This window comes from Urocitellus parryii, chromosome X (assembly GCF_045843805.1).
Source record: "Urocitellus parryii isolate mUroPar1 chromosome X, mUroPar1.hap1, whole genome shotgun sequence".
Taxonomy (NCBI): Eukaryota; Metazoa; Chordata; class Mammalia; order Rodentia; family Sciuridae; genus Urocitellus; species Urocitellus parryii.
Genome location: NC_135547.1, coordinates 2712041 through 2855741, shown reverse-complemented (window position 1 = coordinate 2855741; position 143701 = coordinate 2712041). Strand labels below are relative to the sequence as shown.

Here is a 143701-nt window from a genome sequence, read left to right as displayed (position 1 = left end):
AAGCTCTGGCTTAGGACTCATCCTTTTTCGCTGGGCACTTGATGCCATATTTGCCTTCTTAAAATTGGAGGCCTTTAAACATTATACAAACACATGAGCATGATACAGTACCTATTTTGTGTAGTTACAGACACCCATGTATATTTTTAAAATATTTTATATCAATTTTAAAGCTCTGCTTAACAAAAAGAGGAAGTTTTACTGGAAAGAACAATGAATCTATTCATGAACCTCTACCCTCCTCTTTCTTTCGTGTTTTTTTTTTTTTGAGACCTCTTTTCTCCATATTATACATAATGGTGGGATTCATTGTTACAAATTTGTACTTGCACACAATATAACAATATAATTTCATCTGTATCTTCTCCCATCCCCTCTGTTTTGTTTAGTAGTGTAGTTAGAAGCAAAGAGATACCTTGATCTTAAAAATCATCCAGAAAAACAGCTAGCCAAGGAATTGACTGTGAACAAATAGAAATGCTCAACTCTCTCTGCTTTTCGTGATGCACCCACTTACAGTACTGGTTCCCAAGAAGACTCTGAATTTTCCAATTACTTCTAAATTTTCCCAAATATTATTAAGATATGTATTCTGTCAATATCATGCCACAAACCCAATCCATTCAGCACCTTCATTCCTTTTCCAAGAAGCTGGAAGCACCTCCTGAGTGCCCCATATTTAAATTGCAAAATACGGATTAACAATCAGAACAATACACCACCTGGCCAGTTCTATGGAAAAACTTTAACTGAAGCCAGGGTCTGAAAGGAGTTGGGACTTCTTTGCATATGGAGGGTCACCCAGGGAAATGTCAGAGGAGCCCAAGGGCCGTGTAGAGGCCAGCTGTGGGTGGAGGGGGGTTGGGGGACAATAGCTAAGCGCAGGCCCAGAGGGGCGGCGGGCGGCTCTAGTCTCTACCCTACTCTTCCGGGATAGAGCTCAAAGGAAGAACGGTTGTGCCAAAGCCAAGCAAGGCGCAGGAGAGGCGGCTTGGCGGGACCAGGGCCTGGAAAGGGCTCAGTGTGGGGACGCGCGGAGTGGCCGCGCGGCCAGTACTCACCATTGCAAAAGAACTCCACTGTTGGTTGTTACAGCAACGGCGTACACACAGATTAGGTGCCCGCTGTTCCCACCGTCCCGCGCGCGCGCCCCGGGTTCCCATTGGCCTAGGGCCGGAGTAGGTGGGGCTAACCCGGCAAGGCCGGGGATCAGGGCAAGGGGCGGTGCGCTGACGACTAAGACTTATCCTCATTGGGCAAGATCACACTGCAAACGTCCATTGGCTGATCCTATGCCGAACTGGACCAATCCCGTTGGTGGAGGAAACTCGGCTGATTCTCAGCTCATGCAGGCTAGGAAAAGAGAGGGGTGGTCAGCAGCTGGAACTCTGTGGGTGTAGGCCACGGACAAACGGAGGCAGGCTGAGAGAGCGCCTACAGACAGACGGGTAAGAGTCATGACCTTGTCTTTGGGGGCCGTCTTGTGTCTGCAGCTGGACAGAGCAGGAGGGCGAGGGGCTGAGTGGGGCGGTTCGGGTCGGGGGTTTTCTGGTCTGCCTAGGACTGAGTAAGGGACTCCCAACATCAGAGGGGCCAGAAAAGACGTGAACTTACATGTGGGAATGGGAACTGTATTCACCCGGCAGCTGAGACTAGGAAAGGGTAACAGGCGTGCTGAGCTTTGTTGTCAAGGGTCAGACCTCTGGGACTTAAAAATCTAATTCAACCAAAGTTTTTTTCTTTGAAAGTGTGCCTTGACGGAAGAATCATTTTAGTTTTGACCTGGGTAAAACCAGCCCAGGATAGTGAGCGGGGGACCTTGGGAACAGACTGTTAATGGAGTGAAGAAGATAATAGCAAGTGTGAGGAGCCTGAGAGGTCTTCAAAATATCCTGTTTGGCAACCACCCTCACAATGTAGACAGAGGGGAGCGTCATAGGTCGAGACACCCTCATGAACAAAGTCACAGGAGTGTTGGAAATGTGTAGCGGGCTTGGAAATTTAAAAAAGAGCACATGCAAGGGTATGGCAGAGATGAATTTGCACCCGTGCCTCCTTAACTAGCTCATTGCTTCCCCTCCAAGCGGTGGGACAATAATTTAGGCAAGTTGAGGACAGAATATAAATTTATTGGCTGACAAAGGCTTGGGGCTTATTAGCACCCCACAGGTGGAACTTCTGCCTCTTGAGCAGTGATTCAAGTTTAAAAGCTTTCAGTTATATTTGACACTTTTCCTGTCCCCTACCACATATTGAGCCTCCAAGTTCAAACAGCACTGCCCCTGAAATGCCCTTTCTTTCTCTTTTTGCCCCTGCTGTGTTTCAAGCCTTCATGTTCAGCCTCCCAACTAGTCACAGTCATAGTTCTCATCATGATATGCAAAGCCTGGCATGATGTGCCCCCCAACCATCATCCCCACAGTTGGTCTTCTTTCCCTCTATCCTGGCTCAGTCCAGACCCAGAATGCTGGTTTTGTTGTTGGGTGTCAAATGCCAGGCACTGAACTTTTGTCCCAACTGTCCCTTCTATCTTCTGTGCCCACATCTTTTCTTCTTCCAGGTCTTCACCCAGCTCTCTTCTCAGTGAGACCACCCTTACTTTGAGCACCCTACTTAGTGCTGCAACCCTCAGTACACCCAACCTTACTCTACTTTTTTCCCCCATAGTACTTATTACCTTGTAACCAACTGTCAGTTTTATTTGTTTTGTTCTTTGTTGCCCTGCCACTAAAAGGCAGGCTCCGTGAGGGCAGACATCTTTGTTTTGTTCACTGTTGATGCTCCAGTCCCTGGAATAGGGAGGAGCACATATAGGGACTTAGTAAACCTGTGTCAAACAACTAACCAGTAGCCTCCTGTTTCCTATCTCTCACCTATCTATTCCACCCTGCTCCACCAGATTAATTCTCCCAGTTAACAGCTCTTATCAGGTTAGTGCCCTTCAGAGGCTTCCCATAACTGTGAAGTAAAGTTCATAAAAGCCTCCTGCTCTTTTATCCCTGCGAATGCTTCCAGCTTTCCCTCCATAGCCCTTGTGCTGAAGTCTTGGTTGCCAGCCTGTATCACTGTTGGGAGGTAGTGGAACCTTTAGGAGGTGGGGCCCAGTGAAAGGAAGTCAGATCATTGTGGATGTACTGTAGAAGAGGATATGGAGCCCCTGCCCCTTCCTCTCTATCTCTTTGCTAATCTGCCTCCTTCACTACACACTTCTGCCATCTGTACTGACTGCCTCACGACAAGCCCAGAGCAACAGGGTCAAGAAACTGACATCAAACTTCCAAAACTGTGAGTCAAAATAAACCATTCCTCTTTTTAAGTTGATTATTTCAAATGTTTTGTTAGAGTAATGGAAAGCTGACTGACACACCTTATTTCCCAGTCCACAGGGTGGCAGCCTCACACAGTAGAAGAGATGAACACAAGTTTTATCTGGGCTTTGTGCCAACTGTGTGATCCTGGGCAAGTCCCTTGATTTCTGAGCCTCAGTTTCTCATCTGTTGAGTAAAACCAATGCTGTCTGCTTTACTAGATACTTTTTGAACCTTTTTTTTCTGGTACTGGGGATTGAACTCATGGGCACTCAACCACTGAACCACATCCACAGCCCTGTTTTATATTTTATTTAGAGACAGGGTCTCACTGAGTAGCTTAGTGCCTTGCTTTTTCTGAGGCTGGCTTTGAACTCACAATCCTCCTGCCTCAGCCTCCCGAGCCACTGGGATTGCATGCACCACCATGCCCAGCTTACTTTTTGGATCTTAATGGAATAATATACTCATATATAAAAGTGTCTCCAGGCAATACTAAGTTCTTTTCTCTGACATGTTCTAATGGCATGCCTGGGGCCCTTAGGCTTGGCTAAAATCTCTTCACTGTACAGCCTGAGTGATCTGATCATAACCCACACCCCCGCCTACAACTTCAGGGTCACATAGCCCCTGTATGTTGTCAACTTTATTCCTAGTCTTACTTCACACTTGCCGTGACACAACTTGTCAAGTATCAGAATATGCTGGATCTTTGCCACCATCTTGTTTGACTCATTCTTTGGGGGCCTTACAACTCGGCTTTGGGGTTACTTTTACTGACCCAGCATCCTATATTGGTGGTCTGGTCTTACCCTCCTTGAGGCTCAAACATACTTCTGTAATTCTTTATTGTTGTTTGCACAGGGCTCCTGCTTTGCAATACTTTCTCAAAGAAACTTATCCATAATGAAAGCATGTACCAGCACCAGGAGAATCCCTCTCTTAAACCAGTATCACCAGGGTACTGAGCATGAAGCGAGCAGGGAGGGGAGACAGGAGTCCTCCTTCATAATCTGAGACTCAGTTCCCATACAAAGATTCCAAACAGAGGTCTGAGAAATGTTACTTTGCTTTTCTTGGAGGGCCACACTCTACTGATTGAGTCCTTTGGGGGAGTATATTTTGCCTGGAATCCTGTTCTTGTTTCTTCCTCCAGGTGGGTGCTACCTGCCTGTGGATTACAGTGATAAGCTCCTGGTGGCCAAGTTCTTGCTTCCTGCACTGCACTCCTTTAAAAGGTGGAGGCATTCATCTCTCTTTGTTTGGTTTGAAACATACTGTCCCTTTTGTCTCTAGGAGTCAGTGACCTGGAAGTATCAGGGCTATCTTGTTCTCTTCATCAAATCCTATCAGCAGCCCAAAAGTGGAGCAAGGAGCTTGGATTTCACCAGTACAAGATGAATCTCTCTTCTTAAATCATTATTAGCTTAAGACTCTGTTCCAGTGGAAATGGGGAGTGCACATCCTGGTTTTTAATGGATTCATAGAAGCGTTTGATGTGTAAACCCCTAGAACTTTGCTCCTTGAGGGTCCTATATTCAGTAGTTTAGAGCTATTTTTCAATGTAAACATGTAGTAAAATAGACATAGCTGAAAATGTACATTAACCATTTTTAGGTGTACATGTCAGTGGCTTAAATATATTCCCATCATAGTGCAACCCTCACTACCATCCAGCTCAGAACTCTTCTTATCCTGCAAATTGAAACCCTATATCCATTAATAGTCATTCCATGCCCCCTCCCACAGCCCCTGGCAACTGTTAGTCAGCCTCTATTTGCCTACTCTGGGTACCTCACATGAATGGTACCAGGCAGTATTTGTTCTTTTGTGCCTGGATTATTTATTTCACTTAGTGTGATGTTCTCAAAGTTTATCCATATTGTAGCCTGCATCAGAACTTCATTCCTTTTTATGGCTGAATAATATTCCACGGTATAGATACACCACTTTTGTTTAACCATTCATCCTCCATCAAAAGACTTTTGGGTTGGGTTGCTTTCACCTTTTGTCTGATAGCGAATAATGCTGCTATGAACATGGATGTACAGATATGTGTTCCAAGTGCCAGCTTTCCATTTTGGGGGATCTATACCCACAAGTGAAAATGTTGCCTCATATGGTAATTCTATGTTTAATTTTTGAGTAATTACCATACTGTTTTCCACAGCAGTTATACCACTTTACATACCAGGAAAATTCTATGAGCATGCCATGAGGGTTCCAGTTTCTCCATATCCTCACCAACACTTATTATTTTCTGCTGACTGACTTTTGGATAATAGTCATCCTAATGGATGTGAGGTGGTCTCTCCTTGGGGTTTTAATTTTCCTTCCCTAATGATTAGTGATGTTGAACAATGTTTCAAGTACTCATGAGCCATCTTGAGAAGTATATCTTCTTCAGATAAATGTCTGTTGAATCAGAGCTACTCTTGATATTCTTTAACCTGACTCTCTCCAAAGTCTCTTCGGAGACTCCTTTGTTGCTTCTCTGAGCTTCTGCTGGCCCCAGGCTTTCCTAGACTTATGGCCACTTCATTCTGGTCACTGTAATCATCTTCTCCTGGCATCCTCCTCTTCTCTCTGTATCTCTTCTCTTTGTGTCTTGCAGGAACACTTGTCACTGGATTAGGGCCCACCAGAATAACCTCCTCATCATCTATACTTCCACAAAGGCCCTTTCTCTGAATCAGGGTACATTCACAGGTTCCAGAGATTAGAATGGAAACACATCTTCAGGGGGGTTACCACTCACCCCTCTGTAATAGTCCAGCAGTGTCTTCACATGGCTGTAGGGATGATAAATCTAATCTTTTGCTTTAATTAAGAACTGAATAAAGCATATTTAGGTCATTCATTGTGTTATTCTTTGAAGAGGTGGAAGAAAGGGGGTCATACCTCTTTCTACCCAAATTTGTAAGTTTCAATCTATCTTATTCTTTCATGTGTGCTAGGGATGGAACCCAGGCCTTGAGCATGTTAAGCACACACTCTACCACTGAGCTAAACCCCAGCCCTGTGTTATTCCTTTTTCACATTCTGTGTATATACTTTACAAAGTATACCCATTAGGCAGCATGGGCTTGTTGAGGCCTGGAAGCCGTTTCTAGGGTGTGTGCTTCCAAGCTTATACCACATGAGTGTGGGTAAACAGCAAAGGTATAAAGCAATGGAAACTTCAAAGATGACCAATAAGGAGGTGGGGTAAAGTAGACTGCTGCAGAGGAAGTAACATTTCTGATGATAGTAATAGTGGTCTTTAATGGTGTGGTCACATTCTTTGGCACTGTGTTGAGGGTGTTGCATGCATTTTCTCATTTACTCCTTATAGTGATCTTATGAGGCTATTCACTTTCCAGATGAGGAAGCAGGCACAGCTCTTCAAATAACTCCCCAGAGGGCATCCTGTTGGTAAGAAGCTGAGCTGGGATTTGAACTCATGCAGCTCTGGATTCATTAAAATATTGCCAACTGTGTTGAAGAGGGGGGTAATTTATGCTTTTCATAGGCAGCAAAGGGGAGCAGAGACTTTGAGGAGCCGAGGCCTCCAGTCTTGGGCCAACATAGCCTGGTTAGCCCTGTCATTGGATCCTGCAAGCTTCTGAGCAGAAGACCATCATGGCCTCATCCTCAGACCTCTTCCTAACAGAGGTCAATAATGACCTTGGCAGGGTCTGAAGTTGGATTGGGGTGGAGGAATGTCCTTATCTCATGGATGTCATATGCCTTCCTGTTTGCTCGTCTTTCCCTGAGAATCAGTGGATATTTTGATTATAGTACAAACAAAACCAGATGCCTAACAGAGCTCCTAGATGGAAGTTTAGATGAGAATTTCTGTAGGTGATGTTGAGCAACAGGGGCTCTGTGCAGGTGTGTGCATATACACATACATAGCTATGAGTCTGGCAGACACACAGGTGCCCACTTGGTACTGGGCTGCATGCCTGTGATACAGCACCAAAAAAGACAGCTCAGACTCTGAGGTTTTTTGGAACAAGGTACTAAAATCCAATTTCCATTTACTCTGGTCCTATTACACATTGAGCCAAATGAGTCAAATTTTAGCTATATGCATTTGGGATAAACAGATGACAGGGCCCCAGCCAGTGTGCATGGCACTGTGGGATAAAGGGGGGGTCATAGAAGGCACAGAACTACAGACTGACTTTGCTTTTTCATTGGATGTATTGTACTAAGGCCCAGGCATAATCAAACTTTGAAATACATTTTTCTAATAACTTCTATTATGAGTTCAAAAAAGTGTGCACCTCAAATGGCCCCATCAGACATTGAGAGTCCAAACATCCATTTCAAGGCCATTTCATCCTTCCATATTCCCACAAAATCTATACACTCACGTAATCAGCTCCTATGGGGACACATGTTAGCCCACTTGTTGAACATGGTGGGGGGTGGGGTGAAACTCCAGGTGTGTGATCGGATTGGAGAAATTGTAATGCTTGAGATATGATGCTGGCCACCTGTCTGCTGCCTCTTCACTCAAATAGTGTTCTCTGAATCTAAGCTTTCACAGGCCAGTAAAAAGGAAACAGAGATGCAAGAACAAATACCTCATAAATGAATTGTGTTGGCAATTCCATATTGTGTGTAAAGGAAGAGGGAAGCATACCCTAAGAGTTGTACTTGTGGTAACATGGTTGGACTTCATCACTATTCTCTCCTGGTTTTGAGCTGGTTGGTCCCTGCCACTGATTATTTCCTGAGGGTTTCAGACACTCTGAGTTCTTTCACCCAAAGTCAAGATGGCTTTGGCCTAACATCAAGAGAGTTCTGTCTCTTACTACACTCTGCCCATCACCTGCCCAGCATCCCATGCCCTGACATCATAGGCATGAGCACACAAATCCCTTTTATTGATGGGCAAACAGAGTCACAGCAAAGAGGAATGACTGGAGCAGATTTGTGAAGTTCATGACAAGACCGGGGCCAGAACCCAGGATTCCCTAGGCCTGTGCACTGCCACCATCTAACAAGTACCCCAAGAGAAAGCAAAAATGATTAAAGTATGTTTGGCATGTGGCAAAAGCTACAACACAGTGTTCTTATTTTCCTAACTGGTAAATGAGATCATGTAACTGACTTCCCACTGTGCCTACGTTTCAAGTATATGGATTTATGAACCCTGCCATACCCTGAGAGTGCAACCTGCATCACCGGAACATGAACTGACTGCTTAAGCCAACAGCTATAGTTGCAGTTCAACTATTTGTGAAAACAGCAATTGAAATGGGGATGGCATGCTTTATATAACATTAGTATCTATCTCTAAATATGTCTTCAGGAAGAAGAAAAGTTGAGTGTAAACAAGACCATATTTTGAGCCATAATGGAACAAGTAGTTGGTGAGGCAGTGAGAGAACAGGTCACACGGACCCATGTGATAGAGGACATTCCCAAGGTAAGTACAGCCATAAAAAGGTTAACTAAAGTCGGGTAGGGAAAATGTCGAGTACATACTTACCAGCAAGCCACTGATGTTTACCTCTAGGCTGCAATATGCATTTATTACATCAATGAAATGCAGATATTTTTAACAAGATACACATATTTAAGATGTATCTGTTACTGCTGTGTACCAGACAATATTAGAATACAGTGATTTGAAATAACAACAGTTCCTTTATTCACAACTCTGTGGTTTGAGCTGAGTACAGTTAGGGGATTGTTGCTAGTCTTGCCCAGGTTCACTTGTGCAGCAGCAGGCACACAGAGGACCCCTAGGTGTGTGTTCCCAGGGTGCCTCTTATGCACTTATTGGCAGTTAACTGTTGGCTATTGGTCAGGCAGTTCAGTTTGCCTGCAGTAGGCTAGATGGGGCTTCCTAGTAGACTAGCATAGGAAACAGTATATAGAAAAGTTAGAGACAGGGTCTCACTGAGTTGCTTAGTGCCTTGCCATTGCTGAGGCTGGCTTTGAATTTGCAAGCCTCCTGCCTCAGCCTTCCAAACCACTTGGATTATAGCCATATGCCACCACACCTGGCCCTACTTTTTGGGTTTTGAATGGTGAGGTCAGTTATGTCAGTGGATTATACAAGAACAAATGATGGTAAAGTTAGGCTGCTATCTCTAGGTGGGTTTGGTGGAATCTAGTAAAAGTGCCATTTCAGATAGAACACCCAGACTGGGAGAGAGGCAGATCTGTAGAAGGTGGATGGCCCTGGCATTCCTTGAGTTTCACGTAGCTCAGTTGTGTTGATGTTTAAGGAATAAGTAAGGAGGTTGATTGGTTTTTAATCAGAACAGAAACTCTTTAAAATCTTTAGTTTCACACATTCAACTTTGATATATTCTATATAAACTAAGGAAAATGGGGGTTTATTTTGTTGAAAAGAAACCCAGATATAATTTTGGCAATATCCTAGGAAAGAAGAATATCACACATCATCTTTGGGGACACTTATAGCCAACATATTCAGCAGGCAACAGCAACAACTTTGCATTGACAGCCTGGAGTTCAAATATGCATGTGTCTGCATGTAGTGCTTTGTCCTTCCATTATCTCCAGTTCCCAGAGTTGTAATTTAGCCAAGAATCTGGGCCCACTTGGGAGGCTGAGATGTAAGCATCACAGCTTACTACTAATTTGTCAGCTCTTCAGAATTCAGAGAAGGGAAGCAAAGCCATGGGCCTGGGTGCCAAGCAGCTGTCTGATTGTATCTACAGTACTACCAGGAGATCTCACTGGGACAGTCTTCATTGGTTAAGCTGAAGCAGGAAGGGGTTAGGTGACAAGTCCTAGCCTTATTGTGGTCAAGAAGGCACTTTGTCCTATCAATATGGAGACTGCTCCTTTCTGATTTAAGCGCAAACTCTTAAATGACTGGCTTTTTGTTTGTTGTTTTTGTTTGTTTGTATTAGAGAAGTGCCCAGAAATCAGATATGAGGAGCAAGAAAGTATCACCTTTGTTTTTTGTTTTTCTTTTTTTTTTTCTTTTAGATTATCCAGGTTGGGGCTGGGAATATAGCTCAGTGGTAAAGTGTTTGCCTACCAAGCGCAAAGCCCTGGGTTCCATTCTCAGCACTGAGGAAAAAAATAAATAGGTCATCCAGGTTTGATCATAGATGGTTTAATTTCCCTTCACTAAATACAAAGCATGAGAATTGTCATCAAATCCACCAAGGTCTATTTTAGTACTATTTGCTCTGTCTTTCCTTCTTGCTGGTCCCAGCAGAGAAGGTGGCACTGATGATGGAACACTTGAATTATATAAAGCATCTCCCTGGGCTTACAGTTTCAAACAAACATACCTGCCATTGCAGTGGCTCACAACACATAAGTCTAGCCTCCCACTAGCTTCTGGTCATCACCATGCTGGTTCTTCTGACAACTTTCTCTTTCTGTAGGTTAAGAACTGCACAGTGATTGGAGGCTCTGGATTCCTGGGGCAGCACATGGTGGAGCAGTTGCTTGCAAGGGGCTATACCGTCAACGTATTCGATATCCGGCAAGGTTTTGATAATCCCCGGGTGCAGTTCTTTCTGGGTGACCTCTGCAACCAAGAGGTAATGGTCTCTGCACCCTTGCCAATCTCCCACACACACACTCAGGGGAAACCATAGCACTTCCTGTGCTTAGAGACCAACCAAATTGTTTGGGAGAAATGATTTTATTTTGAAAGATATAGAAAAGAGTTTAACACACACCACATTGCTAGTATTCATAATGAATAACTGGCATCTACATCACAGCAGCTCAGCTCTGTCATGAGAGCAAAAGCAGCAACACTTCCTACTTAAATGACCAGATGTGTCTGTGTACCAATAAAACTTCTGGTAAAACCAAAAGTTTTACCAAAAATGTCATGGATTGTAGTGTGCTGACTGCAGATGCTGGGCCTCAGAGTTCATCTTCCTTTCAATTAAGGTAGAATGCACATACTGTATGCTTCATATTTTAAAGTGTATAGTTCAGTGGTTTTGACTGTATCCACAAAGTCATGTACCAAAACATTTTTATCACCCCAAAAGGAAATCCTATACACTGACTTCCCATTCCCTCCCCACTAGCCCCTGACAACCACTCTGCTTTTCAGTTGCTGGATTTCCCTGTTCTGGAAATTTCATAGCAGTAGAATCATCCAATAGGTGACCTTTTTGTGACTGGCTTCTTTCCCTTAACATCATGTTTTCAAGGTTCATTCATGTTGTAAGCGTATTAATATTTTGAATTTTATCAAATGTTGCCAAATTGCTCTACAAAGCTGCTTTCTCTGTTTGTCATTTCCCACCAGCAGTGTGGGAGGATCTCCATGGCTCTACATCCTTGCCAACATTGGCCTAATTATTAGACTTTTTGGTGTTTCCATTCTGAAGAGTATGAAATGTAACTTGGTGCTATTTAGAGTCACATGTCTTCCTTGATCCTACTCTTGCAAAGCCATGTGTGCTTTCTCTCCCGTGCTATATAAATTACTCTTCAGGGCCTAGAGATGGGGTAGATGCTTTCCTTCCTCCCTCTCTGTGCCCTGAGCCTCTCCAACATTGAAGACAGTACAAACCCTTCCTTGTGGCAGCTACCCACAGCTCCTTCCCAGGTGACTCCTCATCATTCTGTAATGATTTTATCTCCTGGCTGATGCCAACTACATCAACCACATTTCCAGCATTATCATTGGTGAAGACTGCATTCATGAAGATGACCCTACCAATACCCTTGCCTCTCTTCCTTGGCCTCTTCTCTCTAAAGAATGATCTCATCCTCTACTCCCATTGTCATTTCCTAGATCACCTCTAGAAAACACATCTTCTCCTTAATCTCAGTTGTAGGCATCTCCTCTTTTTTTCAGCTCAGACCCTCTAATTAATATCCCAGCCTGAACAACTCATGATTCCACTCAGACATGCAGTCATTTCCACTGTCCCTCACCCCATTCTGTGCTCACTGCCATTGCTTCCATTGTGCCCTTACTCCCCTGCATAACCTTTTTTTTTGTCTTTGCCCCTTTTTCTTCTCATTATGTGTATCAGTCAAGGTTCTCCCAAAAAGCAACCAATAAGGTAGGGTTGTTGAGGGAGGAGAGAGAGGTTGAGATTTAATTGAAGGAATTGGTTTATGTAATTGTGGGAGCAGGCTGGGAACATCTGAAATTTGCAGGACTGATAGGAAGCTCAGACAGAAGTTTATGGGGCAACCCAAGTTAGAATTTCTTCTTACTAAACCCTCAGTTTTGCTTCCCCCCCCCATTGTATGTTCTTTATTTTAAATACCTTGAAATGCAATTAATATACATAAGGCTTTACAATATAAAGTGTAAAATTCAGTGGTTTTTGATAGGTTCCAAATTATGAAGTCATCACCCAAAGCAAACTTCAGAACATTTTCATCACCCAGTAGAAAACTTCATACCCATTTGTAGTTGCTCCCCTCCTCCCCTCCCCTCAAGCCCTAGACGACCACTGATCCAGTTATATCTTTCTTGACATTTTATTTTAATAGAAACATATACCATATGGTCTCTTGTGACTGGCTTCTTTAACCTATTTTTTTTGAGATTTTATTATATCACATATCAGTACTTCATTTATTTTTATTGCTGAATAATATTTCATGGTATGGATGAATCAAATTGTATTCAGCTATTCATTTATAGATGAATGTTTGGGTTGTTTTTACTTTGGGGCTATTATGAATTATACTGCTATGAATATTCTGTGTCTGAATTTTTGCATGAATGTATGTTTTCATTTCTTTAAGGTACACATACAGGGTGGGTGATATGGTAACTCTGCATTTCACTTTTTATTGATGCATAATAATTGCACAGAATACAGGGTTTCATTGTGGCTCTTCATACAAGCATGTAACATAAATTGATCAATTTCACTTCTCAGTACTCACCTTCTGCTCTCTCTTTGATCACCTTCTTCTAGACTAATGGTTTCTCTTCTACATTCATGACATCCTTTCCCATCTAACTTCCACATATAAGAGAAAACATACAGTATTTGTCTTTCTGTATTTAGATTATTTCTCTTAACATAAAGATCTTCAGTTCTATTCTTTTTCCTGAAAATGACATAAGTTTATTCTTCCTGTAGCTGAATAATAATACTCTGCTACATGAAAAACGTGATATATATACACATATATGATAGACATCTAAATCACATGTTCTTTATTCATTCATCTGTTGACAAACATCTAAGCTGATTTCATAACTGGGCTCTTGTGAGTTGTACCATAATAAAAATGGGAATGCATGTATTTCTAAAGTATGCTAAATTTAATTTTTTCAGATAAATACTGAGAAATGGTATTCCTGGGTCATATGGTAGTTCTACTTTTAGCTTTTTGAGGAATTTTCATATTGTTTTCCATTGTGGCCATACTAATTTATATTCCCAACAACAACAATATATCAGGGTTTCTTCTTCCCTGCATCCTCCCCAGATTTTATTATTATTTTTATTCATGATGATAGCCATACTGACTCTGTTGGTATAGAATCTAACTTTTGGTTAGTTGGGATAAGAGTTTATCACCTTATTTATATTTTTAAAGAACTCACTCTGTTTCATTGACATTTTGTATTGTTCTTTTATTTTCTATTTCATCTCTGATCTTTATTATTTACTTCCTTCTCCTGGCTTTGGTATTGGTTTGTTCTTGTTTTTCTAAGTCCTTGAAATGCATCATTAGGTTATTTATTTGAAATCTCTCTGATTTTTATTAATTGGATTATTTGTTTGGGTTTTTTTGTTTGTTTGTTTGTTTTGGTTTTCGATATTAAGCCTTTTGAGTTCTTTCCATATTTTAGATTTTAATATCCTATCAGAAAAGTATCTGGCAAAGATTTTTCACCCATTCTGTAGGCTCTGTCTTCATGCTCTTAATAATTTCCATTGTTGTACAGACAGTTTTTAATTTGATGGCATCCCACTTATTGATTTTTTGGTTTTATTTCTTGAGCTTTAGGAGTCTTGTTAAGGAAGTCAGTGTCTGCATAAATATGATGGAATACTGACCCTGTGTTTTCTTCTAGAAGTTTCAAAATTTCTGGTCTAAAAAGTTTTTGATCCACTTTGATTGACTTTTGTGTAGGGTAAGAGATAGGAATCTAGTTTCCTTCCTCTACATATGAATATCCAGTTTTCCCAGCAACATTTGTTTAAAAACCTATCTTTTCCCCCAAAATCTTTTTTTGGCATGTTCAGCAAAGGTGGTTCTAAGAGGGAAGTTTATCACTATGAGTCCCTACAGGGGGAAAAAATCAGAGAGTTGGAAGACTGGGGCAGAAAGATTGCAAGTTTGAGACCAGCCTGAGCAACTTAGTGAGGCCCTGTCTCAAAATTTTAAAAGGGGGGGATGTAGCTCAGTGGTAGAGCACCCCTGGGTTCAGTTTTGCTCTTAATGCCTTTGTGTGGTTAGGTGCAGTCCACTCAGATTATCCAGGATAGTGTCCTTTACCTAACATCAGCTGATTGTGGATGTTAACCCTAGACTAGTGCTAGATGAGATCACTGGGAGCCAGACACATAAAAATCCCTGTCATGTAGTACTTAACATTGTCGTCCCATCCCTGGTAAAATCCAGTTCTCTCTCTTCCCTGTGTATCTGGGCAGCTGGACTGGGCCAGAGAGGAGGAGATGTGCTGGTCGCTTCTTGCTCTATCTCTGGCCATGGCCCTCAAGCCTCCCCCAGTGCCACCCAGCCCTACATCTGCATCCTGCCTCCCCTGCCCTGCCAGAACATGCCTCATCTTTGGGAAAGCTCCCATCTGGTGCCAGCTGGAATGACCCTCCCCTTCCGTACTCAGTGAGTGCACTAGGGATTCATCCCACTCTCTCCTGCATTAGATCAGCTGTCAATGCACAGACCCCTGTGTTGGCCATCTTAACACCATGCCCCAGCCCAGCTGCTGCCATGGATAGCAGAGCTCAAAGAGTCATTTGTATTCATGACCTCTGCAATCCTTCTGAAAGGACTTTGAGGTGACTGTATCTGGTGGTTGAGTCTCATCCTCATAAGACCTTGGCCCTTCAGTGGCATCTGGTGCTTTCTTAGCTTGCCTTCTAAGATGTCACACTCACTCATTCTACTACCTTGGTGATTTCCCCTTCTCAGTCTCCATAGCTCTATAATTTCTAAACTTTGCAGGCTCCAGGGCTTTCCATGAATCTCTTTTCTAACTACATTCTGTGTCCTGGTGAATCCATCCCACCTCAGGGATTTAATATTCTCTAGAAGCTTCTAATCCCCCAGCTGGGTATGTCCAGCCTTGCACATGTCTAATTACCTGCTGGACATTCACACTTGCCATATCTATACTTGTCCCTACCATAGGCTCCTTCCTTACCAAGCAAACTTACTCCTTCTGAAGTCTTCTCAAGCCCTAAAAGTGGCCCACTCTGTCTTTCCAGTTTCATTGGCCAAAAGCCTCAGATTCATCTTTGATTCCTTTCTGTCTCATCCCATTCAACAGAAAACCTTGTTGACTCTACTGTGATCCAGTAACTTTTCACCCTTTTCGTAGCTACTATCCTGGTCTAAGGATAATAGATCATCATCTTCCACCTAGATGTTAGAGGGAACCTTTTAATGCAGAACTGAGATCCTATCACTCCTCTGTCCTACAACCTCCAATGGCATCCAGTCCCATTTAGAGCAAATAACAAACATCACCACTTACACAATATGTCCCTAACCCCTCCCTAGCCTCCCTCTCACCCACATTTCCCCTCATTGCTGTGCTGTGGTCACACTGGCCATCTTAACGCTTCTCTAACTGACCAACCAAGTTTCTGCCTCAGAAACTTTGCATTTGCTGTCCTTTCTGCAGGATTTGTTTTTTGTTTTTAAATTTTTTTATACTTATAGATGGACAGCATGTCTGTATTTTATTTGTTTATTTTTATGTGGTGCTAAGGATTGAACCCAGTGCCTCACACATTCCCTGCAGGAATGTTTTATGAAGCATAGAGCCTGCTTCCTCACTTCCTGTAGATCTGTGGGCACTGTATGTTAAGCAGCCTGCCCCTCCTAATCCTCTTACTCTGCATTCTTTCTGCATAACACTTGGCAAGAGCTGATATACTCGGTATCCACTTGTTTGTATCCTTATTTGTTCTTTCCACCAGAAAACATCATCTCCACAAACACAGAGATTTTGACTCTTTTTTTGATCACTGTTGCATCTCCTCTAAAGAGACAGGATCCATAGCCAACTTTTAACTTCTCTCCAAAACATTCCCCCAACTGTTTGTGCTATGGTTATTGGTATATTATTTCCATTTTTGCTTAAATCCAATTTTAAAGGGAGATCCTTAGGGGGTTTTCCACACACTGAGTGTCAGAAATGATCTGTGCTGTCAGAGTAGGAGACACTGAGTTGGAGTTAGCTTTTCCTCAACATCACCAGAACCCCAAATTTCTTAGGACCAAATTGATGAGGACATGACCAAAGGACAAAGAAGCCAACTTGAAGGGCCAATACTGACCAACTTTGAGAAAATGGTAATAGTAGTGGATTTTTTTTTAATTCTTTTTTTTTTAAGAGAGAGAGAAGTTTTTTAATATTTTTTTTTTTTTTAGTTCTCGGTGGACACAACATCTTTGTTTGTATGTGGTGCTGAGGATCGAACCCGGGCCGCACGCATGCCAGGCGAGCACGCTACCGCTTGAGCCACATCTCCAGCCCCAGTAGTGGATTTTAATATATTGAATTAAAAAGAATCTATGTGACCATAGAAATACTGAAAAGAAAATTAGTTTTGAGTGGAAAGGAAGCTCTACTTTACAGAGGAATTACAGTTAATAAGTATAAAAGACATGTTTAGCATGAGAATGTCATCATTTTGCAACCAGTCCATTGATAAGTGTTCCAGGCAAGATCAATCAATATATGTTGAAATCAGTCATGGGATGATCACCTCACAGATGATTTACTGATTGCAAAGGAGTAAAGTTACCTTTGGATGGCCAGAATCAGGCAACTGTCTACTTTAGTGAACGTTCCAACTGAGCATCATAATCAATGGGACAAACATGTGCCTCACAAGGTATGCCTACCCTGAGAAAGACATACCTGCACCAATGTGAAATTTTTGCCAAAACTATTGAGCCTGAATATAATCCTGAGGAAACAAACAGATGCCCATTGAGGGACAATCAGTAAAATAACCAACTTGACTCTTTGAAAAATAGCACTATTACAAAAGATAAAGAAAAAACAGAGTTCTAGACTCCAGGTAAAAACAGCTATAAAGGACATCATCAGCACAATTAGGGAAACTTGAATATAGACTCATTGTTAGATAGGAGTAACCAATCTGTTGGAATTTGCCTTGTGATCACTATTTTGAGGTTATTCAGAATGTCTTTGTTCTTAGGAGTTGTATGATAAAAATTTCAGAGGCAAGATTAATGTCTGTATAAATAGAGAGGAAATTGTGGCAAAACATTGATTAGTGAATCTTGACACATCATTCATAGTTTTCTTTCTTTGATAGTAATCATACCTAGATCCCATTATTTCATCAAGATTTGGTGAAATGGTGATGTACCCTTATTTTCTCTTCCCTTGGTCACTTGTACCTTTGTACTTTGCACATATTAAATGGTTGATTCTTCCCCTTGTACTTGATCGTCTCACAAAGAGTTGTTCTTACTGATGATCAAACTACCTTTTCTTTGGCCAGTTGAGGCCTCTTCGTGTTGGCTCTTGAGTACCTTCTACATGTCCTTGGTAATCTTGGCAATCTTTCTTACTTTCTGATAATGGCAAGGTGTTCCTGATTCAACTTATGTATTTCCTGCCTCAAATGTGCAACTCTTCATTTCTCTCAGGAGATTCCTTTAAGTAGTAAATTTAGTGTTTTAAACTCTCTTTCGGGTTGTACATTGTATCTGGTCTCTCTATTGATAGTGTAGGATGTTTTCATATGACTTATACTTTTTGCGTATGAACTCACCTTGTCCTAATGGGAGTTCTACTCCCCCCTGCCAGATTCCTTAAACATGTAGAGGGTGTTGTCTCCAGATCCCATAGTCTTCCAATGCCCCCAAACTCTGTTTACTGGGGACTAGTTCATGGAAAGGGGGTTGTCAAAGGGACAACTTGCTTTCTAGTGCATGCACTTCTGTATTGTTTGAATCTTTTACAAGAATGTGTTTCCATATTGATTGTAGAATTATAAAAAGGCAAGCAGCCTACTAGATACAGATTACAGAGTCAGAATAGGAGAAGACTGTTGACCTGCCCAGAGCACGAATGATTCTTTTGTCTTTGTTTGCTTTTCCAGGACCTGTACCCAGCTCTGAAAGGTGTAAGCACAGTTTTCCACTGTGCATCACCCCCACCATCCAGTAACAACAAGGAGCTCTTTTATAGAGTGAATTTCATTGGCACCAAGAATGTCATTGAAACTTGCAAAAAGGCTGGAGTTCAGGTAAGGCAAAGGCAGTGGAAAGTGCTATCAGGAACATGTGACCCCATGCAAGGGTGAGAGCTACAGTTCCTCTTACAGTCTTCCTGGGATTAGCCACAGTCTGTTGTTTCTTAAATTTAAAGATCTTAGCATTTGAACCCTGGGTGTCACTTACAATCATGCCAAGGCCTGTTAGAGTTTTAATATTCTAACCACATATCAGTAGACCATCTGAGGACCCTAAGGCCTATTAGTCTTTGAGTAAAGAGCTACAAAATTGAGATAATTGCTTTTATTGTTATTGTGACAAAATACACATAACATTTTTTACCCATTTTAGATATATGTTCAGTGGCATTATGGCTGTTCCCATTGTTGTGCAGCCATCATCACCATCTATCTCCAGGACTTTCTTCTTCCCCAACAGAAACTCTGCCTCCATTGAACAATTCTCCATTCCTCCCTCTATCCAGTTTCTGGCACCTACCATTTTACTGTGTTGTCTGTGTGAAACCTGACTACTATAGGGACCTCGTATAATATATGTCCTCTTATGATGGGCTCATTTCACTTAATCTAATGTCTTCAAGGTTCATCCATGTTGTGGTGTGTGTTGGGGCTTTCCCACCTTAAGCTGAATATACTCCATCTTATGAATGGACCACATTTTGTTCATCTACCTGTGGACATTTGTGTTATTATCACCTTTGGGCTGTTGTGAACGATGCTGCTATGAATAAGGTTGTACAAATATCTGTCCCAGGGCCTGCTTTCATTTCTTTGATGTCTGCATCCAGAAGTGGGATTGCTGGATCTGAGAGGATATGAATTTGTGCCATGTGGTAGCTTTCTGCACTGTTGTTACAAATCTTGGTCCTGGGAATGACCTTTGTGGGACTCAAGCCAGTGGATATAACAGCTCCCTCATGGTGATGCTTGCAAGAAACAATGTATAACTAGAACAAAAGCCTTCAGTGAGCTGGGAATCCTTCTCCCAGTGCTCCTTCTGGGTACTATCAGCTAGTCCCTGGCATGATTGTCTGGCCCAGTAAGAATAGGTGGGCTCCCATCAGTGTTAATAATAGCAACCCTTACACTTTGCACTTGAAAAGACACCCTGCCCTTCTGTGGTTCCCTCCTATTTTTCTCCTTGATAGGTAGCCAGGGGCTAAGTGAAGTCTATCAGTAAATGGAACAGGTGGGATTTCAAGCATATCCTCTGATGCCAAGTTCCAGACTCTCCACTTTGTCTTACATAACTGAAGCTCTGCAAAGTCCACTACTGCTATGGTTAAATGGAAGGGAACAGGCTTAAAAGAAGATTCCAGAATAGTACAACACCCATATATTCATCATAGTCTTTAAAGGTCTTAGCATCTTGGCAGAGATTAAGTCTCCTGTGTACCCTTCCTCAGTAACATTGCTCCCCTTCTTTACCCACATGTAGCAATATTCTGAATCTAGATTTATCATTTGTTTATTCCATATGCAGTCAGTATGAAGTCTTATTCTGCATGTTATAAAACCTTATAAAATGGTATTATATTGAACATGTCCTCCTGCAACTTGCTCTTTTCCAGTATTATGCTTTTGGGGTTCTGTCCATCTTGGAATACAGAACTGTTGTTCATTTGCTGAAAGAGAAGAATAGCTTAGTAAGTAGGGGTGTAGGAAATGACTTTCTGTGTTGTATTTAAGAAAATATTTCCAACACGATGATCAAAATATTATTTAATGTATTTTATCTTAAAGATTTAAAGCATTGCTTCCCACATTGAAGCCCTTTGATCTATCAGGAATCGATTTATGTTTATATTTATATACAGTGAGGTTGAAATCAAGTCTTTTTCTCCACACAGATGACCAGTTCAGCCCAGACATGGTATAATTCTTTTCTTACTGTTCAGCGCCACCTACAGCATGCAGCAAGCCATGCTTTCAGTGTTTGTATCTGAACTGAGCCTATTCCCATGCTCCCTCCTCTGCTGTGCTGGCCTCTATCTGTGCCCGTGCTGGGAGGGAAGTTTGTGGGCTGTTTTTCCCCCATGAAGAATCTATCTGATAGTGACATACTATGAATAATGGGAATCTGTTCTGTCCCTCGGGTGTAACAAGATAGAAAAAAACAGTAGGTCCAGTGTTTCAGATTGTAATACCATGAAGTATCTGGAATCCACATAGCTGCAGAAGGTGGTGATTATCTTAAGAAGGACCAAAAAGCAAAGGCATTGCAGCTAATAAATAGTGCAGACACTCACGTGTTAGGCTAGGGAACAGGCGCCATTTCATTCTCACACATACACGACTTTCAGGCTGTTGGAATTGCAATAATTTCTGACTCATATTTTTCTTTAAATCTTCCTCTGCCAGAAACTCATTTTGACCAGCAGTGCTAGTGTCATCTTTGAGGGCAGTGACATCAAAAATGGAACCGAAGACCTTCCTTATGCCATGAAACCCATAGACTACTACACAGAGACTAAGATCCTACAAGAGAGAGTATGTACCTTAGACCCACTTGAGTGAGTGGACATCTGAAGGGTTTATATTCTTAAGAAAAATGTGGGAACATAGAAAGTTAGCATTCTGAGGCCTGAGTATCAAACTTGGGAAGTAAAATGTGTAGGTGAATTAAATTTTAAAATAAAAACAGTATATTGGGGCTGGGGATGTGGCTCAAGTGGTAGTGCACTTGCCTGGCATGCATGTGGCCCGGGTTCGATCCTCAGCACCACATACAAACAACGATGTTGTGTCCGCCGAAAACTAAAAAAAAAAAAAAAAAAATTAAAAAATCCCCCCCCTCCCTCCCTCCCTCCCTCCCTCTCTCTCTCTCTCTCTCTCTCTCTCTCTCTCTCTCTCTCTCTCTCTCTCTCTCTCTCTCTCTTAAAAAAATAAGAACAGTATAGCTTAATGTTCCTGAATACTAGTCTGAGTATTTTCTGGGACCTGCCTCCTTTTACCTTCACAATGATCCCATAGGCAGGCAGTGTTATCATCACCAGATTATTAATGCAGAGAGGGATCCAGAACCTTCATCAAGGGGCACCTAATTTTCATGTGGCTAGATTAGGCAGCCACTGGATTGAATAATAGCCACTGAGCTTTCAGGCTGCATGGGACCTGGATGAGCTATTACCATCCCCCTGAGACAGTCCTAAGCTGTGGGCCATGGGTGTCCTGAGCCCCAGACAGCTCGCCTTAACTGGATAGCTATGACTTTACCTTTCCCAGGCATTTGTAGCACGCCACACCCACTGAGGTCTTCCCTCAATGCCAGTGCTTAATGAACTGGATCTTACCACCAAACTGACATTGAGTCCTCTGTGATCTGACAGCCAGGTGCCTCCCAGCTGTTTTCTATTACTTCAGCTCAGAAAGCCCCAGTAGAACTGGGTGTAGAGAGACTCAGAGACTTCCCCAAACCTGGATGTACAGGCCTGGCCTTGATAAGCTGAAATTCTGTGTCCAGGCTGTGTTCAGTCTACGCCCAAGGAACACTGAAGCCTCAGCTGGGCCCTGACAACTTTAGTCACTATCATCTGAGCCCATGTAGGCTCAGGAGCTCCAAATGGCATCTTGGGCTCAGATCATCAGTGTCTTGCTTATGTGGACTTTTGGGTGCTCAACTGGAATCAGCAAAGCCTGAGGGTGACACTAGCAGTAACTTACCTAGAGCCTGGTTTCAGCCAAGATCAATACCTGTGTGGGTTTTAAATCTCCTTACTGATAATAAACCAAATTTGATGTCAGTGCAGGACCCCTTCAGTCACATGCCTTTAGTAATCAAGATGAACCTTGGTAGACATTGTTGGAATCCATAGTTAGTCATTTCTTTTATGGTCATGAGGACCACAGGCCTGACAGCAAGAGGCAGAGCAACTCTGGGAATCTGTTGAAAGAGGCAGCTTCTCCATTGTTGGCCAGCTCTGATTGTTATAAATTTAATCAATAAATAACAGTTGACGGGACTGAAACTTGTACAAGCATCTTGCCACCATGGAATAGAACTCCTAGGTGACACATCCCAACAATTACTATAATTCTCAAGCAGTTGGCTTGAGTTGTCACATTTAGTCTTCTTACAGTCTTGTCAGGGTGGGTACCATAATCATCCATGTTTTACCAAGAGTGCAACAACTCCTTTAAGATTTTTTGTTACTTTTGAAGCAAAACCTCTTTCCTATACAGGTTAACTGGGGGACTGCATTGTTAGGTGATTTCAGCCTTGCAGGAGCATTATTATTTGGCACATGACTGTACTTAAAACCCTTGGTTTTTATTGTGTTCACATAGCCCCACAGAAGACACCTCTCTCTTCCTGAGGTGGTAACAGGAAGAATGGCTGCCTTTTCTGGGGCACTTGCCAACATCTTTCACTCTCATCACTGCTACCCTGTTTCCCCAGGCCATGGTCTTCATACTCTTCTGACTTCATACTCACTCTGACCCTCCTCCTGGGCCCAGTTACATTTGTCTAAGTCCTTTCCTATGAGATGGTACACTCAGCATTGACGAAACAGCCCAGTGTGGCACATGTCATTAAGTCCCAAGCCCTTTTTGTGGCAGTAGCCTTGCTGGAGGCTCACTGCTGGCTCAATAACTGGAACCCTTCAACCTTTTCCACAAACTGCTGCCAAGATACAATTCCACCTGGCAGCATTTGAGCATCTTAGCCTTTGAACTCAAACCCAAGCCTTTCAATTTGAGCTCACTGGTTTTTACTCAGTTTTCTCCTGCATGTCACATTTTGGAGGATGGATGGAATAGAGAGGTACTGGTGACTGATATGGGTGGTCATCCAAAACCAGACTACTGCCCAGTAGTCTGTATACCAACAGAACACATCATCTGTCAGTCCCCTATGGTAAATGCTACCCAGCTAGTGAGGAGCCATCTTAGCTTGGGCTGAGAGTTTGCAATGGACACACTCCTCCTGTTCTCCTTCAGGCAGTTCTGGACGCCAATGATCCTGAGAGAAATTTCTTAACCACAGCTATCCGTCCTCATGGCATTTTTGGCCCAGGAGATCCCCAGTTGGTCCCCATCCTCATTGAGGCAGCCAAGAAGGGCAAGATGAAGTTCATGATTGGGTGAGTTTGCCCCCATTGCTCTTCACCCCTCCCTGACCCATGCAGTGCACAAGCTGCTTTCCATGCCAGTCTTAGTTTGTTCAGGCTACTACAACGAAATACCTTACATTGAGTAACTGTTTTAGATAGCTCTTTTGACACTGTGACTAAAAGATCTGACAAAAACTGAGGAGGAAAAATTTATTTGGGGCTCAAGGTTTCAGAGGTCTCTGTCCATAGACAGCTAACTCCATTCCACACAGCCCAAGTTGAGATAGAACATCATGACATGGTAGAGGGAAGCAGCTCAGGACAGGACACCAGAAAGCAGAGAAAGAGTCCCTCACCAGGTACAAAATGTATACCCCCAAAGCATGCACCCAGTGACCTACCTTCTCCAGCCACACAGTTACCAGCCAGTAAATCCCTGTCAGGGAATTAATTCACTGATTAGATCAAGCCTCTTACAACCCATTCATTTCACTTATAAACCTCCTTGCATTGTCTCACATGTGAGCCTTTTGAGGACACCTCAAACCATCTAAACCATAATAGAAACTGTGAAAAGTATATTGTTCAAAGTTCTGGAGTCTGGAAAGTCTGAGATCAAGGCATGAACAAATTTGGTATCTGATAAGAGCCAATTTGTCAAGATGGCACCTGCTATTTTTCCTCACAAGGCATAAGGAACAAAGAAGCTCCCTCAAGCCTCTTTTATAAGGACATTAGTCCCATTTACAAGGGTGGAGCTCTCGTGGCCTAATCAACTCCCAAACTTCCCACCTCTTAACAGCATCACATTGGGGATTAGGTCCCAACATATGAATATTGGGGACACATAAACATTCAGACCATGGCAGTGACCTCCATTCATTTCCTGGGGCTGCCATAATTACCAAACCTTAATGCCTAAAACTATAGAAATTGATTGTCTCATGGATGTGGAATCCAGAAGTCCAAAATTCAGATGTTAGTAAGGTTTGTTCCTTTTGCTGGTGGGGAAGGAGAATCTGACCCCATTCTATATAAGGTTGCATTCAAAAGATCCAGAAGGACATGATTTTTTTTTTTTGAAGGCCACTATTTAACCTGGTGTGCCTTCTCAGGAAGGCTGGGAAAATATCTCTTTCCCTATTTGGAAATTATGGAAACCAAGGCTCAGAGCAGAAGCAATTGGCCCAGAGTGACACACTAAAGCCTCAAATTTTTGTTTCTAGAAGTCAGATGTAGGTGTTACATTCCTTCTCAAGAAAAGTAGTTGTGAGGGCTCCCACTGGTGACAACAATTGTGGCTATCTCCCAAATGCACCTTTTCTTCCTTCATTTTCCCCTCTTTTTATCTTTTTTGTTCTAACTAGTTATACATGACAGTAGAATGCATTTTGACACATCATACATAAATGGAGTATAACTTCTCATTCTTCTGGTTGCACATGATGTAGAATCACACTGGTCATGTAATCCTATATGCACATAGGGTAATAATGTCCAATTCATTCTATCATCTTTCCTACCCCATAATCCCTCCCTTTCATTTCCCACTCTTATCCCTGCATCTTGCTAAGCCTCATTACCACTTATCACTTTGAGGAATTACCAAGAGCCATTCATTGGCCCAGTATATCCTGGGAAATAGTTGTTGAAGAGTCACTGCCCAAATTGAAGCTTGAGCAGATAGTACCAGTGCTGACTGTGCTGGGATGGTTTGGGCAGGGTACCCCACTTCCACATTCATTGCTTGGCCCTCAAATATTCCACTAGTGTAATGGCTCCAAGAGTCCTAGCCCTCTCCACTTCCTTATCTGTTACAGACATCCAGGTATGCTGGGGGTGGGCACTGCCAGGGCAGACAGCAGTTGTGCTGCAGGGGCTCCATGAGGCTCACAGCTGAGCACTACCAGCACAGCTGAGCACTACCAGCACAGCTGAACCATTCCCTGTGCACCTGCAGAAATGGGAAGAACTTGGTAGATTTCACCTTCGTGGAGAATGTAGTCCATGGACACATCCTGGCTGCAGAGCACCTCTCCCAAGATGCAGCACTGGGTGGGAAGGTAAGGCACCTGCTTCTTCCAGCTTGACTCACCGCTTCCTGCCCCTGCATGTTTGTCTTTTTTCAGATTTCTTCTCTCTGCCATTGGGTTTGCTCACTGCTTATCCCTGTGATCCTATATCATTACAAGTCTGCTTTAGTATCCCCTTGGGCCAATGTTGAGGCCCTCTAGTAGGGAGAGCTGTGTCAATGAGCATCACAAAATGCATGAGTTAATTAGGTGGGAGTGAGCAGAGCTTAAGAGCTTTGTTCCCCATTGTGTTAGTTAGCTTTCCATTCAATGGCAAAATGTCTGAGAAAAACAACTTCAAGGAGGAAAGATTCATTTGGGCTCACAATTGGTTGGCTCCATTATTTGGGGGCCTGTAATGAGGCAGAACATGATGTCATCCAGGAAGCAAAGAGAGAGGGGAAGGGCCCTGGGAGAAAATATACCCTTCAAGGATATACCCCGGTGACCCACTTGCTCCAAGTAGGCCCCACTGCCTATAGTTTCTATCACCTCCCAATATTACCACTCTAGAGACCAAGCCTTCAACACATGAGCCTTTGGGGGACATTCCATATCTAAACTATAGCACCCTACCTCTGACCATGTGGTTCAGAAGCTTTTGTAACTGCTTTATGGAAGGAGTTAGAAAGTTTGGAGATAGAAGCTAGAGAATGAATGAGTGACCAGGGATAAGATATTCCCTTCAAGGACATGCCCCTAGTGACCTACTTGTCTCAACTAGGCCCCACCCTTCTAAAGTTTCCATAACCTCCCAGTAGTACAATGAGCAAAGGACCAAACTTTCAACACCTAAACCTCTGGGGAGCAGTCCATATCCAAACCATACCTTCTCTGGAGCGTGACCATTTGTTCGTGTGCTTGCTTCCTACCATTTCTCCCACTTGTTCCTCAAGTTTCCATTTCCCCCATGGCCCACACATGCTCACATCACTCAGGCCTCTCACCCCTCCACAAGGGTAATATAGATGAATCTACTGGCATTTGGTGTCCAGTGGGCAGATCAGGGCTGGGATGATGGCCTTCTCTGAAGTGGGGTTGATATGGCAGGAAATAGCAGCTCTTAAGCAAAGATTGGAGAGCCTGATTAGTCCCTTTACCCTATCTCCTACTCCTAGGCACCCCCATCATCTTTGGTTCTCACACCTAGATTTGGAATCCTTCCTCACTGCTTGGTCCTCTTTCACTCTGCACCTCTGCCAGTTTTCCCACTCATAACCTTGCAAGTGGTTGGGAGTAAAGTGGGAGTGGTTTTTGGTTTAGAACAAACATAGTATGTTCCAGAAATGAATCACCCATTCATTGAATGCAAAGATAAGAAGATGAGTTTTACCATGATTGACAATTACTAAATTAATGAATGTACCTTCCTAGGGCAAGCTAAGTTCCATTTAAAATCCTGGACCATAAACAAAATTTGCACTGCCTTTCCTCTCTACCTCTGAATGCTGCCCATTTACAGAATTGAGGGCAGACTGTGTGAAATGCTGGAGCAGCCAGACACATGAGGAGGCCAAATATACACCTCAGTGTTTAGCTGCCCTGACAAAGAGCTGGACGGGTGGGTAAACAGGGAGCAGCCTCTGGTTTCCCACAGTGAGAGTTGTGGATGAGCCAGTAGCTGTGGTTGGGCTCTGGGTCCCAGCTGCCTTCTCACCCCTGCAGCTGAGGAGAGGTTTCTAACTTCTTGTTCCCTTGCCAGGCATTTCACATCACCAACGATGAACCCATCCCTTTCTGGACGTTCCTGTCCCGCATCCTGACAGGCCTTAATTATGAGGCCCCCAAATACCACATCCCCTACTGGGTAGCCTACTACCTGGCCCTTCTCGTGTCCCTGCTGGTAATGGTGGTCAGTCCCATCATCCAGCTCCAGCCCACTTTCACACCAATGAGGGTTGCACTGGCTGGCACCTTCCACTACTACAGCTGTGAAAAAGCCAAAAAGGTCATGGGGTACCAGCCACTGGTCACCATGGATGACGCCGTGGAGAGGACCGTTCAGAGCTTTCACCACCTGCGGAAGGTCAAGTGAGGCACCCTGGAGACTGGGCCATCTCAGTGTGTGCTCTGGCCACTAACCTTTTCCCCTGTGCACTGATGAACTAATAGCCTTCAAATGAGTTCCTTCTGAGCTTAAGACTTCTTGCTAGTTAAATGAGACCATGCCCTGCTTCCTCCGTGCCCGTGAGGGTGACAAGAACAGCAGACATTCCTCTTTTCACAGCATTGGATTTGAATTTCTTAAAACAGGTAGCTTCATATCATACTGTTTTGTTCTCCCTCTATATCTCTGTATCTCTCCACTCACAATCCCCTCTCCCCACCCAAGGTTCCTTATCACAAGGACCACCCTGAAATCATCCATTTCATTCTAGTATTCTAGTACATAATCAAGGTACCTGTAAGAAACAATCCATTTGCTGATTGAGAATGGGAGACCAGAATATTTATCATGCAAACCAGTACTAGAGTGGAAGCCACTAGAGTCTGTTCAAGGAACCATGGCTTTGACAATATCCTAGAAGAAAAGCAGAAGTTGTAAACACATAAATGAGACTTCAGATGTACATTTCATATCAACACAGTTTGGAGTAAAAAAACACGAGGGCATAAATTACTATGATCCCTGCCATTTTTGAAGGCACAGCTGGTTTTTTACTTCCTTCCATGTTGTCTCTCAGGGACTCTTCCAGTGCCCACCTGCAATGTTGTTTCATAAAACATTTCCTTTTATCAGCAGAGTCTTGTCATTTATAGTGACAGTGGTGATCTGGCTCAGTGACATGCCATATTAGCCATTTAGCTCTTATCTAACATGGGACATCAGGCTGGTTGATGGTAAACCAAAGAAAAGGTAGCCTCCTTAATCTTCTTTGAGTTTGGGCAGAAAATCATGAGATGATGCAGAGACATCCCTGCACATCACACTCACAAAATCCATCAGGCAACTTCAAAAGGGCATAGCACATATAATAATCTAGGCTTTTCTATCTTCTGATGATTTTCTGTTTGTAGAATATAGTTTCTTCTCCACCTAATTGAAATGTAATTTAAAGTTTTCCCTTTGTTAAAGGGCAGGGGGTACATGGGAAACTACAATAAAGTGAAAGTGTGCAAGCCCTGCAGTTTGTGTTATTGGGGTATTACCTCTGCCTGAGGAGAAACCATGCTGGGAGGGTGGGGCAGTGGGATATAAACATAAATAAGACACCACCTTTGCCCCTGAGACATTTAGAATAGCAAAGCTGAGTTCATAAGCCACTGTAATAACAGGCATGAAATTAGACACAAACTTCAGATGAAGTGGTGTAGGCTCAGAGGGAGGTGGCATGGCTTCTGCAGGGCAAGTAATGCATTTAGTTGCACCTAGAAAGGTAAACATTCAGTAGGTAAAAGTCTCTGGCATTTCAGGATAACAGTGTCACAGTCAGCAGTTTGACCTAGTTTAATTAGCAGCGTGACTTTCTTAGCAGTGCGTAAAATAATGGTGTCTTCGATTCAGTGAAAGAAACAAGTAGGCTGGTTTGGGGTGGGGGCCAGGGAGCAAGTGTGAGGAGAACCAGGCTAAATAGAGAAGTAAGAATGAGTTTAGACTAGGACAGAGCTTTGGAGTCAATCTTAGAACTAGTGGGGGGGAATCCCAGCTAGATGAGAGGCTCACAGAACTTGCTGGTAGGCACTGAGGACCAGGTATCCCTAGTCTTTGTCCACACAGCTTCCTTAGAAAAATGCTTATAATTGTGTGAACCAAAAATGTCCTTTGTCAAACTCTGGATTGTCCAAACCATTCCTGTCTTAGTACTGTCAGTTTCCCATCACTGTGATAAAATACCTAAGATAAACAACTTATAAGGACGGGCTCACAGTTCCAGAGGTTCCAGTATATGGTTGGTTCCATTGCTTTTGGGCTTTGGCAAGGGAGAACATCATGACAGGACTGTGTGGGGGAGTCAAGCTGTTCATTTCATTGCAACTATAAGCAGAGGGAAAGGAAGGCCTGGGCTCCCAATATTCCCTTCCAGGGAGCAATACCAATGACCTAACTTCCTTCCACTAGGTTCCAGCAGGTTATGGGGCTACAAGTGAACCTGGCCCCGGGGTAGAAATTGGGACAGAATATACATGGGAGCAGTGTCCACTCAAATCTAAAAGATGAAGGCAGGTTAATTAGGGAGAGGTTGGGGGAGCCCTCCAGACAGACCCTGAACTCCCAGCTGGCCAAGCCAACACCCTGTTTACCCAGGGATTATTTCTTCACAGTCCTCACTCAGGCCAACTCACCCCCACAACCCATTTGGAAAAAGTCCAACTACCAGGAAACCTCAACTTTAGTCCACAAACAGGGAACTCTTTAGAAATAGAAACTATCAGGCCCCATTCCAGACCTACTTGAACTAAGACTTGGAGGCGGGTCTGGCACTGTGTGCCCATAAACCTGTGAATGATTTGAGACCACTGAAGCTTCTCCCAGGTCACTGAGCCCAGCTATAGTCTCACCTCAGCCACTTCAAAACAGAATTTGCCCTGCTCACAGATATAGATCATAGAGGCCACCCCCATCTGTTCTATTCTGATGACCAATGGCCTAAAATGGCCTCTAGAGTTTTATCCACACCTGGACTTCTCCCATGTGGCACTACCTATCTGGACAATCAGAGCCAAAAGAAGGCAGTGCTTCCCCAGTTAGGAACAGGTAAAATCCCATTATCAACTTCTGCATTTCCACTGGGGTGATCTGTTTCAGTCCGTCTTCCTTCCCCACTGACACTGACCTAGTTCAGCATCTGGCTCCTAGGTCAGGCATAATGCAACGACCCACCTGTGGGCCTCCTCCCTGATCCTTACTCTGATCCAGCCTCTATGCACATCCAGAACATCCAACCTAAAACAGACCTACATTCTGCTTCTCCCACCCCACCTTCCCAGCTTCCACTGGGCTTCATATCTACTGTGTTTTACCCAAACTGAGCCTGTTTCCTGCTCATGCCCTGTCATATATACCTTTACTCAGATTGTCCTGACTATTAGCAATGTCTTCTCCCTTTGCCCAGGTCCATAATGGCCAGTCCCCTTTCCCCCAAAAGCACAGCCTAATCTGTCTCTTCTCTCTGGATTCCTAGCCTGTGGCTCTTGAACTTTCCCTTATTTTGTGTGTTCCCTGTTTGTGCTTCCTCCCAGCTGTACTAGGCCAGGACTCCTGAGGGAAGAACCAACCAGTGCCCCCACAACACAGTGGGTACTCAGGAAATACAGATAATCATCTCTCTGGCTTGGAATCCTAGAGTAACAGCTGTAGCCACAAGAGGAAACAGCCCAAGGAATGGGGAAGGCAATAGTCAGCCAGACTCAGTTGGAGCACAAATCTCAGACCCAGCATTTATGCATGAATTTGAGAGCTCTGTGAAATCCATAAATTGGACACCACCTTTGAGTGTGTGTCTTTGAGTGGGAGAGAACATATAGCTTTCAAAGAGGACTAGCCTAATAGAAAATAGGAACCAGTGGGATGGGAACTAGCAACTATGGGAAGCCTATTTTGGAGAGAGGGTCTAAGAGAGAGAAGCCAAGAGGTAGCATGGGCTTCACTGTTTGTGTGTGTTTCTGAACTATCTGTTCCACTGTGGGGAAGGATTGGAACCCACAAAGAGAGTTCAGCACACAAGACAGAAATGGTGAAGGCCACTAGTGGTCCACAGCCCTCCAGCTTTGGTGTACATTTCTATCCACCAACAAGGGACTCTAGGCTTCCTGCCCCTCAAAGATTCTTGGCTTGCTGTGAGAGATAACCCTCACTGGGGCATCTGGCCACCCTTTCAAACTCCATCTCCAGCATCATTAGCTCCTTGCAGTTCTCCCAAACCCTTCCCCACAGGTGTCTCTCCTGGCTTTCTGCATCTCCATCAAAGCAGTTCTGCAATCATACATTGCCATCAGCCTTGCTACCTGTATTTCCTAAAATCCTCCATGCTCCTCAACAGCTAGGACCTTTGAATTCATTACCTGCTCCAGGGATGGGTTCCAGTAAGTATGCTGAGACTGGAAGAGCATTTAGAGAAAACCACCAACTCCCACATTGGCCAGCTGGGGGAGCCCATTCAGGTTCAGATAGCCTAATGCAGTAAAGGTGCCTTTGTGGAAAAGAAGGCAGTCAGATCCGGATTCCAATCTGAGGTGCTTTAACATGATGGGAACAATAAGCACAAATAGGTGGTTAAGAACTGTGAAAGAAAAGAGGCATAGTGGAAAACTAACATTTTCCATTCCAGTATGCACTTCTTTTGATCAGCACTACTTAGCTACACCTAAGGCTGTAGAAGGTTCCAATGGAAGGTTCCAAATGATGGGAGACCCAAATTGGAATTTTCCCCTTGCTAGATCTATCTCCTACCCACTCAGCCCCATGATGGTTTTTCATATTAGCTCCTTTGGCTCTGAGAATTTGCCAGACAATGTTCTAGAGTGTCCTGGATGGAGGCAAAATGGAGAGAAGAGGGCAATGGCAGCCTGTTTCCCAGCAACTTTTTTGAAATGAAATGATTTCTGTAGCAGGTACTAGAAGACAGACACACCACTGGCTTTCTTCTCCATGGAGAGAAGTGGGTAACATCAATTAAAAAAATATTACCTGAACCAGGCACGTTGGTGCATACCTATAATCCCATCAGCTCAGGAGGCTGAGGCAGGAGGATCACAAGTTCAAATCCAGCCTCAGCAACTTAGCAAGACCCTGTTTCAAAATAAAAAAGGCTGAGGTTGTAGCTCAGTGGTTTAATACCCCTGGGTTTAATCCCTGATATATATATATATATATATATATATATATATATATATATATACACACACACACACACACACACACATATATATATATACACATATATATTGAATATACAATTGCCAGTTTATATATACATTTATATATAAATATATATTTATTGAATATAACAAGTGCCCACTATATATATATATATATATATATATATATATATATATATATATATCAGCCCATACACCTCAGTATATACATGTATGTACATATATGTATAATTTATATACACATAAATATATATAAACTGAGCATCTGTTATATTCAAAGGGTCACAGAAGTGAACAAGATAGAGCCCACGCCCTCAGAGACTTCATAATACCACAGAAGAAATAAAATGCCAACATTAATAACCCACATGCTCCTTGCTTTAAGAGCTGGGATGAACAAACTATGAGCCTGGACTCAAATATTGCTTGCCTCTGCTTTTATAGAATTTTCTTAGTACACAGCCACATGCATTCACTTTATGTACTAGTTCTGGCTGCCTTTTTGCTACAATGGCAGAATTTAATCTGGCCCACAAAGCCTAAAATATTTACTGTCTTACCCTTCACAGAAACATTTTGCCAACTCCCACTTAAGAATGACTATAGACTGGAAAGGTGCTCAACATCATGAGTCATTAAGGAAGTGAAAATAAACATCAGCTCACACACTGAGAATGTGGAACCTTTGTGCACTGCTGATGGGAATGTAAAATGGGGTAGCTGCTATGGAAAACAGTGTAGCCTCCCAAGAATTAAACTTAGAATTGTGATGTGATCCAGCAATTCCACTCCTGAGTACATACCCAAATGAATTGAAAGCAAGCTCTTAAGGAGATATTTGTATACCAGTGTTCTTAGCAGCATTACTCACAATAAAGCAAAAATGGTTTATATATACAGTGGAATATTATCTAGGCTTAAAAGAGAAGAAGGTTTTGAGACATGTTACATCATGGATGATACTGACAAATCCTATATGATCCCACTTCTATGAGGGACCTAGAATAGTCAAATCTATAGAGACAGTGGGTAGAATGTCCATGCCAGAGGCTGGAGGGAGGAGTTAGTTTTTAATGGGGATGGAGTTTCAATTGTGTGAAGATGAAAACCTTTTGTGGATGCATGGTGGATGATGGTTGTACAACAATGTGAATGTCATGAATTGTACAATTTTTGTGGTGCTGGGGTGGAACCCAGGGCCTTGCACATACTAGACAATCACTCCACCACCAAGCTATATCCCCAGCCCTGAATTGTACATTTAAAAATAGCTAGGATGGTAACTTATGTTACATGTGTTTTACTGAACTTAAAAATTTTTCTCAAATAATGATTAATAAAGGCCTGTGAGTGCACAGAGGAAAGAGGGATCACAGCAGGAAAGGTGTCAGAGATAAGGTGACCCCCTGAGCCAGACCTGAAAGAGTGAGATCAATTCTGCTAGCTTAAGAAAAAAAGGGATGGCATTTCAGCTTCCAGGCTAAGGGAATCACCACAAGGCTGTGGCCAGACATGGTAGGAGATGAGGCTGCCTGTCAAGGAGCTTGGACTTGAGTACCCCCTGAAGAGTGGTGTGGTAAAATTTGTGTTTTGCTTGCTAGGCAAAATGCAAGAAGAGGGACCATAGGCAGGGAACCAGTAGGGATCAACTTCCTTAGTCTAGAGAAGAGATGATAAAGTGTATCTGTCCTGGGGAACTGCTAATGGGGGTAAAGAAAATATATAGTCAAGAGATGGTTCTGGATAATTAATTGGAAATGGGGCTAAGGAAGAAAGAGGAGCTAAGGATAAGTAAGAAATTCACGCTTAGAGGAATCTGTGGCTAGTGATGCCTTTTGCTGGTGCTAAGACCCTAGAAAAGGTCAAGATTTAGGCAGCAGCAAGAAAAAGGTTGAATTCCATTCTGGTCATGATGAGTTTGAGGAACCTTGGGTTTTCAGAAGGAAGTGTCTAGATATCAGGAGATGGTTGAAAGGTCTTGGCCAATTGCTGCTACTTGAAGCCATAGGTGTGTAGGATAAAAGATAGGACCTTTAGAATAAAAGAGTTAATAAAAAAGAATTAAGAGGTAAACCAAAAACTGGGGTGTGAAGGAAAGCTATGGAGTACAGGGTCAATAAGAAGAAGGTGATCAGCAGTGTCAGGTGGCAGAGAGAAGTTGAGGAAGCTAAAGATGAGGAATAGATGTCTAGATAGTGAACAAAGGGTTGCTCCTGAAGGCTGACAATTAGTTCATACTGAGCACCAACTTTTAACTAGGCTTGTGCTGAGGACTGGGGGCAAAATGTTGAATAATCTAGACAAGAGTTTTCAGGAAGTTCCTTATCTAGCAAGGGAAGGAATAACAATGGATTGCAACTGTGCTGAGCAGCCATAGGCTGGAACATGAGGCGGCACCACCCCAATGGGCCATTGAGTTGTACCCGAGACATATCATGTCCTGTTCATAAAACTTATGTGCTTCTTTCTTCCTTTCCTCCATTTTCTTCTTTGATGGTGGTTTTCTCAAGGGCAGATTTCTTTAGACCTTTTGGAGGCCCCTTCAGGTCCCAGTGCAGACAATGCAAGGTATGCCATGAGCATTCCAGGTTTGTCGAGTGGTTTTAATGGGAGAGGCCTGGAGGAAAGGACAAAGATGAATGCTGAACAAAATGATACAAGCAGGGTTGTAGGGAGGAGGGCCCCTCCTCAGTTAGCCAGCTCATTCCCAAATATTGCTGATGGACAGACAAGACCTCCTTGGTTTGGTGCCCCCCAACCCAACATCTTTGGCCTGACAGCCTTCTTATCTCTCAGGATTATCCTTTACCCTTGGCTCTGCACTGCTTGGAACACTGAATGCTTTTGTTTCCTGTGATTGCTGTATCAAAGTATCACTGATTTCAGTGATTCAAAGCAATGCAAATTATTCTCTTATAGTTCTTGGAGTTATAAGTTCAAAATCAGTTTCACTGGGCTAAAGTCAATGTGTCATCAGGGATAGTTGCTTCTGGAGTCCCTGAGAGGTGAATCAATTTTTTTGCTTTTTTGAGCTTCTCATGGCCACCTGTTTTCCTTGGCTTATGGTTCCTTCCTCCATCTTCAAAGCTCATCACTCCAATCTCTGCTTCCACAGCCACATTTCCTTCTGAAGTATAATTCCCTCTGACTCCCTTATGAGGACATGTGATTATACTCAGAGCCACCCAGATGACAGGATAATCTTCTCATTTCAAGATCCTTAACTTAATTACATCTGCAAAGTCCTTTTTGTCATATAAGGGAACAGTAACAGCTTCTGGGAGTTAGGACATGGATATCTTTCAGGGGCCATTATTTGACTAGCCCTTGAAAAGGGCTCCTTTGTCTGGTGGGGCAGTGGGATAGGAACATACTGACCCTCTTACCGTTTGCCTGGCAAAGTTAGTCAAGCATCAGGTTCTGTCTGAAGTTCAGCACAAGTTCAGAACCAGCTCTGACAGTGGAGCTAGATAGAATTGAGTCTGAAGCCCAGTCACTATGTGGAGACAGAGGAGGTTCTGAGCAGACTGCTGAGGCATGGAAGATACTGGGGCCTGATTATGAGGCCAGGCTCCAGCTAGAAGAGAGGTCAAAGAACAGACAAGTTCTAACAAGTTCAATTGCCACAAATCCAGGGTGGGGCAGCCATCAAGCTAGCATAGAGAGGCAAGCCCTTGGGTAAAGTGCTGAAGGGCTGCCTACCCAATGCCCTGACCTATCACACAGGAGCCCAGTTTGGCTTCCAACAGGCCAAGGACCTCAAGAAAAATGTTTTAGATCCCTTCAGCCTTTTCTATCAAAGACCATCCACTGGAACATCTTGGCACTAACTAATATTGCAAAACCTGTAGAGAGTTCACCAATAGGATAATGCTGAGAAGTACGAGTGGCTCCACCTGAGAATCCAGTGGCCCAGGTAAGCAAGTGCTTGTGCCAGTACTGCCTCCAGGATCAGGATTGGAACCTCTGACATTGGGTCTAAGCCTCAGGTTCCAGTAAAGGCAGAATTCAGTACCCTGTTTGGGGCTGCAGTTAGCATTTGGGGGTAGCTCAGAGGCTAAGCTAAGGCCTCCCAGCCCCAGGTCATATATTCATTGCCCAAGCAAAGGGGCTTCAAACATGAATCTCTGCAGAGGCTAGGCACTGTGAAAAGAGGCAGGGGCAAGACCTAAGGCCCAAAGGACACTGCAGGCTGTTCAGGTGAGGAAAGAAGGATTAAGGAAGGGAATCTCCCAGGAATGACATATTCATTGGCCACTGGAGATCATATGTGCACTCTTATGCATTTCTTTGGTCCCCCCCAAAAAATCTGTTGAGGTTCTAACCCCTTGTACCAATAAATGTGACTGTATTGGGAAATAGGGTCTTTGAAGATATAATCAAGTTAAGATTGGCCCTAATCCAATATTATGGTGTTCTCATAAGAAGAGGAAATGGAGACACAGATGGAAGCAAAGATTGGAGCAATGTGGCCACAAGCCAAGGAATACCTGGGGCTACCAGCAGCTGGAAGAGGTAAGAAGGTTCATACCCAGAGGCTTTAAAAGGTGCATGGCTGTCCCAACACCTTGATTTCAGATTTCTGGCCTCCAGAACTAGGGCAGAATCCATTTCTATTGTTTTAAGACACCCAGATTGTGGTACTTTGTTCCAGAAGCCCAAGCAAACTAAATAAATTCTTTCACACATGTCTGCTAACAATCTCAAAAGTCAGGTAGAGGCATTGCCTCCTGCCTCTGTCTTCTCATTCTAATACCAGTGCTCCTTGCATCTCTACCTTGCCACTACCACCCCAACTGTGAATAACCAGTGTTCCTCATCTTCAAAGCACTTTGGAAATACTAATTAACTCTCAGTTAATTGGATGAAATAACCTGAAGGTCTAGTGACATCATCTCCATTCTGTGCCCAGATCTAGCCACAAGCAAAGTCTGGTGACTGCTGGTCTATGAGCCTTGTCTTGTGGTAACATGTTGTGCCTTTCCCAGCCATCCCATGGAACATGGCCAAGGAGGGCCCTCTGCTCACTTCAGCTCCACAAGCCTCAGAAAATGGCCAACTGTGGGCACACTTGGCCAGTCAAGCATGCACATCACAAATGGCTTTTGTTATTGAGCCTCTGTGTGTTAACCACATACTTTGCACTGTCCACACATCACCACAATGGTCTTCCTGGCTATTCTGAACTAATGTCCACAAATCCCATATACTTTCAAATATTCCTCAAAATGAGTCCCTGTGACCTCAAATGCCTGTGCAGCCCATATCCTGTAGAAAAAAAGGAAAACAATTCCTCTGCTCTTTATGTTCAGGACCCCAGTGGGCAAGCATTTCTTGAACTGGGCAAGTAGCTGCTTGCAAGGTCAGGAGGCAGCAGCCTGCTGGAAGCCAGAAGTCAGAATTGGGAGAGACTCAGACCATACCCATAGTGCAGGGTAAGGAGGGGCAGGGCTGGAACTGTCTCTACCATTCTGGGGTCTTCAGTGGATAGCCAATGGGCATGTGGTAGCAGACAGAGTCAGCACTGTGCACTAGTCAGATCTGTTCTTGGCACTGCCTATTGAAAACCTCACCTGTGTATCCCAGCAGATAGATAGGTTTGAACATCATCAGCAATATAAAAAAATTATTCAATATCAAAGAAAAGAAAGTCACCCTCCAATTCTTTTTCACACTTCAGATTATGAAAGAAAAAGAAAACCCCAAAACCTCAGAGTTTGGTGGAAACTCTTATATTTTTGTAACTTTCTACTGAAGCACAACACACACTGAAGAAATCATATATAACTATCCAGATCAATGGCCTCTCCCAAAGAGAACATAGTCATGTAAAAGCACCTCCATTGCTTTGGGCCTGTGGTGAGGAAGCACATTGGGATGGAAATGTGTGGTAGAGCACAGCTGCTCACCTCATGGCTGGGAAGTGAAAGAGAAAAAAGAGGAGTCCAGGGTCCCCCAGTCCCTTTCAAGGGCAAACCCCAATTACCCAAAGACCTCCAAATAGGTCCCACCTTCTAGAGTCTACCACCTCTCAATAGTGCCACGCTGGGTACTAAGCTTCCAACATGTGGGCCTTGGGAGGACACTCAAGATCCAAACTATAGCATGCCCAGAAAGGGCCTGGAAGCTCTGCACCCCTTCCCTATACCTTGCCTTGTGCGTCCCTTTCTTTTGGCCATTCCTGAATTATATCATTTATAAGAAACAGTGAAAATAAGTAAACTGTTTTCCTGAGTTCTGTAAGCCATTATGCCATATTCTTTAACCTGAGAAGGTAGTTTGGGAACTAGTTTGTCAGAAGTACAGGTGACAACCAGGGACTTGCAACTGACATTTGAAGTGGAGGCACTCCTACAGGTTCAGTGCTACCTCTGACTAGCTGGTATTAGAACTGAATCGGAGAACACCCAGTTGGTGTCTGGAGAATTGGAGAAATCAGTTGTGGGTGGAGGAAAACACCTATGCATTTAGGGTCAGAAGTGTGAGTCAAAACACTTTCGAGGCTAGGCTAGGTGTGGTGGTGCACACCTGTAACGTGAGCAACTCAGGAGGATTACAAGCACCAGCCCAGCCTGGGCAACTTAGTGATACCCTGTCTCAAAATAAAAAATAGAAATGGCTGGAGATATAGCTCAGTGGTACAGTGCCCCTGAGTTGAATTCCCAGTACCAAAAAAAAAAAAAGAAAAAAGAAAAGAAAAAGTGTTCAGACCCTAGTTATTCAATCAAGTCTTAATTTAAGTGTTGCCAAGAAGGTTTGGGGGTAGATGTGATTAAAGTCAAGCATCAATTGACTCTAAGTGAGAACATTGTCCTAAAGCATCTGTAGGCCTCAACCAATAAGCTGGAAGGATTTAAGAGCAAAGATAAGGCTGTTTTTTTGTTGTTGTTGTTGTTGTTTTTTTGTTTTGTTTTGTTTTGTTTTTGATACTGGTGATTGAAATCAGGAGTGCTTAACCACTGAGCCACATTCCCAGCCCTTTTTTGTATATTATTTTAGAGACAGGGTCTCACTGAGTTGCTTAGGGACTGGATAAGTTGCTAAAGCTGGCTCTGAACTCAAGATCCTTATGTCTCAGCCTCCTGAGCCACTGGGATTACAGGCATGTGCTAGAGGTGAGGTTTTTCTGAGGAAGAAGAACTTGTATCTGTGGACTACAGCTTCAGCCCATGTGCAAGAGTTGCAGGCTGCTCTTTTTGATGCCCTGTCCTGTGGATCTGCAATAGATCTCATAATCTATGTCTCCTGATTCTCCACTGAAACCCTGATTGAAGCACACCTCTTCTGCCCAAAATCTATGGCCCCAGTGGGTTTCAGTAATAAAGTCTATCAACTATTTACCAGAACTATGAAAAGAAGGAAACTCATATTAATGTATAGCAGGATGGAATTCAATTGAAAACAGTGGCAGGCCAACCCATAAAACTTTTAAATAAAATGCACTTTATTTTTTTATTTGTTATTTTTAGTTATACATGACAGTAGAATGTATTTTGACATATCATATATACATGGAATATAAATTCCCATTCTTGTTGTTGTACATGATGTGGAGTTTCACTGTGGTGTATTCATATATGAACATAGGAAAGTTATGTCCAATTCATTCTACTGTCTTTCCCATTTCCATTCCCCCTCCCTTCCTCCTGTTTCCCCCATCCAATCTGGTGAACCTACATTTCTTCCTCCCCAGTTGTGTGTTAGCATTTGCATATCAAAGAGAACATCTGGGGCTGGGGATGTGGCTCAAGCAGTAGCGCACTCCGCACTCGCCTGGCATGGGTGTGGCCTGGGTTCGATCCTCAGCACCACATACAACCAAAGATGTTGTTTCCGCCGAAAAACTAAAAAAATAAATAAATATTAAAATTTCTAAAAAAAAAAAAAAAAAGAGAACATCTGGCCTTTTGTTCTTTAGGATTGCCTTATTTCACTTAGCATGGTATTCTCCAGTTCCATCCATTTACCAGCAAATGCCATGACTCCATTCTTTTTATGGCTGAGTAACAGTCCATTGTGTATATGACGTACTACTGTGGTGAGCCGTTTCTGTGTACTGTGGCCGCCATTACAAGATGGCGCTGGCTCCGCTGTAGTCTGTGACAAACAACTCCTTATCAGAATGAGTTGGCACGCTGTGACTTGGCACCCTATGAGAAAAGTCCACGTGGCAGTTGTGCATTGGGGCTTTATCTGCTTTATTAAGGCTGGGGCACACAGGAGTAGTAGTAGTGGCAGTAGGAGTAGTAGGAGTAGTAGGAGTAGTAGAGAGAAACAAGCTAAAAGACATGTCAAAACAAGGGCCTGAATAAACTGCTGAAAGAAGATTCCTGAGTTGCGTCTTCCTTGCGGGCAAGGGGTCGCGGCATACTACCTTTCTTTATATTCATCTATTGAAGGGTACTTAGGTTGGTTCCATAGCTTAGCTATTGTGAATTGAGCTGCTATAAACATTGATGTGGCTGTATTCCTATAGTATGCTGTTGTTAAGTCCTTTGGGTATAGACCAAGGAGAGGGATAAGTGGGTCAAATGGTGGTTCCATTCCAAGTTTTCTGAAGAATGTCCATACTGTTTTCCATAGTGGTTGCACCAATTTGCAGTCTCCCATAAGCAATGTATGAGTGAACCTTTTCCCCTACATTCTTGCCAACATTTATTGTTGCTTGTATTCTTGATAGTTGCCATTCTGTCTGGAATGAGATGGAATCTCAGTGTAGTTTTAATTTGCATTTTTCTAATTGCTAGTGATGTTGAACATTTTTAATGAAATACACTTTAGATCAATGGCCATATCCTTCAATTACTTTGTATCCTTATTGTGCCTGACACCTTCATGCCCCAGGACCCAAAGCCGAGAAACCAGGTTAAGGAAGCTTTCTGGTCTTCAATTGCTTCAGCTCCACCCCTGCATCACTCTCCTACCCTCCTCAATCTTTGGAGCACACCTGAGTCTTCAGGGACACTTGTTAAAAATGCAAATTATCTCCTGGGGCATTCTACTTTTCTGAAGGGCACCAGCTCCTATGGATGGATGTTCTGGTTCAGCCACTTCCTACCTATGTGGTTTTGGACAAATGACCTCACAATTCTGAGCCTCAGTGTCCTACTGTAGACTACAAGGGTATCCCTACTTCTAAGGGGAGGAAAGAATCATTGCTCATTTGCCCACCCAGCAGGGTGCCACAGATGCTGATTGAAGCAGCTGGTGGTAGGGAGGACCAGCTCAGCCTTGCTCAGCTCCAGGAATCTTATTTCTGTCAGGGGTCTCAGCAGGAACAACAACAGCAGCTGGTTGAGTTCCACCTGTCCCACCTTGCCTGTAGGGTAAAAGACAGCCATGGGGCATTTCGGGTTGGTGCTGGTGAGGTGGAGTCTTTACTCTCTTTGCAAACAGCCAAACATTCAAGGTGGGACTGCCTAGTGCAAGTCACCTCCTGATCTTTCTAGAAATATCCTACTAAAAACCAATCATATGCTTACTGTCACATATGGAATTTTGCAGAGATGTTTAAACTCTGGCATAAGCAACAGGTTGCATGAGTATTTCTTATATTCAAGGCCTACTGAATTCCAATAACTTAATTTGACTATGCAAGTGCAGAAGATCCCAAGGATGAGTTTCTTAGGATACCCACTAACAGAGGCACTTAACAGCATTCTTAGCACATAGTAAGCTCTCAATGAATATAAGCTTCATTATTATCGTTAATTCAGCCCCCACAAATGACCTCTGAATCCACTAGTAAATAGTTTATCGGGCAGTGTGAACCCAGTGGGATAGTAACATGGAAATTAGGAATATGAACTATGAAGTGAGACAAACGAGGTTCAAATCCCAGTCCAATTAGTCAGTATCTATTCAGTCTTGGGCATCATACTTATTACCTTCCACTGACTCAATGTCCTCAGCTGTAAAATGGGGATAGCTGTGATATTTACCTCATAAAGTATCTCAAGGATGGAAGGAGATGATTTCTATAAAGCAATTGACACAGGCCTGACACACAAAATATATGATTAAATAAACATCAGCTAACTGTGCACCCTCTGATCACTACATCAAGCTTTGTCAAGTTGGCTTTTCCTATGCATTGATAGCATCTTGGGTAGGTTCCAGAAGTTTCTGGTCTCCTATGGTTTTTAAAAGTTAGACCAGATCAAAATGTCAATCACACACTCAATTTAATTGTCCACCATGCAGGGCAGCCTCCCAGGGCTTTTGGCTGCTCCAAGCCCTTCCATCTGCCCCACCTTCTTCAGTAAAATGAAAGGTCACAGGCTTTCTAACATGGGTGGTGTGTGTATGCTCTCAAGGGCTTTTGGGGGCTCTTGTAGGTTTCTGCATCCATATGAGGGTTGACTCACATGACTGCCAATGCCTTTTCTCAGGCTCCTTCCTCATGGAGGATTCCCTTTGATTGAGCTGGCTTGGGTTCCTCCGTGGCCTTCTCTGATCACTCTGCATGCAGTCAACCCTTTCCATACTGCCTAGGTGATGTCATGCCACCCTCTCCGCACTATGGTCTCAGGACATCATGAGCTGCCTCTGGTCCCATACACTTGGACTTTCCCCTGGATGACTCCTCAGAGCCCCTGGTGGCAGTACATCTTCTCCCTTTGGTTGTCACACAGGCCCCTCAGGTTTACTGTCTACCAAACCAACTCCATCATCTACCCCTCAGAAGGGGAGTCCTGAAGACTGGATCTCTTCCCTCAGTTATTTCACATGGTGGCTCTAATTCCTGAATAAAATTTTTGTGCAAGTAAGTGATGTAAACAGCCTGAACAGTTGAACTCCAGTCCTCAGGAGAAGACTGGTGGAGGCCTCCCTGGTTGAAGCTGGGAGTGAGGACCAGGGAAAGGGAAAGGGAAGATGAAAGTATATCCCAGCCACACAGGGACATTTCTGCTGGTGCAAGAAACCTACATCAAAGTGGCCACAAGATGAGCTAATAGAAGATGGACGAATGTGACTCCACATTTATTGTGCTTTATGTTGAATCTGGACTTTATTGGAAGGGAGGAGCCTGTCTGTGCCATTTTCCTGCTCCCTGTCTCTCCTTCCCAACCTGACAGTGCAGGAGCCCCCTTGGATCTCAGTGTCCCATGTAGGGTTGACTTTACCAGCCTTTGGGATTCTTACCTCTTCCTTCTATTATTTGAAGCACACATTAACCCTCTCTCCCTTCCCCACCTTTTTTTCCTGAAGAAATATAATAAAGGAATAAAGGCCTATCTATCTGGAAAAAAAAAAAACCTGCTGTCAGTCCAACTTTTACATGTTGGGAATAAACTACAAAGAACCTTGATCTGTTGGTGATGTTTCATTAATGGGACTGTCCATTCTGCCCTCCCTTCATTTTTCCCCAAACTTAGAGGGAGCATCACCTGTGTCCCCTATAGGCACAGCCACGTCTAATACCTGTGATCTGAAAGAGCTCTCAGCCACCCAAAGAAGATATCATTTCACCATACCAGGGTCTAAGGGGTAGAGAAGGACTGAGATTCAGAGGATCTTGGAAACTCTCTCTAAATGGGTATGATCTCTGCTGGATCCAGACTCCTTTTTAGTCTATTCTTCAGATTACCAGTCTTTCTATTTTTCTCACAACCTACCTCTGCCTCTGCCCCCTATTGGTTCCCACCCCATTCCAGCAACTACTAATTGCTCTGTGTGCTACCTTTTGCTTTTGCCTCCTTATTGGGGGGAGGTCATTGAGCCTTTTACACAGTTTTCTCTCCCCTATCAGACAGATAAGGCATCTGGGATCTGAACCTAAATCAAGGAAGGGCTCAGAACATGTTTTGTGGAAAGAGGAACAAGGAATGGGACTCCAAAAAATGCCTTCAAGGGTGACTTCATACAATCCCATACAATGTTGACATTTGAAAACAAGGTTCTATGAATTTTTTAAAATGTCATTTAAAAACTCCATTTGTCTTGTTTTTAAAATATGCCAAATATTTACTGAGTTCCTACTTGTGAATAAATATACTCACACAAACATTAAGAATGTACAAATGCAGTCATGCAAGGACAGTTAAAGTTGGGTTCTAGCAGGTGTCCATCAGGAGGCAGCCTGTGAAGTGCTACCACTGGGTTTTACAGGCTTTGCCACCTCCATGATTTGGAGATAGGCAACATAAGCTGAGTTCTGCATGTGGTCTCCAGAACTGGACCATCACATATTGGACAATGATGTTGAGAGATATCCATATAGCTGCTACTGTAGACTCAGAGGAATGGGAGCTGACTTCCTCCTTCAAGAGTTCATGAGCTGTGGAGGAACGCCAGTTCACAACCGCATGATGTGCTCCATTAAGGTATTGAGCCATTTGTGTTAACTTAGCAATCATCAAGAGCTGAGCAGAGGGCTGGGGATGTGGCTCAAGCGGTAGTGCGCTCGCCTGGCATGCGTGCGGCCCGGGTTCGATCCTCAGCACCACATACCAACAAAGATGTTGTGTCCACCGAATACTAAAAAATAAATATTAAAAATTCTCTCTCTCTCCTCTCTCACTCTCTCTTTAAAAAAAAAAAAAAAAGAGCTGAGCAGACAAAGCACATGAGCACAAAACACCCCCTTCTAGTGGTCTTTGAGAAACTACAAACTCTATACTATTAAATTATATATTCAGTACCCGCCAAGTGGAATCTTTCATCATTGTAGATAAAATTAATTTTTTTTGTAGGTAAAATTAATTCTTTCTCATTTCAGAATGGCCCCCAATTCTGTCACACAAATTTAGGGTTGATAATTTCCCATTCAGTATCTCTACACTTTTCTGATTTTGTATACTTCATTTCCTCCTAGTTATCACCTTTACAAACATAAAAGTGCTTGGTTGAAAGATAGACTGGTTTGTTACTGGCACTTTCTGGCCTCTGACAGCCTGTTGGCTCCTTGGTTGTGTTAATCATTCTTCCCTAGGCCTCTCCTTCCAGCACAGAGGCTAGAGGAGCCCATAGCCACTTGCTTTATGGGGGTGACACATTGCTCTTGGCTCAAAGAAGCACCCAGAAGCAATGACTGGCACTGGCTTTGCAGCTTGAAAGCTCCCCAGCCAGTGGGGCTCTGGCATGACTTGAGTGGGCTCCTTGTGAAGTATTTGGGGGGCCTCAGCATGGCTGGTTGGGCTGGGCCTATACTGGCTGGGGTTGGCAGGGCTGTGCTGGGTGTTAAGAATAGCTCTCTTTTTTGTTTTTATTAGTGTTTTTATTACTAAAATAATACACTGTCATAAAATTTCAAAGAGTACAGAAAGGCATAAAGAGAAAACTCAAAAGTAGCTTCCCACTCAGCCCACACAAACCCACTTCCTAGACGCAGCCACTATGATCAGTTTCATGTGAAATCTTCCAGATACTTTCTACATGTATGCAAATATGACAGATATAAAAATGGATTTTGAACACTATTTTCTTAAGAAAAAGGAAAGAACACATATGCACAGTTTAAAAGCCAAAACATTATAGGAAATACAAAACAAAAATCTAACAACACAAAACAAAGAATAAATTTTCAAAATCCCTCTCCTAGACCATAGCATTCTCTGAGGTATTTTTCAATACCTTTACATAATTTTGCAGAAATGAACCCTATTTATGCTATAATGTATCTTCCCTTTATGCAAAATGATTTCCCCTCTTTCACTCAACACTATGATGTAGATATTTTCCATGTTCATAACTAGAGATCTAAATCTATCAAATCATCATCTCAACCAGCCATTGTAATATCCTATTATAAATTTCTTTGGCAGTACTGGGGATTCAACCGAGGGGTGCTCTACCACAGAGCTATATCTCCCCAGTTTTTGTTTGTTTGTTTTTTTTAACTTTGAGACAGGGCCTCGTCAAGTTGCTGATCCTAGCCTGGAACTTGTGATCCTCTTACCTTGCCTCCTGAGTCACTGGGATGTCAGGTGGGCACCACCATACCTAACTATTCTCTTATAAATTTCAGATATACTTATCGATAAAAAATTAATTTGAAAGTAGTTTTTTCCAATATCATGTACAATGTTGTAGTGAGCGTATTTTTTTCCTCCCTGGTGCAGTTATAATCTGAGGATAAATGTCTAAGTTTGGGAGCATCAGTAGCACAACTCAAAACCACAATGAACTAGCATGTGGAGCACTTGGGAGTCTTGGGAAGGAAAATCAGTGTTCTACTATCAGGTTAAACATGCTGGGTCCTGCTCAGACCCACCAGATGGAGAACTCTGGGGATGAGGTTCAGTACTCTGAGTTTTAATAAGCCTTCCAGGGGTTCTGATGCTCACTGAAGTTTGAGAACTGTTGGTCTAGAGAATCTCTTGTTATCTTATGTGGTCATGATGTGTGTACAAATTTTTTTTTCAGAAAAAAATGTTGTTCATAACAGCAAAAGAACTAGACACAATGCATTCCCTGGCCAAACAGTGGGGATAGGGAGAACTGTTCAGATTCTAGATTTATTTTGGGAAAGTCAAAGAAGGTTTTGGTGATGAAGTGGATGTGGGGAGGGAGAAAAAGTGAATAGTCAAGGGTGATACCAAGGTCTTTGGACTGAGCTACTAAAAAGTATTATGGCCATCATCTGGGTGGAGTCAGCAAGAGGAGGAATATATTTGGAAAAGCTTGGGGCATTGAATATGATGCCTATTTAAAAGAAATGTAAAAGTTGTCAGAATCAAAATGGAGTTGCTTGTGACAACCCTAAACCCCAAAAATGTAAATCCAGGAGGTTATGAAGGATTCTTTTATAAAACTGCCTAATGGTAATTATCTCAAAAGACTTTGTCAGGACCATAAGCTTGCATGGAGGCCACTGCAACCTTACTCAAAAAGTACTTCTAAACCGGGGGGCAGAAGCACGCTCCTGTAACCCCAGCAGCTTAGGAAGCTGAGGCAGGAGGATTGCAAGTTTAAAACTAAACTCAGCAACTTAGTGAGGACCTGTCTCAAAACAAAAAATAAAAAATACAGCCTGGGGATGTGGCTCAGTGGTTACGTGCCCTTGAGTTTAATTCCTGGTAACAACAACAAAAAAGTACTACAAGTACATCTGCCCACCAACTGTCTGTTTATCCTCAGACTAATGACATCCTTGTTATTAATCACTGTGGCCAAGGATTATTGTTTCAAAATATCATCTTATGAAATCATCATCAATCTCAAACTCTTTGAATATGCCCATAGATTACTAGGACATTTTGAATTCCCATTGCAATGCTGTGCTATTCCTAAATAAATATCAGAATTCTTTGGAAATGTTCTTTCTGATTGCTTTTTAGTTAGGTTGACACCTGATAGACTTGTAGGTGGAGATTCCAAGTAGGCCATGGGATATAAGAATGTGGTATTCAGGGAAAGGATATGAATTAGAGATGTACATTTTGAAGTCATTAGCCCCCAGGTGATATTTAAAGCTACAAGATGGATTTGAAATCAAAATCACTATAGAAATTAGTATAAGAGAGCAGAGTTCTGCAAACTGACTCCTGGATCCCTACAAAGTTAAGAAGTTTACTGGGAGAGGAAGTGGGAGAGAGAAGGGGGCCAAAGGAGACAGAAAAAGAGTTATCAGTTTCAAATGCTGCTGATGTGTCCAGTAAAATGGGAGTTGAAAATTGACTACTGGATTTCGCAATACAGAGGCCATTGGTGACCTTCACAAGAGCCATTTCTGTATAGTGGTAGGAATGAAAGAAAGATATATATAATGGGAAGAAGGGGTATAAATGGAAAGTAGCTAGAAGGGAATGTAGGGTGAAAAGAAAGGGGGATTTTGTGGTGGGTAGAATTACAGCATGTTTCACACGCTGATCAGAATGACCCAGTCAAGAGGGAGTAATTGATGATCCAGGAAAAAGGGTAAAATATTAGTGGTTGTCCCTGACTAGGAGACAGGAGATGAGATTTAGGGTATAAGAAAAGAAGTTGGCCTTTCATCTCAGACAGTATAGGTCGTGCCCAAGTACAGGGACAGAGGGCAGAATGCCTAGCTAATGGTGCTGGCTGTGAGTAGATGTTTATATGCATCCATTTTCAGTTGTACATACTTGAGGCAGGGGTGGAAACTCCTGCTTTCATTTGCATATGTTAATTGGTGACTCACAAGTCCCTTCCTTTGCTGGCCTATTTTCCAATTGGATTTATTTTAGGAATATTAAGCCTTTCCCTGTCATATCCAATGCATAATAACTCTTACCCATTTTTCATTTGTCTAATGACAGTTATGGAGGGTTTTGCCATACAGAAGTTTTTAATTTCTCCGTCTTTTCTTTTATGGTTTCTGGTTTTTGTGACATACTTAGAAAGGCTGTCCCCACCCCAGGATTCCTTCTAGTACTTTTATGGTTTCATTTTTTTTACATTAAATTTCTGAGCCATCTGGAGTTTATTTCAGCATGGAGTGTGAGGTAGGAAATCCAGCTTGTTTTTCCAAATAGCCAGTTGTTCCAACATAATTTCTTGAATGATACACTTTTAATCCACTAATTTGAAAGGCCACCTTAATCATACACTGTGTTTGAAATGAACTTTTATCCCTTTCCTCATGCATTCAGCAGATATTTCCTGCATACCCACTCAGGCATCATATCAGGGGGTCAGGGGAGGGTGAGTGTGAATTGTGTGACCTATGCCTGGGAGGAAAGGAGAAGGGAGGCAGAAGATAGTGATCCTGCCAGGTAATGAGAACTGGAGCATAAAGAGATGAGAAAGACACCCCAATAGTTCTTAGTGGCTAGGAACATCTTCTTGATATAGACAATGACCTTGAACTGAGACATGGGTATGGTGATTAACCGGGGACCTAGCTTAACACTAAGGTCTAGAGAGATGATAAGGCTTAGATAGGAATCAGCAGGAAGTCAAATATAGACTCAGCATGCCAGGAGCTTGGAGTTTGAAGAGGCTAGAGCTATAGCTGGAACCAGACCTTAAGGGGAAAATGGAAGCAGGAGTCTCAGATGGTACCCCATTTTCAGCTTGGGCAGAGAGCTTAGGAGAAGACTGCTTGCAGAAAGTAGATGCACTGGTGCAAGAGCAGAAGCCGTAAGAGAAGGGAGGAGATAAACAATGATTCCAGCATGGCCTGGCATGATGGTGGCCATGGAACAGCAGGCACAGTCAGGTTCTGGATATGTTTTGAAGATAGAGCTACAGTAGGGAATTGCTGATTGGTTGGATGTGGGTGTCATTGATGATAATCAAGACATGGTGAGAAGAGATGTTTGGAGGGCCTATAATGGGGGAAACAAGAGTTTCATTTTGAACAGTTATTTTTTTTTGAGTGAACTCTTAGACATCCATGTGGTGATTTCAAGTAGCAAGATTTGCAACATCAAACATTGAGTACCTATTAGTACTCTATTCTAAGCTTATTACCTTCACAATCACCCACAAAAGTAGATGCTGATATTCTTACCTTTATTGTACAGGTGAGAAATCGAAACCCATAGAGGGAAAGTAACTTGCCCAAGGTCACAGAGTTGTTAGTTGGCACTCCTGGGATTTATACGTAGACAATCCATTCCCAGAGTCTGTGCACCTAACTTTCATACCTTCAGAAAAGTGGGATGTCAAGAAAAGCAAGTTTTTCCAGAAGGAAAGAATGATCAACTGTAACTAAGAGGTAAGTGAGTGCAAAGATGTGAACTGGGTTTGGCAACATTGAGGTTACTGGTGACAAGAGCAACTTTAGGGGAGTGGTAGGGTTGAAATCCTGATAGGGATGAGTTTACGAAAGAATGGAAGTAATAGAGATGGTGAGTCTAGACAACTCTTTTGAGTTTTTCCCAATAGAGAAGTAAAGAAATGGAGAAGTCACTGGAGGTGGCACTGGGGTCAAACAATTTTTTTAAAGTGTCAATGAAAATTCTCCAAATGAGATGGATTTTGTGTGTGGGAGGGTTCTGGGGACCAAACAAACCCAGGGATTTGCGTATGTTAGGCAAGTGCTCTACCACTGAGCTATACGCTCATGGAGACAGACATTTTTATGATCCAGAAGAAAAGGGAATGATTATGAGATAGAATTCCTTACAAAGATCTTAGGAAGGAGTAGGATCCAGAAAATCATCCATGTGGTAGATATGGGCTCCATTCTGCAGTCCTTTGGACTTTGCCAGCCTGGTTCACCAACTTGAGGCAGGTGTCTAGAAGAGGGAGATGTTTAGATTTGTCCAGATTTGATGCTACATAAAGCAGAGGTGACAGAAGGACAGTGGGGCAAGCATTGAAGTGATGGGTCATTGATGTTCAGTTGGATAGGGAAGGAGATGAAGAGAGGAAAGGGCTAATGAATGGAAAGAAAGTAGAGGCACAGAGCCTAAAGATCCTTGAGAACCTGTAAGCTGGTTGTCCCAGAAGTAGTCGAACAAGCCTGCTGGAAAGAGAGATGGTTGGGGTAAGAAAGTGGAGGCCTGCATTAAAGATTCTGGAAATAATGACAGCATGCGAGCTGCAGCTGGAGGGAGAGGTGGCTGCAGTGGAGTTGACAGGGTCTTTGGAGACATGAGGGTGGGAAAACTGGGAAGCCTGCAGGTTGGAGATGGCTGGTCCACAGGCATGGGTGCCAGAGTCATGTTCCCACTAGTCTGCTTCACTGGCATCACCCCTCCTTCCAGTTGCTTTCACACACTCAGTGCAAAGGACAGGTGATCTGAGTCTCAAATAGGCAAGGTTTTCATCAAAGGACAGATTAGCCTCTCCTGAAGTAGATGGGCATGGGAAAGGAACAGTCTCCCCTGGAGAAGGCTGCAGGGAGAACTCAATTGGCAGAGGGAGCCCAACTTCAGTTAAGGAGGCAGTAGAGAGCCCTCTCTCCAAATGGAGCACATAGAGTAGCACTGTGCTATAGAACTTTCTGTGATCTGGACATGTCCTCTGTACTGTCCAACACAGCAGACACGGGCCACATGGGGTAATCAAGCATGTGAAATTTGGCCAGTGTGATTGAGGAACTGAATTTCCAATAATATTTCACTGTAAATCCTTTAAATTTACATAGCCGCATGTGGCCAGTGGCACCTGCCCATGACCAGAAGAGCTGGTTACATATTACAGAGCTGCAGTCCCCAAGGTTTGGGTTGGGACAGGTGAGGAAGGAAGAGGAAGAGTAGCAGAGGCCATGATGCCAGGAAGTCTGGAGCCATGTGGTTAAATTTATGGTCCCCAAGTATAGGTTACTAGGGCCATGTGCCATGAACAGGGGCCAAGTGCATACCCCCAGTCAGACTGGTCCTCTCCTCTGTGAAGAAAAACAGGGGCTGGCTTCCCTTGTGTTGAAGAGATTTGAGTTTCTATCAACAACAAGGGCTTTGGCTAGCAGCAACTGGCTGGAAAGGGGAGGAGGAAACCTGAAGATCTGACTTTGCTGCTGGTCTCTCAAGGTTGCTCCTTTGAGGAAATCAAGGCAGCTTAGCACCCACAGACACTTCTGGAAAAGACTAATAAAGCCGGCAGGAGGTGAGTCACAATAACCTGCCCTCTCCTGTGTGGCATTTCCCAAGCACAAGGGCAATGCTCAACGAAAAGGAGTGAATCTGCAAATTTTGACACTGTGCAGCCTCTCAGGTGGCTATGGATTAGCAGAACCCCTGGATTCAAAGTTGCCTCCCTCACAGGACACACGTAGCTTTTCAGAAGTTAGTGTGACTGTGCAGCCTGAAGCTCTCTGGTAGGCCTCCCAGTCCAGTGTCTCACTCAGTCAGGTCTGGGGCCTCACAGACCCCAATACAAACAATGGCTTTCCCATTTCTAAGCAGGCAGCAGCTGCCACACCTTTCCCCTTCAAAGCCCTGGTTCACAATACCCAGAGGGTCCTAGGAACCTGGGCTGCTTCTGAGGCAGCAACAAGGCCCCTGGGGGGGGGGGTGCACATTTGGACCAGGTTCCAGGGAGGAGCTCCCAACTGAGGCCAGACAGCCTCCAGGCTGAGGACAGGCCCTCAGCATGTCCCCCCCCCCCACCCCGGCCGTCAGTGGCTAAGCTCAGCTTGGGGAATGAGGGGGCGCTGGGCAAAGAGCCCACTGTCTCCTCCTCATGACTTCCCTTCCTCCTCATCCCAGGAGCCTCCTTGCCGGCCAACTGTACTAAAACTCCGGAAAACCATGGCGGGGAGGTTTTCCAATTAGAACATTCTTTTTCCGATCTGTGGATGATTCTTAAAGCAGAAAAAAGCCATTCTTCAGGGCATGTGGGGATTATCTGCCAGCGAGGCCTTGGCTCAGCTTGTGCACTCGTGCTCTGGAGGCCTGGCCTGGGGATGCTTCAGAGCCAGAGACAAAAGGCAGAGTCTGTATTCTGGGGCATCAGGTCACGCAGACCAAGACTGATGGTGGAGTGCTTCCTGGACTTATTTGAAGCAGTGGATTTGAAGGGCAGCCAGAGTCAAGGTGCAGCAGAAGATGTTAGAATGTGGTCCCTGTGAGGAGGTGCACTACTTCCTAGTTCCCTTACCATAAGATAAGGCCACTGGTCCCAGTGGGGCCATAGTCCACAGAACAAATGATCCCTAGGCATGGATACTGCCCCTTGGAGCAGGTATGCTCTGCCCCCTCCCCAAACTGAGAACTATTCTTGTTCCAGACTGGGTCTGACTTGTCTCCAGGCAGGGCGGGGATAGCAGTGTGTGTGACGGGAGGCATTTGGGAAGTGAGAGTGTGTGTGCATGCCAAACAGGGGAGCCACGACCTGACAGTTGGGAGTGCAAGCTGAGGGTGTGGCAGGCAGCTCAAAGGCAAGACCTGATGGGCAGAGGCTTACCCCATATACTGAGATTCCCTAGGGGCCCACTCTGGGTGAGCCCCACACCTGTCCTGAGGACCCCTGTCCCCAGAAAACCCACCCTGTTGGTTGTCAGCAGAGTCACACAGCAAGTGGAAACTGGTCCAAGAGCTTAGGAGGATGAGGCAGTCAGGGTAGGTTCACGCCCTGGAAGGCAGAGGAGAGGAGCCCAACCCTCTCTACACATGAACCTGAGCACCCCAACTTCTATTCAGCTGGACAAATGCTCCATCCAAAGCAACAGGAGCCCCAGATTTTAGGCCCCTCAGACTAGCTGCAGGCTGTTGGTTAGATCCTGTCCCACTCCAGGCCTACATTTCGCCATTTGTATGACTTCAGTGTTCAGGTTGTATGTTTTTAATCCCCTCTGGTATAGGGACATTGCCTGGGGAAGCTTTGGGGCCTGATGACTTTCAGGATCCCACCCATCTCCTCCCACCCCAAGCCTGGGAACTCTTCAGCTAGACTGGCTGGACTGAGCCCTGCTCTCAGCTTCACAGATGGGAACAGGGCCTCTCTTGGAGCTTAGGAGAGCTGCTAGCCTGTTCTTTCAGACAGCCACCTGTCCTTTTCTCCAGCTGTTGGTTTCAATCTGGCTTTCTAGAATCCATCCCAGTTGACTGCTTCTGAGCTATGAGCCCATCAGCACAGTGTCACCACTTGCTACTTCCTACCTCTACCTTTTAAGCCTCTTGCCTCCCTTGGTAGCCCAGTCTGCCCCTCCAAGCCTATGCCTCTTACAGGCAGCACCTGTGCCCTAAGAATGGTGCCTTTCTGAGAGTCTTCTTAGTGAGAGGGCTGCCCAGTCCCATGAAAGTGGCATTGCCACCCAAACTGGGGGCTTCAGGAGAACTCTACAAGAGTCAGGCAGTGGATGAGAAGGCTGACCAGTCCTGAAGTTGGAGCTAGGGACAAAGGCACAAGAAAATAGGAAAGTAGGGAGGGACAGGGCCAAGGTCAAGCAAGGTATGGAGTAGAACTCAGTCTGGAGGCAGTTAGCAGAACCTTGGACTACGACTTGAAGGGGCTCCAAGGAAAAGTTCATGAAGAAGACACCATGGCAGCTGAGCGTGAGTGGGAAGTCACCTGCTGTCTCAAGAGAAGAAATATTATTCCAAACAAAGGGGACATCTTGTGTAGGGGCCTAGTGGTATGAGAGCACTTGGTATATTTGCATACATGTCACTTGAGCATGTGTGGTGCCCAAGGAGGCTGAAGAAGCTGGTAGGAGTCTGGAACCCTGGCTGAGGTGACTGGAGGTGGCCCCAGGCAGGGTATGGGGGTTGAAAACATCATTGGAAGATTCTGTTTGGGCAGTAAACAGGTGGGCAGGGCAGGGCAGGGCAGTTACCCTTCGAGTCAAACCCGTTTGTAGGCAAGATCTGCTGCAGGGCCTGGCAGCCTGGCTGGGAGGGAGGAGCTGAGGAAAGGCTGGTTTCTTTGGCTGGAGTGGTTGTGACCAATCTGGTCAGGGTAGGAGTTGAGTCACTTGGGACATGGGAAGAGCTCAAGGCCCCAGGGCAGCTCAGCCTGGGGCAGCCCTCACTGACCAGATACTCTTGAACACCACTTTTGCTTATGTTCTTCAGCTGGCCCACCCTGACTCTCCCCCTGGTGGCCTTGGGAGAGAAGAGGTACCATCTTCCCCATCCCTACGTCTTGCCCATCAATGAGCTCTACATTTTACCTTTGTAGGCTCTTGATGGGGCCAGCGGAGTATGACACACCCTAGGTCATATAGTGAGTATGTTTAGGAGCTAGGATGCTAAGCTGAATCCATGGCCACCATAGCCACAGTGAGAGAAGGGTAGACTTTAGATGCTGGCTACCAGACTGGGTTATTCCACATTAGAAGCAGAAAAACACTTGTTGGCAAGAGATAGAGAAGAGCAAAAGTGACTTTATGTAAATCTCCACCACGAAGCACATAGGGTACCTCCTCCCTAGCTGATGAACCCCATGAAGAAAAAAGGAGTACAGCTTCCAAAATCTCAATTACCCCCCATCTCTTCCTTCTGCAAGTGCCTCAGATCTTCTGGGTTGGTCTTTAGGACCCAGTGATGAATCAGACAGGCCCTGCCCTCCCAGAGTTCACCATCTAGAACAATAAAGGGTGATGGCCACTGTTGTCAGATGGAACTAGGGGAATGCACTGAAGAGTTCAGGGACACTTGAGTGAAGTATTGATGCATGACTGAGTTCATTAGCCAGATATAGGCTACAGGGAAGTCACTGCAGGGAATGTGAGTACCAGGAACAAAAACCCACCCAGAGGTGACAGGACACATGATGTCTTCAGAAGACAGGGGGAAGCTGGTGTGAGTGCTAGTAGTGAACAGCAGCTGCACCGAGATTGAGAGAGGGTGACAGCAGCTGAACACCCTCAAGTCATCTTAAGGAGTTTGTTTTCAAAAGCAAGGAAAAGTCACAGAAAGGTTGTAAGCAGAGTAGCAACTTGGTCTTATTCACACATGTAAGTTACTAAACTGACTTTCGTGTAGAGAGTGGAGTATGAATGGGAAGGAGAGATGGAGACAGGAAAAGAGCAAGCAGGCTCATCCTGTGGACATAGAGAGAAGTGGGTGAATTTGAGGGTCACTAAGTTACAGAACTGGCAGAGGAAGGAGGAACTGTTGGTCTGTTCTTTCCATCCTGGCCAACTCTATGACCCTGCTTAGACTGACTTAACTGCCCCCTTCCCTGGGAGCCTTACCTGGCCTCACAGGCGGGGTCAGGAGCTTGGTTTTTTTTTTTTTTCCCTAAACATTTATTTTTTAATTATAGGTGGACACAATATTTTTATTTTACCCTTATGTGGTGCTGAGGATCGAACCCAGTGCCTCACACATGGCAGGCGAGTGCTCTACCTCTTTGAGCCACAACCCCAGCCCCAGGAGCTTCTTTTTGATACTCCCTCCATCCTAGTTTCTAGCTCAATGTCTTGCACATAGTAAGGAGTCAATAGCATGAATGAATGACATTTGTGAAACTGTACTGGCTCTAGGGACCTAGATGTGTCTCCTAGCCCACTCTACGAGGTGGCCCCATTTGCTGTGCTTTGGGAGCCCCAGGTGTCCCTGGGATGGCCTTCCAGGATGAGAGCTATCCTTATGCAGAAGGGAGCAGCTCCCTCGCCTTCTCCTCCTTCCCAGCCTCGGAGACTTCCTGGATGATCTCAGCCGCCAGCCCCCCTCCCCTCTCCCCGCCCCTGTCTGGGATCTCCATCTGTAAAATGGATCTAGGAACAGTAGTTCTCAACAGAATTAACCCGACAGCATCTGTAGAAGTCGTTGGCCCAGAGCCTGGGCCAGATCTCGTCGGGCGCGGGCAGGGGCGCAGCTAGGCAGCGGGGGCCCTTCACGTGGCGGAGGCCTCCTGGCCCGGGGGCCCTGAGCCCAAAGGAATTTGCCTGGAAGTTTTCCACCGCAGCCAGGCCTTTTGGAGATTGTTCTGCGCTGGGCGAGGGGAGCCCCAGCCTTGATTTCTCCAGCAGCCCCGCGGGGCGGGGCTGGAGAGGGGCGGGCGGACAGAGGACACTGGCGGGAGAATGTGCGGAATGTGCCAGGCGCATCTACCTACCCCAGGAGAGGGCAGAGGAAGGGGGCCGGCCGAGGGGAGGGGCGAGGGGCGAGGCTCCGGGCGGCTGGAGAAAACCTGTTTGTTCTCCTGCGGGCGGAGCCCAGTCCGCGCCTCCTCGCCTCCCAGCGCGCTCCCCGCTGCGCCCCGCGCGCCCCACGCCTGCCGCCCCGCACTGCCCCGCCGGGCGCTGCCCACCCCAGGGAGCCCGCGCCCCGTGCGAGCCCGACGCTCCGCCTTCCCCACGAGCCGGGCACCTGTGCCAGGTAGGGCTGTCGAGTTGCCGTCGGATGCGGCTCTGAAGGAAGGCAGCGAGGGGCAAGGGGCCCCTCCCAGCTGGAGATGAGCCAGGGCCTCAGTTTCCCCATCCATAAGCCTTACCCTCTCCAAGCATCCCTCCTGGAGTTCCCTCAGGGAGGCAGTTCGCTTGGTTTTCTGTTTTCCACTGTTGAGTAAAGAGCCGAACAGGCAGAGAAGGCCAGCGTGCTGACTAGGGAAGTGGCCCCTCCCTGGCCTAGTCCCTCTGTCCTCACCCGTTCTGCATGAGACGATTTGATTGTTAGGGCATGGCCCGGGGGGGGGGGGGGGCAGGGTATTCCAAGAGGTGGTCGCTGCTAGAGTCAGGAAATCTCAGATCCCTCAGTACCCTTGTCCATTTTCTAGGTGAGAAAACTGAAACTCAAAGACTGGCTCACCCTGAGGATCCCCTCACCGGCCTGGAGACTAGGTCAGGAAGCTGTCTGGTGGCTTGTGCTGGACATGTGCTGGGCATAGGGCGATCTCAGGGAGGGCAGTGGGGACTGGAGCTGCTCATGCTCAGACAGAAGGCGCCGAATCAAGTGTCTTTGAGGTGTTATCAGCCGGATCTGCAGTGGACCAGCTCTGTGGCTGGATTGTTTTGGTGGGAGCAGGGGGAGCCAAGAGGCTTGTCCTCTTTAGAAAGGCAGAGTGATACCTTGCCTCAGAGAAAAGCCAAAAGCTCAGGTCCTCGGTCTGTTCAACTGCTTCCAAGCTGCAGGCACCTGGGCAGCTGCATTGGTCCAAAGGGGTAACAAGGTAGACTACCTCTTACCCAGAGTTGCTGGGGGCTCAGATAAGGTAGGTGGTGTGTGTGTGCCTGGGCTTTGGAACCTCTGAGGTGCTGTAGGAGCTGTGCTCTCTGTGGCCCATTTGCACATACCCTTGTCAATGTGAAAAGTGGTACAGGAGCATTTCAGGACCTGAAGCTAGCAGGGTGGGCAGCTCTATCTACACTCTGGGAACCTTGAGAGACAGTTTCTCCTGTACCATCTAGCAGTGGGCCAGGTTTCTAACACTGGTTTTAGTCTTGCCTTGCTCTCATGTCCCTTCAGACTTCTGGTCTTGGCACCTGGATGGGCATAGGTAGCAGGGTGTCACAGGCTGATAGCCCTGAACAGTGGGGAGGCTCTAGGGTTAGAGTGACCTAGCTCTATACCCACTGCTTCTTCTCTAGCTCACAAAGAGCTTCAGAAGAGACTGGGGTGGGGGGTAGTTTCCCACCTTTCCAGGGTTTCCACTGCTTCATCTGAAAAAACAGGGCCTGCCTGGAAGCCAGCACGTGGCTAGGACAGATGCTCAGACCAGGGGCAGCTTGGTGATTGTGCTTTCCCCTACCATCCCCAGACCACTCACTTTAGGATCTAAAGGAGCAGAGCCATCTCACCAGCCCTGCCCCTCCTTCCATCAATTCTCAGTTCCTGGCTGGGGCTCTGTACTCATGGGGTGGAGCTGACAGGTCCAAGCACACAGCAGGTGCATAAAATCTCTTCATATTCATGAGTCAGCGACAGAGGTGGCCCACGACCACATAGTGTGCTGTAGCTCTGAGTGGCATAAAAGCATTAGGGGCTTCCTATACCTAGAACAGGGAAGCAACCATGGCTGGGAAGGTCAGTGAAGGTTTCCTGGAGGAAGGGGACTTGGAAGCAGAAGGAGGAACTCAGCAACTACAAGGTCAAGACCTGTGCATCCTTTCAGACTATTTGAGTCTAGCCTTCCCTGTATTCCTGAAAGACCAAAGTATGTTCCACTCAGAGCCAGGCAGTGGGGGCCAGAAGAGAGATTAGCCCTGTGCCTTGCCTGGAGGAGTGACAGTCTATTAGGAAGATGGAACACTCAGTGAGAACCTGCCATCTGAACTGAAGAGCTAGCAGTGATTGCCTCACTTTCTGCTCAGTTCAAGTTCAGATTCCATGCAAAACCATCCTGACTTGAGGGAGTGGTCTTAGGGGCAGCCAAAGCCTTCCCTCACACTCCCTCAGTGATCTTTGTGCTCCCACCTTTCTGTCTGGTTCCCCATAGCCTTCTGAAGCCAGGAGGCCTAGGGACTCTGAGCCCACAGCATTGTGCTGATATTGACCTGGCTGAGGTAAATATCAGCACCTGTTACCTGAACTGTCTTCAGTCGCATGTCAAGAAAATACCCCCAACTCTAATGCAGTGCATTCTGAAAGCCAAAGGCCTTCTTCTTCCTTTCCTGCTCAAACCTCCACAGGTAACTGATCCATTTAGTCTGGACCTTGCTTCAAGCCACACCCCATAAGATGCCAGGTCACATGTAACACTTCTTGCCTTCTGCTTGCTGATATATGAGGCTACCTTCATTGCCAGGCTCCTGGAGGCATGGGGTAGGACTAGAGCAGAGGAAGAGGAAAGTGGCTTTCTAGAATGCCAGCCCCCCATAAACCCCTCTGGTTGGGAGCAGATCAGTGGCTCTGAATTCATCCCCACTGTGCCCACAGAGGACCAGCTGATGCCAGGACATGGGAAGTGCCCTGGGGGAACTGGCAGTGAAGCAGTGGGATGCAGTGTTCAGCATCTTGCACCTAGTAGGGTGTGTGGTTTGTGAGGGCAGCATCTTTACAGCCTAGTGGATAAAAGAATGACCTAGAGGTCAGTCTGGGTTCAGACTCCAGCTTAGCCACCATGTAACTGTGCAAAGCTGAGAGTGCCACATGACATCTTTAGACTTCGGTTTTCTCACTTATATGAAAGTGCAGCTGATGTCGCAAGCAGCTAGGTGCCTGGCATAGACGTGGTGCCCTCTTAGGGAGACCTGCTGAGCCAGGACTACAGTGCCTTCCTCCAGGGTTGTGGGGGCAAGGAGGGGGGGTGCTAGGTTGGGAGAAAGAAGCTGTTTGGGATGTATGTTCCTACCTGAGGAGAACAGTTTCTAAATCTCTGCTAGTTAAGGCTGGAGATGCATATGGTGTCTGCCCAGTTACATGATCTGCTACCAAATGCTGAATTTTCCTACTAAAGTCTGATTTGTTTTCTTTCTTTTCTTTTTTTTTTTACATTTTATCCTTAACTTTCTTATCTTGGATTAATTTAAAACTCACAGTCAGGGGCTGGGGTTGTAGCTCAGTGGTAGAGGTCTTGCCTAGCATGTGTGAGGCACTGGGTTCAGTCCTCAGCATCACATAAAAAAAGAAAGAAAGAAAGAAAGAAAGATACTGTGTCCATCTATAACTAAAAAATAAATATTAAAAAAAAAAAAACTCACAGTCAGGCCCCAGTGGTGCCTGCCTGTAATCCCAGCAGCTACAGAGGCTGAGACAGGAGGATTGCAAGTTCAAAAGGCAGCCTCAGCAGGGCATGGTGGTGCACATCTGTAATAGCAGCAGTTTGGGAGGCTGAGGCAGGAGGATCATGAGTTCAAAGCCAGCCTCAGCAACAAGGTACTAAGCAACTCATTGAGACCCTGTCTCTAAATAAAATACAAAATAGGGCTGGGGATGTGGCTCAGTGGTTGAGTGTCCCTGGGTTCAATCCTAAGTACTACACCCCTGCAAAAACCAAAAAACAAAAACAAAAAAAGAAGAAAAAAGAAAAAGTAAAACTCACAGAAAAAAAAGATGTAAGAATAGTGCATGGAATTCTCAAAATCTTCCTGCTGCTAACATGCTGCCCATTGCTTGTGGCTGCTGAGGGCTCAGGAGGTGGGCAGGGTTGACATCAGTTCATTTTTCCAAAGGGAAACTGAGGCACAGAGAGGGACTTGCTCAAGTTTTCATTTGAGGATCAGGAACAGAGTGATGCTAACTTCTCATGGATACATAAGCATTTGGCAAGCACGTTCTGTGCACTTTCCCTGTTGGGCACTGGGCGCAGGGATGATGGAGAATTGAGAGGGCTTGGACAGGGAAGTGGGAAGGGTAGGTATGGGTAGAGAAGAGACTAGAAAAATGAAAGGACAAAAGGCCTTACAGGTGTCCTTCTCCAGGGCTAATGTGCAGACTCATACAATGAGGTGGGGAGGCCGGAAGGAATCTGCAATTTAAGCAGATGTCCCAGGGTATTTGGTTGCTGGAGGGACCCAGAGGCCACTTTCAGAAACACTGGGCTTTTCCTATGGGGAGTGTGCTCATTTTGCATCTCAAGAGGGAGTTGGGAACTAGGGAAGGTCCCACCTAGAGCAGGAACTGGGTAGTCTCTCACCCAACATCAATGTCAGCTGAGTTGCCCCTCTTACTACAGAGCTGTTCTTGGGGTTACTGACAGTGACCTGAGATGACTATGGAGCTCTGGAGCCACACCCTGGGTCCAGAGAAGAACTGGTCTCTGGGGCCAGTGGTAGACAGGCCCCAAGCTACTGGTACTGGCTGCTGGTGGTCCCCAGCCTTGGCCCTATCTGTGGGCACACTTTTGGGGCTAGATCCAGCCCCTGTGGTCTGGTCCCTGTGATCCTTGGCTCAGCACACCACTTTCTGATGACTAGGTCAGTTTCCCAGAGAGCTTGATGTGGCAGAGGGTTGCTATGGAGAGAGCAGGCACAAGGATTCCAATCAGAGGAACGGGGATCCCAGCTGAAAATGCTTACATCAGGCACTGCCTGGTTTAGACTGGAAAAAAAGAACCACAACAAAAACCGAAAAGCAGAACTTGCTTCACCACTTCTGCCCGCACGAGCTCCTACTCACTCTTTAGTACTTTAGGACCAGAGCCAAGGGCAGGCACATCCTCAGGAAATACAGTGCTCTGGCAAGGCCCCTCAGGGCTGGTCTCCCCTCCTCTGGCTCCTGTATGTCTCCCCAGCACCCAGCCTGGCCTGTAGCTTTCTGTAAATGCTTGTTGCAGAAAGGAAAATGTGACCTTGGGAAAATGCTTTCTCCTCTCTGAGCTTCCATATTCTTATCCAAAAAACGGGGCACTGTGATAGAGGGAAGGGTGGATTCAAGGGTACTCTGGGTCTGGGCTGGACTGCAAGGTGAGAAAGAGACACAAAGGAGCCTGGGAGGGGAGGAGGCTGCAGCCCTGCCTTGGGGCTGGGGGAGACATTTTGTTTGGGTGGGAGAGGGGAAACTGGGCAGTTCCTTTCCTTTTGATACTGACCTGGTGATCACCTGCAACTAGGATAAAAGCAGTTAGTTTTGGCCAGTGTTAGTCAGGGTGACTTCCTGTCACCAGACCTGTTCTGGCAAAGGCTGAGCAGGTATAGCAGTGAGAATGTGAGGCATTCCTGGGGTTAAGGGGAGAGGGAGTGACTTTGGGTGGGGCGGGCTTCTTGATTCCTAAATCTCCATTTGACCTCATTGGCTGCCTTGTCCACAGAGGGGATAGCATCTCTGTGTGACTAGGATTGGCTTGAGACCTTGGTTCCCAAGGGGCAGAGACAACTGGAAATGTGTGGAGGAAAGAGATATCAGGGCCTTGTGGGAGGTCCTCCAAGGTCCTCTGGGCCTCTGTTCATGATGAGGAGGTAGGTTCTAGCAGCAATGGGAATAGCTTGGGCCAGGGGTCCTGTTTGGAATGAGAGCACATGGACTCTGCCGTCCCCAGAATGTTGGCCTCATCTGTACTCCTCCACAAAGACACCTCAGAGGGCTCTACCCAGCAGCCCTCGCTGGCCATTGAGTCCCAGCCATTTCTGAGAAGTTGCTTTTATCCAGCTCTCTGAGAACCAGGATAAGTTCCAAGGCCCCAGGAGTGGCAAGTGGCTGTGGCTGCCTTCACCACCTTGGGAGGGAGCTGACCTGCCTTAGACATCTTCCTCTCTTGGTCCTTCCAGCACAGACGCCAAGAAGTCTAGATTCTGGGGTGTTGGGGGTGGGCAAGGGGGAGGTGAAATTCCAGACTTTCATGCAGAAGTCATTTACCTGTAAAGCACATTTACAAATACCACCCCCCATGCATTCTTTTTCCATATAACATTTTTTCCCTCTGCAACCCAAGTCTCTTCCAGCTCTTTTTTCCACTTGTGCTTCTCCTTCCTGCCTCCGCCTCCTTGGCCTCCTGGCAGGAGCCCCAGGGACTGGAGCATCTCAGGCAGTTCATGTGCTCCAGCAAGAGGGGTCCAGCCTGTGGCTCCTGGGAGACTCCAGACGTGATCCAACTGCTCAGCGGTTGCTCTGGAGGACCTAGCCCTGCCTGAGGGCTCTGAATCTTACCTTTGAAGGGCCCCTTCCTCCTGCATTGCTGTAAAGACCCTCAGGATATCTGGGTCCCCTGGAGTGGGCAGCAGCAGAAGTGGGGGTGCTTCTTTTGCCCCCATCTAGGAGTAAAGAAACATTTGCCAACTGCTACTGAGACTCAAGTGCAGGAGACTGGGAATCAGAGTGCCCCAATTCACAAGACCTGGCCTCAGGAGGCTGCTTCATAAAAGGGACATTTCATCATTCCTGATCTTTTGGCCCAGAGAATTAGGCTGGCTTAGGTCAGCCTGGGTCCAACCTGAGTGGGCCAAATACGTGCCTGAAGAAAGAACTGGATGAGGGTGTCCAAGCGGAGGTTGGGGATTGTGCTCTCTGACTTTTATCATTCCTCAGCCTCCTCGCACTCCAGGCCCTGACCTACACCTGAGCCCCAGTGCCTTTCCTACTCATCCTAGCACATGGATCATGTGGGCTGGTCCTTGCACTTCCCACTGTAGCCTCTGGGGGAGTCTGCCACAGCCCAGGATTTCCCTATTATACTGGGTGCAAAGGCCCAAAGCAACAGTGCAGGATAAGCAGAGGGGCTGCTTTGAAGCCTACCCCTTCCCCACAAGACGAGGTGCTGGCATCAGGGAGCATTTTGAAAACAGGGCTTCTCTAAGGCCATCCCCTCCTCCTGCTGGCATAGGTTGAGTTTGGCAAGAAGTGGTGTGGGGGGCCGTCGGGACTTTGGTGAGGGAGCTACCTGGGCTGGCTGGGCTATAGGGCTCAGGAAGCTTGGAGCCTCAGGCTTTTGTAAGAGGGTCAGGGTGACATATATATCAAATGGGATCTCCCTTGTAGATTTTCTTTTTTCCATTGTTTATCCCTGAACTCTTATCCAGTGGTGAGGAACCAAAGACTCATGGTGGGGAGAAAGGATTTGCCCAGGGAGACAAAGCTGAGATAGGAATGCAGTTTCTTTCCTACAGGCCAGCCATCTTCTCTGAGGTATTGGCACAAGCTGAGTCCATCTATCTCTATGAACAAATTCCTGGGAGACAGGGGCTTAGTGTCATTTTTCCACTGCCCTCAGGACCACACGGGACTGTGTATATTTCTGCTACATGGAAGGAGAAAGCCTACAAGCTTGTCCCCAGCCATATTCTGAGCCTCTGCCTCTGTCAGGGCAGATAAAGCTTTTGCCCCAGAGCCTCATGCAAATGCTTGCAAACACAGTTTCCCTAAAACCTGGCCTGTAACTGGGCAGCTCAAGTCTTGATGACTTCATCCAGATGCCACCTGCTACATCTGTATTTGGCTACTGGACTGCATGCTCTTACCCTGTCCCACCACTTCCTCATGCCAATTCTTGGTCCACACCTAAGGACTCTGCCCATAGTTGAGCTGTGTACTGTGGTTCTAAGACATAGACCTGTGTGTGATCCTTTAAAAGCCTGCCTGGCCCCTCTGAGGGCCTTGCAGAAGATTGGCACACATGGGGAGGTAGAGTTGGGCTCCCTTGCTCCTGGGGGTGCTTCTACACAATCTGCCTTTAGGAAAGAAGTTATTTGCCTTGCACCTCTGCCCTTGGCACACTTCTTGCAAGCATCCAACATCTATGCCCCCCATCAGCCTCTTTTTCTTATGACAGTACTCTTTGGTTCTCCTGGACAGCAGTGCTAAACCTGTTTTGCTCCTCCTCCCTCCCACTTTACGTAGAAGGCCCCTCCCTGCCTGGCTGCCAGCATCCCCTCTCTATAACCTGGGATCCATCCATTTCCCTGCCACCCAGGTTGGGAGAAGGCAGTTATTCAGTCTTCTCTGTCCTTTCACCTGAGTCCTTGCCACAGAGAGCCCATGCCAGGATCTTACGGACCTAGGGGCTGGCATGGGCCTGGTGGGATTGAGGGCTAGCTATCAGTTGGGCAGGCCTAGCTTTCTTGTCCCTCCCTCTGTGTTTACTGCAGTTCTTTGCAAGAGGCCAGCCCATTCCAGCTATGGAAGGGGGTGCCCAGGAAGTAGGGGCTCTTTATCTTGGGCGTGATGGCATGGAGGCAGCAGCAGAACTTGAGTGAGGGCCCCAGGATGGGGTGACCCTGAGAAGGCCACTAGGACAGATGTTCCTCTATGTACATACCCCCTGAGGTCCTGCTCAGCGTCTAGCAGGAAGAGGCCTGTGCTTGGTCTGGAGGCTGGCCCCTCAGACTACTTGATCTCTCTCCCTAGACACATGTCCCTTTTCTCCTGTGGTTTCCTCTTCCTTACATGTTTAGTATAGTATGATCAAGAGTGGGGCTCAGCTGTATTCCTGAGCCAGGGAGCTGTAGGATATAAGAGGTCCTCTGGGAGTTGCCCCTGCCCCATGGGGAACCAAGTGGCAGGGGGAACTCTACAAAACTTTTTCTGAGTTACTTTTGGAGGCAGAGCATGTCCTTTTGAGGTGACAAGGTACCCCCTTCTGCTTCTGTCTCCATCTCTGTGTCCTCATGCAGCAGCCAAGCATTTGTGTCATTGCAGATGCCCCTGACGACCTCCAGTGGGCTTTAATCTGCATGTTACCTCCTGCGTGTGTCACTCTCATTCTGACTCCCCTCTGACAGCATATGATGGCATCAGACTTGCAGCCCCATTCATTGGTTCCTTGTCTCTACCTATCCAATCAGGGCGAGGGCCCCTTCCCTAAAGAAGCCACAACAGCAGGGAGGAAGGTGGAGAGAAAGCATGCTCACTGGCACTGAGGCTATCTGAATTCCCATCTCCCTCACCCAGCCCTGCCAAGGACACTTCCCCTGATTGATCCCTTGGCTACCTCTGATGGGGCTCCAGGGGTATGTCATGGGGGACAGCTGGTGTGGAAGGAGTCAGTTACTTGTTCCTTTGATCATCCAGGCGAGGCCCTGAGCAGTGATATGGCAGCTCTCAAAAGACCAGCGTCTTTTCCCAATCAAGGTAGAAATGTGCTGATGACCAGGTTGGTCAGCAGGGAGAGGAGCCTTCAGGGGGCATCATGTTCACTCTAACTCCATATGTCTCAGTGTGCCCCCTTGCATGTTTGAGTGAAGAAGTTGCCTTTCTCCTCTGAGGGGTGCCTCTGCTGCCACTGCTACTGCTGCAACCACTGCACAGATCAGGTGTCAAATGAACCCCTATCAAGATCTGTAGATGCTCAAGTCCCTTATATAAAATTGAATAGTATTTGTATACCCTATCTACATTCTCCCATATCCTTTAAATCATCTCTAGAATTTTTCTTATATAATGTCATTGTGTAAACAGTTGTTATACTGTTTACAGGAGGAAAAGGACAAGGAAAAAAGTTTGTGCATTTTCAGTACAGCATTTTTTTTTTAGTGTTTTTGATCTGAAGGAAGTTCAATCCACAAATGTGGAACCTGTGGATATGGAAGACTGAGTGCTTATGAAGGCGTGTTAAATACTCTGTGTATAAGTTGTAATAGCTTCCTAGTGTTTGCTTGATTGAATCAACTATTGGGCTTTTAAATTATTGCCAAGTTTTCACCATCACACTCCACACTGGGATTGTCCCCTTCATGTGTACCTCTTAGTTTAACTTGTGCAGTTTCTTCCTTAGGTTAGATTGCTGCTGGGGAAACACTAGTTCACCTTCCCACCAATAGCATGTACAGGAGGCCCATGACTCCCCACTGTCTGAGTGATAAGCCACCTATTTACCAAAACTGCTCACAGCTACAGAAGGAAGCTCCCAACTTCCACTAGGGCACCACCCTCCAGCAGCTGGGTGCTAGTCTGTGAAGGCTGGGTGTGAGGGGTACCTGGATTCTGTCCTCTATGATGCTGCTGGAGAGGCAGGTCTTATCTGGAAAGACTTGGGTCAGCAGCTCTAAGGTGCTCAAGTCTGCATGGCTTTGGGACTTAGGGTGGGAGTACCCAGTAGGAGCAGGGTTGACTGGATGGGCTGAGTCCTTAGGGAGACACAGGAGGAACTGGGAGGGCCTCCAGGTGGGGAACCAGCATAAGCAAGGATAGATGAAATTATTTTAGGAGAGATACCATCCAGGGACTCTGAGGCACCTGGTCTTCTTGAAGCACGATATTGGCATTGAGGAGGGCTGGTGAGTGAAGAGGCCAGATCAAGGGATTGATGAGTTTGCCTTCAGTCTTAGAAGCAGTGGGGAACTATCAGAAAGTGAGTGAGAAACAAGGACTGATGTGGCCAAGTGGGATTAGAGGCAAATGAGTGTTGCTGGAAGGAGATGCAGATGAAGGCAAGAGAAGCTGGGAGGAGGTCGGAAGTGATCCTGGCCTGAACCAAGGCTGGGGAGGGGAGAAACTGTAGAAGAAGCTGCCAGTTCTCTGTCTGAGACATAGACACAAACCCCATTTGTCAATCCACCTGGCGAGGCTCATCACTTTAAAAGCTCCCAACCCAAAGAGCTGCCCCACTCTTTAGTGTACTTTGGCAGTGATCTTTCTGACTCTTCAGATTTAGTGACCCATCATAAAAGAAATCTGACTTCTGAGATGCAGCCAAGTCTGAAGGAAAGGAGCCGATGCAGAAGTGTCAGCCCTGGTCTTTGGCAGATGTCCCTGCCCCTTTGGCTGGGGAGTTGCCAATGGCCCCTCTGTTTCTGTCATTCTGCACATGTGTGACTCCATCCTGATTGGAGAAGTAGCTTATTTGGTTCTGATTTGGCAGGAAACTTCTAGGCAATGAGGGAAACTAATGAGTTTCTGGGCCTAGTAGTGTGGCTGGGATGGCTTCAAAAGCTGTGGATGACCTTCACCTCACTTGTAGGAGGCCCACAGAAGGTAAGGGATTCTCCAAAGGTTTCATAGTCAGTGGCATCAGGAGATGGAAGAACCAAGAGTTCAGACTATGTGGGCCTGCCTGCAGGCACCAACTCTACCACAGGCTGCGGGATGGGGACAACTGGACCTCTGCAGTAATAGGATCTCCTATGGAATGAGCTCCACTCAATAGAATTCTGACGTGGCAGCCTCGGTGCAGGGCTGGGCACGTGGGACTCCCATTTGCCATGATGAGGTGCCGTTCCTGGCATGCAGCAGGCTCAGGCTGCCTGGAGTGCTCTTTCGTTGTGGGAGAGCCAGCCCTTGCTGACGTGGTAAATTTGGTTTGCTCTTGGCCCCCTGCCCTGCCCCTTTTAGTGTGCCCCTGACTTCCACGGAAACATGTCTGGGTCCTGCCAGCTGGCACTTTTGCTGAGCTGGTCAGAGCCTAGCCCTGGAGGAGCCCAGAAGGTGGCAGACCCTGGAGAGGAAGGCTGTTCTGCCTCAGGATTATGCCAGCACAGCCAGCCCCTGCTTCATGTCCTGTCCATGTACCTGAGCACCCCAGCCCCTCCCTTGAGGCCCAAAGGGTCACCAGTGCCTGCCAAGAGCAAGAGCCAGACCCACAGCCTGGGCCGTTTGTCTCCCCACAGCGCTGCTCACTCCAGGCTAGAGAGCTCCTTACTCTAGGCTGTCCTCTATGTAAATAAGCCTCATGACACTGTGAAGGCCTTTATGACACCACAGCCCTCCTTCACTGGCCCTACCTGCAGGCTAGAGAGGAAGCAAGGAGGGAGAACAGATCACAAGGCAGGTGTGAGCCAGGGGGGTCAGTGGATGCCCTTGCCATATCTTCACATTCATCTGGTCCCAAGGGCCACTAGGAGTTAGCAATGGGTCCCTAGGCTTTCCTCACTGTAGGTGGAGCCAAAACCTGAACAAAGAGGGTTGCACATCTCCAAACCATCCTTGTACTGATTGGAGATTCCTAACTATCCCTCTTCCAGCAGAGACAGGTTGAAAGTTCATGCTACTTGGCTTCTGTCCAAATGCCCAGGGATGTTAGTGATCTTTCCTGTTCTCATAGCAATCCCGAAAGGAAGATGTTTTAACTCCAATTTTACAAATGAGGAAACTGAGGCAACTCAAAGAGATTAGCGGACCTTTCCAGGGTCTCTCAGACAGCTACTAAGTGGTAAGAAGATAATCCAATCCGCTGGTCCCCCAAGCCCTTGCTCTCCCCAAGGCCAACTGCCTGCCCTGAAGGAGTTCTGCCTGAAATGTGCACTAGTTCCACCTTCTGAACCCCAAACTCCCTGGGGCCAGACACTGGCCATTAGCAATCTAGAACGTTTCATGGCCTATCCTTATCAGACCACTGCTCCATGTTATCCAGGTGAGCAGCCCTAGGCAGACAGGAGGGTGTGCTACTTGGCAATGGCAGGTCCAGTGAGTACCTGCTCCTTGGCCACTGTCCTTCATTCAGGAATCCACCAACAATTGCCACCCTCAAAAGTCTGAATGATCTTGGTATTCTAGGGACAATATGGCTACTGGAATAGTCCATTTTTGTTACCATAATGAAATATCTGAGGCTGGGTGCTTTATAAAGAAAAGATGTTTATTCAGCTCACAGTTCTGGAGGTTCAAGGACATGGTGCTGGTATCAGCTTGGCTCTGGTGAAGACCTTATGGCTGTTGGCATCAGTGTCAGGAGAGCATGTGACAGGAAGAGCTCCCATGGTAAGACAGGAAGCCAGAGTGAGATCAGGCCTGAGGCAAGCTTGCTCTTTGATAACAACCCTCTCACCAGAAAAAAAAAAAAAAAAAAAAACCAGTGTCCCATGAGAATTACATCAACGTCTTCCTAGGGCAATACCCCTAATAACTTCATTGCCTTCCATTAAGCATCCCCTCTTAAAGGTCCCACTACCTCTTAACATTGCCACTCTGGTGGCCAACCTTTCGATACATGAACCCTTGGGGGACAAACCCCATCAAAACTGTAGTGTGACCCACAGCCATTACAGATGCATGAAGTGACAAACATGTGCTTGCCTTTTTCTCAGGAGCACTATTGACTCAACTGAGAGAGGACCTGCAGAGCCAGCACCATGAGTATCTCCGCTCTGGGAGGCAGCACCAAAGGTGAGGCTTGGGCTCCATGTATCCCACCCTATTCCACATGTTCCCCAGGAAGGCTGTGAGTGCGGCCTGGAAAACAAAGGGAGAGCAGCATATTGGGAGGGCTGGAAAGGAAGCCTCAGGGTCCTGGACATGGGATCCCCTTTTGAGGCTGCTTGGCCTTGGCCCTGCCAGGGAAGTCTTTGCCACCAGGCGAGGAGGAGCGCAATAATGTCCTCAAGCAGATGAAAGTACGCACCACACTGAAGGGGGACAAGAGCTGGATCACCAAGCAGGATGAATCCGAGGGCCGTACCATGTAAGTCTAGGAAGCCAGAAGGGATGGCAGCAACTGGGGCAGGTGGGGGTGGGTTGTAATTCATGGGGCCTGACCAGACCTGGGGATGCTGAGAGGCTTCCAGCATTTAGAGCTCAGTCAGGCCACATGGCCATAGAATACACAGGGAGGATGAAGCATGGGAAAGTCAAAGCAGCTAAAGGTAAGATCTGAGCAAAGTCTAAAGATGGCAAAGCTCTCAGGCACTGGGGCATGTGTGTGTACACACATCTGTGGAGGAAGGCTGGGGTAGGAGAAGGAGAGGTGAGAATGGTGAGGCACTGCAGGCATCCTTTAGGATGGAGACTGCAGAGTGGCAGGGGGCATGGAGGTTGGGAGGCATTCTTTCAGGATCCCTCTTTCCCCAGAGAGCTGCCTGCAGGTCGGAATCGAGCCACATCCTTTTCATCAGCTGGGGAGGTCTCAAAGGCCAGGTAAGAGGTGGAGCCAAGGTGGCTCATAGGTGGGCCCTCGGAACTCACCTGCAGCATGTGGCTGGCCCTGTAGTAGGACAATAGGGGATAGATAGGGAGCCCAAGATAAAAGGAGCATGAAAGACCTGTAGTGTATCATTTAAAATCCACAGGAAGGATGAGCTCTTCTGCTGTGCTTTCCTCTTGGGAAAGGGAGGGTAGGAGTCAATGGTCCAGGCTCCTGGCCTTGCTGTGGGGTCATAGGGCTAGCTGACACCCCTGAGAGCTTCCATGGCTCCAATGGCTCCAGCTGCCAACTGGGATAGAAATTGTCATTCAAAAGAAGACTATTATTCTGTCTCCTCCTTCAGGGAATGAGATAACATCTCTGAGGTGCTCAGGCAGCTTTGAGTCACATGTGACTCACTCCTGCAGGGGAGGCTTATATGTTTGACCTCAACTGCCCCCAAGGTCATAATTCCAGCTGGTCAGTGGAACTGGCCTCTTTCTATTTTGAGGAATTTTCAATAACAATGTCCAGGGGGCTTTGAAGTGTGAGCTCATCCTGCTAGCATCTGGAGGAACTGATCATGAGAGAAATGGGAACCAAGAAATAAACTGGGTGGTCCTTGACCCAAACTGCTGGCAGTTGACAGCATGTGCAGAGCAGGGGATTTTCAGGTGGTGACAGGCAATGGCAGCAGCTGATGCATGGGGTGATCTCTGGTTATAGTCTTGCTCAGTGCCCCAAAACTGCCAGGTCCTGTGCTGGGCCCAGAGGCTATAGTAGTTATCAAGACCTAGGCCTTTTCCTGAGGGGAACTCACATTCCTGCAAGGGACATAGATACCTAACAGATGAATGCAAAAGAGAGAATTGTAAGTTGAGACAAGTATGGTGGATGACATTGATGAGTTTGAGAGTCATCAAAGATAGTCAACTTCTTATGGAGCTTTTTGACTTTGGAAGATGCCGTTCTCACCCCAGCCTGTGGTTTGGGGTATGTTTGGAAAACACATTCTAGGGTATTGTGCATCAGGGATCAGAATGGTGCTACCTTGGGGCTGGGGTTATGGCTCAGTAGCAGAGCACTTGCCTAGCATGTGTGAGGCACTGGGTTCAATTCTCAGCACCACATATAAATAAATAAAGTCCACTGACAACTAAAAAGTTGTTAAAAAAAGTAATGGTGCTATCTTGAAGTCTACATAAAGCCTGCCAAAAGGCCCCAGTCAGAGATGCTTGTGTGGCTGGAATAGGTGTCACCCTGTGTTCCTGCAACTTGGCCACCTCCAGGAACCTGTCCCTTCAAAGAGTCTGTAGGGATGGAGGATTCTGGGACTCTTTATTACCCTTAAACCTGACCCCACTGCTCTAACCCAAAGCCCCTCTATTCCTGGACAGTGGTATCATCTGCCTTGAGTCCTTGTTTCCTTGCCCAATTATAAGGAAGATGCTTAGGAGGTAGGTGCGTTTGTCTCCTGTCCCTGAGCCTAGAACTTATAGTCCCCACCATCCCTGGAAATGGGTACAACAGAGTAAGTACCTTGGCCAGGAAAATGGGAGTGGCTACCTCTGCTCATGTGTGCTACACTGGGATACCTACCAGCCAGCCTACTTTGCTATAGGTGGAGACAGAATGAAGCAGGGAGCCTGAAGCCTCCAGCAAGGCCCTGCTTCACTTTGTACCTCCTTTTCCCTTGGCAGGGCTCCAAGCACAAGAGCTCCCACTGGCTATATCATCCGGTAAGTGACATGCACCTGCATCCCCATACCACCTGTGCTGCTCCTTGACTTCTCATCATCTCCTGGGTTCTCTTGTAGGGGTGTGTTCACCAAACCCATCGACAGCTCATCTCATGCCCAGCAGCACTTCCCCAAAGCCAATGGAGCTCCAAAAAGGTATGTCCATAGGGCACTGGCCAGTTGGCCACTGGGAAAGTGTGAGGGCCTGCTCCAGATCCATGGCAGGGATAGGGCTTTGCCTGTAAGCAAGGGGCAGCGCCTATCCTGGCTCGCTCTGTTTACTGGGGCAGAAAGGCACAGGGAACATACTGGGAAAGCTGGGCCCAGAGAACCCCTGGTTTGGCAGTTGGTACCTCGTACTTGCTGACCACATTGGGCTGTGTGCTTTAGTCTTCCTAGCAGGCTGAGGGGGCATATTAACTAAACAACCAGGCATCAGGCAGAACTGGGGCTCCATTGGAAAGGAAAGGCCAAGGGGACTTGGAGTAGGAAGAAAAACACAGGCAAGAACCCACTGGGTTTTTCTTTGAGGTTCAGTGGGGTCTGCCTATGGCAGGAAGGGCTGCCTACTCAGGGTGTCTGGCAGTACTGAATTAAAAACAAAAGCTCCCAGTGACCCCCTGGGCCACCCATCTCATGCATGTTGGGCTGTGTAGGCAAATCTGGGGATAGGAATGGGATTTTGGGTGGGCACATGGAAACTCCTGGCCTTTACAGCGCTGCCGCTCTGGGGAAAGCAGCTACCACTGGCCCTCCCCGCCCCACCTCCTCTGGCTACAAGATGACCACTGAGGATTACAAGAAGCTGTGAGTATGCAATTTCCAACCCAAACATAGGACCTGCTGAGGATAGCTGGCCACTCTCCTCTAAGCACAGCCTAGGGAGAGCTAGTTTGACTGTCCCAACACCCCTGACAGTTGTGGCTGTGGCCTGGAGCCCACCAGGAGGTGACAAAGGCCCAGAAAATTGCATGAGCATGCATAATATGTTTCTGATCTGAGGCAAAGCACAGTCTGCAGGAAGCTTCTAGGAGGAGTACATAGGTCTGGAGAAAGGATCATGAATTGTGGCTATGGGGCTGCTGCTGGCTGTTTGTATTTTTGGGGCATGCCCCTTATACCAGTCTGGGCCATGGACTCAGTCTGGGTTGTACCGGGCTGGGAGCCCAATGCTCCTTGGGATGCTGCTGGCTCTAGCAGCCTACCAGTGTGGGAATTTTGTGCCTAAAGCTGAGTTATTTCTTGGGTGTAATTCTTTGGCATCCCACACTGGAGCTCTCCTTGAGGTCCCTTTCAAGACTCTTACCCTTGCCAGGGAGGGGGGCTCTGGACATAGGTTCCCCAGAGGCCCCACATTTTTATATTGTTTGTCCTTTGTCCCCATTAGCCAGTGTCATGGAGCACCTGGAAAATCTTTCTGGGGAAGTGATGAGGCTTGAACTGGAGAGGAATATGACAGGGAGTGTGGGGTGTGGTATGGAGGTAGAAGAGCTGTAACCACTTCTTCTCTTCCTCCAGGGCACCATACAACATCAGGCGCAGCTCCACATCAGGGGAGGTGGAAGAGGAAGAAGTTCCCGTCTCTTCAGATGAGCAGAAACGGAGGTAATGGTGCCCCTCAAGGCATGGCAGGGTCCTCAGTCTTCACTCAACATACCAAACTTAGGCCATCTTTGGAGGTTTGTGGGGTGTGGGTATAGCTGTCATTCCATGAGTCTGAGAACTATTCACTCAGTGCTGGACCAGCTGAGAACTAACTACCAGCTCAGCAGGCCCTCTAAAGCACTTGCTTTTGGGTAGAACCTAGGTAATGCAGGCCCAGGCAAAAGTCATTTCTGGGCTCTTCAGGACTTTAAACCATTTTGTTAGAACAGGTCCTGAGAAAATTGGATAAAAATTTGCAGGGTAGGATCCCTGGAAGAGGCCAAGTGGCCACCTGCACAGTTCTCTCTATGTGTGAGCTATGCATACAAAGTCCCAGTAAGTTATGCACACTTAGAAGGCAGGGGATGGGCTCCATAATTTCAAATGTCCCTTGCCCACAAACAGGCCTGGCTGTGGGCCATCTTCTGCCAACCCATTTGCAGCTCAGGAAACACAGAAAAGTCCTCTTGCTGAAGGTTCTGAAAGATGGGCAGCCATAAAGGCATGAGTCCTCAGGCCTGGGGAGTGCAGCTCAAAGAACCAGGAGTTCTGAAGCTGCCTAGTATTAAATGCCTGCTCTTCCACCTGCTAGGTGTGTACTCTTGGGCAAGTAACTAGAGCTGTCTAGCCTCAGTTTCCTCATCTGGAAATCATGGTAGGATATTAGCACCTTCTTCTCTGAGTTAGGAAGATTAATGAGCAAATATGGTGATGTCAGCATCGAGGGCAGGGCTGGGCACACAGTGTGTGCTCAGTAAACATAGCTGTCCTTCCCTCAGTTTCCATGTTTCCTTTGAATAGTCTTTGTAGCATATGCTACATTGGCTTCTCCTCACCTCTCTGGGGTGGTTCCTAGTCATCTTGAGGACATCCCTGGTTAGGCTGGCAGAGTGTGTACAGCTTGACACCCATCAGTTGTCCCCCACCCCATGTTGCCCCAGATCAGAGGCTGCAAGCAGTGTGGTGAGGAAGACAGCTCCCAGGGAGCATTCCTACGTCCTGTCAGCAGTCAAGAAGAGCACTGGGTGAGTTGCACATCAGGGAACCCAGCAGGGCAGGAGGCCTGGTCTCTGAGCCTGGCATGGCCGCCAACTGGCTCCATGTTGTGGAATAGTTCCCCTCTTCTCAGGGTACCTTGGCCTGGTGAAAGGGTGAATTGAAAGAATACTCCCAAGGGCCCTCCTAGCTAGACTTTCTCAGATTCTCATATGTATTTTCTAAAGAAACTGGGGGGTTTGGCTGCTGCCATAAGGGCAGGTGAGGTGCTGGGAATAGGAGAGAGTCTCAAGACTCTCTAGAGTAGAGTGATTGAGTTGTCTTCTGTCCATGGGCTCTGACCAATATGTCACCTTTCTGATTCCTTTCCAGAAGTCCTACCCAGGAGACTCAGGCCCCTTTTATTGCAAAAAGGTAAGTTTCATCCAAGGAAGCCTTGGAAGCCTGTTGCTGGCCACAGAGAGAAAGCCTCCTTTCAGCAGGAATATAGGGAGAGGGGAGGTAAGGGTGGGGGACTGCTGTTCCCAAGCAGAGATGTGAGAGGCATCAGGCTTCTGTCCAGAAGCCAGGCAAACACCTTATTGACTGTGGAGGTACATGTGGTCCTAATAGCCAGTTCTGTGAAGGCAGCAACCTGGCTTATGGGTGAGTTCTTCCATTTGCCAATAGCTAATGACACCTAAGATGGAGCTATAGTATTTGTGAGGTCCTCTGGGGATTTGAAGTCAAACTACCTAAAGATTACAAAGGAGCTGTTCCCTTCACCTCCTTTCCAGAGTTTTGTGACTCAGAATTCCTGGCTTGCCAGCCCTTGGAGGGACCCTGGCTCCCTCCTTCAGTTGACCCCAGGAAGAGTTCTTTGCTCTCACCCAGGATCAGGGCCACCAGGAAAAATTCCCTGAGAGGTGATTATGACATTGGAGATGGGTCCTAAAGGAGAAACAGAATGGTCAGGATGTCAGATTATCTGGACAGTCCAGCTGAGTGGGGAGAAAAAATATTGGAGGGAGGGTAGGGAAGAAACTTATGGAAAGTTGAATTTTAGGGATCTTTGGTTGAGTGGACAGAGAAGGCATTCAAGATAAGGTGGTATGACAGGCTGAGAACTGACAAACAAGGAAGAGCCAGCATGCCAAGTGCAAAGCTGTTCCCACCCTCTGCTCACTGTGTTGAATGACCAGAAAGGCTTACTGGAATGCAATGAGCAGGGAGTAGTAGAAACACAAAGGACATGACATAATGGCATGTTCTTGCTGGCTGTATTAGTTTCCTATGGCTGCTGTAACAAAGTACCACAAACTAGCTGTCTTAAAATGCCAAAATAGCTTCTCTCATAGTTCCAGAGACTAGTCTCTGATATCAAAGTGTTGACAGGTTTGATTTTTTTCTCTGGAGCTGCTGAAGGAGAAGCTTCTGGTGGCTGCTGGCAGTCCCTGCATGACTTAGATTGTACCTGCTTCACTCAGGTCTGTGCCTGTATTCACATGGCCTTCTTTTTTGTGTCTGGGTCCAGATTTTTCTTGTCTTAGAAGAACATTCGTCATTGGATTTACAACCCACCCTAACTCAATGTGACCTCATCTTACCTTGATTACATCTCCAAAGACCCTTTTCCCAATGATAGCCACAAATTCCAGGGCACATGAATTTGGGGAGAATACTATTCAACCTCATATGCTGTCCTTATCTTGAGCTGGAATGGTTGAGACCTCAAGCCTGAACCACCTCATCATCATCTCAATTGGACATCACTGAAAGCATGTCCTTCAAAGGCCAGCAAACTCCAGGACAGTCAAGAAAACCATAAGCACAACTTTTCCTCTTGTCCACAGGGTTGAGGTGATAGATGAGGATGGGTCTTCTGAGAGGAGCCAGGAGCCACCTGCTCTATCAAGACCTACTCCTGGATTGAGCAGGTAATGAATCACTAGTCTCTCTCTGGGGATGATCACTGCTGGGCCTGCCTGCCTCTCAGTAACTGGAGAATCTCTGTCAGGCCACTTCCCTCTGGCCCCCAGGGTCACTGTCCCCAGGTGCCCAGTGGCAGGATGGGGTGCAGAAATCAGTAAGGGCTCATCTGGTTGAATGTCCCAGGATTTAAAAGAGCAAAACAGTGTGGCCTCCAGGGAGAGTGAGCTTGGCTCTTGTCTGTTTAGTATTTATCTGTGTCACCTTAACTCTTGCACTGCTGAGCCTGGTGGTGGCAAAATGTCCTGAGAAAAAGTATCATCTTTAGGGTTTGAAAAGGCCAGCTACTATGGCCATAGTTTTCCATTATTAAGCATGCTCATGGCATGCCTATAAGTTGGCCAAGTTCAAACTGCCCAGGAAGGAGGCTCCGCAGTCCCCAGTGCTGCTCACAGCTGCCTTCTTTGCCAGTGCTGATGGAGGCAGAACCCAAGTGTCTCGGGCGATTTGGATCAAGCGCATGCCGAGTGTACCTAGCCCCTCCGGGAGCCGGGAGCCCAGGTGGGTGCCAAGAGCTGTGAGCTGGTCAGATGGTTTCTCACTAGCCTGGCCAGCTGGGCCTGCCAACCAGGGAGGGTCCAGCAAATGGTGTGACAGGGCAGGTGCAGTCTGAGTCCTGCTGATCTCACTCCAGGTGGGACTGTGATTGCCCTGATTTCTGAGTCCCAAGTGTCCAGGGAGATAATGGTGCTCTCTTGTCTGTGGATGAGGAACAATCAATACCTCCTTGTACTTCTCACTGAATGGTGCTGAGTCCCACAGAGAGCGCCACTGCCCTGTTGTTGCTGTTGTTAAAAGCACCTACCTGGATGGACAGCTTTGCCCAAACTCAGGTCTGCTAAGAGATGCACCTCTATGCCACCTTGAAAGACCTCTGAAGCCAGAAGGGGAGAGCATCTGTCCCCACAGGTCACTTCCTGGGCCCCTAGGGTCTATTCCAGCTCTCCTAATTCCATTGTAATCCCCCAACTCGAGCTCCATAATGATTTGTAGACATGTGACCACTATCACCTTGACCCTCTCTGTTGTTTAACTGTCCCCATAAGAATTTCTATCCATCAGAACCTTTCAGGATTTGTAAAGGAAGATTTTAGAGCTCTTTATGAAGCAGTATCTAGGGGTCTAGAGGATTTGGTGATTAGATGGATATGGGAGTGGGGTAGGGATAGCACAGCAAAGTACCACAAACTGGGTACTTTAAACAACAGAGTTGTTCTGGAGGCAGGAAGTCTAAGATCAATGTGTGGGTAAGGTATTTTATTTCTCCTGAAGCCTCTCTCCTTGGTTTGTAGATGGTCATTTTCTTCCTGTGTGCTGTGTTTTAATCTCCTGTTCTTATGAGGGCACCAATTACACTGCATTAGGGCCCACTTTAGTGACTTCAGTTTAATCACCTCTTTAAAAACCCTGTCTCTTGGGGCTGAGGTTGTGGCTCAGTGGTAGAGAATTCACCTAGCATATGCAAGGCCCTGGGTTCAATCCTCAGCACCATATAAAAATAAACAAAATAAAGGTATTGTGTCCAACTACAATTAAAAAATAAATATTAAAAAATCCCTGTCTCTGAATACAGTCACCATCTGAGGCAGTGGAGATTTAGGAATTAAACATGAATTTTCAGGGACAAAGGTAATGAGTGGTTTCAGATGCTTTTTAAGAGGTAATGTAGGTAGAGAATTAGATTGCACTGTATTGTGGATCTGAGAATCATTTTTACATTTATTCCATGAGATTCCTTTGGGTGTTTAATACCCATCATCTGGCTGACACAGAAAGATGGCTGTCTTATTTGCTATGACTGCTAAAAAATAGTATCACAATTGAATTAGAAAAGCACTCTGAAGTTTAGGGTTGGAGAGATAGATGAAAGGCCTGCTGTGCTCAGCCTGGAAACTAACAAACTCAGGCAGCTGGCCACCCATCTTTACAACTCTGAAGAATTGTTATGGATACAGAGAGCAAAGTCATCTTGCTGGAGTGGCCCTCTGAAACGAAGCAGATCATGGAACATCCTAGACACTTGAGGTATCTCACAAGGGGACAGGCTCCATCAGGAAGGAAGGGAACCCCTCATCAGAAGTGTGCAGTAGGGTTCAAGACAGGTCCACACTCCTAGTAGAAGACTTAGTGTGATGCTTCAGTTAGTTCTACACTCAGATTCTGCAGTCACAAAATATTTGAGACACCTTCCAGTTGCTTCCATGTGAGCTTCTGGCTTGACCTGAACCTAAGGAACCTTATTACTTGACCCCACTCCATCAGGACTGCACTGGGCCAGGCAACCACCGTCAGTTCCCCCATGCTTAGTTCCCGTGCCCTTATCTAAGAAGCCCATCAGGAGCAGTCACTTAACCAAACTTTGGGTCCTGAAACATCCCCAGAAAAGGCTGGATTTTGGCAGAGTTGCTTAGGGGGTGATTATAGCCTTGTCCCTAGCCACAGCCTCCCCAGACCTGGCCTTGTCCTGTGTGCCTTGGCTACAATCTATAGGTCAGTGTCTCATGCCTCTCTGTGAACTGAGCTCACTTAGCTACCCTCTATGGCACACACTGGCCCTGCATGAGCACCACTTTTTGATCCTCCCAAGCCTAGCTACTTTCCCCATCACTGCACTGGTCATGCTTCCTTGGCTCTGTGCCTCATCGACTAGAGCAGGTCCTCCTGGGTCCTGGGCCTTGGCTGTGCCATCATTGTGCTTTCTGGAAGAATAGCTGGGGTACCATTTGTAGGAGCATAGCTTCTGGCACAAGATATAACCCTGGTTTTGCCCCAGATTGGCAGTATGTCCTTGAGCAATTTCCTTAACTTCTCTGGGTCTCAGTTTCCTCATGTGTAAAACAGAGAGGACAGTAATACCCACTTCCCAAAGCTATCCCCAATACTAAGTGGAATAATGCCTATGAAATACAGATGCCTGGATGCCAGTATCATTGTGTGCTCCTGATTATAGTTTGCTAATTTATGGGACCCTTCTTCAATACAGGAAGAGACCAATATGGCCACCTGCTGGCATCTGGAGGACATGCAACTAAGGGCAATGTAAAGGAGGACCCTTTCCCCACCCTCACCTAATACACACAGGAGCACAGGAGTCTCCTCTCTTCTGACAGATCGCTTTCCTTCACATTCCCACAGGTGGCTAGGGCCACAGTGGATGTGCACTGATGGGTTTAGGGTTTTGATCTTCAGCCCTGTTGAAAACTTCAAACTGAAACAACTTGTGGCCAAGCGGCTATGGAGGTGATGGGGCTGTTAGGGTGATGCAGGGGAGAGAAGCTGGAAGATCACTGTGTTTGTTTGCTGCTGCCACCAGAACACCATGCCAGATATTTAGCTTCTCCCAATTATGGAGGCCAGAGGTCTAAGATCAATGTGCCAGCAGGGTTATACTCCCTCTGCAGGCTCTGGTGTGTGGGTGGTGGGAGGGATGCCATCACCAGGCACCTGGAGAAGCTGAGGGAAGTGCAGAGCCCTGGTGAGACCAGGCTGGCCTAGAGCACCAACCAGCTGCTCAGAAGCCAACCACAACTTGTTTCAAACCCTGGGTGGTTTTTCTTGTCCAGTGGAGCAGAGCAAGGTCGGGCTTTGGTGAGTGTGGTGGTGAGGTGGAGCAGGAACAAGCGAGTGGTCTCTCCCTGAGAGACCCAGGACTCAGGTGTCCCACTGAGTGTGGCTGCTGCCCACAGCCTCCTGGTGGGGAGAGCCAATGGGCTTTCTCATTCTCACTCTCGGACCTTCCCCGAGGTCCCTGACCATCCCACCTCCTAGATGGTTTCCTGGGGCTGTCAGAACAAAGTACCACATTTGGGGAGTGGGGTGTAAAAATTGTACCCATGTATTTTCTCCCAGACCCGAAGCTCCTCTCACCTCTCCTAGCTTCTGTTAGTCGCCAGCAACCCTTGGCTGGCAGCTGTATCCCTCCAATCTCTGCCTGCATCTTCACCTGGTTGCCTTTCCACTGTGTGTCTGTCTGGCTCCAAATTTCCTTCTTCTTATAAGGACACAGTCATTGGCTTAAGGCCCGCCCTACTCCAGTATGAACTCACTTTACCTTGATTACATCTGCAAAGACCCTATTTCCAAATAAGGATACCTTCATGGATATTAGGGCTTATGACTTAAATATAGCTTTTGGGGAGACACAGTTCAACCCCATAACAGCCCATCTAGAAGAGGTGCCATTTGAGCTGGACTTTAAGAAGACATTGCTCATGGAAGTGACACAGGAGGAAGAAAGTGTTGAGGCAGTGGTGCCAGCCTGGGCAAGAGACAAAGGGATATGGAAAAGTTGGTATAGTCTGGAGTGACCCTTCATTCCTATTTCTTCTCTCACACAACCAGAAATGCCAATGAGAAAATATGTTTCACTTGCCTGTGACATTCTCAAGTCAGTCGTGTTCCTGTTGCTTGGCATTTAAATCTTCTGATTTAAATGAAGCTGTCAGGCCCTGTATGCTGTAATCATAAATGACATCATTGTTGATAATTATGTTACATTGTTATCATGGGAAGAGATGGGCAGAAATCAGAGCTGTCTACATATATTAGGCCCCCTTCTGGTTTTTATGGTGGGGAAAGCCCCTGTCACTTGAAGTCCTTGATTTTCTATTTCCCTTTGGTCATCTCCAGTGCTCCAGGCCCTGCTCAGGGTAGATGCAGAGGGACAGAGAGATAAGTAGTCACTGACCAAGCCCACCGTAGGCTTCTGGTTTAGGTTGGTGCCAGAAACCAGGACCAACCCCAAGATTGGCTGAGATCCAGGCCTGCATCAAGTGAAGAACTATCTGTCTCCCTGACTTCATCCTAGCCACTCTAATTCCTCTTTCTCCTGGGACCCCTGAATAGCTTTTCTAAAATGTCAGTCTGATCATATAAACTTCCACCCTGTACTTCAAGCTGTCATCCCACTGCTTCCCTTTGCTAGACCAGATGTGATCTCATTTCTACTCAGAAGGTCTTTTGCTGTGCCTTAGGGAGGGCTGAGCTCAGATGGGGGTAGGAGACGGGGGAAAGACTACTTTGCTCCCCTTTCTCTGGGGCCTGCAGGTCAGTGGCCTGAGCTCAGTTGTAGAACCAAGAAGGTTCAAGGCCAAAGAGCAGATGAGAGCAAAAACAAAAGGGGGAGGGTGATGGATCTGGTTGTTGCACTAGCACCAGAGGGACAACATCTTTGGACATTGACTCAGGTGGGAAAGGAGAGGCTTTCCCTAGTAGCACCTCTCAGATCTCTCCTTTGGCCCACAGCTCAAGAGGTGAGGAGATTGTCCGTCTGCAGATCATGACACCCAGGGCAGGACTCCGCCTGGTGGCTCCAGACCTGGAAGGCATCAGGTACAGAGGCCCTGCTGCTGTACTGTGTCCCTCTAAACCATTCTAGTGATGGGGCAGAGGGCCAGAATGCAAAGGATGAGCCTGGGGACTGATTCTGTCACTGTGGGAGTGACAGGTTGGTGGAAGATATGATCTGCTCCTATCTCATTCTTTCAATCAATAATTTTTCTAGAATGAGCACTTGGTCCTTGTGAGGCAATAGGCCTGGCTCTGGGATCCAGCTGTGACTGGGAACCCCTGGGCCAGAGTTGCTGAATTTCTTCCTGATGAGGGAGGAAGATGCAGACATGAGCAAGGTCACTCTGGTACTGACTGCACTGTATGTTATGAGCCCCCAAGACTGGCCAACTGTGCTGAGTGGGGACACTGGGTCTGTGCCACACCTTGAAGCCACTGAGGTAGTTCATTTGCCTGTGTGAAGGGGTACTGGGAATAGGTTGGGATCCTGGGTCAGCCTCCATAGCTCATGATGCCACAGTGTCCTGTGCTGGGGAGGAGGAGGTACAAGGGGACCGACCACAACCAGCTGGGAACACAATGGGTTCAGCTCCTACCCTGGGGGAAGCAGGGGCCAGACACCCAGGTGACAGGCAGGCAGGATCACAGGTATGGACACAGATGGGGAAGCAGCAGTCTCCTGCCCTGGAGGAAGCAGGGGACACTGGGAGTTGGGCCAGAGGGAAGCTGAAGTGGAGGCTCAGAGAAATCTAAGCAGAAAGACTGGGCCCCTATCTTTTGTGAAGCCAAAGGTCTGAGGAGAGAGGTGGGTGTGTATACAGGAGGTAATCCCTTAATCTGTAGAGCAGCAGGGGCTGAGGGAAATCTTCCTGGAAGAAGTGATGACCAAAATAAATCTAAAGGGAATTATACATCCCTTTATTTTCCTTCTTGGTTCCTCTCTCTCTCTAACCCCATATACTCCCCTGTCCATTTTATTTTAGAGATATTTTCATTTCTATTACCCTCCCCTAGACTCAGGCCTCCACCATTTTTGGCCCAGTTATCTGCCACCATGTCCTACTGTCCCATCCCCAGACTGTCCTCCATGTATCTACCTGGGTGACTTTTGGAGGTCATTATATCAAGGTGACAGTTTATGCCATGTGAGGAGAGCAGGAAACCCAGTAGGTGGTAGAATATGCAAAGCGGAGAGGAACACTGGGGACACCAACATTTAAGTGCAACATAGAAGATAAAGGTGAAGTAGATAAAGGGAGGTAGAAGGTGTCACAGGACCAAGGGAGTAGAGGAAGCAAGTAGGAGTGGCCCACTGGGTCAGTGGTACTGATGGTGGCCTGAGATAATGATGGGACTGACTATTGGATTTGACAACATGGGGCTCCTCAATGAACTCAAAAGAGAACAGAGTGAGAGTAAGTAAGCTAGGATCAGGCTTACAATGTGAAGAAATATAATCCAGAACTCTTAAATCAGACTGCCTGGGCTCAAATTCCCAGCTCTTCCTCTACTGTGGAATTTGGAGCAAGTTACTCGGGTTTCTGTGGCTCAGGTTGCTCATCTAGAAAGTGGGCATAGATGACAGCATTGCCCAAGGGTTGAGATAACTTTCCCCGCCAGAGTGTGGGTGGATAACAAGTGGCTAACTTATAACTGTTCCCTCCATAGGTCTTTCCAAGACCACAAAGACAAGGAGTCCCCCTGCTTCAGAGAGCTCAAGAGAGACTTGGCTGGTGAGACCTTCAAAGATCCCAGCACAGATTCTGAAAGGTAACTCATGGCAGGGAGCAGAGTCTTTATCCCCAGAATATGGAATCCACATCTTCATCCAGGTGAAGGTTGGTAGATGTTGCTGGCAGTAGGATTGGCCTATCCTTGCTATCCCCCTGGGATAGTACAGGTCTTCAATGATTATCTGTTGAAAGGATGAATGAATGAGGCCTGGAGAGGGGCAGACCCCTGCCAAGATCCCTGAGGTCACTGGTTGCAAAGCAGGACCAAATTCTAGGTTAGGCCACCCCTATCCCAGCACTTGACCTTCACTGATTTCCTTCAATTTATCTAAAGCCACCATACTTGCTATGCTTTTATTCCAGGAAAAAGCAGCCTTGTGAATGATCCATTCAAACCAAGGCCAGCAAGTTGTACAAAGGGAGGGTGGGGAATGGTTATCTAGAGGAGATGGTTGTACCTATTCATCCTATATCCCACAGACCTAGCCTCCAAGTCAGACCAGGAGAGAATGGATCTGATGAGCAATGGCTATAGATTGGGCATTTGCTAGCCAGAGTCTGGTAGCCAGGAACAGATTTGAACCCACAGATCTGCCTTCCCATTATGGAGTTCTGGAGCCCCTACTTAAGACTTTGAGCCATGGGAATAAGGGAAGGGTGTCCTGGATGGCTGGGGTAGCCTTATTTCTGCCCCTTTTGGCTTATTAGCAGCCCAGAATGCCTTGTTCTTTGTCTGGTGGCCATCAGACCCCAACATACCTGCCTCCTGAGTCTCTCTGTTGCCCTCCTGAGTCTCTACTGTTTCTTGGCCCCACTGATACTCATCAAGTTTTGAAGAAGTTTTGCTGTTAGAGTCTGCTTGGGCTTCTCTTTGTTGTGATCAGGGAGGCAACCAAGGTTCTGTTTCTGGTCCTTGAGACCCACTCTCAGGATATTGGAGTTCAATAAGGTTAAAGCCCAGTTAGAATTAGCAAACACTTCTCTTTCCATCACAGATCAAGTGCACAATTGAATGATGGAAATGTGGGATCAGGAGCCATGGGGTCCCCACCATAAGGCTTGGCTGGAGCAGACATCAGCTCAGAAATAGGAGGGTGAGGTGCTTATAGGAGACATGTGTCCCTGGTGACAGGCCACACTCAAGCTGCCAGACTACTTGGGTTGCTGGGGTGAGGCACTGGTCACTTCCTGGAGCTCTTGTCTGCTGCTTTACCCATACTCCCTCCCTTCATCACATCCCTTGCCCTCATATTTTACATATTTCCTTTCATTTACCTATGCTCCTGCCTTGTTCCTTCACCTGCCCACTCCCTCCACTGGCTTGCAAGTTCCTCCAGAGCAAGCACAAGGCCTCACTCATATTTGGAGGTCCAGCCCTCACCAGGACTGGCCCTGGGCAGGTGGAATGAACATGTAGGGAATACAGAAGGGACAAACTAATTAATGAGTGACCAAATGATGGATGAATCCATGCCTTATTACTTCTTGGCTGAGCTGTGAGGACCAACTAGGAGGCCTTTTGATCCTACCATCTCCCTTTCCCAAAGAGGAAGAAGCTCCAAAGTCCCCCTTTCCTTACCAACTCTGCTCTGAGGGTCAATGAGAGGAAAAGCAGCAGCCCAGGTGAGACAAGCTAGGAGACAAAGTTGTCCAGGTTGGTTTTGGGTTGCTGGACCTGGGTGGAGTCAGAAGTCACTTTCTCAGATGATTTGGGGAGTGGCAAGGTTCCACCTGTCCCCAGGTGGTTCCAAACCAAGCATGAATCATCCTTGGGGGCAAAGGCTAGGAATGTAGATATTGACACAAGTAGTTCAGTTCCAAACTGTACTAGAGTCCTTATGGGTCAGAACTGATGCTAGACAGTTGCAACTGTAAGATGCCTGTGTTCTCCTGCAAATGTGGCCAGGAGGGGTCTCGGGAAGGATGCCCTGCAGGTTGCCTTCCCCAAACCCCTCCCAGTTGCCCCTACTTCCACAAGCCCACCAAAGGCCCCTTCCTCTAACTTAACTAGTTACAATGGGTTACTGGAGCCAGGTCCAGGAACACAAGCCAATGTGGGAATAACACAGTGAGCCCAACCTCTGAAACCACTGTCTCTGAGTAGGTTCAGGAAAGGCCACTGTGCTGGGGACTCAGTTATTTGAACTACTAATAATGGGAAAAACTGCTACAGCCCTGCCTAAGCAGCTTGCATCTTTTTGCTGTCTGCAAAGGCAGCAGAAAGATCTTCTGAAAAAATAAATCAGATCACATTTTCCCCCTGCTTCAACCTCCCAGTGGCTCCCCACTTCCCTTGGAATAAAGTCCAAACCCCTTTTCCTGGTCCAGAGGGACCTGCATGGCAGCAGGAACTTTGGCCCTCATCAGCATTGCCTCCTTCCCTCTCCCACAGTGGCACACACTGATTTGATCTGTTGTTGGCAACCATAGAAGGTTTCTGCTCCAGTGTGATTGAGTCTGGTTCTGGGTTGCTTTGTCTTTGAATATCCATCTGTATCATCCTTCCTGCTTATGTATCTTCATAAAAGGAAGTCTTTGCTTTCTAGTTTCTTTAAAGAAAGAAAAACCTCAGCAGGGTATGGTGGTACAAGCCTGTTATCCTAGCAACTCAGGAGGCTGGGGCAGGAGGATCACAAATTGGGGGCCATCCTGGGAAACAGCCAGGACCCATCTCACAATAGAAAATAAAAAGGGCTGAGGATGTGGCTCACTGATAAAGCACCCCTGGGTTCAATCCCCAGTACGAAAAAATAAAAATAAATTAAAAAAGCTAAACTTCAAGGTAATTTGCAAAGTATTCTGAAGAATCTCCTAGATTTTTTAGGATATTTAGCCCAGGTTTTTTAGCTGCTTATTTGTACTTGGTTTGACATTGATTTTTAGAAAACTCCTTTACTATCTTTCCAAAGTACAGGTTGTTTCTCCTGGAACTACCCTTCTTTTCCATTCATTTTCATGAGTTTACTCAACAACTGAATTTGGTGATTGTGGTTGCAAATGCAATTGGCATAAACAGGCTGGGGAACAAACATGAAGGACTCATTATGTTACCACCCAAATGGAGGTTTTGGGCTTGTGTGGGTGATGGGGTGCCCTATGAATATCTTTTTTCCCATTTTATGGAGACAGAAAATGTGGCTTAACACTGGGAAGCCTGGGTAAAGGAGAGCCACTAAATCTCCATCAACTGGGTGGATACAGATGGGCTGCTTTTTATAAGCAGCCCCAAGAACAAAAATGTGTTAGCATGTGTTATGGCCCAGGTATTATTATGTGAATGTGAATTCACTTACTCTTCTAAGAACATCTATGAGGCAGATAGGATTATCATCCCTATTTCACCAATGATAAAACTAAGGCCCAAAGAGGTCAGGTAATTGTCATGCCTGTCCAGCTGCCTTGGGATATAAGCTAATATTGAGACGTAAGCATCCATTTGAGCAAATCCACATTCCCCATCATCTGTTGGGGTCCTGAACCTGGACCAGGCATGACCTCCTTCAACAGGGAGGGCTCTGCTGCTACCCTCACCCCTTTTCTGGACGATCAAGATGTGGATGATGCCATCTCTCATTCCTGCAAGCCTGGACCAGTGGCTACCAGGTAAGGGTGTGGTGACTTCCTCAGTGACCAGTCGTATTGCCAGACACAGTACTCAGAGCCTAACCTAAGTTCCAGTGCCCCAAGATCCCCTCAAACTTCTCAGCTCCATGTCACCTTACATCAAGTGTCACAGGACAGGGTGTCAAAAGAAGGGGCCAGGGGCTGGGGATGTGGCTCAAGTGGTAATGCGCTTGCCTGGCATGCGTGAGGCACTGGGTTCGATTTTCAGCACCACATAAAAATAAAAATAAAGATATTGTGTCTACCTAAAACTAAAAAATAAAATAAAATAAAAGAAGGGCCCAACTTGGAACTGTACACACTCACTAGGGACAGTGGGAGAAGAGAAACAGGGGTAAGTCTGTTGGCCCAGACATTTCAGCACCAAACTTTATGGGCCCTGAGGTGGCAGGGGACCAGAGACAGAATGGAGGGCATCAGAAAGCCCAGTTTAGAAACAGATCCTGATAAGAGGTCTCAGTGCACCTCTCCTCTAGGGACTGCTAACTGATCCAGCAAGCAGGAATCAGGAAGAAGAATCTCAGGGACAATCAGCTAGCACTAGAGGCCACAATCCCAGGAGCACATAGCGTGTGGTTGGGAAGGACAAATGGTTCCAGGGACATAACTGACAGGCCAGCCTTTACTGGCAGACAGTTTCATTTTCTTGTTAGAAGGTATCTGGGAAATGGGAAGATCTGGGCCCCCAGCTTCCTTTGATCTGAGCTTCAGCAGGACCATGTGCTTCCTTCCCTCAGCTCCAGTACCACTTTGGCCTCTGCTGTCCTGGATGATAGGAAGAGTGACAGCACAGCAGACCTGGAAGAAACAAAGACAGACCCTAAGGGGTAAGATATTAGTAGACAGTGGTAAGTTTCTGGGGTAGAGACAGGTAGCTCAAGTATCCTTTGGGTAGGAAGCCAAAGCCATCTAGGCTTGTGAGCTGGCCCAAGGCACATGGCAAGGACAAAAGTACCAGCTTGGACCATCTGGCTTCTGCCTCTGGGGTCAGAGCTTTTTGCTAAGCCCCGTTTCTTCTAGCCTGGTAGTAGAGGTACTCTATAATCAGGAAGGATCACTCTTCCAGTCATCAACCACTGGGATGGTACCTACCCTTTGATGCAGGTTGGAGCACCCACACAAATCAGAATGTCTCTGCTTTCAAGGACTCTTAGGCTGTGTGTGGGTGAGAACAAAGCCTGGCCCACATTGGAGGAACACATCATGCTAGAGCAGGGAAAAGTAAGCCTTGGTACAGCTTCATGGGGATGTGGTTTCTGAGTTGTATCTTGAAAGGTGTAGGAGTCCTCAAGCCGAGGGAATAGGATATACAAAGTGCTCAAAAGAACCTGGTGTTTCCCGGGCACTGCACAGAGCTAATTGTGGCCAATGACGAGACTGTATGGGGGAGTGGTGGAAGAGGAAGCTTGCTTAAGTAGGAGGGCTGATTGGCCTTTTGTTCCATGCAACAGCAACTTAAATTTGGGACACCAACTGTGTGCACAGCCATGTATTCATGGTGTTTCATACAATACTCCCTAGTCTCACAAGGTTTTAGTGAAGAGCAAGGACTCAGAACCTAGGTCTCCAAGCCCCATGGGAAGGTCAGTGCTCTGAAGAAAAGAGCCAGGGTGCTGAGACAGAAAGAGGTGGCATTGAGGAGAGCTAGTACATAGGTGGGTGGAGGGTGGAAATTCAGGCACACAAAGACAAGGGAACCAACTCTATAGAGGGGAGACAGGAGCTGCAGATGAAGAACTGCAAACCTGATAACATAGTGGTGGGAATGTGCTTACCATGTTCCAAAGTCTAGAGTGGAGGCAAAGCAGTGATGGGGACTGCAGATGGATAGGGCCTTGATTAACCATACATAATAAGGAGATATACTCTTCTTTCAAGTTTTAAGTCAAAGAGGAGCCTTGTGTGATCTAGGTGTTTAATGATGAATGCACATTTACATTTTCGTATTGCACTGCAGTTGCTTTTAAACTTAAACAAGAAGGGGGGCTGTGCAGCAGATCTCTAAAGTATGAAGCCTTATGTGCCTTTTTTCTGTTTAAAATTCCACTGACAATTAACAATGAGGGTGAGAACAGTAGCTGACGGTTACAGTGTGGTATGCTTACACTTGCATGAGATGGATAAGATGGGGAAACAAGCAGAGAAAGGTTAAATGTCTTATCCAAGGCCTTACAAGTGGCAGAACTGAGTCCCAAAGAGGAGGCTCAAAGAAAAACTTCAGGAGAAAACTAAAAATTTATGAATTATGTTTGGAGCAAATACTCACGACCCAGAAGTAGTAACTTGCAGGTGTTTACGTGTAAAGCACATTGTGTGGTTTCATCTAATGTTCTCCAAACCCTGCAAAACATCAGATTTCTGATTATGTAAGTTGACAGAGGAGGAAACCAAGAGATAAACTCCTGTAAGGAGCAGAGCTGGAAATAAAAGTCAAGAGCTGGCCAACTCTAGTGCCTAGGGTCAGAAGTACTTTCCTCTGATGTGTAAGTTTGCAAAGTCAACACAACGTTTGTTGATGAATGTTTCACAACTTTGGTTGCATTTGAGCATTATCTGGGAAGAGTTTAAAAACAAAGGTCTTCCTGAGCTCCAGGTGTATGTTTGGATGTGTTTTTTCTGGGGTGAACCTCTGCCATTGCGTGCGTCTCTCTCTCTCTCTCTCTCTCACAGAGTATGGAACCCAAGATCTCATGCATTCTAGGAAAGCCTCCACCAGTGAGGTCCTCCCCAGCACCAACTGTTCTCTTTTAAAAAGCCCCAGCCCCTCCTGTGTTTATTGTCTTCTTCAGTCTTGGTGAAAAAGCATTCTTCCGGCAGTGCCCGGGGCCTAGTGGTTCAGAAGGAGGGGCATCCCCAGGCCTTCCGACTCCTGTTTGGCTGCCATGATTGAGGCTGGGTGGTACTAGGTACTGGGTTCTAAAGGGCACAGACCAGGTGCGTTGCTAAACATCCTACAGGGCACACCACAGCGCCCAAGCCCGCAACGCACAGAGCAGAATTATCCGGCCCAAACGTTAATACCGCTGAGCTTGACGACCCTGCTCGGGTGCGTCATGGCGTCTTTGGGAACAGAACTTTCGGAGGAGTACAGAGGCCCGCTCAGGCTACCGACTCCCAGACCAGAGCCGCGGACGCTGAAGCGGGGCCCGTGGAGCGTGAAGCCGCAATAAGAGTGTGCCCGCGCATGCGCGCGCCGGGGCACTTGGGCGCTCGCGGTCGGGCAGCGTGGGACCATGGCGAGTGCGCCTGCGCACGCCGCCATTTCCTGCAGCCGCCGGCCGGGAGCCGAGGTGGCCGCCGGGAAGCGCGCCCCTCGGCCGGGCGAAATGGCCGCCAGGGCGAGGCGGGCCTCGGCGGGACTGGTCCCGAGGCCGCGCCCTTGCTGGCCGCGAGGTGGCGCTCGAGGATCGCGGATGGGCCTGGTCGTCCGGCTGGGGCTGTGTCCGCCCTTCCCCCACCCCAAGGCACCGCGGGTAGAGGTGGCCTCAGCCGGCTGGTCTTGGGGTGGCCGCGTGTGCACGGCTGGGGGGCGCAGGGGACCGTCGCCTCCGGACACTGGACTGTGGGCTGCGGAGGGCAGGGGGCGGCAGGGCGGGGCGTCCGTCCAGCCACCAGAGCCCTGGGGCTGGGGCACCAGCTTGGGTGCGCTGTGACACTCAGTGGTTAGCGTTGCCTGCGGGAGATTCAAACCAAGCAAGCCCCTGCCCCTCTGAGAGCTCTCACCCTAGTCTTTCTATTAACCTAGTAAGTTCCACAAAGCAATGCCTGTGCCTCTCAGTGGTTATGGACTTAGTTCCCTTTGAATTTGATGATGAAGCACAAAGTCATTTCAACAAAGTTATGCGAAACTTTAGGAACTTTACCCTATCCCAACTAGGTTCTGCACCATCACACATATACGGAGAATCCATATAGTACAATAGGTTGACAGCATGGACTCTGGTGCTTGAATTTAAATCACAGCTGTCACTTACTAGCTCTGTGGCCTTGGGCGTATCACTCATCTCTGGGCCTCAGTTTCCTTAAGTGTAGAATAGTAGTAGTAATAACTTTTACTATATAGGGTTGTTGTGAAGGTTAAATGAGTGTATATGTAAAACATGTAAGATTTCTTGGCACAAAATATTTTATAGATGTCATATTTCTTGGCATAAACTACTGGATAAATGTCAGATGCTGGTTATCTGATAAAGCCTTCAAGCTAAATGAAGTACCTTCAGAGGATAGCTCCTTCAGCCAAAACTATTCAAGGATCCTGGGAAAGCTGTTCTCTTTTTCACATGACCAGCTTTATTGGCCTGATTTCATTTCACAAGACATTGTATCTCATTTCCTTCCTTCTGAAATTTTGATATCAGACTTTACAACTAAAACAGATGCTGTTTTCCTCTTTGTTATTGCTTAAGTGTGGGCTTTTCAAATTTATGTTTTTCCTACATGAGGAGCAGGGGAATTTTAGGAACATTCACTTACTGCTCTCAACTGTTGTCAACCAGTGGAGGAATCTAGTGGAGGTCTTACAAGAGTAGAAAAGGACATTGTCTTTTCTATAAAGACTGGTTGTTTTAGGAATTGGTCATTGATGTATTATGTAACTGGATCTATGATGTTACATTTCTCAACAAGTCTTCCTGGGAGTATTCAACCAAGATTTCCATTTCACAACCTATATGAGGTACATCTGTTAAAATCATAGAGACCCTGCTACCAAGGCCTAAGATGAAGGCTTATTCTTCCATTTGTTCCTTTGTTGCACTGGAACCCAAATTACTCTTCGTGGAGAATCTTGGCTCCATTTACCAACTTGGTGAGGACAGCCTCTATCACCATACTAGTTCTACAAAGGACTCTACACTGCTTAGTGCAGCTGGAGGTGGAAATTGATTTTATGTCCCTGTTGGGAAATTGTTGTAAGTCTCCACATAAGTTTTAAGAATTGCATTATTTTCAAGGTATGCTCCCTGAAAACCATATCCATCACTCCCATTGGTATTCCAGCTTGAATTTACAGAGCCTGATTTTATAGAATGAATGTCCATAAATAAAGACTCCCAGGTATGGTGTAAATTGGTAGTATGTCCCTATCTTGGGGTTTCCCCCAGCAGTTATTGGAAGCAGACTGATGATACTTAAAAGTTGTGTTTAGGGTGACCCAAAATTCAGGTGATGCTGAATATTTGAATGCTGGGCTCATGCTGTGATTTACCCAATGCTGTTTTTGCCCCTGGCCGAATAGTTCCTGGAAGCAGTACCTTGCACCTTGGGGCAGGAATGATGATGGAAGGAGTGTGCAAGTGGAGCCTCGGCTCACTTTTTTTTTTCCATTTTTTTTACCTGCCCCTCAAAATCTGCTGCCTGGGACATCTGGTGAGACAACCCCCTGTTGCAGGATTGGCTTTATTTATTACACATTGGAGGCTGACTTTTAGTGACAAGGAAGCAGGGGTGCTGAGGTCCTGTGGAGGAGGATGCCGCCCACTCCCTCAAGATGGGTTTTTTCTGGCTCCTCTGTGTTCTACTCTCAAGGACATGAGCCCCTCCATGCCCAGCAGATGTGACAGCCAGCGTGCAGAGAGTGAGCACTCCCTTCATAGTGTGTTCATTCTTCCTCAGCATCTCAGCGGCTTATGAAGAGAAGAATGTGGCCACCAAAGTCTGTGAGGTCTTGCAGGAGACGCCTGAAGTCCTGGGGGTTGGCCAAGGAGACCCAGCTGCACCCACTCCACAACCTGTAGATCTCAGCATCCTAGAGTGGCAGAATACCCCTGCTGCACCTGAGCAGCTTGTTGAACTGGAGAGCTCTGCCAGCAGGTAAGGTCTAAACTCCACTGGGCTCCTGCTGTCTGCAGCCAGGGCTTTATAGGGGGCAGCAAGACACCTGTGGGAACCACTTCCTCCACTCCATGCCTATGCCTGGCACATTACACAGTCAGGTGCTTGCACTCCTGCTCTGTAAGTAGAATCATGGTAGTGATTCCCTGGGCAGTATTAGTGGACTTCCTATGATTTGAGGAAATGTGATAGTGCTGTGATAGGTGGAGATGTCTGTCCTCAAGTATAAGAAGGCTAATTTCCCAGTGCATGTGCACTCCAGGTTGGGGTTCCAGTAGGGCAAAGGTTATTTTTATGCATAAAGTTGTGCTGTCAGAGAATGACAAAGCATGAATGACACAGACTGTGAAAGAGGGAGAGCAAAAGCAAGTAAAAATAGGAGAGTGATAGGGTGAAGCAGAGAGAAGGTCAGAGTGAGGAAAGGAGCAAATGTGAACAGGCGGGGGGGGGGGAGTGAGTGGCAGGAGATTTAACAGGCAGTAAGTTGGTGTATGTCATTGTGTATGAGTAAAAGGGCAAGTGTGATCAACACTGGAGGTGACCATGTGGTTTAGGTGGGGAGTTTTTAAGTCAAAACCCTGCAGAAGGCATAGAGCCTGCTTTTGCCAATGCTGCGTTGTCCTGTACATCTATGAACACCTTCACAGATCATTGAATATAGTATGTGTTGCTCAGTGATTTATGGGAATGCAAACATAAGCACTAGCCACTTCTGCAGATCTTAGCAAATGTTTTCTTACAGAAGATTGAAATGCTAGAAATGAGCCAAGACTCCCACTGTCCCCTGAGACAGAAGATGGTGGATTCAAGCAAGGAATCTGCTGTGGGGTACAGCTGGTGTCTGTGGCTCCTTTTGCAGGGATAAAATAAAAATATTCCTCCACCCTCATGGTTCTGGGCCTTTTTATATCATGGTGGTTCCATAATTAGTTAGACAGGAGGAGGATAATTTTAGGTCCACGCTCACCTGTTAGATAATAGGTTTTCTCATTTAAAATTATCCAATGCATCTTTGACTTCATGGACCTAAGTTCTGAAAGGACCCAGTTCAAAGACTGAATGACCATTTTTGGACTTCTGTCACCTTGTATTGCTTCGTTCATGGATTAGTATTCTATGCAGTTAGGAAGTAATATAAAAAGTGCAGCCCATAGATGAAGGATGAGGTGACTGGTTCCAGTTTTTGTCTTTTTTTGTGGGGAAGTGGTTGTGATGTCAGGAAAGATTTTTTTTGCAGGTGGGGTGAGGTTGGAGCTCAATTTTGAAGGCTAACAAAGATTTTGCCTCATGCATGTGCTAAAGAAGGCATTTCAGGTAAAGGAAACTAGATACTTGCAGAAAGGTACGTTTATAGGAAATGAATGTGGAATCAGGGTGGCTGCAAGGAAGAAGAGTAAATTGGTAGCCTGGCATGAAGTATCAACAGTGGACTGGGCAGGCAACTGCTGTGAGGGTTGAGGAGTACAAGCCACATCCTGAGGTTCCCAGAAGCCACTGATGGTTTCCATGTAGGATAATGCCATGGCCAAATGACTTATGGGAGGATCAGGCTATGTGGGAGGGCATAGCAGGACAAGGTAGGAGGCCCGTTAGGAGGCTTTTTAGGGCAAGGGAGAGGTGACAAGGCCTCAGTGTTGTTGAATTATTAAAGGTAATGGTGAGGGAGAAATGGGAGCTAAGGCTGGTGCCCATATTGTATGGCCAGGTGACTAAGTAAATGATGACAGGAATGAGCTAAGGTTGAGGAGATTGGAGGGATTGCTATGCAGATATGATATGGTCATCGAACCATGTTCAATTTGAAGTGCCTGTAGAGGATTGAGGGGTCCATGACAAGTAGACTATTGATTAAACAGGTTTGGAGTTGAGTGAACATCTGACAAGGGGCTACAGAGTTGAGAGTTGTCAGCTTACAGGAAATAACTGAAGGGAGTGAGTAAGGTCACTTGGAGACTGTCTTTGGAAGCCAGTGTGTATACAGCATTCTCTGCTCCTGTCCACAAGCTCCCATGGCCAATTGTCCCACAAGTCCTTGACTGGGTAGGTACGTTCATGTGGTTTTAATGCAGAGGGAGCCTGCCTTATAGGATGTACATCTAAACCACCTGCTTTGTCAGTGGATATTTGTATCTGTTTTCTGCTTTTCTGTCTTAAAAAGAAAAGAAAGCAGGGGCTATTAATTATTGGCCTCCTAAAACCCTAACCAAATATAAAAATGAAAACAGGTAAAAAGAAGAGAGAAGCAAAGGCAGAAAGGCCAGAATTCTAGAAAATAATATTGAAGGGTCTGGGGGAGGAAGAGGAACTGTAGAGTAGTACTTGAAAGAAAATTTTGGATAAATGGAAGAATTAGGAAAAGTGCAGTCATAGAAAGCAAGCCAGGTTGGTCTAACTTACTGGTGTACTATGTACCCTGAAATAAGCCCACCCAATTTGGCTGCCCTGAGGGTATGGTGAGATACCATGGGAACATACAGAAGGAGCACTTGAGTTGGCCAACCATGTGGAATCAGGGAAGATTATACCAAAGTGACAGAAGATCATTTTGAAGATGTACTTTGCTAGATGATGAAGGAGAGCTCCAGGAGATATAGAGATTATCTTGTGCTAAAATGATGATAGGTAAAATTGTGGCATGCTTTGGGAGTACCCTGAGATTTGATAGGGCTACATTTTATGGTGATAAGGAGTGAGAAGTTGATGTTGGACAAACAATGCACAGGAACTATGTTACCATGGAAGGCCTGAGACTGCTAGACTTGGAAGGACAGATTGGCCCTTAACTGGCCTCTGGGAACTTGCAAGATAAACAGTTATGTATATTAATATAAACATTTCCCTAAATGAGAAGAATTAAGGCAGACTGCACCTATATTGTACAGAGAATATAGTTGATGCTAAATTCCTGATTACCTCTGGGGACTTGAAATTTTGAGAATCATCAAACCCAGGGGTAGTTGTGGAGAAGACCCCTAACACAGATGGGCACAGTCATCTGTATGCCATAATGAGGACTTTAGAGTTTCTCTGAAGGAAAAGGAATATCCAGGAAGGGTTGAAGCAGGGTAGTGATATGGTCAGATTTGTGCTTTGGAGTGGTCTCTGTGGCAGTAGTGAAAAGTGTAGACTGAAGATGGGCAGAGTGGAGGAAGGGAAAAGTCACTCCTCCATGGAAGTGAAGATGGTTAATGGACTAGGGCAGTGGTTGTGGAGATACAGACAGAACTGTAAAATAAATACAATGGACCCAGAATTGGACAATGAATAAGACTTGGGGGAGCAGTGAGGGAGAAAGGAGTGTTTATTCACAGAGCCACGTTTGGACTCATTTTACTTAGTGGAGTATATGATTAATCTTGACTCATGTGATGGACAACCTGCCACTGTGCTGCCTAGAGCATACTGAGCAAGTACCTAATCCATGGAGATACTGAGCCAAGGATTACCCCAGCACACTGTGCTGTGTTTCTCAGGTAGGCACCAGCACTCTACCCTCTTTTCCACTTAGTGGTCCAAATTCTGAAGCACACGGGTGTGATTGTGGAAAAGTCCCCTTTCCAGACACAAAGGGTTTCGTATTTCTAGTATTTGGATCTGGTCAATGGCATTGTATCTCAGCAGACTGGGTTCATCAAGAAGTGTAAATGATGATATGCCACCTGATGGGCAGCATTTAGAGTCTGGGCTAGGGGAGCAAGGACCACTTACAGCTAATAGTCATAAATAGCAAGCAGTTCCTCATACCCAGTCTGTCTAGCACTAGCAGGAAAGTCACTGGGTTACTTTCCTAGTGGATGAGGCTTAATTCACCTGGGATTCCACAAAGGATAGAGAGACAGAGTGAGAACCTACAGAATTGTGAGGGAAAGTGCTTGGAGGACAGGAAAAATCCTTGTCAGTATTTTAGGATTGTTTTAGTCAGCTTTTTTGCTGCTGTGACTAAATGACCAACCAGAACAATTGTAGGGGAGGAAAAGTTTATTTGGGGGCTCACAGTTTCAGAGGTCTCAGTCCACAGACAGTAGGCTCCATTCCTCAGGGCTCAAGGTGAGGCGGAACATCATGGCAGAAGAGTGTGGCAGAGGGAGGCAGCTCAAATGATCAGGAAGCAGAGAGACTCCACTTACCAGATACAGAATATATACCCCAAAGGCATGCCCCCAATAATGACCTCCTCTCACTACACCCCACCTGCCTCAGTTAATTACCACTCAGTTAATCCATCAGGGATTAATTCAATGATTAGGTTAAGGTCATAACCCAATCATTTCTCCTCTAAACTTTGCACTATCTCACACGTGAGCTTTTGGGGGACACCTCACATCCAAAACATAACAAGGACATCTGAATTTATGAAGTTAAAATCTTTTGAGGCTGGGCTCAGTGGTGCATGCCTGTAATCCCAGCAGTTTGGGAGGCTGAGGCAGGAGAATCGCAAGTTCAAAGCCATCCCAGCAAAAGCAAGGCACTAAGCAACGCAGTGAGACCCTGTCTCTAAAATACAAAATAGGGCTGGGGGTGTGGCTCAGTGGTCAAGTGCCCCTGGGTTCAATCCCTGGTACCCTAAGGAAAAAAAATCTTTGAGAGACCGGCAGAAGAGGGATTTCTCATGGATGGACCAGTTATTATTTCATATGGGACATTTGGTTATGAACCAGCAGGAAAGAACCACAAGACAATCAGTGCTAAACCTTAGGCTAATGGAACACTGAGTTTTCATCAGTTTAGTAATTTTTAATAGTCCATTAGGTGATTATTTCAGATGACTAGGGATGATCGGGACAATGTAATTTTGGGTATAAAGGAAGTACTTACTGGATTTACTTTTTAATATTTTTATTACTTCATTTAGTTATACATAATATTGGGGTTTATTTTGACACTATCATATAAGCATAGAATACAACTTACTTCATTTCATTGCCCAGTATTTCCCCTTTCCCTCCCCTTCTCTCTCCCCCGTTCCCCTTCCTCTACTCTGTTGCTCTTCCTTCTGTTTATAGCTTTTTTAAAAAAATAGTTCTTGGGCTGGGGATGTGGCTCAAGCAGTAGCGCACTCGCCTGGCATGTGTGGGGCGCTGGGTTCAATCCTCAGCACCTCATAAAAATAAAATAAAGATGTTATGTCCACTGAAAACTAAAAAATTCTCTCTCTCTCTCTCTCTCTCAAAAAAAAATAATTCTTTATAGATCTACATAAAGGTGAAATTCAGTGTGGTATATTCATTTATGTACAAAGCATAGCATTGGATTTCCTGAATGACTTTACCAGTGAAATTAATTCCTCAGCTACTTGAAAGAACCAGTAGAATCACCATGTGGGAAATACTTATTCTAACAAAACTTCGGCAACAGTACTGGCAATGAGGGAAAGCTTCAAGCAAGTAAGAGAACATACGTATAAGAATATGAACATATTTATACACATGAGATGGGGGAATGGAATAAAATAAAATTGATGATAAGGAAAAGTCATAAACATCTGTATATTAACAATTCTATAAGCAAGTAATGCAAATTTCCAACTGAAATAAATGGTGAACAAATTAGTTTTTAAGGGGCTTGGATTATAGCTCAGTGGTGGAGTGCTTGCCTCACATATATGAGGCACTGGGTTCAATCCTCAGCACCACATAAAAATAAATAAATAAAATAAAGGTATTGTGTCCATCTACAAGTAAAAATATATTTTAAAAAATTAGTATTTAAAAATAATCTGGGTTATGTCCATTATTTCCATTCAGGACACTGAATTTGAAAAATTAAAATTAAAGAGCCCTAGTTGGGGATATAACTCAGTGGTTTATCACTTGCTTAAAAATACATATATACAGATACACACACACTTGCTTAGTCTGTGTGAGGCTTTAGATTTGTAGCATACACTGGAAAAAATAAAAATAAAAAATCTGATGTTAAAAAAACAATAAAAAATAATCTGGGGCTTGAGGTTGTGGCTCAGTGGTAGAGCACTTGTCTAGCATGTGTGAGGTACTGCTAAAAAATATTTAAAAAAAAGAATAGCACCATAAAAAATAATCAAAGCTATGACTAATAAAATTGCATTATTGTTGTCTAATATCAGGCAAAGCAGAACCAGGACTCTAATAAGTAGAAATATCTCATGGACACTGAGGACACTGATATATCTTTAGGAATTTTATAGAATTTATGAAATGTTTATATTAATAATATTTTATGCATTAAAATTATTTTTAAGGAAGACTCAGCATCATTTTGGCTTTGACCATGCAGTTTATATAATATTAAATAAAACTCAGTTCTTTTTGTCTTCTTTCTTATTACAAGATGAAAGAACATTTCCTTTGGGACTTTATTGTAATTTAGGAATTTGGGGAGATGGCAAAATGTCAGAAGTTATCAGGAGGTCTTTAATGTTTGATTAATCAGGATTATGAATTAGTGAGAAATAATACTTGGTTATATCTGGTACAAAGTAGCAAAAAATCTTAAAGTAACCATAGAAGATAACATGATTATAAAGAATCTTACTACCATTTAGAATTGGAAAGAGCTTTTAAAATAATAAGGAACATGATAAAGTCAACATAAAGGATAGAAAATTATTTTTATTTATTCTAATCAGTTATTCATGATAGCAGAATACTCTTTGATTCATTGTACATAAATAGAGCACAATTTTTTACTTCTCTGGTTGTACACGAAGTAAGGTCACACCATTCATGCAATCATACATGTTCCTAGGGTAATGATGTCCACCTCATTCCACCATCTTTCCTATCCCCATGCCCCCTCCCTTCCCCTCCCTCCTCTTTGCCCAATCCAAAGTTCCTCCACTCACCCAATGCCTACACCCCTTTTATAGATTAGCATCCACTTATCAGAGAAAACATTCAGCCTTTGGTTTTTTGGGGATTGGCTTACTTTGTTTAGAATGATATTTTCCAGCTCTATCCATTTACCTGCAAATACCATAATTTTATTCTCTTTTATTGCTGAATAATATTCCATTGTGTATATATGCCACATTTTTTATCCATTCATCTATTGAAGGGCATCTAGGTTGGTTCCACAGTTTAGCTATTGTGAATTGTGGTGCTATAAACATTGATGTGGCTCTGTCCTTGTGGTATGCTGTTTTTAAGTCCTTTAGTATAGACCAAGGAGTGCGATAGGGGAATTATTTTGATAAGACAAAATCTTTGCTTTTTAGACATATTACTCAGAAGAAAGACCATTTATAACTTTTTATTAAGAACAAACCAGTGATCCAAGAAAATTTTGTTTTAACATAGCCAAACTGTATTTTTGAATTAGTGTAATATTTTATACTACATTTACTTTTTTATTTTAAATACATTAAACTTTAATAAGTTTTACCATGACAAATAAAATTCCTTATCTGTATACTTTGTATGATCTATTTTTTTTAAATTTTATTTTATTCTAATTTGTTATATATGACTGCAGAATTCAATTCAATTCATATTACACAAATAGAGCACAATTTTTCATGTCTCTGGTTTTATACAAACTAGAGTCACACCATTCGTGTCTTCATACATGTACTTAGGTTAATGATGTTCGTGCTTTATATGATTTTAAAAATATCCATTTACATTTTGTCTTTCATAATTTTTGGAACCATTAGTCATTTTAGTTAAGGATAAAATTGTTGTTTTCCTTAACAAAAATATACTTTGCATATGTTGCACAAAGTTATTTCCTTTTGTCATTACTACTTTTAGTACTCTCATTTACTGAATGTAATTTTAGCCATTATAAACTTCTATTTTTATAGAGAAAACCAAAAGGTAGGTAATTTTGGATAGTTTTGGATCAGGATTTTGAGCACACTAGTAAAACATATAAGTATACATGGCTTAACTTTTATAGTTATATACTTATTATAGTATAATTTTCAATGTGGAAAAATTAACATGTTTATTAAGAAATCCAAAATAGCCTTCTGGAACATAGAAAATATGAAACAAAAAGACATAAACTTAAAGATTAGATTTACTAACTACTTATAAATGATCTAGGTATGTAACAAATATTTATTAAGTCTAAGGTTTTAGGTTACCAAAAGATGTTAGAAACTGTCTTTTTTTTTTTTTAAAGAGAGAGTGAGAGAGGAGAGAGAGAGAGAGACAGAGAGAGAGAATTTTTAATATTTATTTTTTATTTTTTGGTGGACACAACATCTTTGTTGGTATGTGGTGCTGAGGATCGAACCCGGGCTGCACGCATGCCAGGCAAGCGCACTAACGCTTGAGCCACATCCCCAGCCCCTAGAAACTGTCTTAAAGCTAACATATTATAAAACATAGTTATGGTTGAAATAAAGTTTGTCAGAATAATGATTTTTACCTGGTTAAAATCAATTTTGCATTTTAAAAATTTAAACATTTAATGCATATAATGCTAGCTTACCTGAATATTAACCCTGTTTAAGTCTGGGAAGTATATATACAGTTCAGTAAAAATATATTCTATCCAGGTATGGTGGCACATACCTAAAATTCCAGTGACTCAGGAGGCTGAGGCAGGAAGATTGCAGGTTTGAGGCCAGCCTCAGCAACTTATCAAGATTTTGCCTCAAAATAAAAACTAATAAAAGACCAAACATGTTGGTGCATTCCTGTAATCCCAGTGGCTTGGGAGGCTGAGGCAGGAGGATGGCAAGTTCAAGGCCAGTCTTACAACTTAGAAGTTCCTCAGCATCTTAGTGAGACTTTGTCTGAAAATGAAAAATAAAAAGGGCTGGGGATGTGGTTTAGTGGTAATGATCCTTGAGTTTAATCTTTGGCACAAAAAAATACATATATACAGATACACACACATATATGTGCACACACATACACACATGTATACACCCAAATATATATATATATATATATGTATGTATGTATATGTGTGTGTGTGTATATATATAATATATATTATATATATATGTATATATAATTTCTTGAATTATATGTAATCTGATAACTCAGACAACAGCTCCTTTTATTATACTGGTGTTGGCAAAGTTCTACCTAAATTAAATTTCAATTTTTAAATGCTTTGGGTTAATTTTTATATGAACACTATTTTTGTTTACATTGGAAATATTATTTCCTTAATTTATGGGAGTCACGATTATTTGATTCATATAAGTGCCTATTTGTAAATAAGAAAAGAAGATAAGGTATTCTTTTTAAATATATATTTTTAGTTGTAGATGGACACAATACCTTTATTCTTTTTTTTTATGTGGTACTGAGCATAGAAACCAGTGCTCCACACATTCTTGGTGAGCAGTCTACTCCTTGAGCCACAAACTCAGCCCTGAGGATAAGGGATTTTAAAATTAATTTTGTAATATCATTTGGAAGTATTCAAATGTTTTAAACACACACACACACACACACACACACACACACACACACACACACACCTGTACAGACCTTATGACTTTAATTCTAAATTTTCAAGGATGAGTTTACCACAAACCCAGAAATATGAAACTCAGTGGTTTACATAAGCCAGCTGGCTGTGATCCTGCGTCCCATGCTGGTGAATTTTCCCCAGGATTATATTTCTGGGAGAGGCGGCAAATTGAGGTTTCCTTTTCAATATGAGGGCTGAAGTATCCCCCAGGTAGATTCTTGAGATTTTCTTTTGCCCTTTTGTGTCATCTGTATTTCAGAGGCTATTGAGTAAATTTGGGGTGAGGGACCAGAAGAGGCACCAAGCAGATATTGGGGTGTCTTAAGCCCATCCTAGTGGATGCAATACCCAAAGTGATTCCAGTGATGTTTTTCAGCCTCAGTGATGTTTACCCCTTTGGGGGGGTAACCCAGGCCCTGGAAAGGCTGGAAAGGTGTCTAAAGCTCCAGTGACTGTGTTCAGTTGAGAGGCTGGAGCAAGAAGAAGAAGGTGTTGCAGGGTTGACAGGAACTGGTGTTGAAGAAAGAGAGATGAAGGGATTCAAGTAGGTGACAGAAAGGTCCAAGTTGATGGAATGGAGGGAGGGGGATATGGGGAGAGGGTGATGAGAAGGGGGAAATATTGGATGAGTCAGTTTGGGGAGACCCCAAATTTCCCAAAGAGGCCATAGAAGCGCCAAGTGATCCTTTGGAGAATTTTGCCATTTCCAGAGATTCTGGACATTTTTGTCCATAGGGGCATAGCATAAAGTGAACGTATGCTAATTCATTGTTCCAACACAGTGTTGTGTGTTACAAAACAAGTAAATAAAAATATGTTAATACAGTAATTCTGCATCTTTGTTCTTCATCTGAAAAAATGGCATCATCATTGAGTAGGGTCTTAATCAAGGAGGTAGATGGTATGTTTAATGCATGTTAAGTGTGATGACTATGGGATTTGTAAGAGATGAGGTCAGGAGACAGATGCATAAACAAATGGGATTGGAATGTGGAGGTGTGGTTTGGACTGAAGATAGATATTTGGGAGTCCTCTGTATGTCAGTGGCAATGAAAGCCTTGGGAATGAGTAATATTGTTTTGGGAGTACACATAAAGTGAGAATAGAACACACAGTTTGGAACCTTAGAGGAATTTGTGTATTAAAAGTTAAGGCTCAAGAAGAGAAGCCTGTCATAGTGATGAGGGATGAATAGCTAGAGGGCAAGGTGGCTAAGCGGTGTGTCATTCTGAGGAAAAAATTAAATGAAAAGAGGACAGAAAGTGGCCAAATGTTCCAATGAACTGGAGTTGTTAGAAACTTTACAGGAGTGTGTTCCAGGGATGATCCTTATGCAAAAACAGCCACCTGCACCTGCCAACAGTTTGTGATGACTAAGACAAATACAAAATTGCCAGTGTAAACTTTTACAGCAGTTTTGACATCTGCAGGACATCTAAGAGTGTCATGAGTAGAGTTATCTGGTTGAGAAAGGTAGAGACCAGTTCTGTGTTGTAGTGAGTCACATGGTGTGGGAGCTGTGGCTATGATACCACATGTAGGAGCCAGGCAGTTGAGGGATGGGAAGTTAATTCAGCACGAACAGTTTTGTGAAAGATGTAACAGTTTCTGTGGAATGTTGATGGCAAGGGACAAGAGTGAATGTAGACAACTCTTTCTATGGTGTTTGGCGTGTGGAAAGGGAAGACAAGGGGGTAAGTTGGGGGAATACTGTTGTTTTAAATGAAACATTTAAGTGATCACTCTAATTTCAACTTCCAACCCACCATCATCCGTAGAACGCGGTGGACAAGGGAGAAAGAAGTCCCGATCCCAATTGACATTTACTAGCTGTAAACACCCCCTCTTGATTTTCATCTGTAAAAACAGGATGAAGATACTATCGGTTTGTAGTAATAGCTGTGACTACTTAACAGTAACTTGATGGGGGTCCACAGCTGTGACAACAAACCTGCCTCAATACGTGTGCACTTGCTTGTGCGTGTAGCCTGGGCCATAGGGATAACTGTTGCAAGTACGCTTGCGCGCCGCCATTTTCCGGAGCCCCATGAAAGTACGTTCCTTGGCCAGGCGAAATGGCCGCAGGGGTGAGGCGAGCCTCTTTGGAGCTAGTCCAGAAGCCGTGCCTTTGCCTGCCACGGGGTGGCGCGCAAGGATCGCGGATGGGCCCGTCCGCAGGCAGGCCCCGCCCTACAAACTTCAGGTTCTCAGAGCCCTTCCTCCTCCGTGAATTCAACAGACTTGAGAATGTAGTGAGCTTGTTGGGTCTGCTCCTGCTCTCGCCCCAACCGAGCCTGCCAAGATATCCTGGGGAGGAAACTACTGCTCAAACTCCCAGGACTTTGTGGGTCCTAGCCATGTGCACAGGTCTTCATAAGGACTGGGGCCTGGGGAAAAGCCTGGATAGTTTACATCTTTTTAAGAGGGGCACATGAGTTAGGGTGGAGAAGGACTGCAGAAAGGAAATATGACAGTGACAGGAAACAAGACAGGGATGCCAGAGTGTTTCCAGCCAGGAGAAGACTGTCAACATTTCACTGAACCAAGATGAACTTTGCCTTTTAACTGACAAGGAAACAGGGGTGCTAAGGTCCTGTGGAGGAGGATGCCGCCCACTCCCTCAAGATGGGTTTTTTCTGGCTCCTCTGTGTTCTACTCTCAAGGACATGAGCCCCTCCATGCCCAGCAGATGTGACAGCCAGCGTGCAGAGAGTGAGCACTCCCTTCATAGTGTGTTCATTCTTCCTCAGCATCTCAGCGGCTTATGAAGAGAAGAATGTGGCCACCAAAGTCTGTGAGGTCTTGCAGGAGACGCCTGAAGTCCTGGGGGTTGGCCAAGGAGACCCAGCTGCACCCACTCCACAACCTGTAGATCTCAGCATCCTAGAGTGGCAGAATACCCCTGCTGCACCTGAGCAGCTTGTTGAACTGGAGAGCTCTGCCAGCAGGTAAGGTCTAAACTCCACTGGGCTCCTGCTGTCTGCAGCCAGGGCTTTATAGGGGGCAGCAAGGCAAGACAAACACACAAACTAAACAGGTCTGTTAACCCAATGCAGGTGTGAGTGGTTAGGAACCACAGTGAAGCAGACCACAAATAACCATCCCAGGGGTAGGTCTCCAAAGGTTTCAACTTGGAACAATAATAGCAAATTCATTGGACGAAGCCCAGCACAGAGAGCCATGTAATCTCATATCTAGTTAGAGCCTAAAAACCTGTTTTGGGGTCAGTATTCAGGGTACTTTTGCCATTCAAGGACTTAAAAGATCTTAGGAACATATGTCCTGCTGTCTATGGGACTCACTGCCAGAAATAAAGGCTACAAGTTTGATGACAGCTTTCATTGCCATCATCACCAGAATAACCATACATAGGACAATAACTCACTTCCATGGTGATGACCTAGGGTTGTGCACTAATTGCAAAACGCTAGTAATAGTAGACCAAAGAAATAGAGTCTGTGAATTTTCTGAGACACAAGATGGGCCAGTAAGGAGCAGGACACCAGGGATCACTCAGTACCATTGCTATGCTTTCCTGTAAGTAGCTCACATTTCCCAAAGTGGTAGTTTTCTGGCTCCTGGCCTCAGTAAAGCAGTGCCTGTTGACACCAAATCACAATATTTCCAGCTTCAAAACATAGATAGCTTAAATAATATTTTTTCACATTGGAAAATTAGCTCTCAATTTTTTTAACTATATTTTTGTAAGAAATCTGCTAATTAATTGCCCACTAGCTGGGCACAATAGCACACAACTGTAATCCCAGCAGCTTAGGAGGCTGAGGAAGGAGCATTACAAGTTCAAAGCCAGCCTTACTAACTTTGCAAGGCCCTAAGCCACCTAGCAAGACCCTGTCTCTAAATGAAATATATAAAGGACACAGGATATGGATCAGTGTTTAAGCACATATTCTGTCTATTTTCATTTATAAAAATACAAGGAAATTAGAAGTTATTGGATCAGACAAGTGTGGTCTCAGAAAGGGCTTCACAGCTGTCAGATCAAGATTAGCAAGACAGAGAGCAAGAGAGAATGTCATGATTTGATGACATTCTTCCCATTCCTGCCAGGTAATCTTTATCTCCATCTCTGTGATAGAATTTTCTGTCCCTCACATTCATCATTCCTAGGAACCCACCATTGACTCCAGATCCATCATTATATGTAGTAGAGGTTTCTGATCTAAGGCAAGACTTACCTTATTTTCAAGATTGCTCATTTCTTATGTATTGTGTCTTAAGCATGTCTTATGCATTTCCTGTCCCCTTACCTGATTTTGAACTACTTCTTGCTCTGACCCATCTCAGTTCTAGGAAGTGGTCCAACAGGAATTAGAACCCAACAGAGACCAGAGACTGCACTCTTAATTACCATGATATTCATACCACCTATCTATTCATGATAATCCCAGAAAAGAAAAAATCCAGTACAGTCACAGGGAGGGGTGCAAGCAAAATACACCATATTCACGATGGTCAGACAAGGATTTTCTGTTGTGGGAATAATTAAACTAAGACCTGAAGGAGTTTACTTTTCAAAGATCTTAGGAGAAAGCAACATGGGCAGAGAAGACATGGAAGAAGGCCTGAAAGTTGGTAGGAAGTTAGGTTAGCAGGGGAAGGAGCTGGGCTTTGTGGGGTCTTGTAGGCTAGGGAGAAGAGGCTGTTGGTGGGGGGACGTGGGATGTTTTCTAGGAGCACTGGAGGGCCCATGCTGCTAACAGTGTAGTTCTAGAGGACTCCAAATGGAGGTGTTTTTTTTTTTCTTTTTTTTTTTTTTTTTTGGCCTTGCCCTTTCAGTTCTGCTATCCCCTCAGCTATTCCCCAGACATGGATCACAGCATACCAGAAACTTGCTAATTGTTTAGTCAGTGGAGGATCTTATTTACCCTTGTAAGCAATTCGTTTTTCTTTAGCTCTGCATTTTATTCCCCATCTGTCTTTCCAGGTTCCCATCAGAACTCCTTTTTACATCCAGTGCACTTCATCTAGTCTCTGTGGTGCATTCCTGCATCACAGGGTGATGTAGGAATAGGTGCAGTGTGGTTGGGTGCATTGAGATGGGGTGTCTCACACTATCCATGGTGGGAGAGTAGGCCTTCACTTGTTATCTATAAAGCCATGATAAGTTTGGTACACCTAGGAAACTATATCTGGAGCTTCAGTTGCACATGACATTTTGATAGTGTAAGACAAAATGCTAGGTAGGTGATACGTCATGATTGTTCTAATTCCTACCCCCTGTTATACTAGTTGAGATCTTAGGCCCTGGATTCTCTGGCAAAGGTGTTGTACCCCAGATTGTGGGCCAGGTGGTTGCAGCCATATCCATAGCACAGTGTGATTGGCAGTATGTTTCAATGAAGCTCAAATCAGGCCAGGACAGTGAGTATCGTGTACACACCGTGGCCAGAGGCTGCTACAGGATGAGCTGGAAGAAAAAAATAGGTAATCACTGGTGGTGCCTAACAGAATGTCTTGAATTGCAGTGGGCATTTGTGCTGACTTTGGGTATGGGACTTGTGCCATGGTGGTAAACAGAGTGAGAGCCAATAGGGGCCTTTCCAAAGAAGGGCCTTGTGAGCTGCCTTGGGGGTGAGATTCCCGAACAAGGCTGGTGTTGCAGCCAAGGTGTGAAAGTTCAAAAAGCCATCAGATCTGTCAGTTTCCTGTCTCTGCTAATGGTAAAATGAGGTGCACCTGACTTTCTTACTCATCAACATCTATTCATTTGGCCTTCTGCCCCTTGATTTCATGTACTCCTGAGAGTCCTCTGCAGGATAGGGGAAGAGAAGCTGATGCTAGAAAATGGAGTGTCTCCTCCAGTAAGGAGGTGAGCTGGGCTTAGCCTTTGGGCTGGGTTTTGTCTTCCTCTTATGCTTCCTCCTGATTGTTGCATTCCTGGCAGCTGCATGAATGAATCACATAGGTCAAAGCCCTTGGTAGTAGTTAGGAATTCAAAGTGGATATTGGAAGATCAGGGTCTTGCCACTGATTCACAGTGTGACCTGGGCCATGTCTCCACTTGCCGGGTTTCTGTTCTCATGACTAAAAGGCTCAGGGGTCACTCTAGTTAAACTGGGCTAACTGGGCTGCACGAAATAACCCCACAAGAGACACAAATACCTTTTTCTTTGGGGTCGCTGTGACGGCTCCTCTGACTTTAAGGGTCCGCAGAAAGAGAGCAAGAGCACATGCTGACCCCTTTTATTGAGGAGCAGCTATTCAAATGAGGCAAGGGGTCAGATTTCAGGGGCTGAATCTATCTTCATGATGGCCACTCTCAGCAGGTTGACTGACACCTGGGTAGGCCACACCCAAGGGCACAGTAAGAGGAAGGGACACACACAAGGCACTTCCATGGAAGATTCTATCCTAAACAGGGCAAGGGGTTATATTACAAAGGAACAGGTGAGCATAGCTTCACCCATGGGGCTGTAGCAAGACACACCCATTTCTGTGACTGAGCGCCTCAGCACCCAGCTGGGGAGTGTAACTCAGTCACCCGTAAGGTTGGCCTCCCACATCCACTCACTTTGCCTGGGGTTTGTCATATGCAAAATGAGAAGTTCTATTCATTGATCTCTCAGAAGCCTTCAGAAGCAAATGATGAGTCAGGCATGCTGGTGCACACCTGTAATCCCAGTCATTCGGGAGGCTGAGACAGGAGGATTACAAGTTCAAAGCCAGCTTCAGCAACTTAGCAAGGCCCTGACCAGTTTTATGAGGCCCTGGCTCAAAATAAAAACAAAAAAGGGGGGGAGATTAACTCAGTGGTAAAGTGCCCCTGGGTTCAATCCCAAAAAACAAAAAAACAAAACAAAACAAAAATGCAGAATATGAGTGATTTGCAGGTATTGTTTCAAAACCACCAGCATTCATTAAAACTTATTGAAGTGGGAGTTTGAGATTAGACCACATTTAGCTCAGGAAAATGTCATGTCTCTGTGTTGATATGCGCTCCCCTTTCTCCATCTATTTCAGGGTGAGAAGTCCTTCAAACTGCATGGTCACTGTTACTGTCACTGGTGCTTCTGAGCAACCTCATGTTTATATTCCAGCTCCCCCAGTTGAATTGGACTCCAGCTCAACCACGTAAGAAGGGATACCTAGCAACCTAGGAGATGCTTTCTGAACACAGGGGGTTCCCTATTTCTTCTTTAGAGGTAAAACACCCAGCTTTTTTTTCAGTGTTGCTTCCCCTGAAATGACTCCCCCAACTCCCAGCACTCACCACTATATAAATTCCTACTGGTAGCCTGGACACAGTTATAGCACACCCACACCTTCTCCCTAACCCAGTAAGAAGCTCAGATGGTACTTCCCAGGGATTAGTGGATACAGCCAGCAGAAAGGCTCTTTCCAGAGGACCTTGATAACATGCCTGTGCAATTGGCATGGGGTGGTCAATGAAGGCCTGTGAATGCCAGGCCTATGTCTGTTTCTCTCATGTGCCCTCTACCTTACCTGCATTTCTGGCTGCCTCTTAGCCTGCAGGAATAGATGACATTGCAGGGAGCTTATTGAGAGAGTTACATATGTGTTGAGTGGGGACCAAAGGGTTCTCTGCTGATATCAGGTCAGCAAGCTGAAATGTGCAGGATGGAAATGAGGGCCAAATTTGGGGCAATGCTGAGCCCAGCATGAAGCATAACTTGTTTCCAATGCTGCCAGAAACCTTCCCGAATAAGATGACTTCTTTGGCATCTGAAACTCGACAAGTGAGAAGGGAAAGGTGAGATTTGACATGGAGATTTTGTACTAGCTGAGTGCTTCCAGGAAGGGCACTGGCTGAAAAGGACTGGCACTCTGCATTTAAGTCTTGGAGGATGTCCTGGATATGGGCAGAGAGGATAGAAAGCACAGCCCCAGAAAAGGGATTGAAAACCTGTTGGACTAAAGTGCAGAAGTCTGGGGAAAGGGTGGGGTCTTGAGATCTGAACAAAGAAGGTCGTGTCACTGTTGCTTGTAGGGAGCCTCATTCTAGAGCTCTTGGTCCAAATACAAGGTGAGATGAGACTTTTTAGCCTCAGTCCACAATAGTGTCAGCAGCCTAGCAGGTCCATCTGCTGCTGCCTTGGGAGTCTGGTGTATTGGGCGGGGAGCCTACCAGCACCTCTATGCTAGACCTTTCCATGAGCTTCTGCAGTTCCTTCAACCCAGCCTGGCTGGACTGACCTTCACCGTGGGCCAGGCTCAGTCCTCTGGAATCTTTTGGTATACCTCTTTCTGTTCTACTCTGCTCCTTGTGCAGCAGAGGGATTCTTTTCGTGAAGGAGTACATGAATGCTAGTGAAGTGTCTTCTGGGAAGCCAATATCTTCATCTTATGGCAGGTAAGAGCAAGCCTCAGATCCTTCCTTGTCATGGCCTTTTCCTATATTTCCTCCTCTCCTGTATTTCCCCATTCCCCAGTATCTCATCAAGGGCTTGGGCCAGAGTAGCTTCTGTGTAATCACATGTTGAATGGGTGACTAGTGCAATTATCTTCAGTTGTGATTTATACATTTTCAGGTGTTCTACCTGAAAAGGTGATTTTTGAGTTTTCCTGTTACACTTATTTTATCCTGTACCTCATTTCCAGTGCCATCCCTTTCTACCTGTCCTTGTTGCTTTCTTTTGTAAAACCCCAAGTATATCCCTTTTTACAGAGCTGATGGTGTCCCTGGGGACCACCTAGTTCATTCCATTCTGTTCCAGATCACAGGGCTTCTTTCTTTGGCTTCCATGCCCTTTCATGCCAGGATGCCTCATTTGAACACACAACAACTAGCGTTCCTGATATATCTATAACTTTTCACTGATATATTTTTATGTGCTTGCTCTCTGACGCCATATGGAAGGAAAGGATAATTCTGTGTCATCTAGGTACCACCTACCTGCCCACACTGACAAGGGGTACCTTTAGGAAATGGTGTTTTTATTTTTTTATGACATATCATCTCACTGCAGGGGTGAGGACAGGATTGGGCCTCTGGGCTTGCAGACTGGCTTTCACCAGGGCTGTGAATTGATGAGCACAGCTCTAGCTCAGTCCGCATTGGTTGGCTCATTTTTAGCAAGATGTTCAATCTCTGAGCCTCAGTTCACTCATTTATAATTCCTTAGAAATTGTAATTACTTAGTTTTTGATAGCTTTATTTAGTAATAATTTACTCCTTTTAAAGTTTATAAATCCAGTGAGCTTTGGTATACTCATAGAAACATGTAGCCATTACCACTAACCAATGTTAGAACATTTTCATCACCCCAGAAAGAAACCAGAAGCATATTAGCAGCCCCCCTCCATCCCTACCACCCACACATCTATTTTCTGTCTCTATAACCTTGTTTATAACAGGGAGGTTTTGAGATTAGGAATAATGTTCATGAAGCCTCCAGAACAGCAATGGGAAAGCTGTCTTTGCCATCTGGTATTTGCTTCTCTGAGAGTCACTTGACTGAACTATGTCCAGCTTCTGCTTTTTGTTCTACTTGTCCCGCCAGTCTGTTAAATTTAATTCTCAGACTTTGACAACTAAATATATTTTAAAATTGACTTTAACCATTAGTCAAAATATTGTCTTATGAACAAACCTATAGACTTTTCTTTAGTGGGCAGTGAGAAATGAGAACTTGGGTTGAAAATCTAGCTAATCCTTTATTCTGAGTATGACCTTAGGCACTCTGCCTAGCCTCTGAGCAGCTTTTTCCTAACTACCTCATAGGGCCACCAGTTGACTCCTAAGGGAATGGCAGCTTCATTAAGGATTATCTCAAGGCTTGTACCTATTTAGTCGTCCTTCCCTGGCAATACTTTTTAACCATCAGTTTTTATATAAATTGCAATATTATTGAAAATGAGAATACAAAATTTTAAAAAACCCATTTTACCCCTACTCCCACCTGATAACCCAAGGACAAGTATTATATTAAATCTTTCCTTCATTTTTTTTTCCATCCCCAGTGTCTGATTTCTGTTGTGAGTAGGCTTCTGGTGACTATCACATTGTAATGCAGACATATATATGGGGAGAAAAGTTCTGTTTCTGTTGGTCAGTGGACCTAAAATTCCTCATGGTATACACAGCCTCCAGAATTACAACCACCGCACCCTTGTCATCTCCCTTGCCACAAGGGGGGGGGGGGTTCTTTGTGCCCCATGAAAGAACTCTTATCAAAGAGAATTATGCCTCCTTGGTACCAGCCCCTATAGTATCAAGTACCATTTAGGATCAGAGGTGATGGTTGTCAATGTAGTCACATCTGGCTTGTGGCCAGAAAGTTAATTGGAAAACTGTCCATTATGCATCATGATGATAGTGATCTGGCTTCCATCTTCTTTCCTCCTTTTCTCCATCATACTCTGCAGTGTCAGCAACATCGAGAAGTCATTTGACATGGAGAAGAAACTTCTATATGACAACACATCACACTCTGAGAGGTATGTCTGCTTTCATACTAGGGAGCTCCATACCATATGTGTTTTGTTTTATCTGGTGATTTGCAGCTTCCAACATATTTACAGGATTGTCACAATAGTGCAGGACACTGGAGGGTGGTACCTCCCTTATCAGGATGCCACACTAGAGACAACTAAAGCCTTTGAACCCAAGTAAGAGCAAAGGGTAGACAAAAAAGGTTACTGGAAAAGGAAGTGGTGTCTGAGAGCACAAGGTGCTCATGTCAGCAGTAGTGATTCCTCAGAGTAGAACCTAATTAACTAGTACCTCTAACCAGAAGTCAAAAGAAAAGAATAACTACAAAAGAATGATGAGGGGGATTTTTTTAAAATGGGCTGCTATTATTAACAAGGCAGAAAACAGACAGAACTAAAAATGCAAAGTGGAGTGGAATCATTGAATTGAATGAAGGGCACTTCATCCAGCAGTTTCAAAAGTCATCATTAGATATCAGCAGAGTCACAAGATAATGTTAATGACAAGTTCTATTTTTAAATTATTGGAATAGAGTGTTAAAGAGTCTTTGAGATTGAATCTATTCAGGTTACAGTGAAGGAAATTGGTCTGGTAGGATATGTAACATACCCTTAATTCACACAGGGAGTTAGGGACAGAGCCAGGACTAAAGCCCAGGTTAGAGATGTTTGTATTCTGACACATCCCTTCTCATTTATTAAGCATTTATTATTTATTATTCTCATTTATTATCTGAATCCCAGATAACCACGTAAATCACATCACCAGATAAAGTCTTAGTAGAGAAGGCCAGTGTCCTAGTCCATTATATGTTACTATAACAAAATACCAGAGGTTATTGTTATTTTATAAATAAAAGAGGTTCACTTAGCTTACAGTTTAGGAGGTTTGGGGGTATGGCAGTAACATCTGTTTGGCAGTGGTAAGGGATCTCATGGGAGGTGAGACATCATAAAGACAGGAACATGTGTAAGAGTGGCAAGTGGCATGCTCAGAAAAGGGATCCAGGGGAAGTGCCATGTTTCCTTATAATAACCCATTCTCATGGGAACTAATCTGATCCTGCAAGAATACATTAATCTCTTTTGAGGGTAATGTCCTGCCACAGTCCTCCCACTATTCCCCAAATCCTGAAAGGTACCATCACTGCCACATTGCCACACTGAGGACTAAACTTCCATCATATGACACACTCAAATCATAAGTAGACTACATGAAGCAGGTTGGTTAGAAACCTGAGAATTAGCCAGTTCCACAGGAACAAATGAAATGAGGCATCCACTTTAGCAGTATGGCAGACCAGATACCCTGGGGGTCCCCCTTTCCACTACACATCTCCTAAATCTAGAGTCAAACATTACTGTTTAATTGCTGGGCTTAGAGGGAGAAAGGGAATTCTCCAAGGAGATCACCTTAGTCATTTGCACACTTCATACATGCACACATACGCAGACACACATGCACAGATAAAAAACACAAGCTGAAAGTGGCAATAATATACAAAGGAACAGGGTGCAATGAGGGCAACAGTCTGTAGAAATGCTTCCATCCAGAGAGTAGACTCTGAGCCAGCTTATGGTAATACTAGGCCTTGGAAAGGAATTAAAATGGCCCCAGATTGCTAGCACTACCCCAGCCACTGTCAGAAGCAGGCCTAAATCTCTGGAAGTAGGTACTCCTAATTTCAGCATATAGGAGGAGAGCAAACAGGCACCCTCATAGGTCCTGTCTAAGGAGAAGAGGCAGAGGTGACTCTTGAGAACAAAGCAAAGATCCTGGGATGTGGGAGATAATTGACCCAGAAATCAGTACCTAGAACTTGAGCATAAGCTCCAAGTAGTCACTACGGGCAGACTTAAGGTAAGTGTGGGTCTAAGAGTATTGGGGCTGGGGACCAAGGCTCAGTGGTCCCAGGCATAAAGAGAAGGGACATCAGGACTCGTTTGGGAGAGTAGTGCAAGAGCCTACAACAGCCGTGAACTGGTCTAGCTTGTATCTCTGCTCCCAGAAAAAGATGTCAGGCTGGGAATCCTGACAGCAAACTGAGGCCTGGCTGTATCACATCAAAAGTCTTTATGCCAGTGTGGAAACTGGGTTTTTGTTTTTCTTCTCATAGAACAACTGGAGGTATCTGTACTTACTGCAGCCGAGAGATCCAAGACTGTCCAAAGATCACCCTAGAACATCTTGGCATCTGCTGCCATGAATATTGCTTTAAGGTAAGAAAAACAGGTGGTGCTGCTGAGAACATCCTACAGAGCACTGGAGTCTCATGGGTTCAGAGAATGTGAAGAAGTCTTGATTCCTGTGTACATTTGTGCACAATCTCAGAGACTTTGCAGGGCTGGGGAGAAAAGCCTGACTGTAGTGGGCTCAAGAGATAATGGAACATGTGGAAATGAAGAGATCTGGAGGACTTGCTTGAGAGAGCAGTCAGGTAGTGGAGGAAGACCATAGCATGTGTTGATGCTGATAGGCATGATCCAGTGTAGAGCAAACACTGATGGTGCAGGAGTAGGACATCCTCATGTAGGAGAGAAGGATGGGTACCTGTTTGACACAGCATGGTTAGCAAAGGCTGACTATGTGGGTCATGTGCAGAGAGGTTCCCTGATTGAGTGGTGGAAGAACAAATTTGATTTAGCAGTTGTTTCCTATTTTCTCAGTTGATGCAAAGCATGTTCATATATCTGAGTGAGAGAAGGTGGGTAGTGCTGGAGGTTAAGGAAAGAAGAGAAGGGAAGAAATATCACCTCAGAGAGTGGGAAGGTAGATGGACCAGAGAGAAATGGAGGCCAGGCGGTGCCCACTTGCAGTGAATGCTCATGAACTCCTACCTAGAACAGTCAACAAGGCATGTGGGTTCCCCAGCAAGGGGCTTGCATGGACAGGGTGGAGATTTCACCAGGTGAGGCTGATGAAGCAAGAATGAGACTGAGTGCTGAGCAGGAATTTTAAACTGGCCTAGTTGGGTTCACATAAGGTGTGTGGAAGTTGGAGCTGTGGAAGAACAGTGGGGCCTGAGATGGTTGGGGGATGCCTGGAGGGCAATTTGAATGCTTGAGTCACCACATGGGCAGTGAACACAAGGTTACAGAGGTCACAGAGCTATTTAGAATCCAAGGATCCCAATCTCAGATTGTGATATCAGAGCTAGTGGCATCCCAGCTGCATTCTTCTGCCCCCCCTCCCCAAAACCACCACATTGCTCAGGGTCATTCATATAAACTGTTTCTTCAGTGAATTTTTGTGCAATTTGATTAAATTGGGAAGAAGCAGCTAGAATTGCTTCTCTGCCAGTTCTGTAGGAGTGGTTATACTTTATAGAAACAAAAGGCAGATCATATACATTTATAGATTTAGCATGGCCCTGCTAGTGAGAGAACACAACACTCTCATCTTCCTTGGTGCCACCAGGCTAGGGAGTAGATTTTCAGTTTTCATTGTCAGCATAAGGAAATTTGGAATGCAGAAAAGAACTTGTCAAAAGTTGTTTTAATTTTAAAGAGGCACTATTTCAGAAAGATAGGACACTCGTGGCCTGCAGCATCATAGCAGTTCTTCAGGATCCCCCATTTTCCACAGCATGAAGCATTTATAATAAGTTTTCTGTGTATCCAGAGGTGATCAACTAAATAGATAGGTACTATCAGTCAGTTAAGTTCAGGTTCAAGTCCTTGTTCACAAAAACTAAAATTATAGAAACATAATATATGCAGTAGAGGGCTAATTGATTTACAGTGAGAATTAAAATTGACAGAAGGATTTTCAAATTAATTGAAAAGTAGAAGTAGCTAGATTATCATCAGAAGGGTGCTTGACAAGAATGAACAAAGGGAGTTGGAGTAGCCGCAAAATTGTTCTTTGCCCTTCCCAGCACCTTCGGAAAGGTTGAAACCAGAAAGCTCAATCTGGGGACCTGGAAAGGGCTGGAGACCAAGACATGTGTGGATTCTTTGGCTCTTCTTGTTTGAGACTGTCTACAGGCCACACTGCCTCAACAACCAGTGCCAGGAAGGTTCACCACTGGCATGCCAGGGGAGGCAGGTTTGTGAGTCATGAAGTTGGAGGGGCTGGACTGCTAAAAGATCCTTCCATTTTGTAGGACTCTCATATCACCTTCCTCTGGACCTTCAATTTCACCCTTAATGTTTCCAGCCTCTCTTACAAAAGCAGTGACTGCTGGCACTTACTGAACACTTTGCTTATTCCTGACCCCAGGCTGTGTGCTCTATATGGCCTATGCCTCTGAATGTTCTTCATGAGCTTGAAGAGTATATCTTGCTCATTTATAGATGAGGAAATGGAATAATGGAAGCTGGGAGAATTTCAATAACTTGCCCAAGTTCACCCAGCTAATAATTTGTACAGTCAAGGTTTTAAATGCAGACTGAATTCTGAAACCTGGGCTCCTAACCACTTTGTCATCATCCTGCCAGCTAGTTTTTGTGTGTTTTTTGATTTGAGTCTGAGTTTTGCTTCTGTTTTTTTGCCATTTTTTTGGTTGTCTGCTTGGAAGTCCAGGATGCAGCATTGGCTCACAGCATCTGCCTCCTGCCTTGCTCAGGCACCCCCTCCCCTTCCACTCATTCATGTTGCTTCACTTTGTGTATTGATCTCCACCTTGCTTTCTCTTTCAGTGTGGAATTTGTAGTAAACCAATGGGTGATCTCCTGGATCAGATCTTCATTCACCGAGACACCATCCACTGTGGGAAATGCTATGAGAAGCTCTTCTAGGTGGGTGTTGGCATTTCAAGGGACGAGCAGCCAAGAGATTCACTGGGGGAAGAAATCTTCCCTGATCTCTCCCTGGGTTTTAGCCCAGGACCCTGCTATCCCTCCAGCCTTTTTGTTCATGAGGCCGAGTCTTTGTGTTCCTATATCTTATGATACTTTGAAGTCTTAATTGACATGAACAAAGTCCCTCCCTGAGGACTCTTCCAAATTGTCAGAGTCACAGTCTCTTCCTCTCTAGAAGCACCTTACATAAAACACCCCAACTGAGCCCTCTAGCTGTCCTGGAATGCTACTGGGACTCTATTAGCATCAATTTGTAGCCAGGAAATAAAAACTTTTAAAGGGAAGGGGTATGGAGGAAACACCTAGTTGGCTTATGGTAGTATCAGGACCTAACCCCAGGTCTTCAGATTCTGGGCCTGAGCTCTGCCAGTTGCTTTGGACCCCTTCTACCATTGATTAGCTTCAGATCAGGACTCAGTAGCCAAGGTAGTCAGTAAAACAAGCTTCTAAGTTAACAGACAGTGGAATTGCCCCCAGTGTCTGAGCATGGAACATAATATTTCCCTTGAAGGCAATCAGAATGGATGCAAACCAGACTCTCCCCTAGCTACATGCAGGTTATCTTCTCAACAGGTGACACATTTTAATTGGACTCTAGTTCCTGATCACTAGAACAGTGACACACATCAAGGGCCTCTGACTGATTGTTGGATTGAACATATATTTCCAGTTTTATGGCTACTCATATTTTCTTTTAGCTTCCCCAAGATGCTCAGAAGCTGATGACTCCCGGACAAGTTTGGCTGTCCCCAGTTCTTGGATCCTCTCCCTTCACTTCCTCCCTATGATTTCCTCATACTTCTTACCTTCTTAGGTTGAACTTGCTTACATCCAGTATTGTATCTTACTGATGCTATGATAATTACTTGTGTGTGTAGCTTTTTATAGTTTAGGAGGCACTTTACATACATAATCTCATTTCAGGCTCCATCAAAGACTTGAAACGAATTCCATCTTAGCATTCCTAAGACAGACTGGCTTTCTGATGAGTATAGGTAGCCTAGTGTGTTAGGCATGGGAAGAAGCATGGAGTTCAGTTTGTGCTGACTCCCTTGAGGCTTCTGAGGGGCCAAGTTAAAGACTGTTGACGATCCCTTGTGGGTAAATTGCAGGCATTGAATGCTAGGGGTTGGCATAGGCTAATGTTTACCTTGTCTATTTGCCATATATATGTTTTAAAGTTTCCATACATTCTTTGAAGTAGTTAGTTGTTTTTGATTGAGTTATATAGGAGATTTTAATTCCCTCTTCCCATCCACCTTTTGCTATATTGGACTTTTTCCCTAAAGGTGTGTGGGCGCATATTAGTAAGTTAGGATCAAATTCAATAGGATATGATTTTAGGAGGCTACTGACCAAAGGGATGTCTGTGTATGTTTGAGTTTTGATAACTGATTAGTGTATTTGCCCTTAATTCCTGCTTCCTGGGCCTTACACAGAAATCCTCTCAATTGGCTTTCAAGGTACATAGATCAAAGTAAGATTAAGAGGAGAGAAAAGTAGCTAACATCTTTGAAGCCTCCCTACATACCGTGCATCTTTACAAAGCAATGGCATTAATTGCTGTAATAATCCTGAGAAGAGAATATTCTTGTCTCCAAGACTCAGACAGGTGGTCATTGCCTTCTGAAGAACACTGTGCAGCACTACTACTGTCCCTCTCCATAGCCCATGCTCTCTCCAGGAGCAGTAACAAAAAATTGATTTAGTGCTTAGAATGTGCTCACCACTGTGAAGAAGATATCTGAATCCTGCCATGTAACACTACCCCTTTGGCCTCCACCAAGGCATACTCTTACAAAGGGGCAGGATGTGAAATCTCAGTCCTGTGGGCATCCTGGACCCCCACTGAAGCACCATAAGGGCCAAATTGCCCTTCTTCCCTTTCCCCCAAAGCAAGGTGCTTTTAACCAGGGGTAAATTTGACTCACAGAGTTCCCATAGAGAACTTCATCAACCCAGGGAAAGCTCCAATCAGCCAGCTACTCTGAGTACACACTCTTTAATGCCTTCCTGTTTTTCAGTCCAGACTCAAGCCAGCAGCAACTACTGGGGCCCAGGTTCTCAGATCATGGGAACTCATTGTCTGGGAAAATAGAGAAAGATACAGGCCTGTCCATGCAGTTAGCTGACAGTCTTCGGTTAGCCTAGGTTACTTGTCACCTGCAAACTTTGGGCCCAGCACTAATTTGTAAACTCCTCAAGAGGTAAAACCACCTTAGAATTTTTGGATAAAAAATGAAGGCCTCTTGATTGAATTATAAAATGAGCCTCCATCTTTCTTTAGTTTGTGAGCCCTGTACATGTTGGCTTGTAGATTTGTTATTTCTGTCAGATAATCAGAGACGAACATTCCATTTATTTGATAGATGTGAGTTGGATTTATTCTGAAGGAGAAGAATAGTTCCATATGCCATGTACCAAAACTAAATATTAACTAGTCTTCTTGAAGTTTAGCTCCAACATGGGACTTAGTACATGGTAAGCACTAACACCATGATTGAGAAAGAAGTCACTCCTTTGGTGAGAGGTGCCATTACAGAGTCTCAGTACAGGCCTCCCAGACATAATACAAGGTAAAGAAGCCCAGGATAGGCTGGTTTCCCCACCCTAAAGATATATTCTTCCTTTAAGGTAGTTTTAGAACCAACCTGCAAGATATTGAAAGACAGCTTGTAATGTCAGTATTGACCTTGATCCAAAGCAGCCTCTTTCAGAAATGTCTTAAAAGACACAGAAATCTTCAGACTTAAGGAAGAGAAATGGTTGTATTACATTGTTGCTTTTATAAAATTTCTTAGTTTTTCTAGTTGTGCATGCTTAATCCACAATAGTGTACACAATTATAATAAATGTTAAAATGTACATGTCAGTGTTAAGATTTCCTTTTTTTGAGTTTAGTAACTTGGTGTACTTGGCTGTGTGATTTACCTGAAGACTTCCTCTACAAAAGCAACTAAGTAAGTACTTACAGCAAGATCCAGAAACTATGTAGGCAGAGGAAATATAGAGTTCTAGGTTCAGCAAACCTTTTTAAATTTTTCTTTTATAATTGCAGATGGACAGCATGCCTTTATTATTTATTTATTTGTTTATTTATTTATATGTGATGGTAAAGATCGAACCCAGTGCCTAACACATGCTAGGCAGATACTTTGCCACTGAGCTACAGCCCCAGCCCATCAGCAAATCTTAATATAGAAAATCATATTCTTTTGGATACATCCTTCCCTTTATATCCTTCACAGACAGGTGACCCCCCTTTTATTTTTACACATTTTCAATGATCAAGAACTCCTTCCTCTCCAAGCCCATACTGTCTATGGACAGCCTCAGTTTTAGAAAATGCACTTCAATTGAGTTAAATTGTATTTCCCTTTAATTGGTCACCCAGTGGTGGTCTATAATTCCTTTCCCAAATGCCAGCCCCTAAAATAGATGAAGATACTTCTCAGGGTCTGTCAGTCAACTCCTTCCATTTAAACACTCCTGGTTCCTTCAACTCTTCTTGACATTGATTCTGAATATACATTTCTCAAAGGCACTCTTCAAAGCTGCCCCCCAACACACACTGGATCTCATTACTCCAGCTGTGTACCAAAAGACAAGACTGCTTCATCTTGCTCCTTAAGGCCAATGTTCTAAACTTTCAGGGTCCTATTGAATTGTCATTCTGCCTATGAAACCAGCCATGCTTCCAAGTTTCACATCATTAGAAAATGCAGTTTACATATCATCTAAGTCTTGATCCAACTCAGGGACAGGAAGTCCAAAGATGGAACACATGGCACTAGTGAACTCTTCCCACCACTGAGCAAGGTCCTGGGGGCCATTGTATTAGTGTCCCTCACCCCACCCTCAACCCAGTTTTGGCTGCAGTGGATGCAATTAGGCAAAGAGACCTACTAATGCAAGAGAAAAGGATTGTAGTGGTAGCTCATAACTAGGTATTTCAGTTGATGATAGTGTGTGACACAAAGGAAAACATGGTAGTGTCATTGTGAAATCACCTAACAGACCAGGTTCCTACCAAGCAAGTTGGTCCCAGTTATTTGACCTCCTGTATTCCTACTCCCATTTCCTGTCCCCCATCCTGAGTCAATACCCATAAGGTCCCCTACCCATGCATCCCCATGTGTAATCCTCTGAGGACTGCTCTTTGCTTATGAATGTCTTTGAACTATAAATTTCCTCCACAGAACACATTCCTCTGGTGAAGCTTCTCTGCATGGTGTCCTCTCACTGGGAATATCCCAAACCTACCTCCAAGTGCATTCTGCCCATTGTTCTATTTCTTCTGAATGCCTTCTGCTCCAGGGGCCTTTCCAGGGCCCTTTACTTTCAAATTCCTCTGAACTTTCGTAGTAAGTTCTGTCCTTATCACACTGCTAATGAGGCTCATCCCATGAGTGCCTTTACCAAGGCATACTTTACTTAATTGATCTTGCTAAATGGGTATTGATTTTATTCCTTTCAAATGAAAACATTTACTCTTTTGTTTTGTTTCATTGGTTTTTCTATCATTTTATACTATTTCATTAATATCTGCTCAAATATTTATTACTTTGTCCCTTCTGCTTACTTTGGATTCAGTTTGCTTGTCTTTTTTTTTTTTTTCTTTTTTCCTTCTGTTCTCCTAAGTGTCTTGAAGGTGATAGTTTGTTCTTTATCTAGTTCCTTAAGGGGTAAAATTAGGTTTTTTACTTCAGATCATTTTTTAATATATGCATTCATAACTATGAACTTTTTCCTCATCACTGCATTAGCTACATGTTATGTTTTCATTGATCTGAAAAGATTTTCTAATTTCCCTTGTGATTTCTTTGTTTATTTAGTAGTGTGTAAACAATACACTTGTTACAGAAATTAAAGAAAGTAATTCTCAAACTTACTTTCTGTTACTGATTTTTAACTTTATTACATGCTGGTTGGGGTACATATTTTGCATGACTTCAATCCCTTTTAATTTTTGGAGACTTGTTTTCTGGCACTGTGCTTAGCTTTGAATGCATGCTTCATGGGGTTCTTCTTGAGCAGCTGCCTTGGGTCCCTGCCCTGATCACTGTCCACCCTGCCCACTGCCCTTGCAGGCTATTTGTATGTTGCATTCTCCTTGACAACTGCCTCTCTCTCTACCTGCTCCACCTGGTTCATCACCTCCAAAGCCCACTGCACACTGTGCTCTGCATAAATGCTCTTTCAATGAATCTTCTCAGACCAACTTCTGCTTTACAAGCCATCCAGTTTGTGTTGGTTTGGTATGACATGCTGCTGCCAAGTCAACTCCTTGTCTGTCCATTAGAGCTTTCTTTTGGACCAACACCTTGATGTATCACTTGGTCAGTTAATCTCTAAACAAGCATTTATTGACCATCTGTTTTCTACCAGTGTGCTAGATGGATATTCCCTCCCAATATTGCAGATCCAATTTATTTTTATTTTTTTTAAAGAGAGAGTGAGAGAGGAGAGAGAGAGAGAGAGAGAGAGAGAGAGAGAGAGAGAGAGAGAGAGAATTTTTATTATTTATTTTTTAGTTCTCGGTGGACACAACATCTTTGTTGGTATGTGGTGCTGAGGATCTAACCCTGGGCCGAACGCATGCCAGGCGAGCGCGCTACCGCTTGAGCCACATCCCCAGCCCCTGCAGATCCAATTTAAACCCTTGTGATGGTTATAACATACCATGGTGATAAGTGCTCTGAGGAAAACATACAGGGTGGGTAAAATGCTATAATGTAGTAAACTCTTCTGGGCCAAATGGCCAGCTTTTCCTAAGGAGATGATGTAAGACTTAAGTATGAGTTTGCTATACACAAGAAGGCTATCTTCCAGCCTCTCTTTTTTTATGGTGTTCTACAGTCATCTCCATCCCCAAGGCATTTAATTCTTTCTGCATCATGTCAGATCTTGCATGGGGCACAGGGATATGAGGGATCAAAAGAGGCACAAACTATTAACTCACAGAATGGTGATTTCATGGGGAGAAAGACAAGGCAAAAAAATCCTATTTCAGTAGTAACTGCTAAAGGAGCATAGGGAAAAGCTTGGTAACCTGGATTTTGTAGTTAAGGATGGTGTCCTTGGGGAGGGGACATCTGAGTTGAAGTTTCTTATTTATCCATGTAATAATTTAAATATTTCCTGAGCACTCACTGTGGGCCACACACTAAACTACACCCTTACAGAATGATGTGTGGCATGGTGAGAGAGGAGCCAAAGCTGCAGTGGAGACCCCAGAAAGTTAGAGATGCAAGAAACATGGAACACTTGCCAGGGAAGCTATAAGCAGCATGCAAAACCACCTGAAGAGAGTGGCCAGGTGGGACACCAGTACTTTTAGAAATCAATTTGCCAGGGGAGCCCTGGAATCATTGAAGAGTTCTGTGATCATTCTTCTCTGTAGGCCAGACCTTGCCCTGGAAATCACAGCTACTCAGCTCTGGCAATCCTGAATGCAACAGCAGAAGCAAAGAGGAAAAACAGAATAGTCTGACTTGCTCTGACCTACATATTTTATGGGCTGATCATGGTTTTCATGGGCATGCAATAGATAGGAAACCTATTAAATTCTTAACTTGATCTATATAAGCAGCAAAGTTCTAGACCAAGGAAACAAAATCTGATTTAAATGACAAAAACAGTTGTAGCAATCAACCGATTCTCAGATTTGAGACAATTTGTAGATTCAAAATTCCACATCCCACATCTGGTTGAGGAATGCCCTCAGTTTGCTAACAATTTTTATTATTAATCTTTCTCCTGGCCTTCTGCAAAGTGACCTACAGCCTTTTACCAGAGAAACTGTGCTTTGGGGAAAAGGAAAAATCAGACATTTCACAGAGTGACTATGAATTGTTGCTGATTCTAAGAGAAACAAAATGTCACTGTGGCCCACCAGTCAGAGTAGGGGTTTACAGAAATCAGGTGATTAATAGAATTTTAACTCAGATCTGACTCATAGGGAGTCCTGAACCTACCTTGTGGTTATTTCCTCAATTCCAGAATGTATAAGTGGAGTAGAAATGCTTAGCAGCTGGAAGAATTCCCAATCAATTCCCTCATGTGGAGTGGGAGCTATTGTGGTGGAAAAGGCCAAATGGAAGGCCAAATGTTAGAGGTACCTACACCTAGGAAAATAGCAAATCAAAAGTAATACAGCATTTCTATAGGGATTGCAAAGATCTGTGCCACCATCAGGACTTGAAAGATGCACAGGTGGGGATCCCCACCTCACTCCTATGTAACTCTCAAACTTGGCATGTGCCAAAGACAGATGGATCTTAAGAGAATGACAGTGGATAATTGTAAGCTTAACTAGGGGTGACTCCAGTTGCAGCTTCTGTAACAGATGTGGCTTCAATGTTTGAGCAAATTAACATATGTCCTGGTACCTGGTATGCGTCTATTGATCTGGCAAATGCTTTTTTCTCTATACCTGTCAATAAGCCCCACCCAAAGCAATTTTCTTTCATCTGTCAAAGCCAGAAATATACCCTCACTGTCATATTCTAGAGGTATATGAACTCTCCAGGCCCATATCATAATTTAGTTCCAGGAATCCTAATCACCTTTCCCTTCCATGAGGTATCACACTGGCCATTGCATTGATGACATTATGCTAATTGGATGGCTCAAGTGTGAAGTAGCAACTACTCTGGACTTACTGTTAAGACATTTGCAGGTCATGGAGTGGGAAATAAATGTGACAGATTCAGGGGCCTTCTACCTCAGTTAAAGTTTCAGAGGCCCAAAATAGTATGTGGCATGTTGAGATAGCTCTTCTAAGGCAAAGACTGAATTGTTGCTTCTGGCTCCTCCTACAACCAAGAAAGAGGAGACTCTGCAACAGATCCAGGCTGCTGTTTAGGCTGCTTTTACCCTTAGTCCATAGGATCCTGCATACCTAGTGGTGCTTCAAATGTCAGTGGCAGATAGGGCTGCACTTTGAAGCCTTTGGCAGGCCCCATAGGTGAAATGGCACAGGCCTTTAAGGGTTTTAGAGCACTGCTTTGCCATCATCATTATCTACCCTTCTTTTCAGAGACAAGCTTTGGCCTACTAGTGGGCCTTAGTAGAAACTGAACTCTTTTTTAAAAATATTTTTAGTTCTAGATGGACACAATACCTTTATTTTGTTTACTTAGTTTTACATGGTGCTGAGGATCAAACCCAGTGCCTCACATGTGCTAGGTGAACGCTATACCACTGAGCCACAAACCCAACCCCAGAAAGTGAACTCTTGACCATGAGATTTACCTCCCCATATGCCATGTTTCTGCTAAAACTACCATTTGTAGGCTTAAATAATGCTTTAGCCATCATCATGTTATTCTGCACAACATTGCTTCTGGTCAAGGAACCCTTTAATAGTGAAAATTGTGAGACAGGTTTTCATGCTCATGGAATTCACTGGTATTATGTTCCCCACAATCCTGAAGCAGCTGACTTGATAGAACAGTGGATCTTTTTTGGAAGACTCAGTTACAGTGATAGCTGTGAGACTTTGGATGGAACTGAGGAGGGGTTCCTTCCTGCCTCAAGTTCCTGCAGCCTGTTGAGCCCTCTGTACCATTGATCCAGAAATGGGATGGTTCTAGGGCTCACTCAGTCTAGCTGCTGCTAGAGAAATCCATCCACCCACCCCCATCACCAGGTCATGAAAGGGATCTGCCTGGGGCCTGTTCTCTCCTCTTTGCTGTGGAGACCATGGCTTGTAGTGAGGACCTAGGGATATAAGGACCTGTGGATTTCTGCTGTAAGAATTTGATCCATGAATTTGAGCCAGGCAGGCAGCTGGGGCATGGTGCAGGGGAGCTGGAGGTGCTGGCAGCCAGAGCACTTGCAGGTCTGCTGTGTGCAGGAAGAGCAGGCCAAGGAGGCAGACACATTCAAGGCTCCAAGAGGAGAGAATAGGTCTGAAGAAAGATTGTGCCCTTTGGAGAAGCTGTATACCAAATGATGGAGGATTCAAATGGGAAAAAGCTCAGATGACAAGAGTTTAAACCCAGGTGTAGATCCAGCCTTCCCAGGGAGAACCTGGAGACACATGGCTCAGGGCTCCCTAGCCCCAGGGGACCTCCAAGCCCAGAGAAGCAGTGATCCAGGTACCTGGACTTTGGCCCTTGTATAACCCATTCTGAAGTAAAGGAGCCAGGGATCTGGGTGGAGCGTTCCATGAATGGGCCAAGGACAAGAGAAGAGAGACAAGCTCACTCATCTCATTCTAATTTATCCTTCTCTGTGGTAGAACACTGTGGGCTGAGAATGGGATGGCCCTGTACCTGCTGATTCCTAGGACCCATGGGAGGTCAGACTGCCCAGGATGTGACCTTTATCCTGTTACCCCTGCTATGGATGCTGGGAAAATGACTGCCCCACAGCATCTTCCTCTTGGTGGAGAATGAATATTTACACATGCTCCAAGAGCAGGCAATCCAAAATTCAGGAGCAGGTGGAGATCAGAAGCATAGAAAGGCCACTGCAGGGGAAAGGGCTGATGGTAGAATATACCAGAGTTCCCAGCTTGGCCTCTAGATTGTCTTTGTCCTTCATATTCATCTGTGACATGATAAACGTACAATTACAAGGTGGTGGATCCACACATGTAAGTAAGCACCTGGGTGGGCCTCTGTATCTGCAGATCATACACAGCTCACCCAGAGCACCTTGTGAGCAATGTGCATCTGAACACACTCTGCCTATGGGAATGTGCCAAGGCCAGATAAGGATGAAAGGGACAAGAGGCCTCTGTGTAGGGCTGGTGGGCTGGAGTCCCTCAAAGGTCTCACTGCTTAGTGTTGGTGGGGAAGCAGCTTTCCTCTCAACTCCTTCATTTGGTCCTTTAAGGAAGTGAAACCCACCAACCATCCAATATACCTGCTCATACCCATTCACTAACAGTCAGTGATGCACTCCCATCACAGTACACCTACAAGTTCTCACACGTGTTCAATGGCATGCAGTGAAACACATTCACACAAAATGATACACATTCACATTCAATGATACACTCACACACAGGGACTCATGATATCAGAACTCTTACTCTAACACATACTCCATGATACTCATGTCCTCATTCACACATCAGTGACATACACCCATTTAATGACACACATGATTTCTTATGCATTCATTCATACTCTGAGAAATACACGCTAACACATGACCACACACATGCCCACACACATACACACAGTTATACCTGCTCAGTGATCAAAGTATACATGGGCCAACTCTGAATACAGGACAGATCAGAACAAGGAAGCCTAGTGTTCTGGCTGGGATCAACCCCTTATTCTACTCATTTTCTCCTATCCCCATCAAGTTTGGAGGAACGCCTATAAAGTGATCAGTTGCCTTGGCCCTGCTGAGACACACTACATTGCCTGAAGGAGGCAGGGAGAGCAGAGTTCCAACTGGAGGCACCACCCCTCTCCTGCAGGTTGTCCTGATGGGACTCACCCCCAAGAGTCTCTTGAGATGCAGGCCAAGTCCTGAGTGCCAACCACTCTGCAATTATGACCCACTGACATGCCACCTATCACTCATTCCATGTGCACCCCCAGGACACCCCCACGTTCTGTGTGTGCCCAGGTCTCTGAGGGCTCTTCCGTTGGTGCAGCTCCACTATCTGCAGCCCTGACGTGGCTGGGTCACCAGATGCAGACTCCAGTATCTGGCCCTGGCTCTTGACTACTAGAAGACTGTGTCCTTCATCTGTACAGTAGAGGTGATCAGAGGTTCTATCCCTGAAAAATGGCTGGAAGACACCTGCAGACACAGATTGAGGAAGCCTCAGACACTTCCATTTGTATATAAATGGTACCAAGGGCTCAACAGACTGAAAGGACACAGCAAAGGAAGGGACCCCTCCCGAGGCGATCCAAATTCATTGCTTAGTACTGCTCCCAGGACCCAGGGATGGCCCCCCTCCCAGCTCGTACTCAGTGTGTAATGTGACTCTGTCTTCCCACCCCATGGCATGAGAATGTGGAAACCCTGGTATGTGCACCCTCTTCCCAATGACCAACCTCCCAACACCACTATCCCTAAAGGTCCCTAAGTGGCTACACTAGCAGTGGCCATCTGTTGGCTGCCTGAGGCAGGGAAAAGCAGGTGGGGTGGGTTAGAAAATGTCATCCCTGCCCTCCTGGTCTTGCACACAGCTCCTGCTGGGGGCATCTGACCTCATGCCAGGGCCCTTCTACGGCCCTTCCCTGACCTTGTCTGCTAGCCCGGGAGCACACCCGTGGCCTGTCTGACCTGCCTGGATGCCCCGATTCCCACCGCCTCCACCCCGGTGCACTGCTGGGAATCCTGTGGTCTTGTACCCTCCCTTCAATGCCTAACCCACTTATTCCCAAGTGCCCTGGGGAGCCAGAAAGACAGTGCCCACCCACAACCAACAGCATCCTGTCATCCAGAACCAGCCAGCCAAGATCCCAACAGCTTGTCATGGTCCTTGCCCCACACATACCCCAACATTTCAACCCTGCCAAAGTTGTCCCCTCCATTCCACCTTGTCCCATCCCTAAAGGAAGCAAAAAACTTGGCTGGAACATCCATGAGATTTATTGAAGAGAAACATTTACAGAAACCACTGAAGAGAAGGGGTGACGACAACACCTAAAGGGACTCTTCACGACCACTCGAGGCCACAGGTCCCGGGCCTCCCCCTCCTGGGGCTGCAGACGAGGAGCCTCCTCTATCTCCTCCCTGGGGCCCTCCCACCACAGTCTCCCTTTCTGAGGACCCCAGCTCTGCCTCTTGCCAGGACAATGGCCTCTGGCAATGAACACTCACTTCCATTCCGGGAGCCCCCTGAGGGGCTGACTTGCTGTGGGGTGGCCCTTGCCCTATGGCTGGCACAGAACGGTCACAGGACAGTGGAAAGCATAACAGGGAACACGCCCCCCCCAAGCCAAGGAAACTGAGTCACAAGGAACAACGGGGGTGGAACGTCAAAGCACAGTCCCTGGCCCTCCCCCTCCATCTAAGGTCCAGTGCTTCCTGCCCGAGGTGAGGCCACGGTCTTGATCACCGAGGGGGTGTGCGTCCACCACGCCCTAGCCGTCCATCCTTCCCGCCGGCTCCCGTCTCCGACTCCTGGGGACTGGGCTCAGGGCCTCCTGGGGGGAGCTGCTCAGATAAGAACACACACACATCTCCACGAGAACAAGCCAAGCGGCAGGCAGCTGGCCTAGATCTACACCGAGAAAGCAGAGGTTGAGCTCACGACACTGGACAGGAGCGAGCAGAGCCTTGGCTCGCCCGGAAGCTCACGGCACGTGCCCGGGCCTGGGGGTGGCCGGCCGCGAGGGCACGGTCCTCTGCCCGGGGTTGACACACACCTCACGGGGGCTTTGCACAGGAACGATGGCTAGCGTGGGGGTGGGCGTTTGCTTGAGGTGGGTCACTAGGGGGCTTACAGATAAGGTGGGCCTCCAGGGACAGGGACAGGGACAGGAGCACCCTGCCCCGGGGACGGTGAATCGGGTTGGGGTTTTGCCTGTTGGGAGAGCCAGGCAGCTGGCACCCTTGAGATGGACTCTCTTCCCCGATGTCTCCCAGTCCAGTGCAGGTGGCAGGTGTACTCAGGTGCCCTCATCCAGGCTATGGATGGCCGCTGAGTAGTGCTTCAAGGCTGGCCGCCCTAGGCTGGCAGGGCTTGGGGCTGACCCTGGGTTGGCAGCTCTTGAATTGTGAGTTGCCAAGCCAGGCCCCAGTTCTCCCTGCTTGCTCTCTCCACTTCTCCAGTGGTCCTGCACAGACAAAACAGAACAAACTGCCCCCCTCCAAGTCCTCCCTCATACTCCTCCCACTCCTTTCCTACCTCCTCCTGTTTGGAGCAAAAGTTGCCTTCTATATCCACTCACGCCTAAGCCAGCTCTGGGGGCACTGACCTAGTGGGTGCCAATGCCCCCGCCTGGGGATCTTCTTAGTCTCTGGTGTCCTTGCCCATACAGCCCTGTCAGGCTGCAGGAAAGGAAACTGCCTCTGGGATGGTGCTGGGCTCCCAGGGCTTTGGGGTCTGGAGACCCGGCCTTTATGGGCGGAAGGGCTCAAGGGTACTGCCTTCCTGGGGCTCCCCTAGAGCAGTGTAGATGATCCTGAAGACAGGTTGGACCCTGCGACCTCCCCTGCGGAGCATGACTTCTCTCTCTTCGAGCTCTTCCTCAGAGGAATTGGCTCCTTCTGACACAGATGGCCCCAGGGCAGGCTCCTCCATGCTCCATGTATCCTGGTGTCTGGTTGGCATCGTTAGCTCTGAGTCTGTAGTGTAGGAACTTGGAGGTGGCCAGATGACACTGCAGACACGCATGTCAGAGCCCACCGTCTCACCGTCTTCATACTCTGTATCGCTGGGGTCTCTGTGTGAGGCTTGAGATTCCCATGTGCAGGGTGTGGCAGCTCCCTGCTTTGGTCTGTGACACTTCCTATGGGCTCTGCACTGGGCCTTCCCTGAGATGCATGTGCTTTTGTCCTGTTCGATAGAGTCCCTTCCCACTGGGAAAGGGAGAGGAGGCTTGACCTGGGCCTGCTGGCTATATCCTACCTCACTTGGGTCTCCTGATCTTTGTCTGGGCTGTTCCTTCCCCTTTTTAAGATCTGTCTGCTGCTTGCCAGGGAAAGGAGTGCCTGGATCTCCTGAGCCTGTGCTTCCTAGGGCTTGGGGTGGCTCATGCCCCCAGCCCCTTCCTCGTTTCCCGACCCTTCTTCAGCAATTTTAGGCCTCAGCATGGGTGGAGATTGGTCCTCAGCTTTGGGACATTCTGCCTGGCCATGGCCTTTTCCCATAGTACAGAGTTCACATGACAGTCGCCTGCGCTTCAGTGATGGGGACACACCTTCCTGTGCAGTCTGGGTGCTATTTTCGCTGAAACACCCTGCCTGCATGGTGACCTGAACTGCAGAGTAACCTACTTCTGCTACTACCTGTCTGCCAGAGGCCCTGCGGCCCCTTCCTACTTGCCTCTGTTTCTCTTTCATCACTGCCATAGTGGTCTCCCACTCCTCTTCATCTCGAATGAGCTTCATTAATTCCAGAAAAGTGGGTGGGCACCCTCGCTGATCTAAGAGCTCAAGTTTGCCTCGGAGGGCAGCGGTCATGGAGGCCCGAGCTAGAATATGTTTGAGGCGAATCATGTCTGTGCTTTGCACTGACAATGGGCTTTGCTGCACAGCTTTTTGCAGCAGGGGCTCTAAGCGAAGCAAAAAAGCAGAGATCTTCTCTGCAGACTTCTGAGAAGTCTGAAGAAACCTGAACTGTGAGGTTCTACAGTCCTCTTTATTCCCAAAGATCTGCTTTAGGGCATCCAGGCACTGCTCCACAGTCATGGAGTCATTATTGGCCAGGAGCACCCGCATGATTGACAGTGCGGGACCACGCAAGCTCTCTAGCAGGCGACGCCTCTTCTCTATCTCTGACACCTGCCACATCTGCATCATCTCAGTGACCTGCTCTAGCCAGGCTTCAAAACTCTCTTCCCCTGAGCCTGGGAGAGCACCTCCTGAAAACACTTTCAGCTTTCGGTACCACATGCTTTCCCTCAGAGGCTGCAAAACTGGTGGTTTGACTTGGTCCAAGTCCTCTGGCTCTATGCCCTCAATGGGAAGGGTGCTATACCCCAGAGTTTTGGCCACATCTACCATTCTCCGGCCTTCATCTTTCAGGAAGTAAGTCAGCCTATTGATAAATTCATCATCTGGGTTCCGAGGTTTTACCACTACTTCCCAGGCACCCCCTTTTCCTGGTATCTGACTGGGTATAGCAGCATAGTTGACAGTGTCAGCCAATTCAATGAAGACTGCCTTAGCATTATCTTCCCTCCTGAATATTCTGCCTAGCATCCTGTATGTACACAGGGGATGTAATCCTGCCTTCAAGGTCTCCTTAATTTCGGCCTCAGTACACTCCATAGGGATGCCCACAATTAGCAGGGCTTTCCTGGGATCTAGGTCCATACCCTTGCACCAATCTTCTAACAGTGTCACAGCCATTGTTCCCTCTCTATATACACTGATCTAACACAAGGGCAGTAATCACTTAGAGTTTTATCAGTGCTCAAAGAATTCTGAGCCAATACTAAGTTGGATAGCAGAAGTGTCTCAAGTTTCCACAAGCCTGTAATGCAAATGGGGTAAGAACATTGTTAATGCTTGCCCCCCACCCCCACCAAGAGTCCCTTCTCTGTCCCCATCTCTCCTCAGATATTTACTCTGTGCTTCCCAGGACTCCTGCAATCATTTTGTACAGGGTCTCCCCACACAAAGCTACCTACCTCACCCTTTCCTGCTGACCTCTTCCTGCTGTGGGTTCCTCTTTGGAAGTCTGAAGACTCTGCTGTGTGTGACTCAGGTGCCTGTGGTGAAAAGGCCAATGTCAGGAGTTAGGGCCTGGTGCCTGGAGGCACTGAAGCAGCCCTCCTGGCAGCAGAGGATAGGAAATGCCCTGCTGCCTACCTGGAATTGTGCCGGTCCCAGTCACCAAGAGCACCTTCCTCAGTAAGGGGAAGAGTGGAAGCAGGAGATGCAGAGCTCCCCGTTTCTCAGGAAATGCCTGACAAACAAGAAAGATGGCCGGAGCTCTGTGCAGTGTAATGGGAGTGGTGGGTGTGGAGAATGTGTAACAAGCTGCAGTGTTACCATAGATACCCAGAACAGCATGGACCATGGGTTTCTATCATAGCAGAGTGTCATGTGGTAAGGTTAAGGCCCTTGAGGAGCAACAGGTGATGTCATTTGCCTCCAGCCAATGAAACCTCTTAGCAACGGAGAGAAAGAGGGACAGGGAGGTGGGGTATGAGGTGAGCAGTGAGTGAGGAGTGAGCACTGAAAAAAAACAAGAGCTTATAGTTTCAATTTGTGTGGAAGCTGGAATCAGAGGCAGAAAAGAAACATAGAAAGTGTCTCCATTGCCACACTACAGGAAAGACAACTCTCACCTTAGGTGAGGTCCTATGCTTCAGAGTCTGTGTACCCTGGCAGGCAGACCCTCCCCTTCTACTGTTTGCCAGGGTTACAGAGGCCCTTCCCAACATACCTCACCTCACAGCTGCTCACCCTGCCGCCCAGGGCCCCACTGGAGTGCGGGCGTTGTGATTTGGTTGGCACTAGACAATCAGCCTTCTCTGTCCACTCAGATAGTTCCTAGCCCATGGGTAGTAGATCCTGCTCCACTGGATCTGTCAAGGCAAGGTATAGGTATTTTTACTGTGTTTCTATCCCGCACGCCCCTGCACAGTGTGAGCTGTGCAAATGTCCACAAGGACCCTTGTGCAGTGATATATGAGAAACTGCTCAACTCGAGGCTTCCCTTAGGTCCAAAAGGATCCTTATCACATGGCTGAAGGGATCCTTGTGCAGGGCTGCTTCCCTATCCTCACTGCAAAACCCACCCATCAAGCCCCGCCCCTCAAAAACCCGCCCCATTTATGAGCCCCGCCCAAATCCCCGCCCCATTGTAAGCCCCTCCCCATTCTGAACCTCACTCATACCGAAGCCCCGCCCCTTCCAATGTCCTGCCCTTCTAAAGCCCCACCCATTTTAAGTCCCGCCCCCTCCAAAGCCCCGCCCTTCTAAAGCACTACCACTTTGAACCCCCATCCCCTTCGAAGTCCCATCCCTTCCGAAGCTCCACCCATTTCGAAGCCTCATCTCTACACATGCTCAAGTTCTATCTCCACCTCCACTTTTCTGAGCTCCTCTCCTGCCCATTATCTGAAACCCAGTATAAAGCCAGTCACAGTGGAGAACACTGGTAATCCCACCTACTGCAGAGGCTGAGGCAGGAGGAGTGCTGGAGCCCAGGTAGCAACAGAGCGAGATCCCATCTCAAAAAACAACAACAAAAAAACACCCATATGGCCCATACTGCTTCAAATACATCTCCCACTACCTCACATACCCCCCATTCCAGATTAGGAACACATCTAGTCACTGGTACTGGGCAGAGGCTAGGAGGGGTCGGGGCTAAGTGCAATAAGTCCCCCTGTATTTTCCACGCTTGTTGCACTGCTAGAAATTTTAGAAGGCCCTTGGGGTTCTGGGTCTGGTATAGTGGGATCCCACTTCCAGAAAAACCTTCTGACCACTGACACCTGGGATGCTGTGGAAAACACTAAGGGTCACTGGGGACAGTCCACTGTGATTTGGGTTGCTGTCTGTGCCCTGGGCCCAGCACCATACCTGCAGGCCAAGAGTTCCTCTAGATGTAGCCACCATGTGTCTGCCACCGCTTCCGTGTCCAAACAGAATGGAGCACGAGGGTGTGGCGGCAAGAACATATATAGGGTGACAGCCCCCCTCCCACCCCCCAGCTGCACACGGCCCTCTGGCAGCTGCGCCCTAACAATGTCACCCTCACCACTCCCCATCCCCCCAAAGCAGGATCCTCACTTTTACTCCCCCATCCCTTTACATTCAGTACCTGGGGTGGATAGGAACTTCAAAATGAACAGAGGACCACTTACGTTGTGCAATAGGTCCAGGTCCAGTTGTAGTATTGGCTCAAAAGAAAATGCGTGGCCTGCCACGTGACCCATCAGACCCAGCAACCATTGCGTCTACTACTGCACATGTCACTCCCTCATTGGATGGAAGATGTAGCGTCATAGCCACCACTCTCATTTCTATATTCAAATTGCCAGCCCAGGGCCGGGTGCAATGTATATGGCTATTTGCAAAGTATAAGGTCGAGTGCAAAATACAAAGCTTTGTGCAAAATACAAGGCCGAGTGCAAAATACAACGCCGCCAAGCGCAAAATACATGGCTGCGTGCAAAGTACAGGCCCAGTGAGTGCTTACTAATTAAAAGTCATATTCCTTGTTTATTTTTTATTAGGATTTGTTCTTGGGAAGAGAGGAAAAAATACAGCAGCTTCCTGCATTTCACAAGGGCATGAAAATTTTCAGGGTGCACGGAGACAAGACTATCAAAAGATTGCACAACCAAGTATTGTTCAAGTATTTTCTGCCAGTGCCCAAACTGCTTCCTTACCTTTCCCAAAATGGATTTAAGACTCGGATATTTGCTCAGTGGCCCCAAAGCCTGTTCTGGAAAATTCTGTGGATGTAACACAAGTAACCAACTGCAAATTGAACATGAATCTCCAGACATTGTGATGAAAATACAGTCTCTGAATCAGGAGGTCTGGGGCTGATCTGAGAGTTTTCTAAAACTTAGGGACTGCATGCTGTGGATCCCTGCCCATACTTTGTGTAAGAGGCTCTGGAGCCTGAGATTACGTTTGAGAATTAAAAGTTGTGGAATTTTGGTGAAAGAATGGATTTGTACTCGTATATTTGAGATTTAAAAGGAAGGGCTTCAACGAATCCCACTATTAAGTTTAATTATAAGACATGAATAAAAAGAAAAATAACAGGCTTTTCTAGAATTTGTTGATAAAAATGTGAAAAGCAGAAAAAAATTTAAATTAAAGGTCACTGAACAAGATGTCTGTGAGCATGGTCTGTTTTCCCACCTTCTTACTTTTTATAGTGCTGGCCATGGAAGCCAGGCTGTGCATATGTTAAGCATGTGATCTACTACTGAGCTGCACCCCCAGCCTCTAACTGCAGCTATTTTTTATGTCTGAGGAGACCATGGAGTTCATGAAATCAATATCCTTTACAACACCACTTGAAGAGATCACACTCACCTCTGGAATACTCAGCTTTTTTTGCTGCTGCTACTAAAAGACCCAAGAAGAACAATTTTAGAGGAGGAAATTTTTATTTGGGTGTTCATGGTTTCAGAGGTCTCAGTCCATAGACAGCAGGCTCCATTCTTCAGGGCTTGAGGTGATGCAGAACACCATGGTGAAAGAGTGTGGCAGAGGGCTGGGGTTGTAGCTCAATAGTGGAGCACTTGTCTAGTATGTGTGAGGCACTGGGTTTGATCCTCAGCACCACATAAAAACAAATAAATAAGACAAAGGTATTGTGTCCATTTAAAGCTAAAATAAATATGTGTGTGTGTGTGTGTGTGTGTGTGTGTAGAGAGAGAGAGAGAGGGAGAGAGAGAGAGAGAGAGAGAGAGAGAGAGAGAGAGAGAGAGAGTGTACAGAGGGAAGTAGCTCACATGATGATCAGAAGGCAGACAAAGACTTCCTCAGTGATCAGGACTTCCCAGAGATTGTGTGAGTATGACTGAAAGCCCCTTTTCAGAATCTTGAGACCACACCCAGGGGAGTGGGATGGGGTATGTGCAAAAAATCCCCAGTAAGGGGGATTGAGCACAGAGGGGCCCTGGGGTGTACAAGAAACCTATAATAAGAAGGTTTGAGTACATAGGGGGAATCTCAGTTACAGGAACCTACAAAAATGGGGAATAAAATTTCTAGGCCCAGGGTCAGGGAAGAACAGTGGAAAGATCCCATATGTACAAATCTTCTTTGTTTTCCTTTGAAGAGTCTAAGTAGGGAAAATAAACTGGTGATGGTGGGAGTCAGTCTGCTCCCATGGAGGACACGTAGCCATCTGGACCTTTGATTTCAACATCCACCATGACTGACAGATTATTCCTAATGTTCCAAACCACACAGGCCCTTTTCACGTCTGGGTTATACTGTAAAAATCTGTGACAGCCTCTATTTTAATCTGTGTATTGTATGGATGTCTATGTATGTGCTGGGTCTATATCATGTACATGGTACCAAAATTGGCTTACAGATAGATAAATGAGTACTCATAAATTTAATTAATGGATCCAAATGCCTTTCAGTTTACATGACTTAAATAAAACTTTAACAAAAAGGGTCAATCTAAATTGGTAAGAGTAAATATGCCTTTGAAATTTCTAACCCACACGTTTTTTCTGGTTGGCTAACCAATCAGAGTATTGGTTTCTATGAAGCTAATCCCCTACTAATGGTGTGATTCTATGTACAACCAGAGACGTGAACAAATGTGCTCTATTTGTGTAATATGAATTGAATTGCATTCTGCTGTCATATATAACAAATTAGAATAAATGAAATAAAATAAAAAGTTAGTTTCTTCTAAGCAGCACAAAAAATGTTTAAAGTGCAATATCCATTGCTTCTAAAGATTTTTCTCTGGTGAGAATAACTGATTTAAAGTGTTAATTAGACTTGTCTTAGTTGGGTTTCATGAGTAACCAAAATTCAAAATGAGTAAATTAAGCCAGGCACAGTGGCAATGCCTGTAATCCCAGCAGCTCCAGAGGCTGAGGCAGGAGGATCACAAGTTCAAGGCCAGCCTCAGCAACTTACTGAGGATCTGTCTCAAAATTTAAAAAGGGCCAGAGATATGGCTTAGTGATTCAACACCTCTAGGTTCAATCCCTGGCACCCCCCAAAATAAACAAAAATGGGTAAATTAGATTTAACATAAATGGGATAAACACTTATAAATGTGTTTGTTACAGAAGGTGTCTAATTAATTGGCAAAGTCAAAATACTAAAACTTGGGGACAGGTCTGTGGCTCAGCAGTAGCACGCTTGCCTGGCATGTGTGAAGCACTGGGTTCGATTCTCAGCACCACATATAAATAAATAAAATAAAGGTCTATCAACAACTAAAAATGATAATTAAAAACCACAAAATACTAAAACTTCAACTACGTATAAATTCAAGTACTCTTGGCTTGAATTCCATACGGTAACATATATTGGGGTCTACTAAATGTGTTTTCATAAATTGGTAAATAAAACCAAAAGGTTTAAGATTGCTCATTTGGGGGTCTTAAACTAAAAGCAAGGTTATTAAGAGTTAAAATTATAACAGGTGTTCTTTTCTATGTGTACAAAAAGTTTTAGCTGTGTTTTGATTAAATCACTGTAAAAAGAGTAAAATGTTTTTTCTTATTATAAAGAACTAAGATTTATTTGAATGAGATCAGATGGAAATCCTGTAATGCAAGGACAACAGAGCAGAGGGTTTTTTCTACTTGGGAGTACTAGTCTGGGGACTTATGACTTCTGGATAAAGGCATCAATCAGAGTCCATTTTGAGCAGATATTAAGAGAAGTGTTGGGGCTAATGGTTGGAATCTGTGTTGCATAGGCATTGGGAGGGGCCCAAGGCTATGGGCTTGGCCCATGAGTTTCTAATTGATTATGCCCTGTTAGTCCTTGAGTCTGAATTTTTCTGCAGCCTCCACTTAGGTCTCCCCCAACTTTCATTTTTACTCTGTTCTGGGACAAAGGAGTGAACTGGAATGTTTAACCCCATGGGGTGGCCTTTATATTTGAAAAAAATACCTTAATTTGAGTCCATAAACCTGAGATCCTGACAATTAACTATCCTATCTTATTCAGGGAATAAAAACTGCCAATCATAAAGGACATATCAATGGGTTCCACCACTGTTAGATTATAACCTGGGGAAAAAAATGGTCTCTCCTTCTAAGATCTGGCAGGATGCCCCATTTGGCCAGGGGACAATTCTGGGTGGAGTCCTGCCTGCTGCCCACAGAGCTAAAATACAAGGGCCTCCTGGAGTCCCCCTATATGCAGGCATCTGTGTTTTGGCCATGCTGATTTCTGTATAGAGAAGTCTCTAATAGTCTCTGTGTGGTCAATGTGACAGACTGCCTGGACATAAAGAAAAAAAAATCTAGACAAATGTCACAACTGGCCAGGCTGACAAGATGAGCTGGGTTTAAAGGAACTGGATGCAGCAATAACTAAGAAAATGGTGAAGAAACAACACAACACATGAAAATGAGTTTCTAAAGTTGAGGGCAGGACTGCTCAGTGACCCCCAAGGTTCAGCTCCACGCTGGATAGCACTGGAAGGAGCAAGAGAGGAAGCACACCCAATATCCCCCCTATTTATTGGGGAGAAGATATTTGATAGAATATTCCACCTAAATAAGGCAGGGTTTTGAAGGGTGGAGTCTTGCTTGGTGATGTCCTGTGGTCAGCAGATTGACATATTGGCAAGTCACACCCATCTCAGGTGCTGTGTGGGATCACAGGCAGAACAAGAGGAAAGGCACACTTGCATCGCACAGGCCAATCAGTGCACAACACCAGACCTGTCCCCTCATATGCTCATATTTGCATAGTTCACACACATAGCTCATGGATGGCTCTCAACAGACAAAGGGGACAAACTGACATAAACCCCACACAACCAGTTGGTAGTGCCTTTATGATATATAATTCTGGGAGGAACAGAAACTAAAACCAACCTGTGTTTTGTTGGCAGCCTCAGCAAAGGGATCTTCAAGGAAGCCTAAAGAAAAGGTTGGAAAGGGCCTCCTCCGGTGCATATCAATATGTCTATTGTAAGAAAAAGGCCCAAAAGGAGCCTCTGGGATCAATTGACAGTGGGAACTCACTTAAAGTAGATGGCACTGTGATAAAGATAAGGGAGACAGATCAGACTCAGTAACATCCTGTGCTCCAACCCCTTGAATGAAACCTGGGAAGGAAGGTGTTGGTGTAAGGGTCTGGCGAAGCATCGGAGAAAGAGACCACCAAGAGACCACTCATGCAATTGGCAGAAGGGGATTTATTGAACCAGCATGCTGGGGCTCCGTGCCCACACAAGAAAGGAGAGCAGCCCAGAGCCCCAGGCAGGGGTTGAGCAGTGCTTAAGTACACTTTTTGGGGAGGGCGGGGGCTTTGCATACATCACAGTCTCTTTTAACAAATCACCATACACCACGGGAAAATCAAAAAATAATTCTTAGATTTGATTAGTACATTCATTGGCGGGAACAGGCTGGGCAGGGGTGATTGGTCACTTCTAAGCGGGATTTCAAACTGATTGGTTTTGGGCCTTGAATGCCTACGTGCTGGGCTACACAGGGTCCTAAGTTATTAAACAACCAGAGGGTCAGGGGGAATATTTACTGGGCTGTTCCGGGTATTGTCCTAACAACTACAGGAATTTAACCCAGGCTTTGCAGTTTAGAAGCAGGTTTACAATGCCTGGTCCTTTACATTTTAACTCAGGCTTTGCAGCTTAGAAACTTTACCCTTTCATTGGGTGTGTGGGAGACTCCCCGCTGAAGTTAAGTTTCCATCTTGTGAGAACATCATGGAATCCCTTACCCCTCCCACTCCTCTCTGAAGGGCGCCAAGCTGAAGAGCACCAAATTCAAAGGTTTTCTCAACCAATCCCCGCAGGACACAGCGTCTGCTCGCTGTTCCTGAGTCACCCTGCCAATCGGCACCTGCCACATCCCCTATGCTACCCTTCTTAAGCTGAAGCTTTCAAGCTCATGCTCTCTGCCCTCCTCCCCTCTTCCTCTCTGCCCTCCTCCTCTCCTCTCTCTGCTCTCTGCCTCTCTTTTTCTTCCCCCTTGGACAGCCCCCCAATAAATCTCTTGGTTGAATCTCTGTCTCGGATGAATCACTTACCTTTCAGAAGGATTAAGAAAGAATTTTTTTTTGTATATGTCACATAGTTTTAGTCAGCTTTTTCACTGCTGTGACTAAAAGACCTGACAAAAAATTGTAGGGGAGGAAAAGTTTATTTGGGGGCTCACAGTTTCAGAGGTCTCAGTCCACAGACAGTAGGCTCCATTCCTCAGGGCTCAAGGTGAGGCAGAACATCATGGCAGAAGAGTGTGGCAGAGGGAGGCAGCTCACATGATCAGGAAGCAGAGAGACTGACTAGCACACCCCCAGTGACCCACCTCTTCCAGCCCCACCCTACCCACCTTCAGTTACCACTCAGTTAATCCCATCAGGTGATAAATACACTGAGTGGGTTAAGGCTCTCATAATCCTACAATTTCATGTGTAAAACTTTCTTGCATTGTCTAACATATGAATTTTTTGGGGACACCTCACATCCAAACTATAACAGATTGTTCAATCCCTCTCGTAGGATAAAATGTGTTGCATAAATTAAATGTACAGGGCTGGGGATGTGGCTCAAGGGGTAGCGCGCTCGCCTGGCATTCGTGCGGCCCGGGTTCGATCCTCAGCACCACATACCAACAAAGATGTTGTGTCCGCCAAAAAAAAAAAACTAAAAAATAAATGTCAGAATTTAAAAATTAATTAATTAATTAATTAATTAAATGTACAGATAATATTCTAAGACAAAGAGCAACAATGTCTGTTATAAGTTCCTCCCAGGAAAAGGAAAAAAAGCCTGCTCAGCTGGAAGTCTACTAAAAGGCAGTAAGATCATTTGTGCCAAAGGTACCCTAGAAAGGTGGTCAATGTTAACCAAGATTTTGTTTAAGGAATTGAGTCAGCTTTGCCAGACACTATAAATATATCTGACTAGAGACATGTATAGATCTGAAAGTTTAGGAGAGCACTTTGCCAAGCTGGGGTTCTCCAAACTGAAGTTGTCTGTAGTGGTAAATTTTTTTCAGACTCATATAAAAATACCAAATTTAATTGGGAATTTACTTATGTAATTTAATGTTCTGAAATTGGATAAAGGTAACTTTTTATCAATAAGATGTGTGTGTGTGTGTGTGTGTGTGTGTGTGAGAGAGAGAGAGAGAGAGAGAGAGAGAGAGAGAGAGAGAGAGAGAGAGAGAGATTTTGTGTTACTCTTTACACTGGTATGGGAATTTAAATGTATTTTTGGAGAGTTACAAGGAGAGTTTAAGTGAGGAGCTCTCATAGCCTTTCTGTTTGAAACATGGTTTAGATGTAATGGTGTATTATGCTAACTGATATTCAGATACATTCAGGAAATAATATGTGAGAACTTTCTAAAATAATATTTAGGAAACAGGCAAAGATCAACTTCAGAAATAAAGCATTTTACGTAAGATTTGTCAAGAGCTCTACCTTACCAGACATAAGGCTCTACTGATCACCCTACTCCATGTTAGAATGGCTCTAAAATAGGCCAGTATTAAGCAAATTTAAAATCATGTTCAAAAGATAGATTTCGTTGTTGAAAAGATTACTATCATCTCAAAATAAACAGGAGATATAGTACATAACGAAAGGTTTGGTATTATAGAAATCAAATTTTTTTAAAAAAATTCATAACCATGATACAAACTGAATGCTTTTGCTCTCAACTCCATTTTGTAATTTTCTTGTAAACTTTATAACTGTTGCCTAGTAGTGTTTTATAGAAGTACTACTTCTAATAGGACAACCTGAGTTTATTTGAGACAATTAGCCATCTCCCACAGGACAAATGAGATTACAGGAACAGTACTAATGGCGACCCCAATTAAATGGAAGGGGTAATTATAAAATTATAGCTATTGAAGTTAAAACCCAGTATCCCTACTTCAAG

At 45.4% G+C, this 143701-nt stretch overlaps 4 protein-coding genes across 5 annotated transcripts in view; 2 read left to right on the top strand and 2 right to left on the bottom strand.

Moving 5' to 3' along the window:
• The window catches only part of Cetn2 (centrin 2), a 5079-nt gene extending 3936 nt beyond the window's left edge, over positions 1-1143 (bottom strand). Inside the window, exons 1-2 of the mRNA XM_026403515.2 lie at positions 1062-1143; positions 1-72 (exon numbers count right to left, since the gene is read on the bottom strand). The exon at positions 1-72 is cut by the window's left edge and continues 87 nt beyond it. Coding sequence (XP_026259300.1) covers positions 1-72; positions 1062-1064 — 75 coding nt within the window. The 5' untranslated portion in view covers positions 1065-1143. The remainder of the gene's footprint in view (positions 73-1061) is intronic.
• Positions 1144-1336: 193 nt separating this feature from the next.
• Nsdhl (NAD(P) dependent 3-beta-hydroxysteroid dehydrogenase NSDHL) lies at positions 1337-28947 on the top strand. Of its 2 annotated transcripts, none has more exons than XM_026403514.2 (8): positions 1337-1448; positions 8614-8730; positions 10679-10837; positions 18575-18721; positions 21071-21199; positions 23651-23793; positions 25724-25826; positions 27538-28947. In XM_026403514.2, exons 2-8 carry the CDS (start codon positions 8659-8661, stop codon positions 27868-27870), a joined length of 1086 nt encoding a protein of 361 aa, XP_026259299.1. In that variant the 5' UTR covers positions 1337-1448; positions 8614-8658; the 3' UTR covers positions 27871-28947. The 2 variants fall into 2 exon arrangements, with proteins under 2 accessions (XP_026259299.1, XP_077649967.1); XM_077793841.1 differs by lacking the exon at positions 1337-1448 and adding an exon at positions 3224-3285.
• A 41310-nt stretch (positions 28948-70257) lies between these two features.
• On the top strand, positions 70258-121281 carry Znf185 (zinc finger protein 185 with LIM domain). Its single transcript, XM_026403516.2, has 23 exons — positions 70258-70306; positions 70478-70601; positions 70988-71053; positions 72740-72778; positions 72857-72934; positions 73496-73585; positions 74297-74383; positions 75364-75447; positions 75791-75832; positions 77251-77334; positions 77798-77887; positions 82631-82717; positions 84344-84445; positions 87916-88011; positions 88770-88859; positions 93646-93843; positions 106032-106229; positions 110266-110376; positions 111536-111616; positions 113632-113703; positions 115815-115917; positions 118339-118437; positions 119199-121281. Exons 1-22 carry the CDS (start codon positions 70273-70275, stop codon positions 118435-118437), a joined length of 2055 nt encoding a protein of 684 aa, XP_026259301.2. The 5' UTR covers positions 70258-70272; the 3' UTR covers positions 119199-121281.
• Positions 121282-132165: 10884 nt separating this feature from the next.
• Pnma5 (PNMA family member 5) lies at positions 132166-133503 on the bottom strand. Its single transcript, XM_026403509.2, has one exon. The coding sequence runs from the start codon at positions 133501-133503 to the stop codon at positions 132166-132168; it is 1338 nt and encodes a 445-aa protein (XP_026259294.2).
• Between the last annotated feature and the right edge of the window lie 10198 nt (positions 133504-143701).

Coding starts and splice junctions, on each gene's coding strand:
- Nsdhl (XM_026403514.2), top strand. CDS start 8,659: ATGGAACAAGTAGTTGGTGAGGCAGTGAGAGAACAGGTCACACGGACC. Junction 21,200..23,650: donor CTAAGATCCTACAAGAGAGA/GTATGTACCTTA, acceptor GTTCTCCTTCAG/GCAGTTCTGGACGCCAATGA. Junction 25,827..27,537: donor ATGCAGCACTGGGTGGGAAG/GTAAGGCACCTG, acceptor TTCCCTTGCCAG/GCATTTCACATCACCAACGA.
- Znf185 (XM_026403516.2), top strand. CDS start 70,273: ATGAGTATCTCCGCTCTGGGAGGCAGCACCAAAG. Junction 88,860..93,645: donor ACAAAGACAGACCCTAAGGG/GTAAGATATTAG, acceptor ATTCTTCCTCAG/CATCTCAGCGGCTTATGAAG. Junction 110,377..111,535: donor TTGGACTCCAGCTCAACCAC/GTAAGAAGGGAT, acceptor CTCCTTGTGCAG/CAGAGGGATTCTTTTCGTGA.
- Pnma5 (XM_026403509.2), bottom strand. CDS start 133,503: ATGGCTGTGACACTGTTAGAAGATTGGTGCAAGGGTATGGACCTAGAT.